General features: G+C 41.5%; 1 protein-coding gene, 1 non-coding gene and 3 pseudogenes across 2 annotated transcripts; 1 reads left to right on the forward strand and 4 right to left on the reverse strand.

Moving 5' to 3' along the window:
- The first annotated feature begins 9,392 nt into the window (after window positions 1–9,392).
- Window positions 9,393–9,584, forward strand: LOC123454992. The gene has a single exon (XR_006633627.1). It is a non-coding gene; the product is annotated as a U2 spliceosomal RNA (small nuclear RNA).
- An 11,656-nt stretch (window positions 9,585–21,240) lies between these two features.
- Window positions 21,241–72,424, reverse strand: LOC101596966 (annotated as a pseudogene).
- Window positions 72,425–75,491: 3,067 nt separating this feature from the next.
- Riok2 (RIO kinase 2) lies at window positions 75,492–103,806 on the reverse strand. Its single transcript, XM_004669823.2, has 10 exons — window positions 103,696–103,806; window positions 92,916–93,054; window positions 91,933–92,049; window positions 89,981–90,156; window positions 88,583–88,671; window positions 86,389–86,580; window positions 82,853–82,945; window positions 81,209–81,721; window positions 78,164–78,260; window positions 75,492–75,784 (listed from the first exon to the last, which is right to left on the reverse strand). Exons 1-10 carry the CDS (start codon window positions 103,759–103,761, stop codon window positions 75,620–75,622), a joined length of 1,647 nt encoding a protein of 548 aa, XP_004669880.2. The 5' UTR covers window positions 103,762–103,806; the 3' UTR covers window positions 75,492–75,619.
- Window positions 103,807–119,047: 15,241 nt separating this feature from the next.
- Window positions 119,048–119,938, reverse strand: LOC101596674 (annotated as a pseudogene).
- A 2,004-nt stretch (window positions 119,939–121,942) lies between these two features.
- On the reverse strand, window positions 121,943–137,692 carry LOC101596373 (annotated as a pseudogene).
- Window positions 137,693–144,179: the final 6,487 nt, after the last annotated feature.

Below are 144,179 nucleotides of genomic sequence, written 5' to 3' on the forward strand. Positions count from 1 at the left end.
GAAAATTATAGACCAATCTCCCTCATGAACATATGCAAAAATTCTTAATGAAATTTTGGCAAACAGAATACAACAACATATCAAAAATATCATTCACCCCAACCAAGTATGCTTTATTTCAGAGCTGTATGAATGGTTCAACATATACAAATTGATAAATGTTATATATTACATAAATGGACTGAAGGAGGAAAATCACATGATCATCTCATTAGATGCAGAAAAAGAATCTGATAAAATCCAATATTCTTGCATAATAAAATTTATACAGAAACTTAGAATAGAAGGAACATATCTCAATATAATACATGCTATTTATGACAAACCCACAGCCAACATAATACCAAATAAAGAAAAACTTGAAGCTTTTCCACTAAAATAAGGATCAAGACTTGGGTGTCCACTGTCCCTACTTTTATTTAATATAGTACTGGAAGTCTTAGCCATTAGAAAAATGGAAAGTAAAACTACTTTGAGATTCTATCTCACTCCTCTCAGAATGGCTACCATCATGAAAAGAAATGACAGTAAATGCTGGTGAGGATGCAGAAAAAGAGGAAACCTTCTACACTGTTGGTGGGAATGCAATCTGGTCAAACCATTGTGGAAATTGGTATGGAGGTTCCTTAGACAGCTAAAAACAGATTTACCATATGACCCAACTATACCACTCTTAAGGATATATCCTAAGACTCATCTCACTACCTTAGAGATACTTGCTCAACCATGTTCATTGCCTCTATTCACAATAGCTAGGAAATGGAACCAGACTAGCTGTCCTTCAACTGATGAGTGGATAATGAAGATGTGGCACATTTATACAATGGAATTCCATTCAGCAGTAAAGAAAAATGAAATTATGAAATTCACAAGAGGATAGATAGACCTTGGAAGGATTATACTTAGTGAGGTAATCCAGGCCCAGAAAACTAAATATCATATGTTCTTTCTCATATCTCATACAAAGGATTAGATTTCTATGTGAACAGGAATAAAACTCAGTAGCAAAGGCCAGTAACCTAGAAAGGGGACATAAAGGGAATAGAAAGGGAGGGAGGGAGAACTTAATAGAATGGTATTGCATATATGTAAATAGAAGAACAGATTAATGGGGATGAAAAGACCTAAGTGAGGTCACTGAAGAGATTGATTATTCAGGACAGATGGGGGGGGGGAGGGCTAATCAAAATCTAAGAGGATATAAATAAGTCATGTGGAAATCTACTTGTTTGGACAAATGAACACCCAGAAGCCATAGATTGTTACTAGAGAAATTTCAGTTCCAGGGTGGGATACCTTCCAGTGACTTGTTGGCAAGGGAGGTCCCTGATACCTCTAAAACATTACAGGCCATTGCCAAAGCTCTTGGTTTCCCACTAGGAATAGATTGTAAGGCCCTATTGATGAAGACTCCCAATACTTGAGTTGCAAGGTCACTGAGAAATCCTTCTGGAGCTGAGCTGAAAATTTCCTCCATGTAGACCATTTGACAGAAAGCTGGTAAAAGATTTATTGCATAAAGTTCAATGGGAGAGAGAAAAATAGCTAGTGGAGATACTCAACAATGGACACTGCCAGCCTTAAATTTTGCCTGCCATGCCAAATGAGCCAGTGGGGGCAATAATGGCATATGTGTTATGGGGGAAACCAACTGCTCTCTAATTGGACTGGCAGTCCACTCCATGGGTGAGAATACATGCCTGATTGTTAAAACCTATGAAAGCGGTACTCATGAGACTTAGAGGTGTAATGTTTGCTAGTGTCTGCCTAAATGTATATCAAACTGCTCAGTAAGCACTTCTCTTAATGTTCATACCCATATGTTAATGCTACTCTTACTTTTGGTTAGAGAAGCTTCTCTTTTCAGATAATGGTGACCTTGGGATGACTAAGAAGACACCATGGTGCCAAGAAAATATGACAGAGGAGTGCTCAGCCCTAAAATATCTCTCTCATATCTTCTAAGGCTCAGGGACCATTGTGGAAGAGGTAGTAGAAAGGATGTAAGAGCCAAAGAAAGGGTAGGACTCTTTACACTGTAATCCTCCAAACACAAAATGGCATGGATATCCATGACTTCACAGTGCCTGACACTACCTAAACAAGACCATCATAATAGGAGGAAAAGATGATGATGTCATAATAAAAGAGAGACTGATTACAATGGGGAAGAGGTATGATGGAGAGTGGAGTTGCAAAAGGGAAAGTGGGGGGAGGGAGGGAAGTATCATGGTAGCTGTCAATTAAAAATAATTTAATAAATATAATAAAAAGAGGTGGAGAGCCTTTGAAGAACAATAACAACAAAAAGAACTGGAAGGAACACTATTATTAATAACTACTTTCCTCATTGGCATTCCTCTTAAGCCCTGAAAGAGTTCAAGACAATCCCAATTCAGAGCATCCTAAGCTGAGAATAAACTAGGACTACCATGTCCACCATACACATGTAAAGATAAGAAAAATTATTCTTGGTAAATTGACAAAAACAGAAATTTCCATTGTGATGTCCTGTGTAATCACAAATACCTATTTCAGTTATGTGACTTTTTAATTTAGGAACTTGTGTGTACCTAGACATATCCGTGAGCAGCAGAACTAAAATATGCTGCACTGACTAACCATTTTGGCATGTGGAAAGTGGGAAGGGAAGCAAAGAACATCCTAGACAACTTGAAAGAGTTTCAACAGAAGACTCAGAAAAAGAGACGCAGGAGGGCTGGACAGATGGCTTAGCTATTAAGTGCTTGCCTGTGAAACCTAAGGACCCCAGTTCAAGGCTCGATTCCCCAGGACCCACGTTAGCCAGATGCACAAGGGGGCTCATGTGTCTGGAGTTTGTTTGTAGTGGCTGGAGGCCCTGGCATGCCCGTTCTCTCCCTCTCTCTCTCTCTCTCCTTCTCTCTGTGTGTCTGTCACTCTCAAATAAATAAATAAATATAAACAATTAAAAAAATTAAAAAAAGAGACACAGGAAATGCTTCCTTGACAGTTAACTGAACTCAGCAGTTAGGACTACTCAGCAATAATGTAAGAAGGAACATGCTGTGTTACTCTCAGGCAGATACCAGCAATGAGAATACAAAGAGGCCTTGGAGTAAGAATACAAAGTGGGCTTGGAGGTGCTTTGTGCACACTAGACGGCACACACAATGATAGGTAAGTACTCTCTTCCCAAAATTCTTCCAGCTTTTCTTTTGAATGCTTTTGCACACTTATATCAAAAGAAACTCAAAATGAGCATGAGACATGAGCAGTGTACAACCATTTCCCTGCCCCATGATTCCTCTCTTGTCCTTTCCCTGATCATAAGCACAGGTGCCTTAACCAGGAAGGAGATACACTTGGGCATGCATATGCAGCCATAGGTGAAGCCAGGTCCCAAAGTAGAAATCAAACCCTATTGAAAATCTCCAATGATGTTCACTGATAACCAGCCAAACCTGACTCCCTTTGTGTGTGTGTGTGTGTGTGTGTGTGTGAGAGAGAGAGAGAGAGAGAGAGAGAGAGAGAGAGAGAGAGAGAGAACACATAATGCAGAGGATGATCTGTGTAGTTGTAGCAGAGTGCTTGGGAGTCAGGAGACTGTTGGGTACCATCTATCCTATTGATCATTACGTCCATATTTGTCACTAGGGCCATGTGAAAGAGGCCAATGCACCACCAAAAATGGCAGGAGAAGATTGTCAGCTGACAAGTATAGATGAAACCATGGGCTGGGTATCCATGTGTCCCCACCCAGGTCTCCACCAACTCCTGTCCTGGATGTGTGTGTGTATGAATGTCCAAAGAACCTCAAAAGGAGCATGAGACACCCACCCAAAAAGAAAACCATCAGTCATCACGAGTTTCTCTTTTTTGTGTGTGGTGAGATGTATTTTCTCTTCCTCAACAAGACAGATAACCACCAGTGTTTTCCCAGGTCTCCAATAATTCTTTTTGTGGAAGTGTGAGGGTGTGATTATACCATGGAATGAGCATGAGACAAGGAGAGGTTTGCTCACCACCATTTTCCTATATGTGAGACTCCTTTCTTGTTTCTGCCCTACATAGAGGGTGTTTGTGCTTAAGTGTGAAGAATGAAGAGGATATCTGAGTAATTCTAGTGCAGTACTTGCAAGTCAATAGAGAGTTTAGTACAATTTCCCCTATTGAACAATTTACTTGGCTGGGCATGGTGGCGCATGCCTTTAATCCCAGCACTTGGGAGGCAGAGGTAGGAGGGTCGCTGTGAGTTCAAGGCCACCCTGAAACTACAGAGTTAATTCCAGGTCAGCCTGGACCATAGTGAGACCCTACCTAGAAAAACCAAAAAAATAAAAAAAATTAAAAAATCAAAAAAAGAACAATTTACTTATATTCCTCCCTAGGGCCATGTGGAATTCAGCAAGGCTCCCTGCCAGCTGGAGAAAAAGCCCAGCCAACAGCATTTAACAAGTGCTCTTATAGATGGTGCCTCAAACCGGGTATCCAACCATCTTCTCCCATGTTTCCAACAGTTTTTATGGTGTATGTTCATTCTTTTCCTTCCTCACCTGGTTATGTTGTTCTGGCTTCAGTGTGAATATTAAAGAGGTTTATCTATGTAGTTGATGCAGAGTGCTGGGGATTAGAGGGATGGTGTGCTACAATGCCCCTGAATAAATGTTCCATCCTTACTCACTGGAAGAGCTATGTGGGTGTGTCCAAAGTTCCTTGCCAGTTGGCTGGTTCCAGTGAGTGCCTAGATAACATCACAGACCATGTAACCAACTACCCCCTCCAAAGTTTCCACCTACTCTTCTCCTGGATGTGTGTGGATGTAAAGGTCTTGGGAATGTGTCAGACAGAGCAAGAGTCAAAGATCAGTGTATTTCACCACCATTTTTTTTAATGTTGTCACATTCTCTTGATCCTCCCCACAAGACAGATTATTTTATAGAACAACACACACCCTTAGGGAAATTGGCTTTATATGACTATCTGGGTTTTGTTGTTGTTGTTGTTGTTTATTTATTTATTTAAGAGCCACAGACAGAGAGAGAAAGAAGCAGAGAGAGAAACACAGAGAGAATGGGCACAACAGCGCCTCCGGCCACTGCAAATGAACTCCAGACATGTGCACCCCCTTGTGCATCTGGCTAACGTGGGTCCTGGAGAATTGAGCCTTGAACCAGGGTCCTTAGGCTTCACAGGCAAGCATTTAACCACTAAGCCATCTCTCCAGCCCTATCTGTTTGTTTTAATCCCCACAACTGCATACTTTGTGCTGATTTTTATTGATTGTGTAAATTGCTTGGTTGAAGTTTAGGATTTACTTGTAAATTATTCTACCCAGTCCACTAGAATACTTGCTTAGCAAGCAAACTCAACACCTAGGACTACTTCTGTGACTGGATTGGGGGACAGGAGCTACAAGTGGCACCTTGAACTCATATCCTGAGGGTATATAGAGGTGGATTGCCATGTCTTGGAACACTGCACGTAAGTAGAAAACCCAAGCATCAAATCAATTCAGGATGCAAAAGTTGCTACATAATAATACAAGAAACTCAAAGAATCAAGACAATACAGTCCCACCAAAAATTACAAACCCATCAGAAATGATCACTAATGAGACTGTTTGAGATGAGATGGCTGACAAAGATTTTAAGAAAATGATGGTATCTATGCTCAAAGAAATCAGAGAAGAAATGAAGGGCATCAAAGAAGAAAACCAAGGAATTAAAGAAGAAAATAAACTTATGAAAGAAAACACAGGAAACCAGCTGAATGAAATAAGGAGGTCATTACAAGACACAAGTAAGGAAAAAGAAATACTGAAGAAAAGCCAGGCTGAAATCCCAGCTCTAAAGAATAAATCAATGAAATAAAAAACTGTGGAAAGTCTTACCAGTAGAATGGATAAAGGAGAGAACAGAATATCTAAACTAGAAGACAAGGTGGCAGGTCCAATACAGTCCAAGAAAGAGAAAGAAAAGCTAGTAGCAAGGTATGAATGGTAATTTCCAGATACCCAGGACACTATGAAAAGATCAAACATAAGAACTCAGGGTATAATAGAAGAATAATTCCAATCCAGAGGAGTAGTAGGTGTTTCCAACAAAATCATACAAGAAAAAGTTCTCCAAATTGGGAAAGCAATGCTAATGCAGATAAAAGAAGCTTTTAGAACACCAAACAGAGAAAACCTGGAAAGAGCATTTCCTTGCCATGTTATAATTAAACTACTAAACATGCAAAACAAAGAAAATATATTTAAAATAGTTAGAGAGAAAAAGCAAATCACCTACAAAGGCAAGACCATCAGAATAACTGCAGAATTGCAGACTACTCAATACAAACTTTAAAAGCCAGAAGGGCTTGGAATGATGTATTCCAAGTACTAAAAGATACCAACTGTCAACCAAGATTACTTTATCCTGCAAAGCTATCTATCCAAATTGATGGAGAAATAAGGACATTCCACCAAAAAAAAAAAAAAAAAAAAAAAAAAAAAAAAAAAAAAAACAGGCCAAAGGAATTTATGACAACTAAAGCAGTTCTACAGAAAATACTGGAAGGAATTCATAATGCTGAAGAGAAAGCAAAACACACACAGGAAGAAATAGGAAAAAAATAAACCACCTCAAATAGCAGTTAAAACAAATGAGTAAAGGGAAAACAGTAAACAGTACAAAATAAGAAGAATGGTGAGAATAAATACATACCTTTCAATAATAACTCTTAATATCAGCGGCCTCAATGCACCAAACAAAAGACACAGGCTTGCAGCTTAGCATAAAAGGCAGGATCCTGCCACTTGTTGCCTCCAGGAAACTATTCTCTCAACAAAAATAGACACTGTTTTAGGGTGAAAGGATGGAAAACAGTATTTCAAGCCAATGGGCCTAGGAAACAAGCAGTGGTTGCTATCCTAATATCTGACAGGATAGACTTCATACCAACATTAATGAGGAAAGATAAAGAAGGTCATTTTATACAAATGAAAGGAATACTCCAACAGGATATTACAATCCTAAACATATATGCACCTAACATGGGAGATCCCAGTTTCATCAAACAAACACTAGTAGACTTAAGGTCACAGATGGCTTCAAACACAATTGTAGTGGGTGGCTTCAATACCATACTCTCGTCAATTGACAGGTTTTCCTGGCAAAAAAATAAACAGAGAAACATCTGAATTAAATGAATTCATGGAACAAATGGACCTAACATACCTACAGAACATTCCATCAAAATGCTGCAAAATAAAATTTTTCTCAGCAGCACATGGAACATTCTCTAAAATAGAGCATATATTAGGACACAAAGCAAATCTTAACAAATACAGGAAAATTGAAATAATACCTTGCACTCTATCAATCACAATGGGATTAAACTATAAATCAGCAGCACAAATATCTTTTATGATGCTATTTTATTTCATTTAACTTATTAGCTCTAGGGTTTTCCCTGTTTTAGTTGTGTTTTGGGGACCTGTGGGTATTTGATTTACTTTATAGTCTGTGTGTGTGATCCTTTGCCATTGCAAGGGCAGCATGCCTTTCAAGGCACATGCTTCTGTGTCTTCTTCCTTGACTTCCCAGCCATTATTGTTGGACACTTTATTGTCGGGAGCCATAGAGCAAAAGCCTCTCCATTTTGCCTGGGCCTGCTCATAAACTGACTCATTACTCAGAAAGCTGGTCCATCCAGCTTTCTGCTAGGTATTTCTGGAACTGGTCAGCAGACTACTTACAGAATCTTATCTTTTGCAAAAAGCCAGTTTATGGTCAGGATGTGAAACCTGGTGCAGTCAGGATGTTAAGCCAGTTGGGCAAGATTAGATGAACACCTAATTACATCCCCTCTAGGTTTCCTGACAACTCCTTGCCCTGACCACGTCCCCTTCCCCCTATAACTCTATATAAACCTACATGTAAGAATAAACTCTCGAGGCTGTGACAAATGTCTAGCATGGTCTCCTTCTTGTGTCTGTTTGCCTACTTTCATGCAGGTTGATTTTCACCTCGCTTCTTTGACTCCCTGCTGGCCGGGGTGGGGGGGGGGGGGAGACAAATGGCGCCCGAATGTGAGACCTGAGGTACGAAGAAAGACCTGAACGTCGCTGGAGTGGACCGCCGTCCCAGCCATTAGACCGCCACCCCACTGGAGGGGTGAGTGAAGGTCTGCACAGAGGTCACTACAGGCAATTCACCTGTAAAACAGACCTGCACCGCGATCGACGCAGAAAAGCCCGCCTGCGAAACTGATCTGTTTGAGGTAAGTGACAAATTTTAGGCAATGAAAGTAAAGACTATTGAGTCATTTTGTTTTTTTCAAGGGACAAGAACTGCGGGACTTCCTTTTTGCACTTCTTTTCCTCCTTTTAATTTTGGTTGGTGCCATTGTGTGGAATTGCAACATAGCGACAGGGCAACTGAAGCCTCTTGGCCAGGGCTACCCTCTGGCATTGGCAGAAGGCCCCTAGCTCCCTGTGCGAATCCCGACAGCCCGTTTGGGTGTTGGCAAAGACCTCCTATCTAGCCTCTCTTCCTATCAACAAAACTGGGTACGCAACAGCCAGTAAATGCTCTTAGAGCGGCTGCCAGCTCTTAACATTGCGGTCAGGCCCACCGGGAAACCCCCCGTGCCAGTTCTCTGACCGGGAATGTTGCCCTCTGGTCTTGCCATTTCTCCTCTTTCCTTTTCTATCATGGGACAGACCCTAAGTAAGCATAAATTGTTGAAAGGCTTAAAACTTCCCTCAAGGCATAAGGAATACAGGTTAAAGAAAAAAAAAATTAGCAAAGAGTAAAAAGGAGCTGATTGTCATAGTAAAAGATATTTTAAAAACACAAGAAATTGAGATTGCTTCAAGTTCTTTAAGCATATTTTTTAATTTTATCAGGAGATTTGTTCTTTTTATGTGTGTGTATATGTGTATATGTGTGCTCATTGTGCTTGCTAGTCGTGTCATGTTTGTGACTGTTTGTAACTAAAGAGATGAGATGGACGCAGGTGACATTCCTTTCTCTTCTAGAGAACGATTTCAAGGAAATCAAAGACCTAAGCATAGAAATTAAAAAGGAAAAGTTAAATGTCTTTTAAGGAGTGAATTTGCCAGATATTTGTTCTAGGTCAAGTTCACCTTACATAGAGGATCATTAAAAACAACAAAACTTCCTCTAAAGAGGTAACTTATAATTTGTCAGATATTTTTTAAAAGCTCGTAATGTCCTGTTACTTAAAAGGAGGAGGTAACTGACCTGACTTCTAGGCCAGCCTGCCTCAAGATAACAACAGTATTGGCCTTAATTTAGTGTCTTATTGATATTAATGATATAAAATTTTGTTAGACCACTCACTTGTTAGTGAGTAATAGGATTAATTTGGTGTAATTTTTTAATAGCCTTATAAGAAAGATAATCGCTTCTTGGCCTTTTGGCTAAGAATCACATGTAGTATCTATTCTTATCAGTTTAACATCTGATACATCCGCTATCCGAGGACAATATATTAAATGGATTTTTGGAGCTTGGAGTTGGAATAGGAGCTTACTCCGTCCACTCCACGCATCCACCTGGTATTGCAGTACTTCCAGGAACGGTTTACCCCCTCGGGGGAATAAATAAAAAAAGAGAGAGAGAAAAGATAATTAATGATGGGGTGAGATGAATTGATTGAAGGAACTGGAAAAGAATTTTTCAATGTTGGGACATAGAATTCTCATTAAAAATGCTTTTTGAATGGTACTGAGAATGTTAAAGTATGTGGATAAAGATGTGCGTATGTAGGAAAGAATTTTCAGGCTAAACCTAAATGCCATGCCTAAAGTTAGAGATTCTTCAACTGTTTACAGACTCTTAAGGATACTCTAAAAGTTTTATATAGGGACATAGTCTTAATCTAAATTCACCTTACATTAGACACAGGTGATGCCTATGTTAGGCGGGTCACAAAGTCATAAGTACAGATGTAATTGGAGGTTTAACCAGGTTAAACATACACAAGAGTCTACCACCTTGTGTTTTACGAATGGGTAAATTTGCTATGTAAAAAGAAACAACTTCGGAATAGAAAAGAAATGTCAGGATGCTTATCTCTCTGCTCTGTAATTTCATTTTGCTCTTGCTTTCCAACATATGCTACTTAAATTCATGGAAAGCTGGACTCTAAAAAAAAAAAAAACAAACAAAAAAAACAGGTGGAACCCTTTTATCTCAAACCCCATGCAAGTTTAAGCCATGTGTCCCCCAGACTCTGACTAGAGACAAAAATGGCCAATTGTCTCTGGCAAGGAAAAAGGAATACAGCATATAACTGTGGTTCTCTTTAGTTCATCTCTTATGAACACCTAAAGTCACATCTGTTAGATAAAGTCTCTCACTAGACAAAATGTTAAATAGATAAACTGAGTGTTATGATAAGGCCTCACTCATTAACAGGTCACTGATGCTAATTTGTTATGATTTAAGGGTTATAAAACTGGCTTTAAGACTCTCAGTAAAGTAAATTAGGTTCCTCTTTTCGTCAAGGTTTTAACTATTCTAAAGATAAAGGCTCACATAGAAATGGTTAATTTCGAAAGGTGAAGTACTCATACCTAAAGACATTGTGACTTTATAGATAGCTTCTGTCTTATTTATGCTAATTTTATTGAATGGTCACAACTAGGTTTAATCACTTAGGTTTAAGTGATTTTAATTTCAGTAATAATAACTTTCATCTTCCTTGGATTTGTTGGGATAGCTTACTTAAACTTTATCAAATTCAAGTCATGGGTAAAACATAAAATTGTTTTATGTTTATAAAAATTTCTGTGGTACATAAAAATCAATAGCTATCAAGTTTAAGCCAAAATCATTGGTTGTCAAATAATGCTTTTTCTTTCAAAAAAAATTTTTATCAAGGGTTATATTAATATTTAGCTAGCTATTTTGGCTCAGGAAAAACCAAATTCTACTCTATTGTATGTAAAGTAACTGTCTCAATTTTTGCATCTTAAGTTCAGTGCTTATAACAAAATTAACTCTTAAGACATATTCCCTACTTTAGGGTACAGCCTTGTGCTCAAACAATGGTTCTCATCTAATATATATATAATTCAAGCTCCATGGTTCTGTTTCCAATGTTTTCTGGGTAATTTGTACCCACACAGGTGTCTGAACTAATCAAAGATGTTTTCACACAGGTGCTAAGACCTTATACTGTCTTACTTGTTCTTTTCTGATAAATTCTAGGTTAAATTAGTTAAGTTTATAAATCAATTGGTTCTGTTTTCAAGACTGGTAACAGGTTCTTCCTATATTTATAAATGTTAGATATTTAAAATGTGAGATGTGCCTACTTCCTATGCCTCAGATATATGGCTTATGCTGCCACAGTACAACAAAATTTTTTAAAGATAGGACAAAATGATTTTAGAAGCCCTTTGCTATTCTTTAACTAAGTCTATTTCAGTAATCAAATGTGCTCTATATGTACATACATCCAGGCTGATGTAACTTCCTTTCTGATTGTGTTATTCACCTATATATAAGCCAAAGCTAACTGGAATCAGTAAAGTAAAAAGTGTCAATACTTTGGCCTGTACTCCCATGTCATGAGGCCACTGGAGATGATGGGACACTTCTACACTGGCCCCCCTGGTAAGTCACCTGTCTTCCTGACCAGGGAGGATATGGAGACCCAAACAAAATTGGTGTACATTCTAAAACAGGAGAGTCATAATTGAGGAACAATCGGCCCTCCTGACTTCCCAAAGAAGGGAAAATTACTTGGCCAGCATGGCCCTGACTCATCCTAACAGGCAAGACACAAGTAAACTATGCGGCTACTCCTGATTCCCTAACGTCTCTTTGGAGAGCCATTAATGACCTCTAAAATTAATCCTTAATTAACTTTTGGGTATCTGCATGGTCTTTAACACTCAGAGAGAAATCTGTAACCAAAGATTAAAAAAAAAATACCTTAAATGTATAAATGGCCCTTAACTTCTGAAATTAGCTACAACCACGATGTTAGTACAGGAACAACTTGCTGCAGGCCATATTGGACCTACCACCTCTCCTTGGAATACTCCTATCTTTGTATTGCTCCAGGACCTTAGAGAAATTAATAAGGCCATGGGACCTATGGGGGCCCTGCAACCAGGCCTCCCCACTCCAGTAGCAATTCCTGCAGGACATTGTGAAATCATTATTGACCTAAAGGATTGCTTTTTTTTTTTTTACAATTCCCTTACACTCCTCGTCAGTATTTTACATTTAGCTTACCTGTGGTAAATTTTAGAGGCCCTAAAGATAGTGGAGGCTACGATTCTGAGCCAAAGAGTCACTTTTATCTCTTATAAAAAGCCTCTTCTCCTGGTCATTTGTGCCACTGACTTTACACCCACTGGGGTGTTCTGGCAGGAGGGGCCCCCCTTCTGGGTCCATTTACCCTCCAAAAGTTAAAAACGGGGGATTTATATCCTATAAAAGGCTCTCCAAGAAATATCCTTCATCATGCACTGTTTGTCCTAAGCTTTTTAACTCTTGACGCTCAAGGAAAGTCAGCAGCTGATCGCTTTTAGCACACAAATACAAAAAATACCTTTGCCAAAGCCATGTGGAAAGATCCTTTAACTTTAAAATGGAATGGCCCAGACCCAGTACTCATTTGGGGCCAAGGATCAGTATGTTTGTCTGACCAGAGAGACTTGTAAAACAAGCTGATGATCCTCCAGTGACATCTTACATATCCAGGGAAGAAACACTTCCCTGAGAGAATCTCCCCTTTTTTCCCTAACAGGACAAAACTGGAAGGACCTCTACTTATCTTAATCCTCTCACTCACAATCGGACCCATTATTATAATTAAAATCATGTCTTTTATATGTCAACAGATTAAAGCCATTAAGGTGCAGCCTTTACAGGTCCATTATCACAGACTGGAGCTGGCGGATCGAGGCGTTGCCACTGAAGACCTACCACCTGCAGCTGTCACTCTCCCTTGATCTTACACTCTGTACACATTTTCTATACTTCGTACATTCTGTACTCATTTACTATACTGTGTACATTCTGTACTCATTTACTATACTGCTGTCCTCTACACCTCTGCTATTGCTGCGGTCTACCTGCCTTGGCCAAATAACTACCCCTCCTACGGGAGCTGCATGAGGATCCAGACCTATACATGTCAGCTCACAATGAAGTGAGTGTGATATGGGTACCAACATGGGTGCGAGGCAAAGCACTGCAGGGGAAGGTCCTTATCTGACTGCTTCTGGATTCCCTGAGAGGTATACCTGGCTTGCATGGAGGTTGGTACCATAACTGTTATCACTAAGGCCGTGACTTGCTCTCTGGCCACATAGGCCCTGCCTCCCCTCCCCAAAAGGTCCCAAGGGCCAAAGATTGTGGGAAGAAGACATCCCATGGGAGGAGTCGGGTCCCTACTCCCCCAGATGGTTAATACCCACCGCTGCAAAGCAGGCCTCCCCTGAGGAGATGTTGGGAGCTATGAATCAAACATGGGCCATGTTAACAGAAACCGCCATATAGCAAGTTAAGTTTCTACTTCCTCACCTAATACAAAGACTGCCATATACCAAGTTAAGTTTCTACTTCCTCACCTAATATTCAACTACCAGGGGATACCAGGGGATAGTATGCTTGGCTGAATACTCCCTCATCCTGCCAGTAGCTGATGAAGAAACAAAGGCATTGCAGCCCACCGCTGAATAGCGGGCCTCCCCCTCTTTTGTATAAAAGAAGGGAGGAGATGTTGGGAGCCATAGAGCAAAAGCCTCTCCATTTTGCCTGGGCCTGCTCATAAACTGACTCATTACTCAGAAAGCTGGTCCATCCAGCTTTCTGTTAGGTACTTCTGGAACTGGTCAGCAGACTACTTACAGAATCTTATCTTTTGCAAAAGGCCAGTTTATGGTCAGGATGTGAAACCTGGTGCAGTCAGGATGTTAAGCCAGTTGGGCAAGATTAGATGAACACCTAATTACATCCCCTCTAGGTTTCCTGACAACTCCTTGCCCTGGCCACGTCCCCTTCCCCCTACAACTCCTTGCCCTGACCATGTCCCCTTCCCCCTATAACCCTATATAAACCTACATGTAAGAATAAACTCTCGAGGCCATGACAAACATCTAGCATGGTCTCCTTCTTGAGTCTGTTTGCCTACTTTCATTCAGGTTGATTTTCACCTTGCTTCTTTGTTCGATTCCCCACTGGCCGGGGCACTTTATTTTTCCATATATTTTAGGCATTACAGTGCTTTGTTGCAATTTTTGTTTCAGGAGTAATTTTGTTTTAAATAACTTTCATTTTTGTAATATTTTGATTAACTTATTTGAAATAGAGAGAGACAGAGACAGAGACAGAGTGGATATGGACACAACAGGGCCTTCAGCAACTTCAAATGAACTCCAGGCACATGTGACACTTTGTGGGTCTGGCTCTATGTGGGTGCTGGGGAATCCCATCCAGGATATTAATCTTTACAAGCAAGCACCTTTAACTGCTGAGCCATCACTCCAGTGCTTTTAAATAACTTTTACACCAACTGCTTTTCTGTGCCAACAAATGTACTCTATCAGAGCTCCCGTTCCTTGTGAAAATCTTTGTTATTAACCAGTATTTCCCTTGGGTCTAAATGGTATTCAGAGATTTGTCTTATAATGCTCATCAACAAGCCATGATTCTTTCAGATTTTGTGCATATGAAAATGCCTGTAGTTTGCCTTTGATTTTAGAAGATATTTCTTAAATACTCCCCTCCCTTTCTATACCCTTTATATCCCTTTTCTAGGATACTGGCCTCTGTTACTGAGTTTTGTTACAACTCACATAGAAGTTCAATCATTTGTAGCTAGGATCCACATATGAGAAAGAACATGTGATATTTGGCTTTCTGGGCCTACGTTACCTCACTAAGCATAATCCTTTCCAAATCCATCCATTTTCCTGAAAATTCCATAATTTCATTTTTCTTTACTGCTGAGTAGAACTCCATTGTATTAATGTGCCACATCTTTATTATCCACTCATCAGTTGAGGGACATCTAGGCTGGTTCCATTCCTAACTATTGTGAATAGAGCGGCAATAAACATGGTTGAGCAAGTATCTCTAAGGTAGTGAGATGAGTCCTTAGGATATATGCCTAGGAGTGGTATATCTGGGTCATGTGGTAAATCTATTTTTAGCTGTCTCAGGAACCACCACACTGATTTCCACAATGGTTGGACCAGATTGCATTCCCACCAACAGTGTAGAAGGGTTCCTCTTTTTCTGCATCCTCACCATAATTTATTGTCATTTTTTTTCATGATAGTAGCCATTCTGACAGGAGTGAGATGGAATCTGCTCCAAAGGCGGCAGTATATGCACGATACTGAAACCCTATGATGGGGGCGTCATGAGCCCTAGGGCTGTATGTCTACTGGTGTCTGGTTAACTGCTTATACCATGCCCGGTAAGCACTTCTCTTAATGTTCATACCCATGTATTAGGGCTACTCTCACTTTTGATTAAAGAAGTTTCTCTTTTCAGATGGTGGTGACCTCGAGGTAATTCATAAGGCACCATAGTGCTGAAAAGTGACAGGAGTGTTCAGCGCTAAAACATCTCTGTCACACCTTCCAAGGCTCAGGGTCCATTGCAGAAGAGGTGACAGAAAGAATGTAAGAGCCAAAGGAAGGGTACCACTCCTTACAATGCAACTGTCCTGACACAAAATGACTTGTATATCCATGACCTCACAGTGCCTGACACTACCTACACAAAACCATCATAGGAGGAAAGGATGATGACATCAAAATAAAAGAAAGACTGATTAAGAGGGGAAAGGAGTATGACAGAGCATGGAGTTGCAAAGGGGAAAATATGTGTGGGGGGTGGGAATTACCATGGTTTATTATCTATAATTATGGAAGCTGTCAATAAAAAAGAAAAAATATTTCTACTGATCAATTTATAAAAAAGTTTTTCTTTTTTTCTTTCTTCACTTGAAGACATTCCGTAGTCTTCTCATTTGTTCTGACTTAGCAAGAATTCCTGCGTCAATTCTTTGGCCTTCTTTTACAATGCATTGTACAAGTTTGGTACTTTTTGGTTTTTAAGGCAGGATCAGCATTTGAGCCCAGGCTTTACTCAGTACCAATCTCATGTGTCAGTTCCCATCATGAGGACACTGACACTAAGACTGAGCTAAACAACTTATAGGAAGAAGGACTGATTTGGGCTCATAGATTCAGAGGTGACAGTCCAAAGTCAGCTGACACTATTGCTCTTAGCTTCAGCCTTCTGGTGTGGCAGAAAGAACATTAGGGCAGTGAGTATGTGACACAGCAAAGAGCCACACTTCATGGCAGCCTTGAAACAGAGAAAGGGGGAACAAATTATACCCTTCAATAGCATACTTCTTCCAACTAGGCCTTATCTCCTAGTTTTTACCATCTCCCAATGATATGTCAAATCAGGACTCCATGAGTGGATTAAGGAATTGGTGAGGCCAGAACCTCATGGTGTGGTCACTTCCCCAAGGCCTCAGCTCTGAACACTGTGTTAGTGACCACAGCATTAACACCTTAGTTTTGGAAGAAATATCTAAATTGTAACAATCAGGTATTCTAAGAAATCTAGAGATGATATGACATATATAGGAAGATTGACACCGGTTCTACACAAATAGTGTACCATTTGTAAAAGGGATCCAAGCATCCTTGGATTTTCATATCTACAGGGGGCTTTGCAGCCAGTCCCCCTGGATACTGACGGTGACCATATTTGGCTCAATGTTTCCCAGCTGGGCTAGTGATGACAAGCACTATTTCCAGGTGTCTGCATGCCAGCCCTTCCTCTTTCCAGTGCTTCTAGATGGCTCCTTCACTGTCCTTGGTTAGTTTTCTCGTGCATGGGGCCTGCTCATCTCTAAAAGAATGCTCTGAACGTTTTTAGACTGCTCTATCTCTTTCTCTCTTCCTCCCCTTCTGTCCTGGACAGTCATCTACAGCTCATAACATTGTCTGTGCTCTACCTTGGTCCCTGTCCCTGGACCAAAGCCTGGGAACTCTCAAGGCAGTGGGATGGAATGCACCCTGGCCTCATCTTTTCTGTTTCCCATCTCCCAGTTACCATTCACCACATTTTCTGACATCTAGGGTCTCACAGGATAGCTTCCATTTCCTCTGCTCTGCTCATGTTTTAGTATTTGGGTAGGAGGGCAGATCTGTTGACTAGAAGGGTAAGTTTCACAAGTTGTTTGAATTAGGAAAGCAATGGGCCAAGCTTGCCTTGTAGAAAAGTCCCTATTTCTAGAAGTCTTTTCCAGTCTCCTGTCATCTTCTGCATCTGGAACCCTTGGCCTGAGAGAGCTGAGTTTCACAGCCTCTGCACCCTGCCCCAAACCAACCTCTAGATGAGAGGCCAAGCGGTCCTAGGACATGGTCTGGCTGCCTTCTGTCACCTCCCATTCCTGTCTGCAGGTCCCTGTGCTTGGATGAGTAACAGGGAGCCACAGGGCATTACTGAGAGACAGCTTGTGGACCTCATGAGGAGATGTGGTCTGCACATTGGAAAAGCACGTCACTGTCAGTTTCATCCTCTTCCTGAGCCCTGTAAAATCAGTAGGCAAGACTCTTGTTCCCCTCTTCAAAGCTTGGAGATATTGGTTCTCCCTTGGCTGCTAAGGGGTAGAGAGTATGACTCTAGGGCCCCTACCCCTGCCCAAGAACCAGAAGGTCCAGCAGGAAACCCTGGGAACAGTGCTTGCCCCTGTCGCCTTTGCAACCTTCACTGGTGACATTCCTAAGCTGAGGCCAGGGCACTCGCTCAGTGAAACCCCTGGGGACTCTTTGCGTTGGCTGCCTACATGGCCAACATAAAGCTAGTGGATTTGACAGGCATTAGCAAAAGCACCCCACTGGTGGGCATGATTGGGGCTGCAAGAAAGGATACTGTGGGTGCTAATGTTGTTTGGGGTTACACTCAGGCCCGACCAGACAGATACAACAGATCTTTCTAGACAACCACCTGTGGCTCCTTCTGTCCCCACAGAAGACAAGAGTGGAGACAAGGTGCACGCCAGAGTTCTTGGGGTGAGATGGAAAAACTTCCCCACTTCAAATATCTGTGAACCAGGAAATTATGTGGCTTGTCATCCTTGGGCTGTGCTTGGCATTGTGAGGGGGAAGTGCACCTGAATCTATGAATTTTATCATTCCGAACACTAAATTTCTGAATTCCAGGTGGGAGTCCTCTGGCTACTTTTGTAAACATGTACTTAATTCCACGAGTGACATTTTCCCAGCTTGGACTTTTTTTTTATTAGTTATGAACATATTCAGTATGTAAACAGCACATGTTGATACCATCTTTACCATCATCCCTGCCCCCACCCCTGTCTGAAGGGACTCTCCTTGTTGGGGGTGCCAGTTACCCCATGGGGATTTTGGGTTGTGCACTGTGAGGGGTAGCCATCAGTTATGGGAAAGAAACAATGTCTCTGTGCATCGTGTCCTAACATGTGGCTCTAACAATCTTTCTGCCCCCTCTTCCACAAATTTCTCTGAGCCATGTTGGATTCATTTTAAATCTACTTCAGTGATGAGGTCTTGGGAGCCTCTGTGTCTCTGGATGTCTTATTTGGTAGGAGTTGAGTGTCCTTTGTGTCTGTCTCCTTCATCCTTGTGATGATATCAAATTCACCAAGAAAGCAGCACTCTTGCTCCTTTCCCCAGTTTCTCCTTGGTTTCAGCTGGGGCCCTGGTGAAGGGCAATAGGCTGATTCTCTCCTTAGGTTCTGCATCCATCCAAAAAACAGAAGCAGATTCTCCAAAGGAGACTGAAGTCAGCACTGGTTAAATGGGATAACCATTGTTAGTTTAGAGAGAATTTAGTAGGTGTAGGCCTTCTTGCATCCCAAGATTGGTGGGAGCTTGATTTTGGAGAGCAAACTCATTATTTGGATATGATTCTGACTTGTTTCCAATTTCCAGCTATGGGTTCCTTTCCAGTGAGTGGATTGGATTTGTTAGCCAACCCAAGAGCAGTTGGTTTCCCATCATGGCTATGTGCCACGATTGCACCTGGGTGACCATCATGTCAGGTTGTTTTCCCAGCTTAGACTTTAAACATCTTTGGGTTAGAAGATGCTATGGGGACATTTGGGTTTTCTACTCTCTTGGGAAGTAAAGGCAGGCAGCCTTCTCTGAGCTGGGTGTTCTTGGTGTCCTTATAGCCCTCACTTGTGCTCAAGGCCAAGCACATGATCAACACTGTGGTTGTCACATTTGAGGTCCTTGTGTGCTGGGAAGTGCTCTTCTTTCTGAGAGAATCAGCCTTCTCCAGGTTCCACTCCAGGGTACCTAAAGCCACATGGAGAAATGTCTACCTTTCCTGTGTGCCAGACTAGTGCATCACCTGCACACCTCACAAAGAATTGGACCCTTGACACACAAAGTCCCAGGTATTCCAGGGCAGAGCTTTCCCACTAGCTGCCCCTGAGCAGGTCATCCCTGGTTCATTCTTAAGGAAAAGGAATAGGGTAGCATGTTAGCAGTGGGAAGAGCCTTAGACTACAGCATGCCATGTACCCAAGGGGCTTCATGAACCAGGAGGCTCACAGGGGAAGTACCTTAGAGAACAGTGGTCCTTCTAGTGACCTATCCTGCTCTCAGGGCCCTCAGGCATGTGTGTGTTCCTCTTGCTTTGAGAGGATGAGTCACTTTCTGGATGCTCCCAGGCCTCTAAGCCTAGAATCAGGGCTTCACATGAATGGCCCCAATGCCCATGTTTCCCTAAAGTTAGAGAGTATCTTGGGGCTCATCTTGGTATCAGGGAGAGTGTTCAATTGATTGGGTCAGAGATGCCTTGGGACACCCGTGGGAGGCCTTGGAAGCCGCATTTTGAATATGGGAGCAGCTTTATCATCCCTTGGATGTCATCTAGGCTGAGTTAAACAAGGTCACCTTGAGATACTGTGCTCTGGAAGATGTGAAACATGGAAATCAGGGTTTCTCTTTGCAATACCACCAACCAGTGGTGACTGAGCTGTAAACTACTCATGGATCCTCAGTTGCTGTGTTAGTCAGCTTCTTATCACTGTGACAAATGCCCAAGAGAGCTTCTTTAAAAGGAGGAAATGTTTATTTTGGTACAGCCTCAGAGATTTCAGCCATGATCATCCAGTAAACTTCCAAGAGCAGTGGCCCAGACTCTCTGGGGTTGGAGACTGGGCTGAGGAACTCATGGGGCTCCTGTCATATGCCCAGTACACACTTTGGTCTCAGCATTGTTGCTTGTGGTCTGGCTCAGATTACTTCACCTCTATGAGCTTCAGAATTCCTCATTTATGGTATGTGCTGATAAATCCTTCTTGCTGGCTAGATGTCATAGTGGTGGAAAGTGCTATGCAGGCTGCTGGGGTAGCAGAGTCATCAGCAATCTTACCCAGCAGTGGACCATGCAAGTTATACAACTGATCATCCAGACAGGATGTGCCCACTGTACTAGTGGCACAACTGTTAGAGAGGTAACCCACTCTGATTAGCTATGAGGCCTACTCCATGGGGGAAATTCATGACTGGCACTGAAAGCACTCAGGAAGAAGCCCTTTTCTCTCCCTAAAGATATGATCTCTAAGCTTCTACAGTTCATGTATATAACAATTCATACATCATGATGTAGGTAGGTAGTAAGGCTATCTATTCTGGTCCACTGATATAGTTTTGACCATGGGACATGCTTACAATACAAGTGATAAGTATCACTTCTAAGAGCCTACTGAAGCATATGCTATCTGCTTCTCTCTGCCACAAGAATGGCAGAATCACTACAAGAAGGAGCAGGGCATTCCTTTAGCTGGGATGTTAGATGAGGATTCCATGGCTGTCTGCATCTCTCTGTATCACAAAAATGGCAAAATCACTATAGGGAGGGGTGGAGTGCTCCTTTAGCTGGGATCTTGGATGAGGATGGAACAGAGCAGTGCCATAGCCAGCAAGTACCAACATTAACCAAACAGGAATTGTACCTTTGCTCATGTTTCTAAGGCAGAACCCTATAAAGGCTAATTGAAAATAGTAATTTGATAATAATTACCAATACATAGTTAAATTTTAAAACACAAAACTCATAATAAACTCATAATGTAAGCCATGACTTAACAGACATTTTTAAAAGCAATTTTTAAAGACAAAATAGCATCTGTAGTAAAAGAAGCTGACAACATGTAATAGAATTTTCCTTATGATTTCTGGTTTGAATCTTTGGATGACTACTCCAAGTAAGAATCAGCATCTTTTAACAACTGCTCTTCATCATGAAGATATTCTAAAATGACGTCTCCACTATTGTACAGAGGATAGGCCTCCTTAGTGGTCCACGTCTGCAAAGTCTGATCCAAAGGCAAGGTCTCTCCTGAAGTGACGTGACATAACCATAACTTCTTAGCTGTTAACTTGTTATTGTCATTTTTGAGATTGGTCAGAGAAGCTGCAAAGCCTATGACCTTTTCAGTACTCCATCAGTGGCAGAACATGGCTTTTCTCTTCGCTTTGCTCCTCTTAGGTAAGCAAACCTGAAAGTAAATTCTTTCTGTCTGTGACAAAGACTTACCCCTGTCAGCGTGCACCTTCAGCTTCATCAGCCCGACCTTTGCGGCAGTTTCACTGTTCTTGGCATCTTCTGTCATTTACTTGCTGGCCCTCCTGCCTTGGAACCAATGTCTTTGACAAGTTTTGGTGTGGCAGCCACCCGAGGTGTTGGGATCTCCAGTTTTTGACACTCATGATCTGCCTTGATGACGGTGTCTTGGACAAAATTTCCCCTCACAATAAGGACATATGACTGCCACAAACTCCTTTTTAGCACAGTCTTTGAACAAACATGAATAAGATTTGTGTGTATCTATCTTTACTCTCTCATTGACTAGTCACCAAAATATTCCTGAACAACCATCACATCGTACAGAAGAAAACCTTGCTGTTGGCAATGCTGTGCCTGGCAGTGCTGCCTGACTCTGCCATCTTCCCCTAATTGGAGTTTTCTGTTTGAAACAAAGACTCATTCTAGTTCAGGCTGGTATACAGCCTGCAGACTGTGGAGGAGCTGAGGGACCTCACAGGCCTCATTTCCCTGCACACTAGTCACTTTCCAGAGCTTAGCTAACAGCTCCTCCTGGCTGCTGTCCCCTCTGTGACCACCACTGTGTCCATGTGTCCATGCTTGCACACTGCCCCCAGCCTTGCTCTGTATCGCCTGCATCCATGCTCCATGGCTGAGAGCCTTCCTTCTCACTCTCCCTTCACAGACTCTCCAGTGTTCTCAGGAGAAAGGCTGGAGCCCTGCCAGGCCCGGTGACAAGCCTAGACCCATCCATACACAACAATGTAATTGGGTCTTGAGGTGATGTTTCCCAGATTTTGAAAGAAAATGGTCACAAGGTTCTGAAAGAGTTTAGAACAAGCCCAGAGCCACACAGCTGAGAAGAGATAGGACAAGGCTGGACTGGAACCCCCACTGGCTGACCCATGAGCCTGGTCTCTGAGCATCTCCACCTGGCCCCTCCATTCTGTTTATTCATCACTCTGTATTGCTGTCTTAGTGAAGAAATGGTGCAACTAGTGACCAAAGGCCTGACCCCATCACCCTTCCTGTACTTTGCTCTTTTATATTAGCTGGTTCCAAAAATGAAGCAAGATGGAGCCCAACCTGGCTGTGCCTGGAGGTCCCCTCATGTTCAGGTGCTTTCACACATCCCTGTGGAGGAGCTCCCCTTGCGTAGAAGCCACATCCATCCCTTTGGCAGGTCCAGAGTATGCTCAGCCTTGGGATCACCCAGCATCCTCTCTTAGGCATTGGCCACACACTGTTGAGATGATGGGTCTCACTTGGCCACCCCCAGGGTTACACATGGGGAAACTGAGGCCCATCACAAGGAAGTGGCACCTATGATAAGAGAATGTGCACCAAAAGCAAAATAAGAAACAGGCTGTAGACTCCTGGGGAGGGGGAGCTACTTGACTCTGCCTGTCTGTCGTGACATTGGAAATGTCACCATGAACACCTTGGTCTCAGAAACCTTTCTGCTAGTTCTGTACAGACTGGAAGTACCCTTGGAGAGGTGAAGTAGGTAGGGTATCAGGATGCTAAGTTCTCGGCCAAACACATGTTTTATTCACTCATATCTCCATCCATCCTCTCACCCATACCCACCCACCCACCTACATACCCACTTTGTATTAGTCCATTTAACAGTTGCTTTGACCAAATACCTGGTAAGAAACAACTTAAGGAATGAAGAGTTGGTTCATTCCCACCCACAGCTCTAGAGGGCACAGTCCGCCATGGCAGCGAAGGCATGGCAGCAGGGGCAGGCCAGCTGGCCATATTCCATCCGCAGTCAGGAAAAGAGGACAAACAGGAAGTGAGCCCAAGCTTTAAAACCTCCAGACTCACCCCCCAGGGACCCACTTCATCCAGTAAGGCTTCACCTCCTAAGAGTTTCACAGCCTTCCCAAACAGCACCACAGCTTGGGACCAAGTGTGCAGAAGATGAATGTTCCAACCATCCATTCCTTTATCTGTATTTCCATCTACCATGCACTGATCCACCCATACCTTTCTCTTTCCATTTCTGTCTCTCTCTCTCTCTCTCTCTCTCTCTCTCTCTCTCTCTCTCTCTCTCGCCATAATCCATCCATCCTTCTACCCCATCTGTATCTCCATCTATCTTCCATGCATTCACCCACCTCTCCACCCGTCGTCTTCTCTCTCTCTCAAACCACTATCCATCCATGTCCCCTTTTCTCTCTGCCCCACTGAACCTCTATCCAACTACCACTCATCCACCACTTTTCTCTATCTGTATCTCCATCTCTCTTCCACCCAGCCATGTAGCCAACTGTTCACTCATAGCTATTGCTTAATGCTAACTCTGTGACTGCCCCCATGAGATAGAGATGAACAGGCCCATTGGCAGCCTGTTCAGACTCACAGGGCCCTGGAGGCCCAGGTCAGGTTATGTGCGTTTGCTGTGCACTGCAAGAGCTGCAATAAGGGAGCTGTTCACAACTTAGCCTCACAGAGGAGAGCCAGGCAAGCAGAAGGAATGTGCAGACTCTACCCTTGAGGTCTTGTCCACTTCTTGGTACAAACACTGGTTATATGTGCTGCAGTGAAGCCCCTAAGTCCTGCAGCTCAGTGTACCCACCCAACATCTGCAAAGGCAGCTTGAACTAGAGGCCAGCTCCCCACAGTATAGTCACAGACTTCTCTCAGCACGTACCTATACTAAGACATGCTGCATGAGCCGGATATGATGGCTCATAAATGTAAGCTAAGTCCTTGGTGGGCAGAGAAGCAAGATCAGGAGTTCAAGGCCATCCAGTTTGAGGTTTGCTCTTGTAGTCAGGTTCACACTGGTGGCAAAAATCACCTGACCAAGAGCAACTTTTGGGAAAAAGGGCTTTATTTTGGCTTACAGTCTCTAGGGGAAGTTCCAGGATGACAGGGGAAAACAATGGCATTAGCAGAGGGTGTGCATTACTCCCTGGCCAGCATAAGGTGGACAATAGCAAAAGGAGAGTGTGCCAAACACTGGCAAGGGGAAATTGGCCATAATACCCATAAGCCTGCCCCCAACAATACACTGCCTCCAGGAGGCATTAATTCCCAAATCTCCATTAGCTGTGAACCTAGCCTTCAGAACACCTAAGTTTATGGGAGACACCTGAGTCAAACCCACATTCTGCCCCTGGCCCCCAAAAGCTTATAAGCATCTATGATGTGAAGTGCAATGCATTCAACCAATTTTAAAAGTCCCCATAATTTTTTATCAATCCTAATGATGTTCAAACATTCCCATAAGTCCAAGATCTTTTCATTGAGCCATAATACCAAAAAATCTCCTCAAAACTCATAATGGCACAGAATAAACACTCACAATGCAGAAGATGGCATTGGGCATAGCAAAGAAATATTCAACCAATACAAGATTTAACAGGGAAAACATTAAACTTTGTAGTTCCAAGTCCAACAACTCTAGCCAGTGACAAATCTCCAAGTCCACTAATTCTAACCAGTAACAAGACTCTGGAGTTCCAATTCCACCCCTCCAGCTAGGCTACTCACAGACCTGGAAAACTTCATCTAGGGCTGTCAGTTCTCCTTAGCAGCCATCTCATCTTCCTGGCATCTCCAAGGGGTCTCCACAGCAACCCACAGTTCATCCTCATAGGCTCATCTGGTCTCCATGCAGGCATCCAGCAAACCTGCTTCCCACTGCTCATGGCCATTTCCAAACCACAAGACCGTGTCCCAAATTCAATGACCCTTTCTTTCCTGCATTTCTTATACTCCAAAATATCAGGTAGGGTGCCAATTTGTTAATTCAGGGGTGAATAAAGCAGATTTTGAAGAACAGGACACTCCTTGAGCATTCAAGCCCCTTCAAAAGAGTCTACATTCTTCCTGTTGCCCCAGTGCGGGTCAGATGGGCCAATTTCCAAGGTTGTAATCTCATATAATTGCAGTTGAATGAGCAGCAGTTCCCTAGTTTTCTTTCTGTGCCATATCCCTCTGCACACACCAGTCCATTTTTGCACACTACAACCCTGCACTCGTTCTTAGGACATGGGCATAAGCAGCAAGCCTCTCACACAAACTGTTTGTATCCTAGTCCAGAAAAAGCTCCTTTTCAACCTCATAAGCCAAACCTCACAGTCCACAGTTCTTACTGCATTCAGGTCTTGCAACTCTGACAAGAATAATTCATCAAGCTGTACTTACAGCACTGCAAGGTGTCTCTTAGGTCAAGGTTTCAAATTTATCCACATTCCTCTTGAAAGCCAGCTCCAAAAGGCAAAGCCTCACAGTCAGGTGTCTAGCAGCAAATGATATCACTCCTCAGTACCAGCGTTACTGTTGCAGTCAGGTTTGCATTGCTGCAGAAATCACCTGATTATGAACAGCTCTTGGGAAAATAAAAAGGGTTTATTTTGGCTTATAGACTCTAGGGGAAGCATCATGATGGTAGGGGAAAATGATGGCATTATCAGAAAGTGGACATCATGCGCTGGACCAACATAAGGTGGACAATAGCAACAGAAAAGTGTGCTAAACACTGGCAAGGGGAAACTGGCTATAATACCCACAAGCCCGCCCCCAACAATATACTGCCTCCAGGAGGCATTAATCCCCAAATTTCCATCAACTGGGAACCTAACATTCAGAGCACCTAAGTTTATGGGGGACACCTGAATAACACCACACTTGCCCTCTCTCAAAATGATAAAAATAAAAATGTTTTGGGTTTTAAATTTTGAGCTTGACAAGTGTTATGACTAAAGTTGTGATGGGCGATTGCATGTATATGGGGTGGGGGAGACATGAGTGCCACAATTCTCATAGGAAGGTCAGGAGACAGCTTCAAGGTGTCTGTGCTCCACCTTCACATATATATTTTCAAAGTAGGGTTTCACTCTAACAGTCTGAACTGACCTGAAATTCACTCTGTAGTCCCAGGCTGGCCACAGACTCACAGTAATCCCCCTACCTCTGCCTCCCAAGTGCTGGGATCAAAGGCATGCTCCACCTTTTTAAAATGTATATTTTATTTTTTATTAGTAGATATGGACATATGTTTATGTAAACATCACATGTTGGTATCATCCTTTCCCTCCTCCCTGCCCCTTTTCTGAAGATGCCTTCCCCATTAGGGATGCAGGTCAACCCCGTGGGTATTGTGGGTCATGCATTATGGGGCAGCAGTCAGTCATTGGGGATACTCAATGTCTTTGTGCAAAATGTCCCAACTTGTGGCTCTAACAATCTTTCCGCCCCTCTTCCACAAGATTCCCTGAACCATGCAGGGAACATTTTAAGTCTATTTCAGTGATTGGCACTGTAGCAGACAGCTTCAGGTTCATTGAGATGAACTTTCAGACCAGGCACAGTTATGGAGGAAGGGATTTATGGAAGCTTACAGATCCAGGGGAAGTTCCATAATGGCAGAAGAAGCTGGCCTGCCTTCACAGGTCCAAGCAGAGAGAGAGAAGTACAAGCCTAAGGGTCAAAAGCCACAGCACACTTCAGGAACTTCAGCTAGGCACTCTTTGCTTATCTTTAGATTGAAATCTGAAACTCACCACCACACCTTAAGATCACCCAGTGACATTGCCTCCAGCCAGGTAGCTGGCAGATGCAAACTACAAACAATAAAGAACTGAATATATTGGGGGCCATCTATTCAAACCACCACATTCCACCCCTGGCCCCCAATACATTTATAACCATTACACATTGTAAATTGTACTCAGTACAATTTCAAAGGTCTCCACAGTCTTCACCAATTTAAAATATTAAGACCTGTAAAATCAAACAAGTTAAACACTTCTAACATATAAAGGCACAGAGTAAACATTTTCAACTGGTATAAGGCATAGCAAGGACAGACTAAAACAATGCAAACTCAACAACCATCAAACAAATATCAAACTTCTGCAATACAAGTTCAACATAACCAGAGACTGACAGTCTCCAGATTTTCCAATTCCGCCCCTCCAGCTGGGCAGAATAGCAGGGGAACACCTCCATCCTAGGCCAACAGTGTACTGTAGCCCTTGCACAGTCCTGGTATATCCAAAACTTCTTGAGGTCTTCATGCAAACCATGGTCCATCTTCCAAAGGCTCTTTCAGCCTATCAGGGCATCATGCCCTGCCTCATGCTGTGTCTCAGCAGCACCTCCTGGAACCGTGTGCAATTCATGACCACTCCTCACATTTTCCAAAGGCTCTTTCAGCCTATCAGGGCATCATGCCCTACCTCATGCCACATCTCAGCAGCAGCTCCTGGAAGCATGTGCAATTTATGACCACTCCTTGCATTTTTCATGTTTCTGAAACCAATACCATGTGTGCAGAACACAGCCATATTCTTAATTCATAGACAAAATAAGTCATAACCTTGAAAAGCAGGTTCCTTCTCCGGTCAACTGTTTCCAAAAGTGTTTGCATTTCTATGATAGTCTTTCCTCAGGCATCCTTTCCATGGTAAAGCAATTGGACCATCTTCCTTGAAGATTGCTAATGTGTTTGACAATAGCAGATTCAGTAACTTAATACCAGTCTCAGTGCCTGTAATTTTAGCTTGCTTGAGGTTTTCCAGCTTAAAATCTTAAGTCTCTCAGTCCAATATCTCTAGCCAAGCATATCAGTCCATTACAAATTTAACCTTGATCAAACTCTCTGGGCCTGGGCAGCAGGATGCAGCCAGCCCTTACACCAGTAGCCCAGTTCCAACAAAGTCCTCTGCAGTCTTTCATTCCCCTTAGAAAGCTCATAAGCCAAGCCTCGAAATTCAATGCTGTCTGCACTTAGAATTCTCAGACTCTCATCAGAATAGTCCATAAAACTTGGCTTGCCACTCCAGAAGATATCTTCAGTTGCAAGCACCAAATCCATGCCTATTGCTCCAAAACAAAGGTTCCAAAAGATCAACATCCACATGGTCAGGTTCATCTCCCCCACTCCCGGTACCAAGTTCTGTAGCAGAGCAGGTTCACTGAGATGAACTTTCAGACCAGGCACAGTTATGGAGGAAGGGATTTATGGAAGCTTACAGATCCAGGGGAAGTTCCATAGTGGCAGAAGAAGCTGGCCTGCCTTCACAGGTCCAAGCAGAGAGAGAGAAGTACAAGCCTAAAGGTCAAAAGCCACAGCACACTTCAGGAACTCCAGCTAGGCACTCTTTGCATATCTTTAGGATTGAAATCTGAAACGCACCACCACACCTTAAGATCACCCAGTGACATTGCCTCCAGCCAGGTAGCCAGCAGATATAAACTACAAACAATAAAGAACTGAATATATTGGGGGCCATCTATTCAAACCACCACAGGCACTTAGGAGCATCTAGGTGTCTGATTTGGTAGGTGTTGAGTGTCCTCAGTATCCTTCTCCATCACCCTTGTGCTGATATCACCTTAACTAAGAAAGCAGCATTCTTGCTCATTTCCCCAATTCCTCTGTGGTTTCAGCTGGGGCCAGGGTGGAGTGTACTGGGTTGTTTATCTCCCCAAGTCCAGTTCCCCTCTGAAAAAGAGAAGCAGATTCTCCAACAGAGAGTGAAGTCAACACCAGTTAAATGGGATAACCATTATTAATTTAGAGAGAATTATAAGGGTTTAGATACTTATAGTATAAGGTTAGTGGGAGCTTGACAATGGAAAGCAGAATCATTATGGATATGATTCTGACTTGTTTCCCTGTTCCAGATATGGTTGCCTTTCCACTGAGTGGATCTGTTAGCTAATCCAAGAGCAGTTGGTTACCCACCATGGCTGTGTGCCACTATTGCACTTGTGTGAGCATCATTCAGGTTGTTTTCTTCTGAGTCACTTATACTTTGAGTTGCTTGGACAGATGTTGTCCACTTACCATGGTAGCTCATGTAGCACCTTCCAGCACTAGATGAGCTAATTATCTGAGGAATGGCTCTCCTCTGGATTCCAACCAATTCTCTCCATGGTCCTTGCCTACAGCATTTAGTGTCTTCAGCTGTAGGGTCTTACCATTAACCTCTGGTGGGTAATCAAGTGCTCTGACAGCAGTCTGTCTTGTTTGTTTTGGGAGATCTAGTTGTTCTCTCTGATCATCAGTTCATTGTGGATGTAGACCACATCCTGGTATAGGGAATTACAGGCCAGTGCAAAGGAAAAAGAAACAAGCAAAATCTGGAGAAGAAAAAGAAACAGGAGACATTTGACATTAGGTTTCATCTCACTCTCTCCAGGTCCCTTCCATTCAGGTTCTCCCCCTAAGATTTACTTGAGGGTTCCACCTTTTAGTCTGGTTTGCAGGATATAGGATTCTATGGTACCTGTTCAGCTTGGGTTCAGATTTTGTGTCTCCCCCACATTTTCCCTTCTCCCAAGTACTGCCCTACCTATTGTCTAAGCCTCAAGATGCTATTCAATTATGTCAGCAACTTGGGCTGATCCAGGTTAGATTCTGTAGATGAGTGAGATCATGTGATAATTGTTTTTCTGTGACTATGTGAGTTCACTTAAAATGATCTGTTCCAGGTTTGACCATTTTTCTACAAATTTCAATGTGTCATTTCTTTCTTACTGCTGAGTAGAATTCCATCATGTAGATATACCACATCTTGGTTATCCATATATTTATCTAATGATGAGCACCTGGGTTGATTCCAGTTTTTAGCTAGTATGAATTGAGCAGTTATAAACATGGTTCAGCAAATATCTCTGAACTGAGCTTTTAGAATAAGTGCCCAATAAGGGAATAACTGGGTCTGCTGGTAACTCTATATTCATCCTTTTCAGGAGTCTCCAAATTGATTTCCACAGTGGTTGTACCAGCTTACATTACATGAGGTTCCTATTTCTCCACAGCTTTGCCAACATTTGTTTTATTTGATTTTTTAATGTTTTCTGTCCTTACTGGGGTAAGGTGGAATCTCATGGTTGTTTTAATTTGCATTTCCTTAATGGATAAGGATGTTGAACATTTTTTTAAGTGTGTGTTAGCCATTTGTAATTCTTCCTCTGAGAACTCCCTATTTAATTCTCTGCCCCACTTTTGGAGTGGGTTGTTTGGAGTTGGGGGAAGGGTGGATGATGAATGGATACACCAGACCCTCTAGCCACTGCAAACGAACTCCAGACACATGCACCACCATCTGTATCTGGCTTACGTGGGTACTGAGAAATTGAAGCTGGGTCCTTCGGTTTTGCAGGCAAGCATCTTAACCACTAAGTCATCTCTCCAGTCCTGGTTTGCTTTTCAACTATATATCCCAGTGTCGCCTCAAATTTATGGTAACCTTCCTGCTCCTGTTTCAAGATTACAGGCATGAATAACTGTGCCTGGCTATTCTATCAACTTTTAAAAAAAATTTATTAATTAGTTTTGTACTCAGCAAATACAGTCAGTTTGGTACCATTATTAGACACATCCGTGACCTACCCCCTCCCCTTGGCCCCTCCTTGTTGAGTTATATGGGTCATGTGTTCTAGAGTTAGCCCACAGTTATAGGTAGGATAAATGTCTTTGCATATCATGACCCAACATGTGGCTCTGACATTCTTTCCACCTCCTCTTCTGCAAAATTTCCCTGAGCCATGTTGGGTTCATTTTTGGTCTGTTTCAGTGATGAGGTGTTGGGGGCCTCTGGGTCTTTGGATCTCTGAGTTGGTATCTATCAACTTTCTGAGTTAGCATACATAGTAATGGGTTTCATTATGATGCCTTTCTTTCTTTCTTTTGTCTTTTTTTCTGTTTTTTGAGGTAGAGTTTCACTCTAGTCCAGGCTGTCCTGGAATTCACTATGCAGTTTCAGGATGACCTTGACTTCACAGCGATCCTCCTACTTCTGCTTCCTAAGTGCTGGAATTAAAGGTATGCACCAACCACCATGCCTGGCCTACCTTGCTTTTTAAGACAGGGTATCTTACTAAACTTGGAGCTCACTGATTTGGCTATATAAGCTAGTCTCCACCTTCCAAGTGAGGGGATTATAGGCATGCCTGGAAACTAATATACTATACTATAATAGAAAGATGTTGAAAACATAACATGCTAACACAGACAATTTGATATACAACTGTGGGGTGGAGTATGTGGGACAACTGAACAGAGCCCACAGGCCTAGACTAAGCCTTTGGGTGGATGATAGAATTGACAGTATCTGTGGCTTCAGCTAATGGTAACAGCACAGGCCAGGCCAGGCCTGGAGACCCCATTGCCCCACCTACAAATCCCTGAGGGACTTTCTAGCTTATTTATTTATTTATTTATTTATTTATTTATTTATTTATTTATTGAGATAGGGTCTTGCTGTAGCTAGGCTTATCTGGAATTCACTATGTAGTTTCAGGCTGGTCTCAAACTCATAGAGCTCTTCCTACCTCTGCCTCCAGAGTACTGGGATTAAAGGTGTATGCCACCACACCCAGCTCACTTTCTTATTTTTTCAAATATTTTATTTTTATTTATTTATTTGAGAGAGGGGATGAAGGAGAGACAGAAATGGCATGCCAGAGCTTCCACCCACTGCAAACAAATTCCAGATGCATGTGCCATCTTGTGTATCTGGCTTACATGGACACTGTGGAATCAAACTGAGGTCCTTTGGCTTTCAGGCAAGTGCCTTAACTGCTAAGATATCTCTCCAGCCCCTCACTTTCTTATTTTTTAAAAGATTTATTTGTTTGTTTGAGAGAGAGGAAGAGGCAGAGAAAGAGACAGAGAATGAACGGGCATGCCAGGGCCTCTAGCCTCTGCAAATGAACTCCTGATGCATGTGCCACCTTATGCATCTGGCTTCCATGGGTCCTGGGGAATTGAACTGGGGTTCTTAGGCTTCACAGGCAAGTACCTTAACCACTAAGCCATCTCTCCAGCTCTCATTTTCCTATTTTTAGCAGAAGCTGGAGGTTGCAGGATAAGCTTCAGCTACACTGGGAATTTGGGGTCAGCCTGGGCTACATGAGACCCTGCTTCCAAAAAACAAAGTGGCATGCCTTTAATCCTAGACTCAGTAAGCAGAGATAGGAGGATGAAAGTGAGCTCAAGACCAGCCTGGCCTAGGTGTGGTCCTGCATGCTTTTAATCCCAGCACTTGAGAGGCAGAGATAGGAAGATTGCTGAGGCCACCTTGGATCTACATAGTAAATTCCAGGTCATCTTGGGCTAGAGTGTGATCCTACCTTGAAAATGAACAAACAAACAGAAAAGGAAAGCCAAAGCCAATCTGAACTAGACTGAGACCCTAACTTGAAAACAAAACAAAAATTCCCCAAAAGAAAGCAGGGTAAAAGGGGTCACATCTTTAATCCCAGCTCTTTGAAGACTGAAATAGGAGGATGTCAGTGAGCTAGAGACCAACCTGAGCTACAGAGTGAGTTTCAGGTCAGCTTGGAGTTAGAATGAGAACCCCTTCCTCAAAAAAAAAGGAGGGGCTGGAGAGATAGTTAAGTGGTTAGGTACTTGCCTTCAAAGCCTAAGGACCTAGGTTCAATTCCTCAGTACCCACACATAGATGCACATGGTGATATATGCATCTGGAGTTCATTTGCAGTGGCTAGAGTCCCTGGAATATACATTTTCTCTCTCTCTCTAATACGTAAATAAAAATAATTAAATTAAGAAGAAACAGACATGGTTGCTCATGCCTTTAATCCCAGCACTCAGGAGGCAAGATAGGACTGCAATGAGTTTGAGGCCACCTTGAGACTAAATAGCGAATTCCAGGCCAGCCTGGGCTAAAGCTAGACCCTACTTTGAAAAACAACAACAAAAAAAAGAAAGAAAGAAAGAAAGAAAGAAAGAAAGAAAGAAAGAAAGAAAGAAAGAAAGAAAGAAAGAAAAGAAAAGAAAGGGGGCTGGAGAAAATGAAGGGGCTAAGTAGTCATGTGCATTTCTTGTGCATACATGACAGCCTGGGAACACCAAGTTCAAATCTCCAGATCCCACTCAAAACTGCTGAGCATGGCCACACACACCTGTAAACCTAGTTCCACAGGGAAGCAGAGACCTGAAAATCTCAGCTTCATAAGTTCAGGAATCAGTAAAGAGACTCTGGCTCAAAACAAGACCAGGCAAAAGAGCAATGGAGCAGGACACCACAGGTGAGTGACCACACACACACACACCTGGCACAGATATGTGCATACAGAGAGAGAGAGAGAAAAAATAAATAAATAAATTTAAGGGACTGGAGAGATGGCTCAGTAATTAAAGGCACTTGCTTGCAAAGCATGATGGCCTGAGTTCCATTCTCCAATATGACATAAAGACAGATACCCAAAGTGGTGTATGCATTTCTCTCTCTCTCCCTCTCTCTCATGAAAAAATAAAAATAAAAAAAAATTTTTAATTTATTTATTTGAGAGCGACAGACACAGAGAGAAAGACAGATAGAGGAAGAGAGAGAGAATGGGTGCGCCAGGGCTTCCAGCCTCCGCAAACGAACTCCAGACGCGTGTGCTCCCTTGTGCATCTGGCTAACGTGGGACCTGGGGAACTGAGCCTTGAACCGGGGTCCTGAGGCTTCACAGGCAAGCGCTTAACCGCTAAGCCATCTCTCCAGCCCAAAATATTTTTTAAAAGAAAGAACAAGCCCAAAATGTGCATGCAATGTGGTGGTATACTTCCAAATACTTAACTATGCAGGTATATGGGCAACTAGTATTTGCATATGGTTTATTCTTTCTTTCCTTTTTTAAAATTAGTTTTATATTCTGCAAGTACAGGCAGTTTGGTACCATTATTAGGCTCATCCATGACCTACCCCCTCCCCATTGGCCCCTCCTTGTTGAGGTATATGGGCCGTGCATTGTGGAGTTAGCCCACAGTTATTGGTACGATAAATGTCTGTGTATATCATGACCCAACATGTGGCTGTGACATTCTTTCCGCCCCCTCTTCTGCAAAATTTCCCCTAGCCATGTTGGGTTCATTTTTGGTCTGCTTCAGTGATGAGGTGGTGGGGGCCTCTGGGGCTCTGGCTCTCTGATTTGGTAGGAGTTGATTTTTCTCTGTGTTGGTCTCCCTCCCCTTTGTGCTGGTATCCAGTTCATCAGGAAAACAGCACCCTTGCTTGTTTTGCCAATTTTCCTTAGTTTCAGCCGGGGCCCTTTTGAGGTATGATGGGGTGGCTTTCTCCTTAGGATCTGAATCTATATGAAAAAGAGAAGCAGATTCTCCAACGGAGAGTAAGTTAGCACCAGGACAAATGAGATAGCCCTTACTTTTTTTATAGAGAGCTTAATAGGTGTAGGCCCTCTTGTAGCCCATGATTGATGGTAGCTTGATATTGGAGAGTGAGTGGTCTTATGTTTGGATATGGTTCTGACTTGTTTCCCAGCTCCAGCTATGGGCCCCGTACCACTGAGGGGATCAGTTAGCCGAATCAAGAGCAGTTGGTTCCCCACCATGGCTGTATGCCACTATTGCACTTGTGTGGGCTTCACACCAGGTTATTTGCTGCTAAGTAGGTAGGACCATGAGTTGCTTGGACAGATATTGGTCGTTTCTCTCAGTCGCCCATGTAGAACCTTCTGGCACTAGATGCGCTGACTGTCTGGGGACTGTCTTTCTCCTGGCTTCCAGCCATGCCATTCCATTTTACGTGTCAGCTGCATGTGGTGTCTTCAGCAATAGGATCTTACCACTAATCTTTGGTGGGTCATCAAGTACTCTGACAGAAATCTGTCATTCTTTTAGAAAACCTTGTAGGTTTCTCTGATCAAAAGCTCATTGTGGGTGATAGCCCCTGGTTTATTGTTTCCAGGTTACTGATATGTGTGCTTTTCTTTCTCTTCAGTATGGAGGATCCTTTCAAGTAGAACTGGTTTTGTCTTCAAATATTCCTTTAGTTTGCTTTTGTTGTGGAATGTCCTCATTTTTCTGTACATTTGAATGGATAGCTTTTCAGGATAAAGTAATCTTAGTTGACAGTTATCTTCCAGAACTTGGAAGACATCATTCCAAGCCCTTCTGGCTTTTAAAATTCTTATTGAATAATCTGCTGTTACCCTGACGGGCTTGCCTTTGTATGTGATTTGATTTTTCTCTCTAACTGCTTTCAGTATATTTTCTTTGGTTTGTGTGTAGTATGACGGTAGGCATTCTATAGGCTTTTTGTATCTGGACTGGCATCACTTTCCCTTCTTGGGGGAAGTTTTTTTCTATGATTTTGTTGAAAATGCCTGTTATGCCTTTGGAGTGAATTTCTTCTCCTTATACAATGTCCTGGATTCTTTTCTCAATTTTTATTAACATTTTCCATGATTATAAAAAGTATCCTATGGTAATACCCTCCCTCCCCCACTTTCCCCTTTGAAATTCCATTCTCCATAATGTCCCCTCCCCATCTCAATCAGTCTCTCTTTTATTTTGATGTCATGATCTTTTCCTCCTCTTATGATGGTCTTGTGTAGGTAGTGTCATGGATATCCAGGCCATTTTATGTCTGGAGGGAGCACATTGTAAGGAGTCCTACCCTTCCTTTGGCTTTTACATTCTTTCTGCCACCTCTTCCACATTAGACCCTGAGCCTTGGAAGGTGTGATCGAGGTGTTACTCAGTACCCCAATCACTTCTTTCCAGCACTGTGATACCTTCTGAGTCGTCCCAAGGTTACTGCTATCTGAAAAGAGAAGATTCTCTACCCAAAGTGAGAGTAGCATTAATATAAGGGTTTGAATATTAAGAAAAGTGCTTCTTGGGCAGTTTGATAAGCATAGTATATACATTTATCCAGACATCAGCAGATGCCACACGCCTAGGGCTCATGACTATCCCTGTTTTAAGTTTTCAGTATCAGGGATGTATTCCCTCCCATGGAGTGGGCCTCCAGTCCAATTGCAGGACAGTTGGTTTCCACCATGATAGACGTGCCACTATTGTACCTGTTGGCTCATTTGGCCTGGCTGGCCAATTATAAGGTTTGCAGTGTCCTCTGTTGAGTATCTTCACTAGTGGTATCTCTTTCTCCCATTGAACTGCATGTAGAATGGCTTCTTCCAGCTTTCTGTCAGCAGGTTTACATGGAGGAGGTTATCAACTCAGTCCCAGCAGGATTTCTCAGTAGCTTTGCAGCCCAAGTATGTGGAGTCTTCAGCAATAGGGTCTTACCATCCAAATTCTTATATTTGATCTCTTCAGAGTGTCCCAAATGTCATGAAACTCCCATTCATGCCTTCCTATTAGTATGGTTTTACTCTTTATTGGCCTCTATTAGATCTGCCACCTGGTCTTCTAGTTTAGATATTTTGTCCTCTCCTTGACCCATTCTACTGATGAGACTTTCTACAAAGTTTTCTATTTGACTTATTTTGTGTTTTTTTTTTTTTATTTCTTGTATTTCTGATTGGTATTTTTTTTCATTATTTCTATTTCCTTACTCGTGTTTATATTGACTTACTTATTTCATTTAGTTGGTTTCCTGTGTTTTCTTGCAACTCCTTCAGGAGTTGGTTTTCTTCTTTAATTCCTTTAAACATAGATATAATCATTTTTTAAAATCTTGGTCAGGCATTTCATCTAAAGCAATCTCATTGGAGGTCATTTCTGATGGATTTATAATTTTTTGGTGGTATTGTATTGTCTTGATTTTTTTGGTATTTCTTGTGTTATAATATAGAGATTTTTTGCATCTTGAGTTAATTTGATGCTGAGGTTTTCTACTTATCTGCCATGTAAATTCATCTTTAGATGTCTTCAGTGTAGAGGTTTATGGTTCCAGGTGTAGCACTTATCCTTGAAGGAAAATAGCATAAGTGACCACTAGGTGCTATTCAAGTATTGTATTAGACTGGGTGAAGCAAATTTCTGGCAAATTCTAAAATTCAGGTGATCAATATATAGACATTTAGTCAAAACCAAAACAGAATATTTATACAAGCGTGGGGATTAAAATAGCCAGATAATTTAGTAAAGCCAAAGTCTCTAAGAGTGTGTGTTGCCCCACACACTTAGTCCTATCAACTGAGAGGTTGAGATTTCTAGTCTGAAATGGGTTCCAAGTCAGCCTGGGGCCAGTCAGTGTCTGCCCTCAATAATGACAGAAGAAAAAGACAAAGGCCCTAAAAGTCAGGAAACATCAAAGGCAACGGTAGTCAGCACCAAAATACAGCTTATTTGAGAAGGGTAAAGCCAACCAAGAACATATCATTCACATGTACTACGTACACTTTCTTGACATGGAAAGAGACTAGCACTTCCAGGGCTGGCTTTGCATACGTAGCCCCATTACCTTTTGGAATGGCTCCCAATCTCACCAATGCTGAGTGTTCACCTTGATTGCTCTCAGTGCTGGGCGGCCTGGTGTGAAAGAGGTCTCCAGACGTACATGTTGAGGGATGGGAGATTTTGCAGGGTGCCAGAATTTTACTGGAGCGGGTCCCATTTGTATTCTCCTTTAGCAGCTCCTTGGCTGTTCTCTGCTGTCTTCCCGTTTGGAGCAGGCTGATGTGAGTGGAAAATCCCCTCTTTGTTCCTATTCCTGCCACTCAGCTTTAATTTGTGTGTGTGTGTGCAGAGAGAGAGAGAGAGAAAGAGCAAGAGTGAAAGAAAAAATTGGCACATCAGGGCCTCCAGTCACTGTAATTGAATTCCAGATGTATGTGCCACTTTGTATGTATGTGTGACCTTGCACACTTGCGTTACCTTGTGCATCTGGCTTACGTGGGACTTGCAGAGTCAAACATGAGTCCTAAGTGTTCACAGGCAAGCACCTTAACCTGTAAGCCATCTCTCCAGCCCCACCTCATTATTTTTAAAATGAAATTTATACCATCTATTCTCAAAATAACGGTCTATTAAGTTTAAAAGAGATACACATTGCAGTTTCGAGATTAAACAGAATGAATTATGTCTGAACAAGTAATTCCTGATACATAAGAGGGGGCTTTCTGAGTCACACATCCACTCACCAAGGTTATGTTAGTGAGAAACTAAAACATCTCAATCTGGGGGTGGACAGGAAGGAAATTCCAGAGACTCAAGATGTCAACAAGTGTTGGGAGGTATGTCAAGGACCTACTTTAAGGCTGTATAAACTGGAAGCAATTGCTTGACCATGAGAGACTTTTCCATGGAGCTGTTTGCAAGTGGTGCAGTGTGCTCCAGTGATGCAGCTTCCCTGAGTCCTCACCTGTGCTGAGGTGGGCTCTCTGGTGATGCAGATGTCTTTGAGTAGAGTCAGCTATGGAAAGGTTGTCATCCAGGACTGGATGAAACTTCCTGCAGTGTGGTTGGGTTTGAGTCATCTCTTGCTCCTGTAAGCAACACCTCACCCATTTTGGCCCTTAAACCCTCTACTGACATCAGCATCCTTGGATGCCCCGTAGAGTCCCAGTGTGTGTCGCCCCACGACAGGGCCTGCCTAGCTCAGACATAGCACTAGTCTTTGGGAATCTGCCTTTTATTTAGAGTAACATAGACATTCAGTCATCACAAGGTTTGATTTGTATTTTGCAAAGATGGCCCTCTGCAGGGGTAATGGTGGGGTGCCATGGTAACACTTAGTGGAGCCACTTTCCAGTGTTCAATGCCAGTGGCACTGGCGTGCTCCCATGGAGAAGAGTGACTTCCTCTACCACGCATGTCACTGACATCTTGCTTCACTGTGAAGAATGCTCTGGAATCGCATGGCGAGGAAGAGGCCTCAAGGGAAATCTCATGGCAATGTTTGATTGTGTGGTATTCATTATAAACCCCCAAAGGTGGGAGGAAGAAAGCCATCTTGTGCGGGGCCCAGCGGCAGGTAGGGCTGTGGGAGAGCCGGTCCGCCTGCCTCTTCCCGGGGCTGAGCGGGATGGTGAGTGCGGGAGACTCAGAACCTCTCCTAGTCACCGGAGAAAAACCCCACTGAGCCGGGAGAGTTATCGAAGCAGGATCTCGCTTTATTGTAACAGGCAGGTGTTTATATAATGTTGAGAATGAAGGCGGGAATCTCAGGAAAGGATGAGGTGTAAGGGCCAATAGCATATTGCGACTTTTGAAATGATTGGTTCTAAGCGCGTGCAGGAACTCTAACTTTTGTTGCAGAAGTAGCAGTCCAGAAGCAATTTGGCGCCCTGCTGAGTCCTAGCTGACCAGAGACAGGTTGACACACTTTAGCTAGACTCAGGAAGTTCCACTAGGCCTTGCGTCCGGGCCTCTCAAGGCCCAACGATCTGGGGCGATTTGGGCTGCCTCTTAAGAGGACATGAGGAGGTGCTGGGACTGAGATGCCAACAGCAAGAGAGGTCACATCCAGTTGTGGACCCCTGGGTGAGCCTCAGCAATTCAGAGGTGGGTGTGGGAAAAGAGTATGTGATGAGAAAGCTTCCTGGATTCAGTTCAGCAAGGCTTGGACAATACAGAGGGGCATGGACAGACTCATCCTCATGGAAGGACAAGGTTCTTCTAGAACAGCCAGTAACCAACTTCCTAGGCCTTGAGCAGGCCAGGCAATGCTGAGCTTGGTCCTTGGCCATTGCCTCTGGGGCAGGTGGGGGGAAACTGGAGTGATTGTGCCACCCTGAGAACTGATGGGGGCTTCTGGACAATGGGTGTCCTTATGTTCGCTTTCTGAGAGTCCAGGAGGTAGCGCCAGGCAGTAAGGGAGAAGGTCTGAGAGACAGGCCACACTGCAGCTTCTCCATGAGGATGTTTGTGAACCCTGCTCCACCACTTGCCCTGGACTAAACCCTCTGATAGGCATTTGTAATGGCATCAAATCCATCTTTAGAGGCAGGTGTGGTGGCACACACCTTTAGTCCAAGAACTTGGGAGACAAAGATAGGCTTATTGCTGTGAGCTCAAAGCCAGCCTGGGAGTAAAGAATGAGTTTAAGGATAGCCTAGACTTGTCAAATAAAAAAATAGATAAATTATTTTAAACATGTATTTATTTATTTGTGTATATGTGTGTATGAGAGAGAGAGAGCGCACAGCAGGGCCTCCAGCCACTGCAAACGAACTCTAGACCCATTTGCCACCTTGTGCATCTGGTTTATGTGAGTACTGGGGAATCAGACCAGGGTCTTTAGGCTTCACAGGCCAAATGCCTTAACTGCTAATCCATCTCTCCAGCTGTTTTTTTTTGTTTTCAAAGAAGGGTCTCAGTCTAGCCTGGGCTGACCTGGGATTCACTCTGTAGTCTCATGTGGCCTTAAACTCATAGTGATCCTCCTGCCTTGGCCTCCCAAATTCTGGGATTAAAGGCATGCACCAACACACCTGGCCTTCCCCTCCCCCCCCCCCTTTATTTTTAAGACAATGTCTTGCTCAGTTGCTTAGGCTGGACTCTCTATGTCACCCATGCTAGCTAACATCACTGTGTAATCCAGGCTACTCTCAACTTCACTATGAAGTCCAGGCTGGCCTCAAACTCACAATCCTCTTTCCTCTGTTTGTACTCTACACCTCCCATTTGTCTTTTCAGAATGTACCTTGCAGACTGTATAGAGGCCACAGCTTTCCCTGACTGCTGACCCCTCTCCCTGAGCTCTTATGGACCTATCCAAGCCCCACGTCTCTCATGTCTCAGTGACAGCTTGTTCTCCTATGTTCTGTCACATGGCAAGAGTGACTTTATTCTTCCTTGTGTGGGACTTCATGTATCAGTCACAAACAGTGGCCACAAAACTTGTTCTTTGTGACACAAGACTGAGTTAGTAGAATCTAGCCATGAACTCCATGCCTGTGCTAGGACCCACCCACAGGCCACTCCCACAGGTTAGTCTTCTCAAGAAAAAAAAAAAAAAGTCAATTTAAAATTCAAACTTCAAGTAGCTGTTGCCCTGTTAAGATATATTGTCTATATTGCAGATATGGAAACATTGGCTCACAAGCAAGCACTCCTATAAATTAAAACAATATCAAATTAACAAGTCCTTATAAATGTGAAGTATGATTAAAATCTTTTTTTGTTTGTTTGTTTTGTTTTTTGTTTTTGTTTTTGTTTTTCGAGGCAGGGTCTCACTCTGGCTCAGGCTGACCTGGAATTCACTATGTAGTCTCAGGGTGGCCTAGAACTCATGGCGATCCTCCTACCTCTGCCTCCTGAGTGCTGGGATTAAAGGCGTGCGCCACCACTCCCGGCTTATAAAATCTTTTGTTTTTTAAAAAAGATGTCTCTTAGCTGGGCATGGTGGCACACGCCTTTAATCCCAGCACTTGGGAGGCAGCGGTAGGAGGATTGCCATGAGTTCAAGGCCACCCTGAGATGACAGTTAATTCCAGGTCAGCCTGGACAAGAGTGAGACCCTACCTTGAAAAACAAACAAACAAAAAACAATGTCTCTTCTTAATCTTGTATCATGTTCTTTGTTGTGTCTTAATGCTGGCCAATCAGATGTGCAGATACACAGCATGTCGTGTCATATATTTTATGTTTCATATAGTTTGCATTCATGTATAACTAAATTATGGTCAATAATCGCTCTAAATTATGGTCACTAACTGTTCTGATGTTCATAGATATATTCTGTGATGATACTACATTCCTAAAAATAAGTTTACAGTATGTTTAAAATAAGTTACCTCTGGACTTTTGGCTTTATGCTTATCCATGCTTACTACAACAATAGACATTTTTTAAAATTTCATTTATTTAAGAGATAGATAGAGAGGGAGATGAATAGAGAGAGAATGGGCACTCCAGGGCTTCTAACCACTGCAAATGAACTCCAAATGCATGTGTCACCTTGTGCATCTGGCTTACATGGGTACTAGGGAATCAAATCTGGGTCCTCAGGCTTCACATGCAGGGAACATAGTAGACCAACAATAGATTTTTTTTTTATATACACCAAAGTTTAATCTTGCTCCTAACATTGTTTTCTGAATGTTTACTATTACATATCTGTAAAGAAGTGATTAATTTACTTTTGTTGACAAAACATAAAACACGAAAATGTTGATTTTTTTGTCTTCTTATACATGCTTTAGTTGAACCACAGCTTCATTAGTTTTAAGGTTAATTTCTAAGTATTTATAATAATAATAAAATTAGAAAAAGACTATAAAAAATTACAATTATATGCATCAAAAAAATAAAGTACCTTGGAATAAACCTAGCCAAGGAAGTAAAGAATCTCTACAATGAGAACTTTAAAACAATCAAGCAAGAAATTGCAGAAGACACTAGGAAGTGGAAAATCATCCCTTGTTCTTGGATTGGAAGAATCAATATTGTGAAAATGGCTATTTTACCAAAAGCAATCTACACATTTAATGCAATCCCTATCAAAATTCCAAAGACAGAGGGAGAGTATTACCATGGAATACTTTTTTATAATCATGGAAAATGTTAATAAAAATTAAATTTAAAAAAAAGACATAAATACTTCCCTAAAATTAAAAAAAAATTCCAAAGACATTCATCAAGGAAATAGAAATAACAACCCAAAAATTCATTTGGAATCACAAAATACATCAAATATCTAAAATAATACTGATCAACAAAAATAAGTCTGGTGGTATCACCATACCTGATTTTAACCTATACTACAGAGCCATAGTAACAAAAACAGCATGGTACTGGCACAAAAACAGACATGTAGATCAATGGAACAGAATAGAGGACCCAGATGTAAGTCCAGGTAGCTATAGCCACCTGATATTCGATAAAAATGCCAAAAATACTCGTTGGAGAAAAGATAGCCTCTTCAGCAAATGGTTTTGGGAAAACTGGATATATATCTGTAGAAGGATGAAAATAGATTCTTCTCTCTCGCCATGCACAAGAATTAAGTCCAAATGGATTAAAGACCTTAACATCAGACCTGAAACTCTGAAACTGCTACAGGAAAAAATAAGGGAAACCCTTCAACATATTGGTCTTAGCAAAGACTTTCTGAATACAACCCACATTGCTCAGGCAATAAAACCACAGATTAGTCACTGGGACCTCATGAAATTACAAAGATTTTGCACTGCAAAGGACACAGTGAATAAAGCAAAGAGGCAACTTACCGAATGGGAAAAAATCTTTGCCAGCTATACATCTGATAGAGGATTAATATCTAGGATATACAAAGAACTCAAAAAGTTAAATAACAAGGAATCAAATAAACCAATCAAAAAATGGGCTATGGAGCTAAATAGAGCATTCTCAAAGGAAGAAATACGAATGGCGTATAAGCATCTAAAAAAATGTTCTACATCACTAGTCATCAGGGAAATGCAGATTGAAACTACATTGAGATTCCATCTCACTCCTGTCAGATTGGCCACCATCATGAAAACAAAGGATCATAAATGTTGGCGGGGATGTGAAAAAGAGGAACCCTTCTACACTGCTGGTGGGAATGCAAACTGGTCCAGCCACTGTGGAAATCAGTGTGGAGGTTCCTAAAACAGCTAAAGATTGATCTACCATATGACCCAGCTATAGCACTCCTAGGCATATATCCTAAGGACTCATCTCATTTCCTTAGAAGTACGTGCTCAACCATGTTTATTGCTGCTCAATTTATAATAGCTGGGAAATGGAACCAGCCTAGATGTCCCTCAACTGATGAGTGGATAATGAAGATGTGGCACATTTATACAATGGAATTCTACTCAGCGGTAAAGAAAAATGAAGTTAAGCAATTTGCATAAAAATGGATGGATGTGGAAAGGATTATACTAAGTGAGGTAACCCAGGCCCAGAAAGCCAAGTGCCACATGTTCTCCCTCATATGTGGATCCTAGCTACAGATGATTGGGCTTCTGCGTGAGAATGAAAATACTTAGTAGCAGAGGCCGTAAATTAAAAAGGAGATATAAAGGGAAGAGAAAGGAAGGGAGGAGGGTACTTAATAGGTTGGTATTATATATATATAAGTAGAATGATTGAGATGGGGAGGTAATATGATGGAGAATGGAATTTCAAAGGGGAAAGTACGGGGGGGGGGAGGGTATTACCATGGGATATTTTTCATAATCATGGAAAATGTTAATAAAAATTGTGAAAAGATAAAAAAATACAATAATAAAGTCCAAGGAGTGTGAGAGAACTCAGATGGATATGATGCTACAGTAAGGGTTTGAGGTCATAGAAAGATGTGAGGTCTCCATGGGAGGGTGTGAGGCTCAGGAGGATGTGCAGCTACAGAGGGGATACAGGGAGGCACAGGTGCAGAAGGACACCTGGATCCTTTGCAGCAGAAGTGCTCAGCAAAGCATGTTCCACCTTCTACCGCTGTAGTGATAGCTTAGCAGTTCAGTCACTTGTCTGCAAAGCCTTAAGGATCCAGCTTTGATTTTCGAATATCCATGTAAACCAGATGCACAAGGTTGTTCATGTGCCCGGAGTTCATTTACAGTGGCTAGAGGCCCTGGCATGCCCAATCTCTCTCTCTCTCTCTGCCTCTTTTCCTCTCTATCTCAAAATAAAATAAAATAGATAAAAGTTTAATGTAAGTGACCATCTCGACCTTTACAGTTCCATCAGTCTACCTTAGAGAGTTCTATAACAGATTAACTCCCATCTTTTGATTGTTCTCCGAGGCCTAAAGTCAGCAGGATTAGAGCTACACCCTACCAATATTTTTTTCTTTGTCCCCATTCAGCTTGAAGAAGTCAAATTCTAATCCAGCACCCATCTTCCAAAAGAACTTGGGGTCTCTCTCCCCTGACATTATACTTGGAGGTCATCAAATACAGTCTGATTTCCTTTGTCGTTGGTAACATTAAGAGGGAAAAAGTCATTACCTTCTGACTAGATGTCTGGCCCTGCCTGAATAGGGACATAGAATATAGAACGTGTGCTGAAAAATTAAAAGGGTTCTTAAATTCTAACTGAGATATATTTGAAAGTTAAACAAAAAGACAACATGGGTATATTATTAAATATTGTTAAAGTTCTAAGGTCAAAATTCAACTTTTCTTAACTATAACTACTCCTAAATTATTTACAAAGTGCCTGCTGTGCTACAATAATAAGTCTCATAGACATTACTCTACTAAATGTTCACAAAATCGGTAACAAACAAGAATTTTGTGTTAAAGAAGATCCTTAAAACTTATTAAATTATATGTTAAGTTACATGTTTTCCATCTGATAAAGCTCTTTACAATAATAGACTTCTTAAATAGGGTGCCCTTATATGTTTTCCTATTGGGTAGAATTTATATGCCTTTGCTATAAACTTATTTTAACAGATAGAAACTGGGCCTAATTATATAAAATTACATTGTGCCTGTAAATAAATTTAAAAATTAGGTTACTTCTTAGTTTCTAAACATATTCAATTTTAAAACTGTTCTAGTTCTCAAGTATTATTTCTTTTGTGGGGGTAGTTTACACTTTGTTATTTTTTTATTGACAACTTCTATAATTATAGACAATAAACCATGGTAGTTCCCCCCACAATCTTTCTCCTTCACAACTCCACTCTCCACCATATCCCCTCCTCCTCTCAGTCTCTCTTTTATATATTTATTTTGTTTTGTTTTTCTCTTTTTGTTTTTTGAGGTAGGGTCTCACTTCAATCCAGGCTGACCTGGAATTCACTATGTAGTCTCAGGGTGGCCTTGAACTCATGACGATCCTCCTACCTCTTCCTCCCAGGTGCTGGGATTAAAGGCATGCACCAGCACTCCTGGACTTTCTTTTATTTTGATGTCATCATCTTTTCCTCCTATTCTGATGGTATTGTGTAAGTAGTCAGACACTGCGAGGTAATGGGTATCCAGGCCATTTTTGTGTCTGGAAGAGTGCATTGTAAGGAGTCCTACCCTTCCTTTGGCTCTTACCTTCTTTTGCCACCTCTTCCACAGTGGACCCTGAGCCTTGGAAGGTATGATAGAGATGTTTCAGTGCTGAGCACTCCTCTGTCACTTCTCAGCACTGTGGTGCCTTCTAAGTCATCCCAAGGTCACAGCCATCTGAAAAGACAGTGAGAGTAGCATTAATATACAGGTATGAACATTAATAGAAGTGCTGACCTGCAGTTTGGGGACCATGATATATGCATTTAGCCAGAAACCAGCAGATGTTACACCCCTAGGTCTCATGACTTTCCCCATCATAAGTTTTTAGTATCAGGCATGTATTCCCTCCCATGAAGTGGGCCTCCATTCCAATTAGAGAGTGGTTGGTTTCCCCCATAACAGACATGTCACTATTGCATTCGCTCATTTGGCCTGGGTGGCCACATTTAAGGTTTGCAGTTTCCACTGATGTTTATCTCCACTGATGACCTCTCTCTTCCATGGAGCTGCTTGCAGCATAGCTTTTTCCAGATTTCTGTCAGCTGGTCTACACAGAGGAGGTTTTCAGCTCAGCTCCAACAAGATTTCTCAGTAACCTTGCAGCCCAAGCATGTGGAGTCATCAGCAATAGGGTCTTAACATCTATTCCTGGTAGGACACCAAGAGTCTCAGCAATGGCCTGTAATGTTTTAGGTGAATTAGTATTTCAAAATTGACTTCTTTACTTCCTTCCTTCCTCCCTCTCTCCTGCCCTTTCTCTGCCTCTTTCTTCTTCCTTCCTTCCCACCTTCTTTCCATTTTTTCTCCCTTCCTTCCTCCCTTTCTCCCTCTCTCTGCCACTTTCTTCTTCCTTCCTTTACTCTCCTCCTTCCTTCCATTTTTTTCTCCCTTCCTTCCTCCCTCTCTCTGCCTTTCTTCTTCCTTCCTTTCCTTCCCTCCTTCCTTCCTGCTTTCCTTTCCTTTCCTTTTCTTTTATTTCTTTTTTTTCTCTTCCAGTTAGGGCTTCACTGTAGCCCAGGCTGACCTTGAGTTCATTATGTATAGTCTTAGGCTGGCATAAAGTTTACAGTGATCCTTCTACCTCTGTCTCCCAAGTTCTGGGATTAAAGATGTGCACCACTATGCCAGGCAAAACTAGATTCTTATACTTCCCACGTCCCACTTACCTAATTTAAATCTTATTTCCAGAAACTTTATTAACCCTCTTTCATTGCTTCTACAGACAACATTTCTTGTCTTCTTACTTACTGCCTATGTTGTTATTTTCATTCTTTATCTGTAAATGTCATATACAGGAAACTCCATATTGATGTATAATACCTGGACCATAATGACTAATAGATTTAATATGATCTAGGAGTTACTTTCCTAATGGCCCAGATTAATACCTCTCTCCTGAAGAAGCTGCCTGCATGCCTGACTTGGAATCATGTATAAGACTTAAAGGAAAGCCTCTTAGCCATGTGGGACAGCAGCCTGCCATGTGCACTAAGTGAAAAGTGAACCAAAACCTGAGGCTCCCAGAAGCACACTTCTGTGACTAGAACTTCAGCAATTGTGGAGAAGTAAATGTTACCTGTTCAGAGCAAAAATAATTTGGGGCTATATTAGCCTTTTAAAATAGCCCGTTGATTATCCTTTTCTGTATATAACCTGGCATTTCTGTGACCAGCTGAGAACACTGTTGTTCTGGGTTTTAGTTCTTACAGACATATTCCTATTATATTAGACCTCTACAGACCTTACTTATTTCCCCCAAGGTAAAAGTCATTCTGTTGTCTTGCAGGCCTCCCACTTACTGGGATTTTTTTTCTCTTTCCAAAGTCATGAGTCAATCTTTGATTTGTCTCCCAATATATTGCTACTTCGAGTCACCTCTGGGGACAGACTGAATCCATGCTTCTGCTAACAGCCCCACCATGCTACACATGTATCTTGACCCCCATGATCAGAATCCTGTGACCAGAACCGACTCCTGTAATATTCCTACCCTGGATTTCTATACAATGACAGATTTGGGAATGTTAGAATCAGAATGATTCCATCTTTGGACTCTGAAGCAGGGCCACACATCCCCATATTATCACATTCCCGGAATGACCTGGACCACCCATCCCCATTATCATTTTTTTGGAAAGGCCCATACTACCTGTCTAATTATCACTTCCTTAAAGTGGCCCAAGCCCCGAGGCAAGACAGACCACCCTGCAACCACTTTTTCTAACAGCGTGAAGGTACTGAATGCCTGTGAACAGCATTTGGAAATTGATGGTAAATTGTATGTGGTGTGTGTTCTTGAAAATTAAAGCATCATACCCTCCCAACCCTAATGACGTGCTCAGCCTGATAAGTGGCACACGGCCTGATAGACAGGCAGAGGTCCCCAGTGAGCATGGCAAAGTGCAGCTCCCCAGCAGACCCCAGCTAGGTGATGATGTTTCTGCAGAAGGGCATGGCTTTCTCTAGGATACGTTTAGGTCTGGCCACATATCTTCTACCATGTGGCTGCATTTGGTGCTTCTGCCATGGCCCCTACTCTATTTGCCTTGGCAGGCTCCAATGCCCACTTCATCTCCTGGATTGACCACCACTTCACAGAAACCATGCAGGAGGCCCAAGTATGTTGCCCACCACCCTCTACTCTTCTGCCTCTTTCTCCCTTCCTTTTTCTCTTCCCTTTTTCCTAACACCCTGTCTTCTGTCCTCTGTGTTTCTTTTGTATTGCTGGGTTTTTTTTTGTTTTTTGTTTTTTTGGCTTTTCAAGGTACGGTCTCACTCTAGCTCAGGCTGACCTGGAATTCACTCTGTATTCTCAGGGTGGCCTCGAACTCATGGTGATCCTCCTACCTCTGCCTCCTGAGTGCTGGGATTAAAGGCATGTGCCACCACGCTCTGCTCTTGTATTGCTGTTGGATACTGAAGTCAAGGCCTTGAAATGCTCTGCACTGAGCTGCAACCCCGGCCTGCATTCCCTCCTTGTATCCCAATACCAGTCCCAAGGATCTTCCTTGGAAACTCCATGTCCAGACGGCCCCTCCCTGCACACAGACCATGTGCTCAGATGCTGCTATTAGGACTTAAGTGTATCTTTGTGTAGGCCATGACATAGCCCACCATAGGTGGGTACAATTATGCCTATACCCATCTTACAGATGGAAAGACCCAGACCCGAAAGGTAAGGTGTCTTGTCCAGGGTTGCTGCACGTCCTACATGCCATCAACGTGACCTGGATCATCTGAGATGACCATGACTTCCTGCCCTATTCCTCAGGTACAAGCCTCAACTCAAATGCTAAGTGGAGGAACTGACTTAGTACCATAGAGGGTCCAGATATTCTCCATCACCTCATTGTGGGGTTGGTTCTGCTCTGTGCCCCCAGAATGTGCCAGGCAGGGCCTCACCTATTCACCCTGCCTAGACATAGTGACTGCCACAACAGCTTCTTTCCTGGGCTTCAGCCACTCATCATTGTTGCACCTTCATAACTTTGCACTTTCAGGGGGACCCTCCTAAAGAGGCACCTTCCTTACCTGTTCTCCCTACATGCCCCTCTACTGGGCGGCCGTTTCTGACCAAGGCCGGGAAGGGGAGGGGCTGGTGCCTCCTCAGTATCCCTGCAGGTCTCGTGACCCACCTCATCTGCTTCCTGCCTGTGTCATCAGGGATGGGCTGTATACAAAGCCTTGGAGCCTCTGCTCTCTGGCTGGGTGACATTGAGGACAACACCCAGAGACATGGAGACACTAGTGGTGCTCTTGTGATGGATGAGGACCATGACCCACTCAGTCTCTGCTCTAAAGGCTTCTTCCAGGTGTGCAGATGAGGGTAAGACCTCCCAACACCAGCTTCCCTCCAGGCCTCATGTGTGCCTCCTGCAGGGGGTTCCTGCTAGCCTGGCTCCTCCCCCAGGCTATGAGCACAGAGTCAGGGCTAGTAGAAAAATTTATCCCATCCCCAGCCTGGGACTGGCCTCAGATCATCACGGGGACAGGGGCTGGTGCGTGACCTGGGTTAAGTTGTGTTCCCTTCTAAGGCCTTTGTGTAGGGCTGCAGGTGTAGCCCAGGTAGACCAGTTCTGTCTGGCATGTTCCATGCGCTGGGTTCCTTCCTGTGGTGATCTGAATCACATGTCCCCCATAAACTCATGTCTTCTGAATGCTAGGTCCCCAGCTGATGACAATTTGGGAGCTGGAGCCTTGCTGGAGGTGTGTTGTTAGGGGCAGGCCCACGGGTGTTATAGCCAGCTTTCCCTTGGTAAGGCTCAGCACACTCTCCCACTGCTATTGCCTATAAGATGTTGGCCAGAAGGTGATGTCCAGCCTCTGTTCATGCCAAATTTTCCCTGCCTTCATTGAGTTTCCTTTCCTCCCACAAACTGCTTTTGGTTGGGTGCTTGACCATCTTGCAGGTAACTGCAGCAATAAGACTGGAACCAGTGGAGTGGGGTTGTTATTGTTAGTAACCTGTCTGTGTGGCTTTGGTTGTATGGAACTGATTTGTGCGAGGAGCATGGAGGGACTTGGGGCCTTGGTTGAGGGTATACTTTGCACTGCTGAAGGCACAGTGTGATGGACATTCAGGTACATTGAAAGACCTAAGTGTAGTAACTGTGGACTGTGAGCTTTGGCTTATGAGGGTGAAAAACAACTTTTATCAGGGCTGGTCTAAAAGCAGTTTGTGTGAGAGGCTTGCTGAGTGCTGCCTGCCTGTGTCCTGAGAACTTGTACAAGGTTGAATTTCTTGGAAATGGACTGTTGTGAGAGATGGATATGTCATAGAAAGAAATGAAAGTTTTAAGTTAAAACATTCTCCTGAAATTGATGTTACCACCAAATGAGAGTTGTTCAGCCGTTCTGCATTGAGACAGCAGACAAAGTGTGGACTCCACTAAAAGTAACGGCCTGTTTTGTGCACTCTACTACTGTTGCTGCTGTCCGCTTGATGTTGGCTAGGAGTGACATCCAGAAAACAGCCTGGCCAGCCAGGGAGGAGCTGCGCTTCTGTCTCACCAATCAGTTCCTTGGGTCCTTTTGCTCTGTGTGGAGTAATAGTGTGATGGATAAGAAGTACTGGTCATCCAAGGCCTGAATTCCAGACAGCTTGGACTGGCAGGCCCAGAGCCCTGTAACTCCAAGCTCTGAGATTGATGTGCCTGTCACGCTGAGCTTTACACAGGGAGCAGGGTTCTTGGATTCAAACTGAGGCCTCTTACTGTGGGTTTTACTTCCAGCAGTACTGGCACTTGGCAGCTGTTACAGCAGTAACACGTCACAGCTCTGAACATGCCTCAGGTGCTGGGCCACTCAGCCCTACAGTGACAAGTGTTACAATATTTGGACCTATAGAGTCAGGATTTCCAGGCCTTTATAGCAATAGTGCTATGGTTCTGGAGCCTAGAAAGTTTGAGACTGTTGGCCCGCACTCAAGATGTGATGCTATCTGGGACTTGAGCTGCCATCCTCAGGAAAGCATGTGAGCCTCCATAGTCATTGTCTATGGTAGCCAAACTAGCTCACATGCAGAGGTCGTCTTCATTGTGTTGGAGCTAGGAGGGCTTTAGGCTGTGGTGGGATGGTGGGCTATTGGCACAGCAGAAATAACAGGCCATAGTTCCAGCTGACAGATCACCAAGGGTTCTGGAAAGACCCAGCAAGAAGTGCAATGGGGCTTTATGTGGTAGTGAGGATCACAGGACAGTTGGTGTGAGGCTACTGGAGAGTGTAAGGCCCAGGAGAGTGAGGACAGAGAAGGGGTGAGAGATTGCAGGACTGTGTGGTACTGAATGAGGATGGGGCTTCAGGAGGTTGTTAGGCCACAGCAGGGTGTGAGCTGCCAGTCCATGGAAGGTGCAGGAAGGTATGAGGCCTCAGGAGGATGTGAGGCTTCAGGGGCATGTGAGGCTACATGTCATTGTGAGGCCATGGAGGGTATGAGGCCTTAGGAAAGTGTGAGACTGCATGAAAGTGTATGGCCTCAGGAGGTTGTGAGACTATAGGAGGATGTGGGGTTTCAGAAGGATGTGAGGCCACAGGAGACTGTCAGTCCTGAGGAGAGTGAAGCCAAAGGCTGGGTGAGAGATTGCTGGACCATGTGAGGCTTCCAGAGGTTGTTAGGCCATGGGAGGGTGTGAGGCATCAGGTCCAGTGAAGCTGTGATGTTGCAAGAGGGTGTGAGGCTGCATGAGAATGTAAGGCAGCAGGAGCATGTGAGGTCCCCAGATGATATGTGGCCATGGGAGAGTTTGAGGGTGCAGGAGGATGTGAGGCTTTGGGAAGATAGGGGGACACAGAGGGTGTGAGGCCCCATGAGGGTGTCAGGATACAGGAGGATATGAGGACAGAGGAACTTTGGAGGCCATAGGAAAGTGTAAAGCCAGAGAAAGGTATGAGGTCATAGAGGCATCTGAGGCTACAGGAGGACATGAGGCTACAGAAGGAATGCAGGAAGTCATGGCTGCAGGAGGACATCTAGATTCTTGGTCCCAGAAGTGCTCAGCATCTCATGGTCTGGCTCCTTCTGCATTGAAGCTATGGTGTTCCTGGGCAGGGGGAGGGGGGCTTCAGGATATCCAAGACACTGGCTAGGGGCAGGGAGGTGTTCCCTGACTCCCCTGAAACCCTCCCCCAGCAGGCGGAGCCTTCCCACTGCTGACAAGAATGGGTGCTACTCCTTGATCCTATGGACCCCGAAGTGTACTCTCTTTCTCTTGCACAGGCTAGAGCTTGGGTTCTTGAATTTAGAACCTTGGACAGGGAGTACTGTTTATGAATCCTCCATTTCTCCGCATGTAAAGTGAGAGCAGTAATTCCCAAGACATGCCTTTGAAGTCTGGTTGCTCAGGATGTGGCTGGCATGGCGGAACACTTGGACTCATTGAATCTATTTGGTTTTCCATTCAGGAATCTCACGGCTTCTGTGATGATGTCCTTATCCCCAGGAAAGTTTGTGTGGCTAGTGTCCAATATGTGCACCTCTGTGGTGGTGAAGGTGGCCCATGGGCAGAGATGCAGCTTCATCATGATGAAGCAGGAGGACTGTGGTGGGACAGCGACCTCAGAACAACAGAAATGTCAGGTGACACAGATCCCTAAGGGTCATGCAACGACCCAGGAAAAAACACCAAGGGTTTCACGTGATTGTCAGGTCACAGGACAGTGTTTAGTCACTACAGAATGCTGTTATGCCACAGGAGGGTTTGTGTCACAGGAGGATGAGGCTGCAGAAGGGTGTGAGGCTGCGGGAGGATAGGAGGTCACAGGAGGTTGTGAGGTCACGGGACCTTGTGCATTCCCAGGAGGGTGTGAGAGCACAGGGTTGTGTGAGGTCACAGGAGAGTGTGAGTGTGTGAGAACACCGCACAGGGTGAGCCACAGGACAGCTGAAGTCATATACTATCTTGTGGCCTCACATTTCTGTGGGGGGAAAAAAAGAATTGGAAAAGAGACTGAATAATTCCTCTGTGAGATTTTTTTTGAGGCAAGGTTTAGAAGAAAATTAAATATTAATGAGCCAATTTTACTGCAAGATTTAGTTAAAAGTTTGACAAATAGAGGAATATAGCTAACTTGATTGAGTACTCTAAAGTCAGTCTTTCACAACCATTATCATGACCAGATTAACATCCGTGAGTTAAAATTTTAACTTTACAACCTGAATACCATAGCAACTTGTTACTAGCCAGGACCATCTGATAAAGCCCTAGGTTAAAATGCATTTTATATCTCAAGAAGCCTGTAAACTGTTCAAGTACTTTAAGATTTAATCAACTTTGTCCTTTATCTTCTGTTTAAGGTTATTCATACTTTCATTTACATACTTTTTCTTTACAATCTATGTAACCACTCTGTAACAATATTTTTCATCGAACATTTAATATCCAAAATTCAAAGTTCTCTCTCCAGTTTATTTTCTTTAGTCAGTTTATCTTATAATTACCAACAAAAACTTTTCTTGTCCTTACCGTAAGACTTTTTTGTTTTGTTTTGTTTTACAAGGTAGGGTCTCACGCTAGCCCAGGCTGACCTGGAATTCACTATGGAGTCTCAGGGTGACCTCGAATTTACAGCAATCCTCCTACCTCTGCCTCCCGAGTGCTGGGATCAAAGGCGTGTGCCACCACGCCTGGCTTACCATAAGACTTTTAATATGACCATTTAGGATGTTTTTTTTCTTCCTCAAAAGGCTTTTTGAATTAGCTCTTTATAGAAGAGTAGATCAGATGTGATTTATATTATATTATTTACCAGAATATCCTGAAACATATTTTTAAAACTATGAAACCAGATTTGAACATTATTAGAAATTTAATTTTCTGACATTATTAAGTACTTCTAAATTTAAATATAAATCTTGAGGATGTTGTCTGCTAGTCGTCCCATAGAAGTACATGGAGATAAAATAAACTTTAACCAAGTTGCAAGCTTTTTAATAAGAACTCCCCATCTATTTGTAGCAAGTTGGGACTCACCCATCATCATGCTGTGTCTGCAGCCCTCCTGGCTGTACAAGGCAGGGAAGCTAAGAGCCATCAGAGATATTCTCCTGGAGACAGCATAAACTCCAGAGAGGTCTGGGTCTTGTCTTTCTGTCCAACAGTGAGCCTTGTGTGTCAGGCCCCTCCTCTCATTCCCAGGGCCACCTGGACAACTGCAGATCACTCCTCAGGAGAAGGCACTAGGTGACACACTGCAGTGCAGGTGCCTGCTCATGTGCAGTCCCTACTTTTGCCTTTGTGAGGGAGAACTGCCCCAGCCACAGCATGTGAGGGCAAGACAGCTTTTTCCCATGTTCTAGCATCTGCCTAGGATTGACCCAGAACCTAATTATTTTTATCTACCTTTGCCCCTGGGGAACACAGTGGGGCAGCAATACTCCCCCCACCTTTTTCCTAAAATTCTGGGGATAGTTTTGGACTTCCCTCAGGGCTACAAGGCAGCTTTCTGATCCTGTTGTTTTATAACTTTTAAAAGAGTAGGAGAATCTTGCAATTTTTTTCTTTCCTATGATTTAATTACTTTCAGTGTTCCTTCTGGGGAACTCTTAACAGTAAAAGTTGGCCATACAGCCTAGGACAGTGGGCTTGGTGGAGAACAACCCCCACAATGAATTTCCCATTATGCTGGTGCTGTAGAAAGACACAAAGGCAAACCTTTTCATTCTGCAGCCCTAGGGGTGTGAGCCACACACACACTCATAATACACACATTCATTCTAAGTGCACTTTTCACATAGACCCCAGACACATTTTCCCCTCATGCATTCATTCATTTATTCAGAAGCCACACATTCCCATTTTAAATTCCTATTCTATTTATAATTCCAGAGACCAAAACCAAACCTCAAAATTACTTTGAGTATAATTTCAGATTTCATATTCAGGATTTTTCAAAACAAAAATTGATTAGACTCAATTCAATTTTTAATTTCCAATTGTCAATTTACTTTGGGTGGTCATGGTATCCAGGTCACCCAAGGACAATCTGTGACTTGATATGCAGTTCCTAGAAGGATCCAAAAATGTTAGGCACAGAAGGACAAAGCAAACATCAAACAGGACAAGACACAAAAGAACAAACAAAATACAGACAACAATTGAATGGTATATGGGCCCAAAAAACAGAACCAAGTAGACAATGTGACATCTCACTATTGCCTAGAACCAGGACCAAGTGGACAATGTGGGCTCTGTGGTTGTCCTGAACCAGGTGGGCAGTGCAATGACTTGCAATTACCCTGGACTGGAGTGTGAATGTGTCTCATCAGACACCTCTCTGCCCCAGAAGGGATCCCACAAGAACCAGAACCAGATGTCATAGAAGGAAATGCCTTACTATGATTTACCCTTGGCGGCCTCCCCAGACAGGTGCTTGCTGGGTTTACTTTTGTGTGACTGTTCACCTCGGCTGTCCGTGGAATGTAAAGCGTGTCCTGAGGCCTTGTAACATCTTCAGGGTGCACACACCCTGGGAGCGATGCTTCAGTCCTAGAGGCTCAGAAAGAAGGGTCCAGCTTTTGAATTTGAGTTGGGGTCTCCATTGCTCTGGGGCCTCCATTATGTTAACCCAGAATTTTCAAGAATAAAGACCACTGACCACAATTTATGGCCAAATTGAAGGAAGCTTTTAATTGTGCACAATAGTCTGGCAGCTGCCTCCCTAAGGCAGGGGTGTAGAGAGAGGCCTCAAGTCAGCTTCTCATGATCCTTTTATATGGTGAAACCATAGAAATCACAGGGTAGGGGGTTTATAGAGGCAAGCAAATGTGGTGACAGAAGCAGACCAGTTGTTACAGTTAAACTACTTGCTGGAACATTATGAATACACAATTCTGGGAACAGTAACCAGAGAACAATTTGTGGCCCCAGCTCAGACATAGAAACTTGGAGAAACAAACTTAACTTAGTCATTACATTACAGATTGTATAATGAGTGTAACAACTTTGATCTTCATTGGTTTGTACTATCTAACACCATGTCTTTGTTGGCAATTTCTTTTCAATCTGGTTGTAATTTGCTAAGTTAAGAAACATGACTGTGGAACTATTATTGTTTGAAATAAGTAATGTAAGTTTGTTTGATTTGATGCATCTGAACATTCTAAAACACTCTGACATGAAAGGACTCTCTTGTTATATGCATTTGAATTCAATAGTTTAGATCATATATTTGGGTTTACTTTAGAACTAGTTGTATTGTATAATTAAATTCCATCCCATTATTCACAAACTTTGGTAAAGAGTGATTATAGTTTATCTTTAAAAGCAAATATCAGTAAGCCTTTTCTTTAGATATCTTCATTTATGGAAATGAAACAAACACATATGAATTGCTTGTGGGTTTTTTTTTTTTTGCAGATTGTACAATGACTGTAAAATTTTTGTATTTCATTGGTTTGTACTATCTAACATGATGTCTTTGTTTGTAATTTCATTTCATCCTGGTTGTAATTTGCTAAGATAAGTATGATAATGACTACAGAATACTCTGTTGTTTGAAATAAATAATGTACATTTATTTTGAGGTGTCTTAACAGTCTAGACATGAAAGTACACACATTTGCTACATGAGTTTGATTTATCTCATTCAGATGATATGATTAGGTTCAATTTAGAGCTACTTGTTATTGTGTAATTAAATTCCATCCCAATATTGTCCAACTTTGTAAAAACTGATTGTAGTTCATCTTTAATATCAAACAACATCAACAAACTGGTTGAGTTTCTTTCTTGTATTGTGCCATGAGTGTAACAACTTTGAATTTCATTGGTTTATAGTATCTATCACAATGTCTTCGTTGGTATCTTCTTTTCATTCTGGTTGTAATTTGTTAAGTAATATAATGATTGTAGAACACTATATTGTTTGAAATAAAGGAAGTAAGTTTGTTTGATTTGATGTGTCTTAACAGTCTAAAACACTCTGTCATGACAAGACACCCTTTTGTTTTCTGAAGTTGAATGCTCTAGTTTTGACCATATATTTGGGTTAACTTTTGAGCTACTTTTTATTGTGTAATTAAACTCCATATCAATATTCTCAAACTTTGGTAAAGAGTGATTGTGCTTCATCTTTAATATCAAAGAACATCAGCAAGTCTTTTCGTTAAAAGATTTCATTTATGGAAAGGATCATACTAAGTGAGGTAACACAGGCACAGAAAGCCAAACGTTGCATGTTCTCTCTCATATGTGGATCCTAGCTACAAATGATTAGACTTCTATGTGACTAGGAAGAAAACTCTGTAGTATAGGCCAGTAAGCTAGAGAAGAGATATAAAGGGAATAGAAGGAGAGAGAGGGGGCATTTAATAGGATGGTATTGTATATGTGTAAGTAAAAGAACAGATTAATGGGGGTGAAAAGGCCTGAGTGAGGTCAGGGGAAGAGACTGAGTAAAGGAAAGGTGGAGGGAGGGCTAATCAAAATCTAAGAGGATATAAATAAGTAATGTGGAAACCTACTTTTTTGGACAATGGAACTCTCAGGAGCCATAGATTGTTATTAGAAAATTTTCAGTAAGCCAGGCATGGTGGCGCACGCCTTTAATCCCAGCACTCGGGAGGCAGGGGTGGGAGGATTGCCATGAGTTCGAGGCCACCCTGAGACTCCATAGTGAATTCCAGGTCAGCCTGGGCTACAGTGAGAACCTACCTCGAAAAACCAAAAAAAAAAAAAAAGAAAATTTTCAGTGCTAGGTATGGGATACCTTCCAGTGAGTTGTTGTCCAGGGAGGTCCCTGATGCCCCCAAAACATTACAGGCCATTGCTGAGGCCCTTGGTTTCCTATTAGGAATAGATGGTAAAACCCTATTGCTGAAGACTCAACATGCTTGGGCTGCAAGGCCACTGAGAAATCCTGCTGGAACTGAGCTGATAACCTCCTCCATGTAGACCAGCTGACAGAAAACTGAAAAAGCTACATTGTATGCAATTCAATGGAAGAGAGAGAAATGAAGCAAATATGTATGAATTGGTTGAGTTTCTTCTTCAGGTTGTTATAATGACTGTAACAGCTGTGAATTTCACTGGTTTGTACTATCTAACATGATATCTTCATTGGTAACTTCACTCCAGTTATTTGATAATTTAGTAATGTGAGGACTGCAGAACAGTATATTATTTTAAAAAACTAATGTAACGTTGTTTGATTTGATGAGTCTTAACTCTAAGACACTCTGACATGAAAGGACTTTTTTTTTTTCTTATATGTGTTTGAATTCCAGAGTATCAATCACAAATTTGGGATTACTTTAGAACTAGTTGTCATGTAATTAAATTTCATCCCAATATTCACAGCCTTCAGTAAAATGAGATTGTAGTTCATCTTTAATACCAAACAATATCAACAAGCCTTTTCTTTAGAAGTTTTCATTTATGTAAATGAAGCAAATGTGAATGAATTGGTTGAGTTTATTTTTCAGATTGTATGATGAGTGTAAAAACTTGGTACTTTGTACTATCTAACAGGATGTCTTTGTTGGTCATTTCTTTTCAATCCCATTGTAATTTGCTAAGTTAAGTAACATAATGATTGCAGAACACTTTGAAATAAGTAATGTAAGTTTGTTTTCTCTTAACAGTCTAGAGCACTCTGACATGGAAGTATACACATTTGTTATATGAGTTTGATTTACCTCTAATTAGGTTCATTTTAGAGGTAGTTCTATTCTATTCTATTCCAACATTATCAAACTTTTAAAAAATTGTAGTTCATGTTTAATATCAAACATCATGAGCAAACTTTTTCTTTAGAAGTTTTCATTTATGGAAATGAAGGAAATGCATATGAATTGGTTGAGCTTCTTACACAGATTGTATGATGATTATAATAACTTTGAATTTCATTGGTTTGTACTATCTAACATGATATCTTCCTTTGTAACTTCATTTCTTTCTGGTTTTCATATGCTAAGAAAAGTACCATAATGATTGCAGAACAGTATGTTGTTTGAAATAAGTAATGTAAATTTGTTTTTAGGTGTCTTAACAGTCTAGAGCACTCCGATATGAAAGTACACTCATTTGTTATATGAGTTTGATTTATCTCATACAGATCATATAATTAGGTTCACTTTAGAGCAAGTTGTTATTGTATAACTAATTTCCATTCCAATATTTTCAAACTTTTTTTCTTTCAAAGTAGGGTCTCACTCTAGCCCAGGTTGACCTGGAATTCACTATGTAGTCTCAGGGTAGCCTCGAAATCTTGGTGATCCATCTACCTATGCCTTCCGAGTGCTGGGATTAAAGGCGTGTGCCACCACACCTGGCTATTCTCAAACTTTTAAAAAACTGATTGTAGTTCATCTTTAATACCAAACAACATCAGCAAACCTTTTCTTTAGAAGTCTTCATTTATGGAAACAAAGCAAATGTGTACAAATTGGTTGAGTTTCTTTCTCAGATTTCATGATGAGTGCAACAACTTTGTATTTCATTGGTCTGTACTATCCAACATGATGTCTTTGTTGGTAATTTCTTTTCAACCTGGTTGTAATTTGCTAAGTTAAGAAACATAACGACTGCAGAACACCATATTGTTTAAAATAAGTAATGTAATTTTGTTATGAGGCTTCTTAACAGCCTAGAGTGCTCTGACATGAAATTTGTGAGTTTATATGTTATATGAGTTTGATTTATCTCATTCAGATCATACAATTGGGTTCACTTTAGAACTAGTTGTTATTGTGTAATTAAATTCCATCCCAATATTCTCAAACTTTTAAAAGCTGATTGTAGTTCATCTTTAATATCAAACAACATTGGCAAACCTTTTCTTTAGAAATCTTTTTATGGAAACAAAGCAAATGTGTGCAAATTGACTGTTTTTTTCACAGATTGTACCATGAGTTTAACAACTTTGAACTTAATTGGTAATTTCTTTTCATTCTGGTTGCAGTTTTGTAAGTTAAGTAACATAATTACTGCAGAACACTTTATTGTTTAAAAAAAAGTAATGTAGGTTTGTTTGATTTGATGCATATTAACATTCTAAAACATGAAATATGAAAGATTCTAAAACATGAAAGGACACTCTTGTTATATATGTTTGAATTCCTTAGTTTCAATCTTTTTTTTTAAATTTTTATTTATTTATTTATTTATTAGAGAGTGACAGACACAGAGAGAAAGACAGATAGAGGGAGAGAGAGAGAATGGGCGCGCCAGGGCTTCCAGCCTCTGCAAACAAACTCCAGACGCGTGCGCCCCCTTGTGCATCTGGCTAACGTGGGACCTGGGGAACCGAGCCTCGAACCGGGGTCCTTAGGCTTCACAGGCAAGCGCTTAACCGCTAAGCCATCTCTCCAGCCCTAGTTTCAATCTTATAATTGGGTTTACTATAGAACTACCTGTTTTATTGTAATTAAATTCCATCCTGATATTCACAACCATTGATAAAAAGTGATTGTAGTTCACCTTTAATGCCAAAAAAACATCAACAAGCCTTTATGTTAGAAGTTTCCTTTATGGGAATGAAGCAAATGCATACAAATTGGTTGAGTTTCATTCACAGATTGTTCAATGAGTATAACAACTTTGAACTTCATTGGTTTATACTATCTAACATGAGGTCTTCTTTTGTAACTTCATTTCATTCCAGTTGTAATTTGCTAAGATTAGTAATATAATGATTGTAGAACAACATACTTAGAAAGAAATAAGTACTGTAAATTTGTTTGTTTTGAGTTGTCTTAACAGTCTAGAACACTCTGACATGAAAGTATACTCATGTGTTATATGAATTTGATTTATCTAGTTCTGATCATATAATTAGGTTCACTTTATTCTATTCTAATATTCTGAAACTTTAAAAAAATGATTGCAGTTCATCTTTAATATCAAACAATACTTCTCAGCAAACCTTTGCTTTAGAAATCTTAATTTGTGGAAATGAAGGAAATACATACTCATTGGGTGAGTTTCTTTCACAGATTGTACAATCGGGTAACAACTTTGAACTTCATTGGTTTGCTTGATTTGATCTTCTTAACAGTATACAACACTCTGTCATGAGAAGACTCTCTTTTGTTATATGAGTTTGAATTCCCTAGTTTGATCATATATTTGGGTTTACTTTTTTTTTTTTTTAAAAAATATTTTATTTATTTACTTGAGAGCGACAGAGACAGAGAGAAAGACAGATAGAGGGAGAGAGAGAGAATGGGCGCGCCAGGGCTTCCAGCCTCTGTAAACGAACTCCAGATGCGTGCGCCCCCTTGTGCATCTGGCTAACGTGGGATCTGGGGAACCGAGCCTCGAACCGGGGTCCTTAGGCTTCACAGGCGAGCGCTTAACCGCTAAGCCATCTCTCCAGCCCTTGGGTTTACTTTTGAGCTACTCTTTATTGTGTAATTAAATTCCATACCAGTATACTCAAACTTTGATAAAAATGATTTTAGTTCATTGGTAATATCAAAGAACAACAACCAGCCTTTTCATTAGAAGTTTTCATTTATGAAAAGGAAGCAAATGCTTGATTGAGTTTCTTTCACAGATTGTATGATGAGTATAACAGCTTTGAACTTCATGGGTTTGTACTATCTAACAAGATGTCTTCATTGGTAACTTCTTTTCATTCCAGTTATAATTTGCTCTATTAAGTAACATAATGATTTCAGAACACTATAATGTTTGAAATAAGTATTAGAAGTACGTTTGTTTTGATTTGTCTTAATGGTAGAGCACTCTGACATGAAAGTACCCTCATTTGTTATATGAGTGTGATTTATCTGCCCATATAGTATAATTAGGTTCACTTTAGAGCTAGTTGTTATTGTGTAAATAAATTCTATTCCAATATTGTCAAAGTTTTTAACAATTGATTGTAGTTGATCTTTAATATCAAACAACACCAGCAAACCTTTTTATTTAGATATTTTCATTTATGGAAATGAAGCAAATGCCTGCATATTGGTTGAGATTTTTTCACAGATTGTACAATGAGTGTAAAAACTTTGAACTTCTGCAAAACAAGTTCTGCACCCTTTAACACCATGTCTTCATTGGTAACTTCTTTTCATTTTGGTTGTTGTAATTTGCTAAGTATCATAATGAGTGTGAAACACTACATTGTTTGAAATAAGGGATGTAAGTTTCTTTCTTTTGAGTCATCTTAACAGTCAAGAACACTGCCATAATTAATTTTATATATGAGTTTGATTTATCTAGTTCTGATCATATCATTAAATTCATCTTAGAGTTAGTTGTTATTGTGTAAATAAATTCCATTCCAATATTGTCAAACTTTTAAAAAATGACTATAGTTCATCTTTAATATCAAACAACATCAGCAAACATTTCCTTTAGAATTTTAATTCATGGAAATGGAGCAAATGTGTATGAATTGGTTGATTCTTTCTCAGATGGTACTATGAGTGTAACATCTTTGAACTTCATTGGTTTCTACTATCTAACACCATGTTCTCGTTGGCAACTTCTTTTCATTACTGTTGTAATATGCTAAGATAAGTAACATACTGACTATAGAACAAAACATTGTAATAAGTGATGTAAGTTTATTTGATTTGATGTGTCTCAACATTCTAAAACACTCTGACATGAAAGGACACTCTTTTGTTATATGTGTTTTAATTCCCTTGTTTCAATCATATATTTAGGTTTACTTTAGATATAGTAGTTATTTTGTAATTATGTTCTATCCCAATACTCAGAATCTACTTGTTAAAAAGTATTTGTAGGGCTGGAGAGATGGCTTAGCGGTTAAGCGCTTGCCTGTGAAGCCTAAGGACCCCGGTTCGAGGCTCGGTTCCCCAGGTCCCACGTTAGCCAGATGCACAAGGGGGCGCACGCGTCTGGAGTTTGTTTGCAGAGGCTGGAGGCCCTGACGCGCCCATTCTCTCTCTCTCCCTCTATCTATCTGTCTTTCTCTCTGTGTCTGTCGCTCTCAAATAAATAAATAAATAAAATTAAAAAAAAAAAGTATTTGTAGTTCATCTTTAATAAAAACAACATCAACAAGCCTTTTCATTAGAAGTTTTCGATTATGGAAACAAAGCAAATGTGTGTGAATTGCTGGAGGTTCTTTTGCAGATTGTACGATGAGTATAACAACTTTGAACTTCATTGGTTTTTACTATCTAACACCATGCCTTCGTTGGTAACTTCTTTTCATTCTGGTTGTAATTTGCAGAACCCTATAATGTTTGAAATAAGTCATGTAAGTTTGTTGGTTTTGAGGCATCTTAACAGTCTAGAGAACACTGACAAGAAAGTACACTCATTTGTTACATGTCTTTGATTTATCTCGTTCAGATCATATAATTAGGTTCACATTAGAGCTAGTTGTTACTTTGTTAGCAAATGCTATCCCAATATTCTCATACTTTAAAAACTGATTGCAGTTCATCTTTAATACCAAACAACATCAATAAGCCTTTTAATTAGAAGTTTGCATTTATGGAAATGAAGAAAATGTGTACAAATTGGTTGGGTTTCTTTTGCAGATAGTATGATGAGTGGAATGGCTTGGAACTTCCTTCACTTATACTGTTTAATACAGCGTCTTCGTTGGTAAATTCCTTTCATTTTGGTTATAATTTCCTAGGATGAGTAACATAATGATTGCAGAAACTATATTGTTTGAAAACAGGTAAGTTTGTTTATTTTGAGGCGTCTAGAGCACTCTGACATGAAAGTACTCTCATTTGTTACATGTCTTTGATTTATCTCGTTCAAGTCATATAAATAGGTTCACTTTAGAGCTAGTTGTTACTGTGTTAGTAAATGCTGTTCCAATATCCTCAAACTTTAAAAAAATTGATTGTAGTTCATATTTAATATCCAACAAGATCAGCAATCCTTTTCTTGAGAAGGGTTCATTTGTGAAAACAAAAACAAATGCCTATGAAGTGGTTGAGTTTCTGTTGCAGATTGTACGATGACTATAACAACTTTGAATCTCACTGGTTTGTACTATCTAACACAATGTCTTTGTTTATAACTTCTTTTCATTCATGCTATAATTTGCTGAGTTAACTAAAATGATTGCAGAAGACTATATGGCTTGAAATGAGTATGTACGTTTGTTTCATTTGTTGCGTCTTAACATTCTAAAACACTGTGACCTAAAAGGACCCTGTTTTGTTATATGAGTTTGCTTTCCTTAGTTTTGATCATATATTTGGGTTTACTTTTGGGCTAGTTGTTATTCCACCCCAATATTCTTAAACTTTGATAAAAAGTCATTGTAGTTCATCTTTAATATCAAACAGCATCAATGAGCTTTTCCTATAGAAGTTTTTCTTATGGCAGAGAAGAAAGTGTATATGAATTGACTGAGTTTTTTTTTTTTGCAGACTGTACAATGAGTATAATAACTTCATTGGTTTATACTATCTAACACCATGTCTTCATTTTTAACTTCCTTTCCTCATTCTGCTTGCAACTTACTAAGTAACATAGTGATAGCTGAGCACTATATTGTTTTGAAATAAATAATGTAAGTTTGTTTGATTTGATGTGACTTAACAGTCTACAACACTGTGTCATGAAAGGAGATGCTTGATTTTGAATTCCCTAGTTTGATTATATATTTGGGTTTACTTTTGAGCTAGTTGTTATTGTGTAATCAAATTCCACTATTCTCAGACTTTGGTAAAAAGTGTTTGCAGTTCATCTTTAGTATCAAAGAACATCAACAAGCCTTTTCATTAGAAGCTTTCATTTATGGAAACCAAAGAAATGTGTATGAATTGGCTGAGTTTCTTGTGCAGATTGAAGGATGAATGTAACAACTTTGAACATCATTGGTTTGTACTATCTAACACGTTTTTCACTGGAAGTTTTCATTTATGGAAACAAAGGAATGCACATGAATTTGTTGAGTTCCTTTCGCAGATTGTACAATGAGTTTAACAGCTTTGAACTTCATTTGTACTAACACATTGTCTTTGTAGCTTCATTTCATTTCACTTGTACTCTGCTAAGTAACATAATGATGTCAGAACACTGCATTGTTTGAAATAAGTAACGTAAGCTTGACTACATGTACCCTAACAGTCTAAAACACTGTGTCATGAAAGCAGACTCGTTTGTAATATGACTTTGAATTCCCTAGTTTGATCATATATTTGGGATTCCTTTTGAGCTAGGATTTATTGTGTAATTAACTTCCATACTAGTATTCTCAAACTTTGGTAAAAAATGTTTGCAGTTCATCTTTAAAATCAAAGAACATCAAAAGGCCTTTTTGTTAGAAGTTTTCATTTATTGACAGGAACCAAATACGAAAGCAAATGACTCTGAATTCATTGAGTTTCTTTTGTAGATTATAGGATGAGTTTAACATCTTTGAACTTCAATAGTTTGTGCTATGCAACACAATGTCTTTGTTGGTAGCTTCTCTTTATTCCAGTTGTATTTTTCCAAGACAAGTAACATAATATCTGCAGAACACTATATAGTTTTAAATAAGTAATACAAGTTAATTTGTTTTGATGTGTCCTAGCAGTCTAGAACACTCTGACATAAAAGTACACTCACCTGTTATATGCCTTTCATGTATCCCTTTCAGATGATGTAACTAGGTTCACTTTAGAGCTAGTTTTTATTGTGTAAATAAATTCCATTTCAATATTCTCAAACTTTTGAGCCTTTGATTATAGCTCATGTATAACATCAAGCAACATAAGCAAACCTTTGCTTTAGAAGTTTTCTTTTATGGAAATGAAGCAAATGCCTACAAAATGGTTGCCTTTCTTTCGCAGATAGTATGATGAATGTAACCACTTCATTGGTTTGAACTATCCAACACATTGTCTTTGTTGGTAACTTCTTTTCATTCTGGTTGTAATTTGCTATGTTAGGTAAATAATGATAGCAGAACACTTATTGTTTGAAATAAGTCATGTAAGCTTGTTGGTCTTTGAGGCATCTTAACAGTCTAGAGCACTCTGACAAGAAATTACACTTATTTATTACATGCCTTTGATTTATCTTGTTCAGATCATATGTTACTGTGTTAGTAAATGCTATCCCAATATTCTTATACATTTAAAAAACTGATTGCAGTTCATCTTTAATATCAAACATCAACAAGCCTTTTCGTTAGAAGTTTGCATTTATGGAAATGAAGAACATGTGTTCAAATTGGTTAGGTTTCTTTCACAGATTGCATGATGAGTGTCACGGCTTTGTACTTTATTCACATGTACTGTTTAACACAAAGTCCTCATTGGTAAATTCCATTCATTCGGTTATAATCTCCTAAATTGAGTTTTGTCACAGACTGTATGATGAGTGTAACAGCTATGAACTTCATTGGTTTGTACTATCTAATGCCATGTCTTCGTTTGTAACTTCCTTTCATTTTGCTTGTAATATGCTAAGTAACATAATGATAGCCAAACACTATGTTTTTTTTGAAATAAGTAACATAAGTTTGTTTGATTTGATGTGACTTAACAGTCTACAACACTGTGCCATGAAAGGAGACTCTTTTGTTATATGAGTTTGAATCCCCTAATGTGACCATATATTTGGGATTCCCTTAGAGCTAGTTTTTATTGTGTAATTAACTTCCATACCACTATTCTCAAATTTTGGTAAAAAGGAACCAAACATGTAAGCAAATAAGTACAAATACATTGAGTTTCTTTTGTAGATTGTAGGATCAATGTAACAAATATGAACTTCAATAATTTGTGCCATGCAACATGATGTCTTTGTGGGTAATTTCTTTTCATTCCTGTTGTAATTTTCTAAAATACATAACTTAATAACTGCAGAATACTACATTGTTTTTAATAAGTAATACAAGTTCATTTGTTTTGATGTGTCTGAAAAATCTGGAGCACTCTGACAGGAAAGTACACTCATGTGTCATATGCATTTAATGTATCTATTTCAGATCACGTAATTAGGTTCACATCAGAGCTAGCTGTTACTGTGTAAATAAATTCTATTCCAATATTGTCAACCTTTTAAAACTTGTATTGTAGTTCATGTATAACATCATGAAACCTTTCTTTAGAAGTTTTCATTTATGTAAATGAAGCAAATGCCTACGAATTAATTGAGCATCTTTCGCAGATGTACAATGCGGGTAAGAACTTTATTGGTTTGAACTATCCAACATGTTGTCTTTGTTGGTAACTTCTTTTCTTTCTGGTTGTAATTTGCTATGTTAGGTAACATAATGATAGCAGAACACTATATAGTTTGAAATAAGTCATGTAAGTTTGCTGGTATTTGTCCTGAAAGTGCACTCATCTGTTACATGTCTTTGATTTATCTCATTCAGATCATATAACTAGGTTCACTTTAGACCAAGTTGTTACTGTGTCAGTGAATGGTAGCCCAATATTCTCATTATTTTAAAAACTGATTGCAGTTCATCTTTAATAACCAACAATATCAACAAGCCCTTTCGTTAGAAGTTTGCATTGATGGAAAGGAAGAACACGTGTACAAATTAATGGGTTACATTCGCAGATTGTACAGTGAGTGTGATGGCTTTGAACTTCCTTCACTTGAACTGTTTAACACAATGTCTTCATTGGTAAATTCCATTAATTTTGGCTAATTTCCTAAGATGAGTAACATAATGATTGCAGGAATATTGTCTGAAAAAAGTCATGTAAATTTGTTATTGTGAAGTGTCTTAACAGTCTGGAGCACTCTGAAATGAAAGTCCACTCATTTGTTACATGTCTTTGATTTCTCTCATTCAGATCATGTAACTAGGTTGACCATAAAGGGAGTTGTTACTATGTTAGTAAATGATATTCCAATATCCTCAAACTTTAAAAAAATTGATTGTAGTTCATATTAATATCTAAAAAGATCAGCAATACTTTTCTTGAGAAGTGTTCATCTATGAAAATGAACCAAATGCCTACAAAGTGGTTGAGTTTCTGTCCCAGATTGTATGATGACTATAACAACTTTGTATTTCTTTGGTTTGTACTATCTAACACCACTGTAAGTTGGCTGAGTTAACTATAATAATGATTGCAGGGAACTGTGATTGGAATGGAATATGTACGTTTGTTTCATTTGGTGTGTCTTAACATTCTCAAACACTGTCACCTGAGAGGACACTGTTTTATGAGTTAGATGACCTTAGTGTCAATCTTGTAGAGCGAGTTATTGTGCAATAAAATTCCTTCACGACATTCTTACACTTTGATAAAAAACATTGTAGTTTGATTTGATAAAACATTGTAGTTTATCTTTAATATCAAGTAACAACAATGAGCGCTTCCTTTAGGTTTCACTTATGGCAGGGAAGAAACTGCATATCAAATGACTGAGTTTTTTTTTGCAGAGTGCAGTATGAGTGTAACAGCTTTGAAATTTATTGTGAGGTAGGGTCTCACTCTGGTCCAGGCTGACCTGGAATTAACTCTGTAGTCTCAGGGTGGCCTCAAACTCATGGCGATCCTCCTACCTCTGCCTCCCGAGTGCTGGGATTAAAGGCGTGCGCCACCATGCCCGGCTAATTCTCACAAATTTTAAAAACTGATTGTAGTTCATCTTTAATAACCAACCACATCAACAAGCACTTTCGTTAGAAGTTTTCATTGATGGAAATGAAGAACATGCATACAAATTGGTTGGGTTACTTTGGCAGGTTGTATGATGAGTGTAAAGGCTTTGAAATTCCTTCACTTAAACTGTTTAACACAGTATCTTTTTGGTAAATTCCACTCATTTCGGTTATAATTTCCTAAGATGAGTAACAAAATGTTTCAAGAAACTGTACCATTTGGAAAAAGTCATATAAATTTGATTATTTTCAGGTGTCTGAACAGTCTAGAGCCGTCTGAAATGAAAGTCCACTCATTTGTTACATGTCTTTGATTTATCTCGTTCAGGTCACATAACTAGATTCACTTTAGAGCTAGTTGTTACTCTGTTAGTAAATGCTATTCCAATATTCTCAAACATTAAAAAAAAAAAAAGACTGTAGTTCACATTTGGTATCCAACAACAGCAGCCATCATTTTCTTGAGAAATGTTCATTTATGAAAACAAAGCGAATGCCTTCCAAGTGGTAGAATTTGTGTTGCAGATTGTCCGATGACTACAACTTTGTACTTCTTTACTTCGTACTAGCTAACACAATGTGTTTGTTGTTAACTTCTTTTCATTCCCACTGTAGTTTGCTGAGTTAACTCTAATAATGACTGCAGGAGACTGTGTGATTGGAAATGAATATGTATGTTTGCTTCATTTGGCATGTCTCAACATTCTAAAATACTGGGACGTAAAAGGACACTGCTTTGTTTTATGAGTTTGATTGCCTTAGTTTCGCTCTTGTATTTAGGTTTACTTTCAAGCTAGTTTGTTGGGCCTTGAGAGGCCTGGACGTGAGGGCTAGTGGAACTTCCTGAGCCTAGCTAGTTTGGCGACCTGCCTCTGGCCAGCTATGACTCAGCACGGCGCCAAATTGCCTCTGGCCTGCTACTTCTACATAGGAAGTTAGAGATCCTGTGCGGGCACACTCTTAGAACCAATCATTTCAAAAGTCACAGTATGCTATTGACCCTTACACCTCACCCCATCCTGAGATTCCCACCCTCATTCTCAACACTATGTAAACACCTGCCTGTTACAATAAAGTGAGATCCTGCTTCGACAAGTCTCCTGACTCAGTATGTTTCTCTCCAGTGACTAGGACAGGGTCTGGGTCGGGAACACTCCCAAGGAGAGACCGGCAGGACCAGCTCTCCTACAGCCCTACCTTCCGGAGAACCTGCCACTAGTTACAGTGAATTGAGTTTTTTCACAGCGTGTACAATGAGTGTAACAGCTTTGAACTTCATTGGATTTGACCATCTATTGCGATGTATTTGTTGCTAACTTCTTTTCATTCCATGTAATTTTCTAAGATAAGTAACATAATAATTGCAGAACACTATATTTGAAATCAGTAATACAAGTTCATTTGATTTGATGCGTCTTAGCAGTCTAGAGTACTCCGACACAAAAGTACACTCATTTGTTATATGCCTTTCATGTATCTCTTTCAGATCATATAGTTAGGTTCACTTTAGAGTTAGTTGCTATTGTGTAAACAAATTCTAATCCAATTCCCTCAAATTTTTAAAACTCTGATTGTAGTTCATGTATAACATCAAACAACATCAGCAAACCCTTTCTTTTGAAGTTTTCATTTAAGGAAATGAACCAAATGCCTATGCATTTGTAGAGCATCTTTCGCTGATTGTATGATGTGTGTAAGAACTTCATTGGTTTGAACTATCCAACACATTGTCTTTGTTGGTAACTTCTTTTCTTTCTGGTTGTATTTTGCTATATTAGGTCTTATGTTAAGCTATTGATAGCAAAACACTATATTGTTTGAAATAAGTCACATCAGTTTGTTGGTCTTTGACCTGTAAGTCCACTCATCTGTTACATGTTTTTGATTTTTCTCATTCAAATCACATCATTAGGTTCACTTTAGAGCTAGTTGTTTATGTGCTAGTAAATGCCATCCCAATATTCTCATGCATTTTAAAAGCCGATTGCAGCTCATCTTTAATAACCACCAACATCAACAAACGTTTTTGATAGAAGTTTGCATTGATGTAAATGAAGCACATGTGTAGAATTTGGTTGGGTTTCTTTCGCAGATTGTACAATGAGTGTGATGGCTTTAAACTTCCTTCGCTTGAACTGTTTAATGCAGTGTCTTCGTTGGTAAATTCCATTCATTTCTGTTTTCCTAAGATGAGTAACATGATTGCAGAAACTGTTTGAAAAAAGTAATGTAAATTTGTTTATTGTCAGGTGCCTTAACAGTCTGGAGCATTCTGAAATGAAAGCCCACTCATTTGTTACGTGTCTTTGATTTATTGCATTCAGATCATATAACCAGGTTCACTTTAGAGCTCGTTGATACTATGTTAGTAAATGCTATTCCAATATTCTCAAACTTAAAAAAATTGATTGTTCATTATTTAATATCCAACAACAGCATCGTTTTCTTAATAAGTGTTCATTTATGAAAACAAAGCAATGCCCTCCAAGTAGTTTTCTGTTGCAGATTGTACAATGACTGTAACAATTTTGTACTTCTTTGCTTTGGACTAACACAATGTGTTTGTTGTTAACTTCTTTTCATTCCCCCGTATTATGCTGAGTTAACTCTAATAATGGTTGCGGGAGACTGATTGGAAATGAATATGTATGTTTGTTTCATTTGGTGTGTAGTAAAATTCTAAGATACTGCGACCTGTTTTGTTTACTGAGTTTGATTGTCTTAGTTTCAATGTTGTATTAGGGTTTACTTTTGAGCTAGTTATTGTGCAATTCTAGTCCTTTGCAAAATTCTTAAACTTTGATAAAAAGTCATTGCAGTTACATGTCTTTGACTTATCGCAATCAGATCATATAACTAGCTTCACTTTAGAGCTAGTTGATACTGTTAGTAAATGCTATGATATCAAACTTTTAAATAATTGATTGTAGTTTAAATTTAATATTGTTTCGTTTCATGTGTCTAACTTTCTAAACACTGGGATGTGAAACGACAGTGCTTTGTTTTGAGTTTGATTGCCTTACTTTCACTCTTGTATTTAGGTTTACTTTCAAGCTAGTCATTGTGCATTTATTCGTTCATTCTTACACTTTGATGAAGTCATTATAGTTCATCATCACAACATCAATGAACATTCCTCTTGAAGTTTTCACTGATGTCAGGGAAGAAATTGCATGTGAATTACTTGAGTTTTTCACAGAGTGTACAATGAGTGTAATAGCTTTGAAAGTCATTGGCTTTGACCATTTAATGTGATGTCTTTGTGGGTAACTTCTTTTGATTTCAGATGTAATTTTCTAAGAGAAGTAACATAATAACTGCAGAACATTATATTGTTTGAAATCAGTAATACAATTTCATTTGTTTTGATGCATCCTAGCAGTCTAGAGCACCTGACCCGAAAGTACACTCATTTGTTGTATGTTATATTTCAGGTATCTTTCAGATCATATACTTAGGTTCACTTTAAAGCTAGTTGCTATTGTGTAACTCTTGATTGTAGCTCATGTAAAAGAAAGGAAGCAAATGCCAACGAATTGGTTGAACATCTTTCACAGATTGTTCAATACCTGTGAAAACTTCATTGGTTTGAACTACCCAACAGGTTGTCTTTGTTGGTAACTTCTATTCTTTCTGGTTGTAATTTGCTGTTAGGTAACATAATGATAGCAGAACACTATACTGTTTGAAATAAATCACATAAATTTGTTGTTCTTTGACCTGAAAGTCCACTCACCTGTTACATGGCTTTGATTTATCCCGTACAGAACATATAACTGGGTTCACTTTAGACCTAGTTGTTACTATGTCAGTAAATGCTAGCCCAATATTCCCATACATTTTAAAAACCGATTGCAGTTCATCTTTAATAAGCAACAACATCAACAAGCGCTTTTGTTAGAAGTTTGTGTTGATGAAAATGAAGAACATGCATCAAAATTGGTTGGGTTTCTTTCACAGAATGTATGATGAGTGTGATGGCTTTGAACTTCCTTCGCTTGAACTGTTTAAACACAATGTCTTCGTTGGTAAATTCCATTCATTTCAGTTATAATTTCCTAAGATGAATAACTTAATGATTGAAGAAACTGTACTGTTTGAAAAAAGTCATGTAAATTTGTTATTTTCAGGCGCCTTAACAGTCTGGAGCATTCTGAATGAAAGTCCACTCGTTTGTTACACATCTTTGATTTATTGCATTCAGATTGTATAATTAGTTTCACTTTAGAGATAGGTGTTACTGTATTAGTAAATGCTATTTCAATATTCTCAAACTATATAAAACTGATTGTAGTTCATATTCAGTATCCACAAAAATAGCCATAGTTATCTTGAGAAGTGTTAATTTATGAAAACAGAGCAAATGCCTTCCAAGTGTTTGAGTTTCTGTTGCAGATTAGACGATGACAACTTTGTACTTCTTTGCTTTGTACTAGCTACAATGCGTTTGTTATTAACTTTTCATTCCCACTGTAGTTTGCTGAGTTAACTATAATAATGATTACAGAAGACTGTGTGATTGGAAATGAATATGTACATTTGTTTCATTTGGCGTGTCTTAACATTCTAAAACACTGGGACATGACAGGACACCATTTTGTTTTATGAGTTTGATTGCCTTAGTTTTGATCTTGTATTTAGGTTTACTTTCGAGCTCATTATTATGCAATTCTATTCCTTCATGACATTCTTACACTTTCATAAAAAGTCATTGTAGTTCATCATTAATATCAATCAACATCAATGAGCATTTCCTTTAAAGTTTTCACTTATGGCAGTGCTGGGATTAAAGGTGTGCCACACCATGCCCAGTTTCGATGGACATTTTCTTATATCCAGATATTCAAGTGAACTTCACAGATAATGAAAATAGCTAGTAGAATTTTGCAAAGGCATAAGGGAACTTGATGTCTTTACTGTGGAAAAGCATCTACTATATTCCTTCAAGTTTATAAATATCCCTGATAAGAGTAATTTACAGACAACCTGTTGATCACTGTGGGGTGACATTACCATCTACTGGTCATTATGCATTGCATATGGACTCCCTCTACTGGTCTGCTCAGAGATGCTTAAGGGACAATGGAACTTGTACATACTTGAGGAAGGGCCATGGTTTTAGTTTTTCTTACTAATTACTTGCTAATATTGATGTAAGGACATGCTCGTATTTTATTGCCCATAAAAGAAAATGAGAAAGTACATTTCAACCCTCCCCCTAACCACAAGAGCAAAAATTGTCTATGAAATTTGGAAGGATTGAGCTGGAGAGATGCCTTAGTGATCAGGGACTGGGAAGCCTAAGGACCCAGGTTTGACTGCCCAGGACCCACGTAAACCAGATGCACAATGTGGCATGCATGCATCTGGAGTTTGTTTCAAGTGGGTGGATGCCCTGGCACACCTATTCTTTCTCTCTCCCCCCTTTGCCTCTTTCTTCCAAATAAAAGTAAATTTTTTTTTTTTAAATTGGAAGGATTATCTTGAGTTTGTTTCCATGACTGCATAGCCAATGCAAACAGCACCACAGGGATAGGCTCAACTACTAATTATTCAGTATTGGCTTATCATTCCTACTTGACTAAAAGCAGAGGCGGTAGTCAGTTCTCTCACTGGCCAAATAGAAAGAAAGCAACTAACTGTCATCAGAACTTCTGTGATAAATGCTGTTCTAATTGCTATATCTGACTGAGGGCTTAGGTGCCAGGCATGGTTCTAAGGACTTCTCTTGTACTGTTTCATGTCAAAGCAACTGTTCAAAGAGGTTACAACTCCAAATGTAACAGTCAGAAAGGTCAGGCTGAAGCAGACAGAGATGACGATGATGACTGCTTTAGGTTGTTTCTGCTGTGCAGTGAAAGGCCTGGGATCTGAAGCCACTAATCTACCCTTCCAGAGAGACCAAGAATCAAAGCAAAACAAAAATGGTGACGCTGTTTTTCTTTTTTTGAGAGAGAGAGAGGGAGAAAATGGGCATGCCAGGGCCTTTCTTCAGCTGCTATGAACGAACCTCAGGTATGTGCACCCCCCTGCATGCATGTGTGACATTACACACCATCACTTTTATGTCTGGCTACATGGGACCTGGAGATTTGAACATGCATCCTTAGGCTTCACATGGAAGTGCCTTACCTGCTCAACCATCTCTCCAGCCCGACACCATTTTAAAATGATGCAAAAAAACATTAAAAGTATTTTGAAAAAGTTATATTAGCAGTTTTACCATAGTACTTTAAAAATAGGTTGCTTAGCAGATTTACTGATAATTATTCTTTGGAAAATACATATTCGTAAGCCAAGTTTCTAGATTAAAGTTGTTTTATTTCTCTATTTACATGCTATCCTTGATCAAAAAAGATTAAAAGCTGAAAGTAGAATTATGGTAACTTACAAACTATACAGTAGAAATATACATGATTTGAAATACGTTAGTCTCCCCAAAAGCTGGCTGCTTCCAAACTTGATTTGATATTTTGCATGTTTTCTCTCCGTTGTTTGGTAAATATGTTTGCTTCTCCTTTCTGCAATCGACGTCTGACAGTTGATTTTTGCTGCTTTGTCAGCTGACGTTTCACCTTTTGTTTCACCAGTTCCTGCAAAAGAGTATGTAAATTGGTCTTCCTAATAGCCATTTCAATCAGGGGCAGAAATCCACTAAAACAAAGACTGACCCTACCGTAGCTTTCCAATTTGTATGAGAAAAATGGAATTTTAAATCCCCAAGATAGGACTGTATGAATCATTATATAAAATGAACCAGGAAGAGCTGCTCAGACAAAGTAGGGACATGGAGTGGTCACCATGTGGCACTGTGGTGATGTTAAACAGATACGGACCTCACCATTTGCTGCTCCATCTTGTTTCTACTGCTTTCTAATAAATTTAAGTAAATAAATAAATTTTAAAATAATGTGTTTTAGGACTGGAGAGATGGCTTAGCAGTTAAGATGCTTGCCTGCGAAGCTAAAGACCCAGATTCAACTGCCCAGGACCTACATAATCCAGATGTACAAGGTGGCACATGCATCTGGAGCTCATTTGCAGTGGCTATAGGCCCTAATGTGCCCATTCTGTCTCTCTCTCTCAAATAAACTAATGAATGAAATATAAAAAGTGTTTGGTTTGTGAGAAATCAAAATCCCAGGAAGAATATAAAATAGTAAGGCCAAGAGCAGACAATTATGAACTGTGAGAAATCTACATTAAATATTTTGCATTTTAATATGTGCCATATAGATTTCAGTTTTATGTTCAGAAAATCAGGTAAATACAAGTTTCAAATACGCAGAAAAAACACATGAAACCAATCACACACTGCTACACTGCTGGAATTTCAACTTTGGATTGATTGGTCTGGCAGGTTCTAAATGTTTCTGCTGCCACGCAGAGGTCCCAGAACTAGAAGTGTGCTATTATATTATATATGACTATATTGTTATTTTTACTTTGTGTTTGGTAACACTCATTTTGTAATGTCCCAGTGTTATCCAACACAAAACATACATTTAAAAATTTTAGCCAGGCGTGGTGGCACACACCTTTAATCCCAGCACTCGGGAGGCAGAGGTAGGAGGATCGCTGTAAGTTCAAGGCCACCCTGAGACAAAAGAGTGAATTCCAGGTTAGCTTGGACTAGTGTGAGACCCTACCTCAACCCCCCCCAAAAAGTTTAAAAAAATTATTTATTAATTTTAATATTTTTCATGTTTATTTATTTATTTGAGAGAAAGACAGAGAAATTGGTGTGCCTGGGACTCTAGCCACTGCAAATGAACTCCAGACACATGCACCATTTTGTGTATCTGGCTTACATGGGTCCTGGGGAATTGAACCTGGGTCCTTTGACTTTGTAGGCATGCACCTTAACCGTTAAGGCATCCCTTCAGCCCAGAACAAACATTTTATTGACACTATATTTGAACTTGGAATAAGTAGTTTAGGAAAAGGAAGTTACTTCTTTTCTTTTGAATTTATCTTTTTCCTTTTTAAAAAAAACTCATGTAAATTAACACTAAAAACCAACTCCAATGGCATACAATTTACCTTAAGCAGAAAGGGAAGCCCAAAACACCAATTATGTAATTTCAATTTATGGGAAAAAAAGGGTTAAATTGCTGTTACTAATTACTTTCTCAATTCTGGATGACAGAAAATTAATTTTTAGAAAACATAAACTAATTTGTAAAACAAAAACAAGACTAGGAATACTCACACACTAGCTTTTGTTGACTGACTGGTAAAGGAATCAGAAGTAACAATCAAAAGTAGTTTTGTTTCCTTTATCAGAGGAGATAGATAGGACAATTAGAAATTTCTGTCTTATTTAGGCAGGCAAGAATGAGGTTTTTTCCCATAGCACTGATGCCAGGGAGCTGAAGAAGCAATGTCTCCATAGGCCAGTGAGAGTGGACCAATTCTTACTTCTGGGTAGGTCAAGAAGAAGGCTGCCTCACATGCAGAAAAGCTTCCCATTTGGAGCTGGAATATTTTGTCCTGAAAATGATCTCAGGGCACTACTACTAAAATTCCAAAGGAACCAACACAAACTCTGAGAGGGCTGGAGAAATGGCTTAGTGATTAAGGTGTTTGCCTACAAAGCCAAAAGACCCAGATGCGATTCCCCAGGACCCACATAAGCCAGATGCACAAGGTGGCACACATGTCTGAAGTTCATTTACAGCATCTATAGGCCCTGGTATATCCATTCATTTTCTCTCTCTGCTTTTTTCTCTTTCAAATAAATAAATGAAAATTAAAAATATAAGAAAAAAAAAACACCTTTAAGATAAAGAAAAAACCTCCCTGAAAGCTCTGATCACTCCAGTTGAGAATGAACATTTTTTTTCTAGCTGCTATAATTTCGTAACTTTAATATGAGAAACTCAAATGTGCAAGAGTATCTGTAATCCTCAGAGTACGTAGCCTCATCACTATGGCCTAGCAAACAGCTAGGTACATGTGTAAATACTTACTGGAGGAATTGTTGAGCAGCTTAGGACACTGCTTGCAGATGTAACACTCAAAGTTCTTGTTCTACATTGATTAACACTTCTCATATTTTCTTCATCTCTAAAGTAAAATTTAAGAAAACCACAGTTAGCCTCAGGGTGGTCTCAAACTCATGGCAATCCTCCTACCTCTGCCTCCCCAGTGCTGGGATTAAAGGTGTGTGCCACCACATCCAGCTCCATTAAATCTATTAATTGTATTTTCAGTCTTCTGCAAACTTCCTGAAGCTTTCAAAATGACAGACTGTTTTAAGTTACCAAATGCAACATCTTCCCATAATTGTGTTTTCCACTAAGCCTTATTAATCTGCTTTTCTTGCCACCTTCCTAAACAACAGGAAACAGAGTAAGACCCAGCAAAAATATTCTCTCTAAAACTGTGTGTGGTGGCACATGCCTTTAATCCCAGGACTTGGGAGGTAGAGGTTGGAGAATTGTTGTGACCTTGAGGCCAGCCTGCAGCTGCAGAGTGAGATCCAGGCGATGTCGAAAAGAAACTAATAAACAAGCAAATTCTTTCTCTCTCTTTGGAGACATGGTCTTACTGTAGCCCAAGCTGCCTCATACCTGTGATTCTTTTGACTCAGCCTCCTAAATGCTGGCATTTTAGGAGTGCTCTATAATCCTCAGCCAGGGGTCTGCTTTGTGAGGTAGGAAAAGATTTACATATATATATATATATATATATATATTACTGTTGACAGTCTTTTTTTTCTAAATTTTTTTTGTTCATTTTTATTTATTTATTTGAGAGTGACAGAGAGAGAAAGAGGCAGATAGAGAGAGAATGGGCGCTCCAGGGCTTCCAGCCTCTGCAAACGAGCTCCAGAGGCATGCGCCCCCTTATGCATCTGGCTAACGTGGGTCCTGGAGAATCGAGCCTCGAACTGGGGTCCTTAGACTTCACACGCAAGCACTTAACCGCTAAACCATCTCTCCAGCCCGATAGTCTTATTTTTCATACTACTCAATATTTTCTTAAGAACTCAGACAAAATTAACTCTTAATAACTAGTATTTTTCTACATCACTTTGCTTCTGCACTTAGCAAATGTTCTGCTTAGGCCACACAGTAATAAAATGTTGGCAGCACATATCCAGTGAGTACAAACATATTATTACTCCAATACCCTGTTTAAAAGGCCATTAACTCTCTTCTATGTAGATTTTGCTAGAATGATACCCAGAGGTATCATTCAAGATACCTCTGGAAACACGTTTCTGAACTGGTAAACTAAGTAAAGCAAACTCCTCCCAATGTGGGAACACCTCATCAAATGTACTTAAAGCTAGAAAAGAACACAGCCCCAGCCTAAGAAGAGACCTAACTTTGTAGTCTTACTCTGAGTTGGACTGACTTTTTAGCCTCTTAACTCAGATGGGAGCCTATGCTCTTGGCTGTCCTGAGTTTCCAGCTTGCTCACTCTAGGCCAACCCCCACAAATCATATAGGTGGCTTGACTTTGCAACTTTGCAATGGTGTAAAAGTGAAAACAGATTTCGTAAAAACCACTGGCAATATATAGTATGATACTCTTGAGATGCTTTGAAGTACTAAGCCAAAGGGAAAACAACAGATTAAATAACACTAAGTTGGGCTGAAGACATGACTTAGTGGTTACGGTATTTATCTGTGAACTCATGTTTGAATCTCTGGGTCTCATGTAAGCCAGATGCAGTGACACAAGTGAGCAATGTCGCACATGAGCACAAGGGGGCGCACACATTTGCAGTTCATTCACAAAGGATGAAGGGCCTGGCATGCCCACTCTGTCTCAAAGTAAATAAAAAAAGCTATAGATTTTGGTAGCTTAGGTGTAGGATGTGATCCCATGGTAAGTTGAGGAACATCTGTAATAAATCTTCTGACTTTTATGAGAATGCAAACCAACAGTTACTAAAACTTTTGAGTCACAGTTACCCTTTTCCACTAGCTGACTTTTTCTTTGTATGTATCTCACTTAATTTTCAAAGTTATTAAATGAACACAACACAGTTGCTGAAAATACATAGCCATGTGGAAAAGGACTAAAATTCTCGCACTTAACCACAAAAACTGTAAAGATGGCCTTGTCAAATGCTTAAAAAAAATGTACTGCTCAGCTGATTTGTCATTTATTTTTTTATTTTTTTTTTTATCAAGGTAGGGTCTTGCTCTAGTCACAGGGTGGCCTCAAACTCATGGCAATCCTCCTACCTTTGCCTCCCAAGTGCTGGGATCAAAGGTGTGTGCCACCACACCTGGCTCAATTATTGTTTTGAAATAAATAAGGTCACTATTGTAGTAAACTGTAGTTTGTTTCTAAACAGTCTCAAATCTAAAAATTAGGTTTTAGCACTTTTTGTTAATTTAAGCTGTTTGATTAAAATTTTCAATACAAAAAATTCTTAAAAAAAAACACATTATGTAGCCTTAGCTATATATCAAGAAAAAAAGCACTGCAGGTTTAAAGCAGCAGATTCACTATGGATGTTTTACATAGAAAGTACATTTACTGCATCTTACATATTTACATGCTGTTATAAATATACTTAGATGTATAATTGAAGAAACAACTCACTATATAAAATCAGATCACTTTATTGATACCTACATTAATTTTGTAAAAGTCGTCAGTTTTTAGTTGGAGGCAGAATTCTTTGCTAAATAACCCTGAATCAGATCAACTGAAAAGGCAGATTTGTTGGCTTTCATTTCAGACATAGTGGTAGCAGAACTATGTGAAACCATGTTTCCTTTTACAAACACCCTCATTTGAGCAGGGCACAGTGGCACATGCCTTTAATCCCAGTACTTGGGAAGCAGAGGTAGGAGGACCACTGTGAGTTCAAGGCCACCCTGAGAAGGGAATTCCAGGTCAGCGGGGACTAGAGCAAGATGCTATCTTGAAAAACAAACAAAAAGAAAAACAATACAAACAAACAAAATCAAATACATTCATTTGCCAGAATCAAAGAAAGCACTGGTCTCAAGATTAGAGTAAAAAAGCATACAAGAGTCTGCCCATACCTGGAAGGCCTGAGCTCCCTGCTCAATGATGACAAGGCAATCAGACGAGGGTACTCATCTTCACATTCTTCAGAGCCTGCAGAGGTTTCCTCTTGTCTTGTCTGACCATCTTGTTTGATGTGATTTTCAGTTCTGTTCTCCTCAGAAAATCCAGTTACAGAATTGTCAACAACCTGTCCTTTCATTTTGTCCAAAACTTGATTGAGTTCAGTCATTTCAAATCTAGGTCCATTAGCACTCTCTGATAACCTGTCTCCCTTTATCTGCTCAAGGTCTCCAGAGGAGCTGTAATGGTAGCCATCTGATTCCTCTGAATTTTGTTCACTTTCCACTTCCGCTGTACAAACCTTTGCTTTTTCTGACACATCCTCATCAGAAAATGAGAAATCCGATCCCTCTTCTATTTCTGTGGTTTGATCATCTGGACCTCCCAGATGTAGCAGCTCATCATCTGTCTGCATTTCCTTTGTGTATCCACTTGCAGAAACTTCAACATCAAGAGAATCCTCCCTCCTTGGAAAAGGTGTCAAAAGTGAAAAACAGTAAAAATCAAAATGAATTCTACTACTATAATAAACTATGACTCTACAGTGAGCTAGTCTAAATACTTCAAATATTTCCTTTTAACTCTAATATTTAAATGGCTTAAGCATCTAACTATCAAAGATGAATGATTACAAAGTAGCACATTAATAAAAAGGCTATAGGAGCTGGAGAGATTGCTTAATGGTTTAGGCGTTGGCCTGCAAAGCCAAGGAACCCAGGTTCAATTCCCCAAGACCCATGTAAGCCACATACACATGGTGGTACATGTGTCTGGAGTTTGTTTACAACAGCTAAAGGCCCTGGTGTACCCATTCTATCTACCTGCTTCTCTTGCTCCCTCTCAATAAATAAAATAAAAACATTAAAAAGGCTATAGAAACTTCAGCTGAGATCTATTAAATTAGTAAATTAATTTTCAAAATAGACTAAAGACTTTTAAAAATTGTGTAACTAGGGCTGGAGAGATGGCTTAGCGGTTAAGCGCTTGCCTGTGAAGCCTAAGGACTCCGGTTCGAGGCTCGGTTCCCCAGGTCCCACGTTAGCCAGATGCACAAGGGGGCGCACACATCTGGAGTTCGTTTGCAGAGGCTGGAAGCCCTGGCGCGCCCATTCTCTCTCTCTCCCTCTATCTGTCTTTCACTCTCAAATAAATAAATAAATGAAAATTAAAAAAAAAATTAAAAAAAAAATTGTGTAACTCATCACAAACCATGAAATATCACAAATATGTAAACCAAATAAGTATATAAACCAAACTTAACTAAATTGCATAAAATTCTGAATAAAGAAAAAACACAAATTTCATTAAGTCTGTTTCCTTATGAATGAGCTATGAATGTTTGACATAACACTCAAAATAGAATAAAAGTTAGTTCTTAGCTCCATAAGGAAATAAATATATTATATCTAAATATTCAATTGCACTGTTTTAATGGACTGAAGGCAGGTATTTAATGGAGCAGTGATAGCAGCAGTAGTCAGCAGCAATTGGGTGTCAAAGGTGACTAGACAGTCTTTCAAATAAATGTTTTAACTTTTGAAATTAAATAACTCATCTATTTAAAGAATTCCTCATTATAAACAATTCTGAATACAAACCTGATATCGCTAAAGGTTGGGTAGAGCTCACTTTCATAGCTAAAACGTTTCATGAAGAAATCCCTAATGCATTTAACATCTCTGTCAAAATACCTATAAAGGAAAACAGATCATTTTTATATATTCTTTGTATATTCATCTTTTTCCTAATAAGTTAATAAAATATCCTTCTTAGCTACAGACACTTCTGTTCTTCACATGATGTTACACAAAAGAAAAAGATACAAGTTGGTTGTACTTGAAAAAACTAATACACGAGGAAATTTTGTGTGATAGAACCTGTGAATTCTGTTTTAATAGTGAGAAAACAATAGTTTTCCTGCACTGTTACTTAATCTGTAGTGAGAAAAGATGGAAGAAGAATGGTGTGAACTCTAGTAAGGGCTCTGCATTTTGGGAACAAGTTCCCTATAAGCCTCTAGAACCCGCACCAGGAACGCAGCCATTGCAATCGAACTCCAGGAGCTTGGGCGACCTAGTGGGCACGTGCGACCTTGGGCTTGTCCAACCTTTGTGCATCTGGCTTATGGGGATCTGGAGAGTTGAACATGGGTCCTTAGACTTTGCAGGCAAGTGGCTTAACCACTAAGCCATTTCTCTAGCCATGGAGTCTGTACTTAATATGTAGTAAGAAAAGATGAAGGATGGCGTGAACCCTAAGAAAGTGACTATGGGAACTACATTTTAGGAACATGTTCCCTCTTAGCCTCTAGAACCTGCAGTCTGTCTGATGTGCTCCCATGAATAACACCCACTACAAACTAGCCAACCAGGAAAGCTGGAGATAAAAGTCAATGACTCATAAGGAAACTGAGTTTCCTGGGCTGGAGAGACGGCTTAGTGGTTAAGGCTCTTGCCTGAGAAGCCTAAGGACTCATGCTTGACTCTTCAGATCCCACATAAGGTAATTTGCCTGCAAAGCCAAAGGACCCAGGTTCAATTCCCCAGGACCCATAAAAGCCAGATGCAAAAGGTGGCACATGCATCTGAAGTTTGCAGCAGCTACAGGCCCTGGCGTGCCCATTCTTTCTCTGTATGTATCTTTCTATCTCTTTCAAATAAAAAAAAAAAAAAAAAGGGCTGGAGAGATGGCTTAGTGGTTAAGGCACTAGCCTGCAAAACAAAAGGACCAATGGAAGCCAGATGCACAAGGTGGCACATGTGTTTGGAGTTTGTTTGCAGTAGCTAGAGGCCCTAGTGTGCCTATTCTCTTAATCTCTCTGCCTCTCTAATAAATTACTTAAAATTATTATTCTTAGTATGTTCACATCTCCCTACTACACTTTAGGTTTTTTTAAAGCAGGGGAAGGGCTCAATTATACTTCAATCTCTTTCACTCAGCACAAATCGTGTGCCCAACTACTGGTTCATAAAAATTCAAATTAAGCCGCATGTGGTGGTGCACACCTTTAATCCCAGCATTTGGGAGGCAGAGGTAGGATGATTGCTGTGAGTTTGAGGCCACCCTGACACTCCACAGTGAATTCCAGATCAGCCTGGGCTAGAGTGAGACCCTACTACCTCAAAAAACAAAACAAAACAAAATCGCAATCTTTTTCCAAAGAACAAATCAGACTAAACTTGTAATATCACAATCTGTCATTAATAACTTCTAACTTCAATCACGTAGTTCTATTCTTTATTAATAAAAATAGTGACTTGTCAACATCCCAAGACTGCTAACCATCCAAATATCAACCATTAATCGTTTGGTATTGTTTTATTGGAAGTGTTTTTAAGTGACACTTCTTTGTTTCACATAAATAGACATTTCTAATGAAAACAGGTGGAAGACAAGCTGTATTTAATTAATATAAACTTCATGCACAAACACTGCAAGACAAAGTTACTCTATTGTATAGGCGATACTACCTCATCTTTTACAAAAAAGAAGTTTCTCATAAAATTTGAAGCAGGAAGCCGGGCATGGTGGTGCACGCCTTTAATCCCAGCACTCGGGAGGTAGAGGTAGGAGGATCACTGTGAGTTTAAGGACACCCTGAGACCACAGAGTGAATTCCAGGTCAGCTTGGTCTAGAGTACAACCATAAAACCCTACCTCAAAATAATAATTGAAAAGCCGGGTGTGGTGGCGCACGCCTTTAATCCCAGCACTCGGGAGGCAGAGGTAGGAGGATCGCCGTGAGTTCAAGGCCACCCTGAGACTACAGAGTTAATTCCAGGTCTGCCTGGACCAGAGTGAGACCCTACCTCGAAAAACCAAAATAATAATAATAATAATAATAATAATAATTGAAGCAGGAAAAGAAAACATTAACCATAACAGGATTATATTCAACTGTATCATAGCATACAAGCAATTAAAAGAAAAGGTTGTATTGTTTGTATTGTATCATTTGGCTGCTTTAAGTGGCTAAGTAATGTGAAGTACATTATATACAGCAGGGCTGGAGAGATGGCTTAGCGGTTAAACGCTTACCTATGAAGCCTAAGGACCCTGGTTCGAGGCTCAATTCCCCAGGACCCACGATAGCTAGATTCACAAGGGGGCGCATGTGTCTGGAGTTCATTTGCAGTGGCTAGAAGCCCTGGCACACCCATTCTCAATCTCTCTCTCTGCCTCTTTCTCTCTGTGTCACTCTCAAATTTAAAAAAAAATGAACAAAAAAAATTTACATACAGCATACCCAGCCATGGTGCCCTATGCCAAGGATGACATCTAAAAATGACAAAAGATAATCCACTGGTCTAACAACCAACTCCAATCCAAACAAGTTTTACCAAGGCCTCAATATACTAAGCTAGTCTTCGTGAAGCTATCTTGGAGGTAACCAAGAGTAGAATAAGGAGAAAAGCAAACTAAGTGCAGGCTAGGGTTTCCACTCCATGTCCCTTCTTTTTCTGAACAGGCTTTTCTTTTTAAAAACTGGACTTCCTCTTAAAATTCTATTGGAATAAAGGGCTCTATGTCAAAGTAAATACAATGTGAGTATCTGTCATTTCAAGTTCAAATTCTTTAGAGGCTACGGTAATTGTATTTTACATATAAAAAAATGGGCAGTCAATGTTTTCAGACTCCTAATACAAAGAGTAAGGTTCAAAAACTGGATTCACATGTATTTTCTCTCTTTTAAAATATTGAGGAATAACAAAGATTCTCTCACAAAGGAAATTCTTGGAGCTAAATATCCTTTAATCAAAAAAAAAAAAGGAGCTGGGAAGATGGCTCAGTGGTTAGAGGCAACTGCTTGTAAAGTCTGTCAGCCTGGGTTCAATTCCCCAGAACCTACATAAAGTCAGCTGCAGTAAGTTGTCCATGTATCTAACATCTGCTTCCAGCAGCAAGAGACCTCGGCATGCCCATACACACACACACACACACACACACACACACACACACACGCACACACGCACACACAAAATTTAGGAAAAAACCACCCTGCACTTGTAATACTAAAACTAGTTATTTCAAAACACTTAATGACTCAAATGATACACAAAACTGGAAATTGTGAATAAAAATTAATCCTATCACATACATCTATACTGCGTTTAGAACTGAGTTTAGCACTGACCATTCGGCATTTGGATGTGAAGTTGAAACCATTTGTGGAAAATCAATCATGGTGATGTGATCATTTTTATCCAATATGATATTGAACTCATTGAAATCTCCATGAATCAGACCATGATTTGCAAGTCTGACAATTAGTTCCATAGCTTCATCATATACTGATGCAGGATCTTCAACATGGTGGACCTGACACCTGAAAGTATTTTAAGTATGAGTAGGTTATTTGTACCAATTTATCATTCTGATGACTGTAGCTATAAGGATACATGCTATTCATTCCTTGTCTCCCCAGTTTTCTTCTCATTCCCATCTTTTAAAATGTCCAACTGCTTTTCACATGAGTCTTTAAATTTCCTTCCTCCTAGTTTCCAAAGAGCCCATTTCACATACTTTCTTTCACTTCAAGAGAAAAAATCTCTTGTCAAGACTGCCAATGATTATCTTTTTTTGGGGGGTGGGGGGTTTCAAGGTAGTGTCTCACACTCTAGCCCAGGCTGACCAGGAATTAACTATGTAGTCTCAGGGTGGCCTCGAACTCACATCAATCCTCCTACCTCTGCCTCCTGAGTGCAGAGATTAAAAGTATGCGCCACCACAACCAGCACTAAATCTGAATTTTTACTCATTATTATTCCTAGTCAGTTGACCACCTTCCCTCCTTCAAATATATATATATTTATATATATATATATATTTGTCAGGAGCCATAGAGCAAAAGCCTCTCCATTTTGCCTGGGCCTGCTCATAACTGACTCATTACTCAGAAAGCTGGTCCATCCAGCTTTCTGTTAGGTACTTCTGGAACCGGTCCGCAGACTGCTTACAGAATCTTATCTTTTGCAAAAGGCTAGTTTATGGTCAGGATGTGAAGCCTGGTGCAGTCAGTTAAGCCAGTGAGGCAAGATTAGATGAATACCTAATTACATCCCCTCTAGGTTTCCTGACAAGTCCTTGCCCTGGCCACGTCCCCTGCCCCCTACAACCCTATATAAACCTACATGTAAGAATAAACTCTCGAGGCCGTGACAAACATCTAGCATGGTCTCCTTCTTGTGTCTGTTTGCCTTCTTTCATTCAGGTTATTTTCCCCTCGCTTCCTTGTTCGACTCCCCGCTGGCCGGGGCATATTTTTAATTTCAGAGAGAGAAAGGGAGGGGGGAGGAAGAGAGGGATGGAAGGAAAATTGGCACACTAGGGCCTCAACCACTGCAATTGAACTCCAGATGCTAGAACCACCTAGTGGGCACATGTGACCTTGCACTTGCCTCTCCTTTGTGCATCTGGCTTAAAAGGGACCTGGAGAGTCCTTAGGTTTCGCAGGGAAGCAACATAACCGCTAAGCCATCTCTCCAGCCCTCAGATACTTCATTTACTCTTGGGATACCATCTCTTCAAATTTCCTCTTTCCTCACTCAAGCCAAACATTGGCTGTCGTCTTTGACTCTCTACATCCTGCACAACCAAACCCAGAACCAAACAACTCATTAGCTCTACCTGTAACAGTGAGAATCTCAGCACTCTTTACCACATTCATGATGATCACTGTGATCAGAGCTGTTATCATATCACCTCATCTTTCCTGCTCCTCTGCTCTTACCACTTATGATCTCCACCCCCCCCCCCCAAATCATTCCTCACAATCCCACCTTAGGCTAACAGCTCTAGCTACATTGGCTTGGTATCTCTCATGCCAACCACGGCTGCAAACAGGCTTATACCAGGTCCTATGCCTCTGCTTTACTTAGTAGACAGCTATGTGGTTTCCTCCTCCTCTAAGATTTCACCTTTTAATGAGAATCTTCTTTGTTGCCCAATGTTAGATAGCAATCTTCCACCTCCACCTAAGTATTTCTATCCACCTTATACTGGTTTATTTTTATCTACAGCTCTTACTGATCCACCAAGTATATTATAATTTCCTTGTTATTTATTACATGTCTGCTTCCATCAGAATCTAATAACTTCCATGAAGGCAGGGACTTTGTTTTTTTTTTGTTCACTGCTGGGCTAAAAATGCGAGGCACATACAAGATTCTTGAATGAATAAAACTGAGTTATATTGCATTTAATCCTTTAAGGGGAATTTCTAACTCCCCTGAAACCATAGTCCAATAATTTAGTAAATTTTATTTTAAAAATCTCAATCCTATATTCATTCATTTGGCCCTAGTCTTTCAAAACTAATGAATACTTACAATGGATAGCCATTTATTATCTCCATGACCACTGCATGGCGATTATAATCAACTGGCTTTGGAACTGGAAATTTCCTCTCATATAATGCCTAAAACAGAAAAATAGGTAAAGCAAACAAAGAGATTATTGATTTTTAATGTTTTTGAAGAACGACAAAAACATTTATCTTCACACAACTAGAAGAAAACATGACAAGGCTTATTAAACTATAGTTAATACAAAGTTATTTATACTTGGCTTACTTATTGTAAGAACTAGCTGTATAACAAAATAAAACTTACTAAAGTTAGCTTGATTTAACTTTCCTTCCAAAAATGAACACTTATGTTCATTTGAGTATGAGTTTTCATGATTTTTACTGTGCTTGAATTACAAAATGAGTATGAAAGTCTGTGCTCTCAAGCCTAGGACTCTTCTGTATCTCCTAAATCAAAATTTCTTTCCATTAGAATGTTTTAAGCACACATCAATAAATGTCAGAAATACACTGTGTTCTGGCATAGTAGGAAATAAAGCATTCCAAGTCAGGATTTTTAGTTTGTGGAGCAGTGTCCTTTCTTTTCGGAGTACAACTTACAATAAAAACCTTGTATGTGACAAACATACATAGTAGCCTGAGTCACACATTCTTTATATATATAATTTATTTATTTATTTCAGAAAAGAGAGAGACAGACTGGGTAAGCCAGGGCCTCCAGCCACTGCAAACGAACTCTGCCTGAAAAGCCAAAGGACCCTCGTTTGGTTCCCCAGTACTCACATAAGGCCAGGTACACAAGGTGCCGCATACACCTAGAGTTAGTTTGCAGTGGCTAGAGGAGTGCCCATTCTCCTTCTCCAATAATTCAATAAATAAATAAAAAACATTTTATTATTATTTGAGAGAGAGAGGCATGCCAGGGCCTCCAGCCACTGCAAATGAACTCCAGATGTGTGCTACTTTGTGCATCTGGCTTCCATGGGTCCTGGGGAATTGAACCTAGGTCCTATGGCTTTGCAGGCAAGTGCCTTAACTGCTAAGCCATCCCTCCAGCCCTCCCCCCCACAAAATATATATTTCTTCTGGTTTTCCGAGGTAGGGTCTCACTTCTCGGCAATCCTCCTACCTCTGCCTCCTGAGAATTGGGATTAAAAGTGTGTGCCACCACACCCAGCCCAAAAATATTTTTTAAAAAACTGACTGTGGGGATGAGCGTTGAGGTTAGGGAGATGCTGGATTATTTGGTTAAAAAGGAGGTACAAGTATCATCTGGTTAAGAAATGTAAAGTCATTTCAAATGGGAAAGCATGGGGGTGGAGAGGGAGGGAATTACCATGGGATATATTTTGTAATCATGGAAAATGTTAATAAAAATTAAAAAAAAAAAAAAAAGAAATGTAAAGTCATTAACAAATACCTTCATGTAGGCAAATTCCTTCATGGCAGAGAGACGAGATAAATAAAGCCAAGAAACAGTGTGCCTGTGCTTGTGGTAATCACGCTTGTTTTTCAGATTTCGGAAGGAGGTTCTTCCTAGTCTGTGAAGCTTTAATGCAAACTGCTGCCCTTCTTCATTTGCAACAATATAAATATCTAGAGCCAAGATTTTAAAATGATCATTATTATATTTTCACTACAGTTAAGTTAAAATAATTCTAACTTGACCTGCCTTTATTTGCACCTACCTTTCCTACTGTTTTACCATTAAGTTACAGCCCAGTCCACAAGAGGCAATTTAACATCTTCTATTATCCACTGCATTGATGGCTAATATTGAGACATTGCTTTTACTGTAAAAGAAGTCTTATCCAAGGATACTCATTCTACCACTAACCAAAAAGAGTGAAGTAACTCAAATGACTATTACTAATCAGGAACTGGTAAAATCAACTAAAGAACATCCACACAATGCAATAGCCTATAATTATAAGAGGGAGAGATTCACTAATGTAAAGTACACCAAAAGTGAATGAAAGACATAAATCAAAGTGTGAAATAGAGTATTGTTCATTTTCATTTGTGGTTAAAACAGCATGTAAATATACATATTATTCTTAATACATAAGTTGCTGCATTTATACAGCAAATGCACAAAAGATTGTAACAGGAAACTGAAATGAGAAATATAAAATCAGGGCCAGGCACGGTGGTACTTCGGAGGCAGAGGTAGGAGGATCCCCATGAGTTTGAGGCCACTCTGAGACTACAATTCCAGGTCAGCTTGAGCTAGAGTGAGACCCTACCTCAAAAAAACAAATAAATAAATAAAAATTTTAAAAATCAGGCTTTATTGCATTTTCTTTTGTATTATGTGCCATTGCCATGCAATGAACTTCTTAAGTATTAAAAGTGTTTTTCAAAATTGATTATTTGTTTCATCATTTGGTTTTCATATATTACTGGAATATTTACAATAGTTAATTCACGATTTTGTACATGGAAATAAACACTAGTCACAAAAACAATTCACAGAAAGTACCCCTAAAGGGAATATTAATTTTTCTGTCTCTGCTGTGTTTAGTGCTCTAGTGTTACTGAAGTAATATATAAACACAGAAGACAGACAAACCATACAATGCACCATGAAGACCTTTTAGAGGGTAGTATTCTAATAACTATTTTCCTTCCAAGTTTAACTCTGCTTCCTAGTTCAGACAATATAACTAGCTGGGAAAACTGCACAAGACAAAAAGCAGTATATAAGATGGTATGATATAATGAAAATGATTCACTTTTCTTTATTCCTGCCTTCCACATAGAAAGTAAATCCATGCACATCCACATGTCCAAGCTATGTTATAACGCTGTTTTTGTCTACCACCTCACCTCATATACTGCATACAGACATGTCTTTGCCTTGCAGGTCAAAGTAGGGTCTGAAGTGTAGGAAACTCAGTGGTAAAGCACGGGCCAGCACATGTGAGGCCCTGGGGATGACCCAAAACACCAAAATTGGGGGAAGGGGGATGGTGGTGATTAGAATTTAACTCTTAGATAACTGAAATTTCAGAGATAACTATAGCTTAGTAAACTAATTATTAAATTAGTTACTAAACATAAAACTCCATTCCTAGTCTATATTCCGAACAATTTTTTTTTTGTTTGTTTTTTGTTTTTCGATGTAGAGGTTTCACTGTAGTACAGGCTGGAACTTACTATGTAGTCTCAGGGTGGCCTCCAAGTCAAGGTGATACTCCTACCCCTGCCTCCCAAGTGCTGGGATTAAAGGTGTGTGCCAACACACCCAGCTTCCAATTCTCTGATCTACTGTTTAGCTAAACATTATAGAAAAACTGAAAGAGAATACTTTCTAAAGGGGAAACATTAACTAAAACAGACAGTACTTCCAACAGTACCATTAGCACTTACCTGACTCTTTGCCAACACCCATCTGGTTTCCAACAGACTCAACTACCTGTCTAGAAGAAAGTGTTTTCAAAGCTAGGTAATCATAGCCTGCATTTGTCAATCGATATCCCTGGACAGCTAGACAGAAATCAAATGAGAAAGATTATATTTCAGTTATACATTAGTAACAAATCACAATTCAAGTCAAGAATTTTAAAAAGGGAGGTCTCATTTGGCAAAAGCTTCCCAGGTTTATACATTTCTGATTTCTTCGTATAGTTTTACTCCTTATGTAAAATTACTATGTGATCCACATATAGACAACTATGTGTGTGTGACAATATAAACAAACTAAAATCAGAATATTAGATATTGATTTGATCATGAATTCATGATTATATATCCATGCATGTAATATCCTCTTCATTTTTCCAATAATTAACTTAACTGTATTTGTGTATTACCCTTTTCATTTTTTTCAATAATTTGTTGTATTTTATAAAGACAGTATGAGCCAGGCATGGTGGCACAAACCTTTAATCCCAGCACTCAGGAAGCTAAGATTGGAGTATTGTAAGAAGTTCCAACCTGGCCTGGGACTACAGACTGAGTCCCAGGTCAGCCTGGGCTGAACTCAAACCCTACCTGGTGGGGGATAAAAAAGAATTTACAAAAGGTTTCTAAAATTTTTCCTTTAGCACAGATAGTCTGAAAGAAATGCTTTAGAGTTATGGGGCAGAATGAATTTGTCCAGAAGTGGCAGCAAAAGTGTGACTATCCTACTTGTTCTGCAGTATACTTGCTACTCCTTTGCCCAACCCCTTTGATATCTGGGTAGGCCCTACGACTGTTTTTGATTGTGAACAGAGTGTGGCAGAATGTTGTGTCTCTTCTTGGTCTAATGCTTTCCTAGTCTGACAATTTTCACTTCATGCCTTTTGAATGTATGTTCTGGGAAAAACCAATTACCTGAAAATTAAAAAATGTTGCTTCCAAATACTTACTTTTGGTACGTTCCCAAGCTATAAGTTTATGTTTCACTAGCTCTCTTAAAACTTTATTACAGCCACCATGTTTCAGGCTGGCTATAGAAGCAACCAAACTGCAGGGAACAATTTCATGGTTCTTCATGCCCATTTCAACCTGAAATACAAGGAACCATTATGATATCATTCAAAGTCCTGTCTATCGAAACCTTGCTAGGAAATTAACTTCTTGAAATTTTCCCGGCCACACAGTTCTCCAGCTAGTTATGGGTCACATAACAGATTCCTAGCAATATATCATTAGGCAAACAGAGGATATAAAGTATGACACAAAGTGAGATGACTATTTTGTCTCTGTGTAGTATGACCTTACAGGATGACTGTAGAACACATGGTCTGTGGCTGACAGAAAGGTTATGACAGTGTATGACTAAAATGCTAGTATATAATTATTTCCTTCACTATCATTTCAATTACAATTTGATGTACAGAGTAATCACTGACACAATTATCTACTTCAGAAGTAGGAATTGTGAAGGCTTGACAAGTTGCTGACACAAAGTATATTCTGTGATAAGTGCTGACATATTAAGATTTGTCTTAGAGCTGGGCATGGTAGCACACGCCTTTAATCCCAGCACTTGGGAGGCAGAGGTGGGAGGATCGCCATGAGTTCAAGGCCACCCTGACACTACATAGTTAATTCCAGGTCAGCCTGGACCACAGTGACACCCTACCTCGGGAAAAAAAAAAAAAAATATTTGTCTTGGGCTGGAGACATAGCTCGGTGGTTAAGGCGCTTGCGTACAAAACCTAACCACCCAAATCCAATTCCCTAGTACATGAAAAGACAGATACACAAAGTGGTGCATGCATCTGGAGTTTGTTTGCAGTGGCTGGAGACCCTGGCATGTCTATTCTCTCTGTGTGGCTATCTTTCTCTGCTGGCAGAGAAATGAAATTTAAAGATTTGTCTTAAAAACTTCAAATACTCCAGGTATTTATTAAATCAGTATTTAATAAGAAAGAACATTATGTATGCAAGCAGGTATTGTGCTGGCCATTGTGGAGAATATATTTAAATTATACTCCTTGGCTCTGGAGAATGAAAAGTCGTTCCAGGTGGGTGTTGTGGCGCACACACTTAATCCCAGTACTCGGGAGGCAGAGGTAGGAGGAACAATGTGAGTTCAAGGCCAGCCTGACACTACATAGTGAATTCCAGATCAGCCTGTGCTAGAGCAAGACCTTACCTCAAAAGAGGAAAACAAATAAGACAAGACAGAAAGAAATGAAGCTCCAAATCCAGACAGAATAAGGAATAAGACTTCTGGCTGAGGGATCATTTGCAAGGTGACATACATGCAGAGAAAGCAGAGTCCCACAAGGGTGGGAGGTTTAGAACAGTACATACACAAGAAAGCACTGAACACAAGGAGCACCAGTTTGGACAGCGGCACATGCAAAGAAGGCCAGAAAATATTAAGAATCAGGTCTTGCGATGCAAACCAAGGTGCTTTATACTTTTTCTTCTCTTTCTTTTTTTTGAGGCAGAATCTCATTCTAGCCCAGACTCACCAATCATAGCCCAGGCTGGCCTTAAGCTCCATGGTAATCATCTTACCTCAGCCTTCCATGTACTGGGATTAAAGGCACAAGGTACCATGTTTGGCCTTAAGAAACAAAATTAAATATTAACAAATAATTATATATATATATTATATAAATATTATATAAATATATATTTAGTGGAATTTTAAAAATTCAGTTAAAATCTTTTTATTATTAAAAAAAAAGGTTAGGGACTTCCGGTTAAGATGGCGGCGTAGGTACCACGCCAAAACAGCCTGGGGGGGGAAGACCAAAAAAAACTCAGCAAAATACACACTTTTACTAAAAAGTGAGGTGTATAGGAAGTTGAGGCGGCAGCGGAGAAGTAGAAGAGTTCCAGAGCATCCAGAGCCTACACAGGCGGGAACAGCGGCTCCGGGCCGCTCGGCTACCCGCCGCAACCGCGGAGCGGCAGAAAACCGCCGGACTCTCGGCTCGAGCCGCAGGACAAGCCAGGTGCGGGATTTTCCCCTCACACCGCGCTCTCCGCAACTCGGGAAACGTGAGGGGAGAGCGGCAGCGAGCAACGGAGGGAGGAGCAGACCGCGAAGTAAAAGCACACGTGGAGAAACGATACAACCAGAACAGCGCGGCTCCCTCCCCTCCCCTGCCGCCTGAACCCAGCTCCAGCGAACACAGCAGTGGCCCGGGACCCGGCCACGCCAACTTGGGCTGACGGCGGGACCCAAGCAGGAGCAGAATTTGGCAGCAACTTCAGCGGCTCCAGCACCGGTACCAGTGGCCCCAGCAGCAGCGGACCCAGGAGCAGCAGCGGTGGCAGATCCCGCAGCAGCGACTTCGGGGGAGCAGCACCGGTGGACACGGCAACGGCAGCTTCAGCAGCGGTGGGGGCTCCGGGGGTGGCGCCTACAACAGCTGCAGAGGCTGCGGCAGCGGCTCGGTTTGCCCCGTAGGAAAAGCAAGTGCCCAGCTCCAGAAATCAGAACAGCAGCCCGACGACCAAGGCAGCAACTTGACTGAGACCACAATCACCCAAGGTAACTGGGATTGCACCAGGGAAGGGTCTCACTTGGTCACAAGCTGACTTGGATACCTCAACAGACCAGAAATCTAAACCTCTTTGTTGATAGAGGATCTGGTCATTATAATAACTACTCTTGCATACATACTCGGGGCTGATTTAGATGGAATGGGTACAGTGTTTAGCTAAATTTTAGAATCTACCAGTATATTATTCCACTCAGCCTGCTTGAATACTCCTATAGCAGGGAAACTCAACCCCTAAGAACATCTTTGTAGATACTCTGAAAGTCTTAAGAGCCACACCTAATACCTTAAGGTCCTACCCTGAAAATATATTACACCAAAGCAATTGATACAGCTAAGAATACACAGCTAGCTAGAAAATCCAAGCATTCACTTAATCCAAGATGCAAAAATATATACATTATAACACAAGAAACACTAAAAAGCAAGACGATATAAATCCACCTAAAAGTATTAATGCATCAGAAATGTCCTCCAGTGAGAAAGAGTTAGAGGAAATGCCTGAGAAAGAGTTCAAAAGAATAATTATAAATATGTTCAAAGAGGTCAAAGAACACATGAAAACAATCAAAGAAGAAATCAAAGAGGAAATCAAAGAGGAAATCAAAGGAATCAAAGAAGAGGCAGGACACCAATTTAATGAAATAAAGAAGGCAATACAAGACATAAATAGAGAAATAGAAATAATAAAGAAAAACCAGTCAGAATTACTAGCAATGAAGAACACAGTTAATGAAATAAAAAACTCTGTAGAAAATCTCACCAGTAGGATGGATGAGGGAGAAGACAGAATATCTAAGCTAGAAGATCAGGTGGCAGACCTAATGCAGTCCAACAAAGAGAAAGACAAACTTATAGAAAAGTATGAGTGGGAATTTCAAGATATTCGGGACACTATGAAAAGATCCAATATAAGAATTCAGGGCATAGTAGAAGGAGAAGAATTCCACTCCAGAGGCATAGTAGGCATCTTCAACAAAATCATAGAGGAAAATTTTCCCCAAATTGGGAAAGAGGTGCCAATACAGATACAGGAAGCCTTTAGAACCCCAGCCAGACAAAACCCAGAAAGAAACTCTCCTCGCCACATTATACTCAAACTTCCAAACACACAAACCAAAGAAAAAATATTGAAAGCAGTTAGAGAGAAAAATCAAGTTACCTACAAAAGCAAGCCCATCAGGATTACAGCAGATTATTCAACACAAACTTTTAAAGCCAGAAGGGCCTGGAGTGATATATTCCAAGTTCTGAAAGATAACAACTGTCAACCAAGGTTACTTTATCCTGCAAAGTTATCCATCCAAATAGATGGAGAAATAAAGACATTCCATGACAAAAGCAGGTTAAAGGAATATCTGAAGACAAAACCAGCTCTACAGAAAATACTTGATAGAATCCTCCATGCTGAACAAAAGGAAAAGCACACATATAAGGAACCTAGAAAAAACCAGCCATACTCAAATACCAGTTAACAGAAGAGAGCACAGGTAGAACAAGTAACACACACACACACACACAAATGGCAAACATAAATACACACCTTTCAATAATATCTCTTAATATCAACGGTCTCAATGCCCCAACGAAAAGACATAGATTTGCAGACTGGGTTAAAAAGCAGGATCCTACAATTTGTTGTCTTCAAGAAACTCACCTTTCTACAAAGGATAGACATTATCTTAGGGTGAAAGGTTGGAAGACGGTGTTTCAAGCAAATGGGCCTAGAAAACAAGCAGGGGTTGCTATCCTAATATCAGACAGGGTGGACTTTAGCCCGAAGTTAGTCAAAAAAGATAAGGAAGGTCACTTTATATTGATTAAGGGCACACTCCAACAGGAGGACATTACAATCCTAAACATATATGCACCTAACATGGGGGCTCCCAAATTCGTCAAACAAACACTATTAGAACTAAGGTCACAGATAACACCAAACACGGTGGTGGTGGGTGACTTTAACACCCCACTCTCATCAATTGACAGGTCATCCAGGGAAAGAATAAACAGAGAGGCATCTGGACTAAATGAGGTCATAGAAGATATGGACCTAACAGATATATACAGGACATTTCATCCAAAGGCTGCAGAATATACATTCTTTTCAGCAGCACATGGAACATTCTCTAAAATAGACCATATATTAGGACACAAAGCAAATCTTAACAAATTCAGGAAAATTGAAATAATTCCTTGCATTCTATCTGACCACAATGGAATTAAACTACAAATCAGTAGCAAGAAAGGCTACAGAGCATACACAAAATCATGGAAGCTAAACAATACACTACTAAATGATGAGTGGGTCAATGAAGAAATCAAAAAGGAAATCAAAAAATTTATAGAGTCAAATGATAATGAGAACACAACATACCAAAATCTCTGGGACACAATGAAGGCAGTTCTAAGAGGTAAATTTATAGCCTTAAGTGCCTATATTAAGAAATTAGAAAGGTCGCAAGTAAACGACCTAATGCTTCGCCTTAAAGCCTTGGAAAAAGAAGAACAAGGCAAACCAAAAAGTAGTAGACGGGAAGAAATAATAAAGATTAGGGCAGAAATTAATGAAATAGAAACAAAAAGAACAATCCAAAGAATTAATGAAACAAAGAGTTGGTTCTTTGAAAGGATAAACAAGATTGATAAACCCTTAGCAAATCTGACCAAAAGAAAGAGAGAAGAGACACAAATTAATAAAATCAGAGATGAACAAGGTAACATCACAACAGATTCCAGAGAAATTCAAAAAATTATAGGGACATACTATAAAAGCATATACTCCACAAAGTATGAAAATCTGAAAGAAATGGATGATTTCCTTGATCTATATGACCTACCTAAATTAAATCAAAATGAGATTAATCACTTAAATAGACCTATAACAAACATGGAGATCCGAGCAGTTATCAATAATCTCCCAACTAAAAAAAGCCCAGGCCCGGATGGATTCACTGCTGAATTTTACCAGACTTTTAAGGAAGAGCTAACACCATTGCTTCTTAAGCTTTTCCAGGAAATAGAAAAAGAAGGAATCCTACCAAACTCCTTCTATGAGGCCAGCATCACCCTGATACCAAAACCAGGCAAAGATAGAACAAAAAAAGAAAATTACAGACCAATCTCCCTCATGAACATAGATGCAAAAATTCTCAACAAAATATTGGCAAACAGAATACAAGAGTATATCAAAAAGGTCATTCACCCTGACCAAGTAGGCTTTATCCCAGAGATGCAGGGATGGTTCAACATACGCAAATCTATAAATGTAATACATCACATAAATGGGTTGAAGGACAAAAACCACATGATCATCTCATTAGATGCAGAGAAAGCATTTGACAAAATCCAACATCCCTTCATGATAAAAGTCCTACAGAGACTGGGAATAGAAGGAACATATCTCAATATAATAAAGGCTATTTATGACAAGCCTACAGCCAACATATTACTAAATGGGGAAAAACTGGAAGCTTTTCCACTAAAATCAGGAACAAGACAAGGGTGTCCACTGTCTCCACTTCTATTTAATATAGTTTTGGAAGTCTTAGCCATAGCAATAAGGCAAGAGACACACATAAAAGGGATACAAATTGGAAAGGAAGAAATCAAGTTATCACTATTTGCAGATGACATGATTCTATACATAAAGGACCCTAAAGACTCTACTAGCAAGCTGTTAGAGCTAATCAAAACCTACAGCAATGTAGCAGGATACAAAATAAATACACAGAAATCAGTAGCCTTCATATATGCTAACAACAAACACACAGAGGATGAAATCAGAGAATCACTCCCATTCACAATTGCATCAAAAAAAATAAAATACCTTGGAATAAACCTAACTAAGGAAGTAAAGAATCTATACAACGAGAACTTTAAGACACTCAAGCGAGAAATTGCAGAAGACACTAGAAAGTGGAGAAACATCCCTTGTTCCTGGCTTGGAAGAATCAATATCGTGAAAATGGCAATCTTACCTAAAGCAATCTACACATTTAATGCAATCCCTATCAAAATTCCAAAGGCTTTCTTCATGGAAATAGAAAAAACAATCCAAAAATTCATTTGGAATCATAAAAAACCTCGAATATCTAAAATAATACTGAGCAACAAAAAAGAGGCTGGTGGTATCACCATACCTGATTTTAACCTATACTACAGAGCCATAGTAACAAAAACAGCATGGTACTGGCACAAAAACAGACATGTAGATCAGTGGAACAGAATAGAGGACCCAGATGTAAGCCCAAGTAGCTATAGCCACCTGATATTCGATAAAAATGCCAAAAATACTCATTGGAGAAGAGACAGCCTCTTCAGCAAATGGTGTTTTGAAAACTGGATAAATATCTGCAGAAGGATGAAAATAGATTCTTCTATCTCGCCATGCACAAGAATTAAGTCCAAATGGATTAAAGACCTTAACATCAGACCGGAAACTTTGAAACTGCTAGAGGAAAAAGTAGGGGAAACCCTCCAACATATTGGTCTTGGCAAAGACTTTCTAAATACAACCCCAATTGCTCAGGCAATAAAACCACAGATTAACCACTGGGACCTAATGAAATTACAAAGATTTTGCACCGCAAAGGACACAGTGAAAAAAGCAAAGAGGCAACCTACAGAATGGGAAAAAATCTTCGCCAGCTATACATCTGATAAAGGATTAATATCTAGGATATACAAAGAACTCAAAAAGTTAACTAATAAGGAATCAAACAGGCCAATCAAAAAATGGGCTAAGGAGCTAAATAGAGAGTTCTCAAAGGAAGAAATACGAATGGCATATAAGCACCTAAAAAAATGTTCTACGTCACTAGTCATCAGGGAAATGCAGATTAAAACTACATTGAGATTCCATCTCACTCCTGTCAGATTGGCCACCATCATGAAAACAAATGATCATAAATGTTGGCGGGGCTGTGGAAAAAAAGGAACCCTTCTGCACTGCTGGTGGGAATGCAATCTGGTCCAGCCATTGTGGAAAACAGTGTGGAGGTTCCTAAAGCAGCTAGAGATTGATCTACCATATAACCCAGCTATAGCACTCCTAGGCATATATCCAAAGGACTCATCTCATTTCCTTAGAAGTACATGCTCAACCATGTTTATTGCTGCTCAATTTATAATAGCTGGGAAATGGAACCAGCCTAGATGTCCCTCAACAGATGAGTGGATAATGAAGATGTGGTACATTTATACAATGGAGTTCTACTCAGCGGTAAAGAAAAATGAAGTTATGAAATTTGCAGAAAAATGGATGGACCTGGAAAGTATTATACTAAGTCAGGTAACCCAGGCCCAGAAAGCCAAGCGCCACATGTTCTCCCTCATATGGGGATCCTAGCTACAGATGACTGGGCTTCTGTGTGAGAATGAAAATACTTAGTAGCAGAGGCCAGTAAGTTGAAAAGGAGACATAAAGGGTGGAGAAAGGAAGGGAAGAGGATACTTAATAGGTTGATATTGTATATATGTAATTACAATGATTGTAATGGGGAGGTAATATGATTGAGAATGGAATTTCAAACGGGAAAGTGTGGGGGTGGGGAGGGAGGGAATTACCATGGGATATATTTTATAATCATGGAAAATGTTAATAAAAATTTAAAAAAAAAAAAAAAAAGGTTATTAGCAAGCATGGCATGGTGTTGTGTGCCTTTAATCCCAGCACTTGGGAGGCAGAGGTAGGAGGCTCACTGTGAATTAGAGACCATCCTGATATTACATAGTGAATTCCAGGTCAGCCTTGAAATTACCTTGAAAATAAATAAATAAAACAAAACAAACAAACAAAAAAGGCTTCTAGCACACAAAGAATTAGCTTCCATTATGTTTTCCCCACCTCTTTCCCCCTAATTCCCAGGTCCTCTCCCTCCCTACCATAGCCTAGCTTCTGAAAAACAAATTTAATGATGTTTAAGCAAATGAGATGCATGAATTCTAATTAGAGCACTGGTTTTACAAATTAGCTTAAAGAAGGCAAAATTGGAGAGAATGTAACAGAGAATTAAGACAGCATTTCTAGGGGAAGGGAAAGAGTACCTGAACAGGCAACAAGGTAAGGCGGGAGAGGGAGAGGATTAAGATCTTTAGCAAGTATCTGGGAAGGTTTGGCAACTGGATATAAGCTAGTACGAAGAGTCAAGTCAAAATTGAAAGTGAATGCAATCACTGAGCAGGAAATAAACAGAATTAAAATGAAGGGTGAAGTGGACAGAACTTAGGTGAAAGATATTTTACTGAAAGATAAAGTCAGCAGGGTGTGGTGGCGAACCTTTAATCCCAGCAGAGGTAGGAGGACTGCCATTAGTTCAAGGCCACGCTGAGACTACATAGTGTAGCCCAGGTTGAACTAGAGTGAGACCCAACCTTGGGGGGGGGGAGGAGGATAAGGGCAACAAGTTAAATACAGTAACTCTTATATGAGGTGGCAAAAAGTTTAAAGACAGAGGGGAGATTTAAGAAAGGTAACACTGATTAAGATTCAACTAAGCCTGGGATCTATCTTTAATGAGCAGGCCATTTCTTAGTGACCTTCAAGTCTTGGAAAACAAATCTGTTATTGCTCTGGTGTCTCACTAAAACTGTTTCACTTTAATTTTTTTAATTTCTAAAAATATATATTTAAGGCTGGGCATGGTGGTGCTGCCTTTAATCCCAGCACTTGGGAGGCAGAGGTAGGAGGATCACCACAAGCTCGAGGCCTCATAGTGAATTCCAGGTCAGCCAGAGCTAGACTGAGACCCTACCTCAAAAATAATGTGTGTGTGTGTGTGTGTGTGTGTGTGTGTACGCGCGCGCGCACGCAGTATGTACACACACACACACACACACACACCCACACACACACACAGATGTGGAGAGAGAGAGGAGAGCCAGGATGGATGCACCAGGGCCAGCTACTGCAAACACACTCCAGATACATATACATCTGGCTTTATGTGGGTACTGGGGAATCGAACTAACCCCTCACTTTGTCCAACTTCTTTTCTATGCTTTGTTCCAACCTCCCCAGGCTGTGACATCATTCTCCTGACTACCCTTAATCTGTCAAAAACATTAAGTAATGATGAGGAATTAGAAAAGGAAAGTATTTTCTGATATGAGGGTAGTTACTTAAAGCAAAATCCCAGCTGATTTAAAGAATCTACATAAGAAAAGTATTCCAAATTTCCTGACCTTGCATTTAATCAATTAAGTGTTACCTATTTATGACTCATTTCAAATATCCTCAACACAAGCTTTGAGATACAGCTATAGATTATACACAATATAGTCCCTATCATGGACAGCACTCCTTACCAAGAGATAATGGATCCTAAATAAGTGTTCTGACTTGTTCTGAAAATACATAGATTTATATATTGATATGGTTATAAAATCAGATTTTGTCTTTCTCACTAAGCAACATTCAGTGGCGGCCTCACATTATTTACAAAGCCTGCCACTGTCCATCATGATATGGTTCTCAGCTTTTCCAAGTACATCCGTGACCAGTCTGTGGCTTACTATGCTTCAGCCACTCAGGCCTTTCCTACAAGTCTTTTGTTTATTTATTTATTTTTCTTCAAATCTTGCGTCAGGGCCTTTGCACTTATTTCTTGTTAGTTCCTTTGCCTCCATCTCTTTGCAAGGATATCACTGAAGTGGCTCTTTGTCCGGGAACTGCTACATGCCCCCGTTCATTCTTTCATCTGGGGGGGGGCGCATTTATTCACTGCCTTTCAAGAAACAGAGCTTAAATGAAAGAGGAAGCTATGGAGAGAGGAATCCAACCTCACCTCAAGGGATTTGGTTTAAAGAGTAAACAGACAAGAGTCTTGGATCCCAGCACTTTTCCCTGACTACACAATGCAAAGACTGCACATACGCCCACCCTTCTACCACATGCATACTTTCTACCTTTGTCATCGACTAGAGTATTTAATACCTAATAATATTTTAGTAACTTCTTTACCGGCTTACTTTTCGTCTGTTTAGAAAAGGGGAGACTTTGCTTTTTGGGAGGGATAAATTTCTCAATAAAAGAACAAAAACTTATAAAAGGCAGACTCCGGCGCTTTTTCTCCAGGTCCCAACCTCGCCCTCGACACACATGCCCAAGAGCGTCCGCCAAGCTCCCAGCCAGCCCAGAACAACATGGGAGATGGCTGAGGGGAAAGGGTGGGTTTCTTACCGCGGTTAAGACCCTGAAGTCATCCCGACTCAGGTAACGCAGCTTAGCCACATTCACCTTGCCCATGGTGGCGCTTCGCAGCCTTAGCAAACCCTGCCGGCCGCGAGAACGCAAGGCTGCTGGGTAATCTCGCGTGCCTTCCGCGCCCACGGTTTGCGCGTGCGCGGCGCCTGGCGCAGGTCCTTGTTGCTAGGTAAACACAAGAGTTATCTGGCGGAGGAAATCAGTTTTGTGTGTCTTGGTAATCAAATAATACTGTGCAAAAGAGTGCTTTGTGTTTAAGTGATTTTTCTCTGTGACTGAACTTGGAGACCACAAATTCCCCACAAAGTGCCATTTTATATTTCCCAGCTGTCAGGACACGCAGCCGGCATGGCGTAGGGCCTCCAGGAGCCGGAACCGCTAGGAGCTCTTTATCCCTCCCAGCCGCTTCCGTTTTTTATCCGCCCCGGGAGGAGGGACGTGAACCTGAGTCAGGGAAAGTCCGGATAGCCAGAGCCTGTGACAAGGAGCGCGACGGCAATGAGGCGCAGCCGGTGGTTCGTGGCCGGCAGGACGTAGATGGTCGGCGGCCCGGGCTGGGTGGGCTCAGGGTGACCGGTGGCAGCGGTTGCTTCTCGGGCGGTCGTTTTAAAGTGTGTTTTAAAGAGGCTCCTGGCGGGCCTGAGCCGCAGGACTTGGAGGAACCTGAGGGAAGGCGGGCCAGAGCGTCTCTTGCAGCTCCTGCGGTGGAGCTGGAAACACTGCACCGAACACAAAATGTTCACCGCCTTAGTTACAATAGCACCAACATAACTACGTATCATAAAGTATATTTTAATCCTTTAAAACAGCAAGTATTCTGGCGCACGCTCACGTTTAACTCAGATCTGCATGGTTGTGATCTGTTTTTCTTGACCTGATTTCCCAGCCATTGGTGTTTTAAGTGCTTATTTGAGTCCAATCTCCAAACTGCAACACCACCCATCAGCGAGTTTTCAAGGATCAGAACACTGATTTCCTGCTCCTCAAGAGCCCTTTAGAGTATTCACAGTGTTTTCTTTCTTTTCTTTTTCTTTCTTCTTTGTGTGTGTGTGTATAAAAGCTTTTTAATTTTATGAGGCCCCAGTGGTTGACTAGTGGTTTTATTTCCTAAGCAACAAAGATTATATTCAGAAATAAAAGTGGGGACAGTAGAAGTAGACACCCTTGTCTTGTTCCTGATTTTAGTGAAAAAGCTTCAAGTTTTTTCCCCATTTAGTATTATGTTAGCTGTAGGTTTGCCATCAATAACATTTATTATGTGGAGATACGTTCTTTCTATTCCCAGTTTCTGTAGGGCTTTTAACATGAAGGGATGTTGAATTTTGTCAAATTCCTTTTATGCATTTATTGAGATAATCATGTGATTTCTTTTTTGTCCTTCAGTCCATTTATATAGTGTATTACACTTATCAGTTTGCATATATTGAATCATCCCTGCATCTCTGCAATAAAGCTTTGTCATGGTTGATGACTTTTTTTTTTTTTTGTCAATGATCTGTTTGATGTGTTCTTGTATTGTTTCCTAATATTTTATTGACAATTTTTACATCTATGTTCATGAGTGAGATTGGTCTGTAATTTTCTTTTTTTTTTTCCATTCAGTCTTTGTGTTGTTTTGGTATCAGAGTGATGCTGGCTTTGTAGGAGTTTGGTAGAATTCCTTCCTTTTCTATTTTATGGAAAAATTTGAGCCATTACCATGCTGTTTTTGTTACTATGGCTCTGTAATATAGGTTAAAATCAGGCATGATGATTCCTTACTTTTGTGCCTTATTTTTGCTTTTGCCTTATTTGTGTTACTCAAAATTGGTTTAGATATTCAAGGTTTCTTGTGCTTCCATATGAATTTTAGGATTGTTTTTTTTTTCTATTTCCATGTTGAATGCCATTAGAATTTTGATGGGGATTCCATTAAATGTGTAGATTGCTTTGCATAAAATTTTCACAATTTTGATTCTTCCAGTACAACAACAAGCAATGTCTTTCCATTTCCTAGTGTCTTCTGCAGTTTCTGTCTTGAGTGTTTTAAAATTTTCACTGTAGAGATCCATCACTTCCTTAGTTAGGTTTATTCCAAGGTACTGTATTATTATGCCTTTTTTTTTTGATACAGTTGTGAATGGGAGTGATTCTCTGATTTCAACCTCTGCTTGTTTGTTGTTAGCATATAGGAAGCCTACTGATTTCTGTGTGTTTATTTTGTATACTGCTATATTGCTATAAGTGTTTATCAGCTCTAACAGTTTGAGTAGAGTCTTCAGGGTTCTTTATATATAGAATCAAGTCATCTGCAAATAATGATCTCTTCTTTTCCAATTTCTATCCATTTTATGTGTGTATCGCTGTGGCTAAGACTTCCAGTACTATATTAAATAAAAGTGGGGACAGTGGACACCCCTGTCTTGTACCTGATTTTCATGGAAAAACTTCAAGTTTTTATCCATTTAGTATTATGTTGGCCGTAGGCTTTTCATAAATAGCCTTTATTATGTTGAAATATGTTCCTTCTTTTCCCAGTTTCTGTAGGACTTTTATCATGAAGGAATGTTGGATTTTGTCAAATGATTTTTCATCATCTAATGAGATGATCATGTGATTTTTTTTGTTGTTGTTGTTCATTTTTTTTTTTTTTTATTTATTTGAGAGCGACAGACACAGGGAGAAAGACAGGTAGAGGGAGAGAGAGAGAATGGGCACGCCAGGGCTTCCAGCCACTGCAAACGAACTCCAGATGCGTGCACCCCCTTGTGCATCTGGCTAACGTGGGACCTGGGGAACTGAGCCTTGAACCGGGGTCCTTAGGCTTCACAGGCAAGCGCTTAACCGCCAAGCCATCTCTCCAGCCCGATCATGTTATTTTTGTCCTTTAGTCCATTTATATAGTGTATTACATGATTGATTTGTGTATGTTGAACCATCCCTGCATCTCTGGGATAAAGCCTACTTGGTTGGGGTGAATGATCTTTCTGATATATTCTTGTATTCTGTTTGCCAATATTTTGTTGAGAAGTTTTGCATCTATGTTCATGAGGGAGATTGGTCTGTAATTTTCCTTTTTTGCTCTATCTTTGTCTGGTTTTAGTATCAGGTGATGCTGGCTTCATAGAAGGAGTTTGGTAGGATTCTTCCTTTTCTATTTTATGGAAAAGTTTAAGAAGCAGTGGTGTTAGTTCTTGTAAAATTCACCAGTAAATCCATCTGGTCCTGGACTTTTGTTTTGGTTTGGGGATTTATTTTATTTATTTTTTTGTTTGTTTTGTTTTATTGAGGTAGGGTCTAGCTGACTGGAATTCACTATGTAGTCTCATGGTGCCCTTGAACTCTTTGTGATCCTCCTACTCCTGCCTCCCAAGTGCTGGGATTAAAGGCGTGTGCCACTATGCCCGGCTAGTTGGGAGATTTTTGATAACTGCTTGGATCTCCATACTTGTTATAGGTCTATTTAAGTGGTTAATCTCATCTTGATTTAAATTTAGTAGGTCATATAAATCAAGGAAATCACCCATTTGTTTCAGATATTCAAACTTAGTATGGAGTTATGTTCTTACAGTATGTCCCTATGATTTTTTAAATTCACTGGTATCTGTTGAGATGGTGCCTTTTTCATCTGTAATTTTATTAATTTGTGTCTCTTCTTTCTTTTGGTCAAATTTGCTAAGGGTTTAATCAATCTTGTCTATCCTTTCAAAGAACTAACTCTTTGTTTCACTGATTCTTTGAATTTTTTTTTTTTTTTTTGGTTTCTGTTTCATTAAGGTCTGCCCTAATCTTTATTACTTCTTCCTGTCTACTGATTTTTGGTTTGCCTTGTTCTTTTTTCACCAAGGCCTTAAAGAGATTCAGTTCTTTACTTGTGACCTTTCTAATTACTTTTTTTTTTATTATTTTTATTTTATTTATTTGAGAGCGACAGACACAGAGAGAAAGACAGATAGAGGGAGAGAGAGAGGAATGGGCGTGCCAGGGCTTCCAGCCTCTGCAAATGAACTCCAGACGCGTGTGCCCCCTTGTGCATCTGGCTAACGTGGGACCTGGGGAACCGAGCCTCGAACCGGGGTCCTTAGGCTTCACGGGCAAGCGCTTAACCGCTAAGCCATCTCTCCAGCCCTCTAATTACTTTTTTTTTCAAGATAGGGTCTCACTGTAGCCAAGGCTGACCTGGGATTCACGATGTAGTCTCAGGGTGGTGCTGGAGCCTACGGACTGAAAGGGTTTGAGCCTGATGGGGAGTGAGGATTAAAGAAAGACAGGAGAGCCGAGCGTGGTACACGCCTTTAATCCCAGCACTGGGGAGGCAGAGGTAGGAGGATCGCTGTGAGTTCAAGGCCACCCTGAGACTACAAAGTTAATTCCAGGTCAGCCTGGACCAGAGTGAGACCCTACCTCAAAAAAAAAAAAAAAAAAGACAGGAGAAAGAATGAAAGCAAGGACTCCAGTCCAGGACTGAAGCAAGGACTGAAGCACCATTTATTTCTCAGCAGTCCTTTTTATATCTTCTAGTAAACAGTTTGCCCATGAACAAAAGTTCCATGAGCTTGATGCAAGTTTCTACCAAAACAACACCTTTGTGTTACAGAGCTTTGCACTTCAATCGCTTCTCAGTACAAAAGATTCTCCCAAGGTTGGGAAACAAACAAATCCTTTGATCCCAGCAATACAATCATAAATATTAAGGAATGGCCAGCTCTTATCAGTAACACTGAATGTGCATAATCTCGCTTACATGTAGGTGCTACAATCTTGTTGCCAAATGGCCCAGAGCTATGGATTCAAGGCCAGCCCAATAGCTCCCAACAGAGTGGCCTTGAACTCACAATGATCCCCATACCTCTGCCTCCCTGAGTGCTGGGATTTAAGGTGTGTACCATCATTCCTGGCTCTAATTTCTTTTCTTTTTTTTTTTTTTTGTGGGATGGACTTAAACAAATTTCATTCCAATTACTCAAAAAAAAACACCAAATTAATATGTTTTATCAAACCCATTGTCATGTAAATAAAGAGAACAAGTAAAATCCTGTATAACCATTTTAGTGAAACTTTAAAACAGGAACTATATGAAGTTACCACCTCATCCAATTTGTGAGCCATTTTGGCAAGCAAATATTAAGCAAAAAGAGCATTAAGAACTGAAAATCCTCAAGCTTATAAGGAATGTAGTTCAAGTCTGTGCTCTGCATTTATTTGTATGAGAAAACAATGCTCTAATATAAAGAAAAACAAGTCTGAGTGCTTTACTTCCAATACAACCTGCCTAGCCTTCACTTACTGCAATCCCTCACAGTCCAGTACTTCCTCTCTATGGCACTGGTGTTAAGTCACTGATTGGCTTACCCAGAGTAAGCCCTTGAGATCCCACCCCTGTTGTTCACTACTCATTATGCTTCCTTTACAAGTTTGCACAGCCTTAGGCTGAGTTTTACCACTGTAACTGAGCTTAGGAAATATTGGCGCGACTATATGTACAATTCTGTTTTATCCTGCAGGTCACAATAGATAGCAAATGATTATATATTCAACCATAAGATGAATATATTTTATTTATATATATTATTATTATATTGTATGTTATTCATATTGTTATATATTATTAGACAAAAACATCCAACTTTGTCTCCAACCACAAATTAAACAAGATATCACCATCTAAAGGCTGTGTTTACTGTGGTGCAGTCCTGAGAGCTCATACACTGAAAGTGTGTTAAATACAGAACTCATAACATATTTCTGGTAGCATAAGTGTCCTGTGCTCACGAGTCATCTATGTGCCACATATGTAACAGAAAGACCAATTTTAAAACTTTTTAGACAGTTTTTCAATTGTTTTTCTTTTTAAAAAAAAATGACCATATCTGTTAGGATTTCTTTCTATGGTTTTTTTTTTTTTCTTTTTAAGTAGGTTCTCACTGTAGCCCAGGCTGACCTGGAATTCACTATTTAGTCTCAGGGTGGCCTTGAACTCACAGTGATCCTCCTACCTCTGCCTCCCCAGTGCTGGGATTAAAGGTGTGCACCACAATGCCTGGCTCTGGTTAGGATTTTGTAAGTACACATTTTGACATTACAAGTTCTGAATTTTTGTCAAACTTGTTTATAAACAAAAAAATCATTTCTGATAATATATTTGCAGTTTTGTCTTCAAGAGCTGTTAAGAATGGCAACAACTTGAGTTAATGATTAAAATTTTTAGTAATGATCTTTTGATCATTTGAGAAAGCAAAAACTAAAGCACTTTCCTTTAGTTCTAATAGTTCATGAAAGTGCTTTACAACTTAATTTCTATCACCTGCATGGAGTGTGAAGATAAAAACAATCCCTACATTGCTGAGAGCCCAATGAAGCGTACTCCCAAAGCAGTCATAATTCCTGGCTAATTTACCCTGTGCTTGGCACCAAGACATGCTTGTGGGTGTTCAAGATCACACATATGTGAACACACCATCAGGAAGCAAGGTGCCATATTTCATGCATGAAACTGAATTCCCTTTAAATCTTGATTAAACATGCAAAGTACACTAATCATACTGGCACACCAGGGGCTCTTGTTGCAGTAAACTAACACCAGACACATAAGCCCCTTTTTTCATCTGGCTGGGTAATGTGAATCAAGGCTAGCAGGCTTTGCAAGCATGCACCTTTAAGCTGAGCCATCACCACAGTCCACTGATGTCAAATTGCTTTCTGAATCCTCATATCTGTAACCTGATCTCTGCACTGCTTGCTGTACTGAAAGGCCCAAGAATTCAGAAGCTCAGAAATACTATCACACTCCAAAGGGAGCTTAAGCGGGCCACCTGCATACCTCAAACTCCAGGTTTTACTCTCTGTCAGAAGCAAGTAAAGAATCCCTCTTCTCATTGTATCAGAGCCCACTCCTAATATGAAACTAGGTAAAAGGGCATGAGATAGCCCTCAAGGATGGGAAATGAGTAATAAAGTGAACCACTTATTTGGTTTCTGTAAATAGCCTGCACCATAAGCCTTAATAGCCCACACTGTAAGCCTTAGTAGCCTACACTGTAAGCCTTAGTAACTCGCACCAGAGGCTGTAGCAGCCTGCCTCAGACCACCAAGGTCATAGGAGGCTGATACCATACTCTGTTACCCCCACCTAAGGAATTGCACAAGTGCTGACCTCCAAGGTCACAGGAGACTGATACCACACTCTGCTACTCCCACCCAAGGACCTGCGCAAACGCTGACCACCAAGGTCATAAACTAATTGGCTTAGAAACTATGGGGTGGCACCAACTGACTGGCTAACACCCTGCGGGGCTCCTAATATTAGAAAATGATTGGTCTAAGGCACAGGCTTTGTTAGAAACCCTATAAAAACTGTCCTGTTCCTGCATTCAGGGCTCTGCAGTCCTCTACCCCTGTGTGGTGTACGACTGTGGGCCCCAGCGCGCTTGGAATAAAATCCTCTTGCAGTTTGCATCAAGACCACTTCTCGTGAGTGAGTGATTTGGGGTGTCGCCTTATCCGGGCAGAGCGTGGGGACCCCCTGTGGGGGTTTTTTCCTACAGTACCTCAGAAAATTTCAAGCTGTGTTCTATAAAAGCTACTCAGTTCCTTTACTGCTGTGAATGCTTAATATGCTCTCGAATCCCATTTTTCAGTTGGAAGATGTTCACTTTATTTAACCAGCTACATTGTTTTTAGAGGTGGATAGCTGTTTTGGATTTTCTGCCCAGAAACTTCTAGTAAACTACTAGTTGAGGCCCTGATTGCAGTTTGGTTGGTATGCATACATATTGCATGCAATTACCCAGAAAGGTGAAAAGCAACAATTAGTAAAAAACCTACTTTTAAAACAAGGGAGGCTCCGGAGTGGAGGATGGGATACAGAACCCTTGTGGTAGAGTACTCACCTAGAATGTACAAGGCCCTGGGTTCAATCCCTAGCACCACAAAAACAAACAAACAACAAAAAAGCCTACCTACTTTCTGAACAATTGGGACATCTTATATTTACAGCTGGCTTTTTAAAAGATTGGTGTTATTTCATTATTCAGTGGTATATAAGTCATGTTACATTTTCTTGAAAAAAATGCTCTAATATTATCTGATTCCTCAGATGTTTTTGTCAGTTAAGGTTATAAGGGATGAGTATGCTGCATGGCTGGTACCAAACTCTGAAATTCAAACTGTTACTTAGATCAGATGCTCTTATCTTCTTTTATTTGTTTATTTTTATTTATTCATTTTCATAAACATAGAGACAGAGATAGAAGGGGTGCTCCAGGCCTCATGCCACTACAAACACACTCCAGATGCATGTGCCACTTTGTGCATCTGGCTTTATGTGGGTATTGGGGAATAGAACCTGGATCTTAGACTTTGCAGGCAAGCACCTTAACCACTCAGTTATCTCTCCAGCCCTTATCTTCTTCTAATGGTAAAATGGTAAATTGGGTTTTCCAAATGTTAAAATCCTAAAGAAGTCTCTCTTTCCCAGATAATATAAAACAACTAACACTGTGGAATGAAATATATGCTGAGCCTTCTCTCTCCCTTCCATGGTATTTTCAAACCCAGAATAAAGAAAATTTGGGGTTGTTTTAATAGATTCCCCAAATAAAACTTTATGGAAGCATTTATTTAAACTTATCTGTATACATGTGTGTATGTGTCAAGGGCCTCTTTCTACTGTGAACACCAGACACTAGAGCCACTTTCTGAATCTGGCGTATGTGAGTGGCTTGGGAATTGAACCTGAGCTGGCACGCTTTGCAAACAAGCACCTTTAGCCAGTGAGGCATCTTCCTAGACCAGGAAGTGTTTGTTTTTTAACAGAATATTTCAAGAGAACAGGGTGCTTGAATATGACAAATTACTACTCAAGGTGGAAAAATAATGCTCTGGAAGTATCCGAGCCATCAGTAGTCTCCTTGGAAAATGAGAAGGCCTCGATAAGTATCTACTAGTGAGAAGATAATGGATTTTTTTTTTGTGGGGTGGCAAGTGAGTAAAGTCTATCTGCCAATCTTCACCTGGCTGATGTCCCTGTAATTGGTGCAGGGGCTGATGGAGGTGCAGGCTCCCTTGTGGACTGGCTTGAGTGCATATCTGACAGGTGGACTGGACCTGTGAGAAGTGTGTTCAGAGGCCATCGGTGCTTGGCAGGGGTACCAGGTACCTGTAAAGGGCTTTAGGTCAGATATGTAATGTTTGGTGAATGTCAGAGATAATTGTGGTGGCTTGTTTTGGGCGGAGAATTAAACAATTGGTTTTTGAAAAATTCAGCATCCCTATCTCTGGTGGCACCAATTGTGAGGAGTTCATTTTCCTCATCTGGCAAGTAATTGGGTTGGTATGTTGGAGATAGGAAACAGATACCTCCTCTGTTGGGGCCAGAGGACAGGGCTAACTTTCATGCTACAGTCAGCTCTGGCATTGCCTTGGGCTATGGGGTCTTCAGAGCTCTGGTGCCCTTGGCAGTGGACAATGGCCTCCTCTGCTGGGAGTTGGAGAGCTTCCAGAAGCTTGGCTATGAGAAGCCCATTAATAATTGGGATACCTTTAGTAGTGAGGAATCCTCTCCTTCCACAGGACTGAATGAGTGTGAGCTACAGAGAAAGCATATTTAGAATCTGTATGGATATTAGTTCTTAAGTCTTTTGAGGGGATGTTGCAAATTCAACCACCATCAAACAAACATCAAACTTCTGCTGTTCAAGTTCAATATAACCAAAGACTAGCAGTCTCCAGACTTTCCAATTCTGCCCCTCCAACTGGGCAGAGTAGCCAGGGAACACTTCCATCTCAGGCCAAAAGTGTGCTCTATGGTAGTGCTTCCATAGTCCTGGTAAATCCAAAACATCTTGAGGTCTTCATGCAAACTGCGGTCCATCTTCCAAAGGTTCTTTCAGCCTATCAGGGCATCATGCCCTACCTCATGCTGCATCTTAGCAGCAGCTCCTGGAACCGTGTGCAATTCACGACCACTCCTCACATTTTTCATGCTTCTGAAACCATTATCAGGTGTGCAGGACACAGACATATTCTTTTTCTCTCAATTTTTATTAACATTCCATGATTATAAAAAATATCCCATGGTAATACCCTCCCTCCCCACTATCTCCTTTGAAATTTCATTCTCCATCATATCCCCTCCCCATCTCCATCAGTCTCTTTTATTTTGATGTCATGATCTTTTCCTCCTCTTATGATGGTCTTGTGTAGGTAGTGTTAAGCTTGGTGAGGTCGTGGATATGCAGGCCCTTTTGTATCTGGAGGAGCATGTTATAAGGAGTCCTACCCTTCCTTTGGCTCTTGCATTCTTTCTGCCACCTCTTCTGCATTAGACCCTGAGCCTTGGAAGGTGTGATCGAGATGTTACTCGGTACTCCAGTCTCTTCTTTCCAGCACAATGATACCTTCTGAGTCATCCCAAGGTCACTGCCATCTGAAAAGAGAAGATTCTCTACCCAAAGTTAGAGTAGTGTTAATATAAGGGTATAAATATTAAGAGAAGTGCTTACTGGGCAGTTTGATTAGCATAGTATATGCACTTATCCAGACATCAGCAGATATTACACCCCTAGGGCTTATGACTACCCTGTTTTAAGTTTTCAGTATCAGGGATGTATTCCTTCCCCATGGAGCGGGCCTCCAATCCAATTGGAGGGCAGTTGGTTTCCACCAAGAGAGACGTGCCAGTATTGCACCCATTGGCTCATTTGGCCTGACAGCCATATCCTTAATTCACAGACAAAATAAATCAGAACCTTGAAAAGCAGGTTTGTTCTCCAGTCAACTCTTTCTAAAAGTGTTTGCATTTCTAAGATAGTCTTTCCTCAGGCATCCTTTCCATGATAAAGCAATTGGACCATCTTCCTTAAGATTGCTGATGTGTTTGACAGTAGCAGATTCAGTAACTTAAAACCAGTCTCAGTGCCTGTAATTTTAACTTGCTTGAGGTTTTCCAGCTTAAAATCTTAAATCTGTCAGTCCAATATCTCTAGCCAAGCACCTCAGCCCATTACAAATTTAACCTTGATCAAACTCTCTGGGCCTTGCCATCAGAACATAGCCAGCCCTTATGCCAGTAGCCTAGTTCCAACAAAGTCCTCTGCAGTCTTTCCTTCCCCCTATAAAGCTCATAAGGCAAGCCTTGAAGTTCAATACTGTCTGCACTTAGAATTCTCAGACTCTCATCAGAATAGTCCATAAAACTTGGTTTACCACTCCAAAAGGCATCTTCAGTTGCAAGCACCAAATCCATGCCTATTCCTTCAAAACAAAGTTTCCAAAAGATCAATATCCACATAGTCAGGTTCAACTCACCCCACTCCTGGTACCAAATTCTGTAGCAGACAGCTTCAGGTTCACTGAGATGAACTTTCAGACCAGGCACAGTTATGGAGGAAGTTATATTTATTGAAGCTTAAAGATCCAGGGGAAGTTTCATAATGGCAGAAGAAGCTGGCCTGCCTTCACAGGCCCAAGCAGAGAGAAAGAGAAGCACAAGCCAAAAGCCACACAGCACAGCACACTTCAGGAACTCCAGCTAGGCACTTTGCATATCTTTAGATTGAGATCTGAAACTCACCACCCCACCTTAAGATCCACCCAGTTACAATGCCTCCAGCCAGGTGGCTGTACATGCAAACTACAAATGATAAGGATCTGAATATATTGGGGGCTATCTATTCAAACTAGCACAGTAGTGTCAGGCACTGTGAGGTCATGGATATTCAGGCCACTTTGTGTTTGGAGGAGTACATTATAAGGAGTCCTACCCTTCCTTTGGCTCTTACATTCTTGCCACCACATCTTCTGCAATGGACCCTGAGCCTTGGAAGATGTGATAGAGATAATGCTGTGCTGAGCACTCATGTCACTTCTTCCCAGCACCATGGTGTCTTCTGAGTCATCCCAAGGTTACTGCTATCTGAAAAGAGAAGGTTCTCTACCAAAAGTGAAAGTAGCATTAACATAAGAGTAGAACATTAAGAGAAGTGCTTACTGGGCAGTTTGATGAGCATAGTACATACATTTAGCCAGACACAAGCAGACATTGTTACACCCCTAGGGCTCATGACTACTCCTGTTTTAGGTTTTCAGTATCTAGTATGTATTTCCTCCCATGGAGCAGGCCTCTAGTCCAGTTAGAGGGCAGTTGGTTTCCAGCATGACAGACATGCCACTATTGCACCTGTTGGTTCATTTGGCCTGGATGGCAAAATATAAGGCTTGCAGTGTCCACTTGCCCTGGCCAGCAGGGAGTTGAACAAGGACCGAGGGGAAGTTAGCCTGAATGGGAAGAAGCAAACAGACACAAGGAAGGAGACCAAGCCAAGTTTCTGGTCAAGGCCTCGAGAGTTTATTCTTACATGTAGGTTTATATAAGGTTGTAGGGGGAAGGGGATGTAATCAGGCCAAAGATCACAGAGTTACTGGCTGAACTGCAATGCCTCTGTTTCTTTATCAGTTAGCAGCAGCACGGGGGTGGGAGGGGTATCACCAAAGCGTACGATTTCTTCATTTCTGGTAACTGAGCATTTAGATGAGGAGACAGAAACTTAACTTGCTATATGGCGCTTTCTGTCAACATGGCTCATACCTCCCAACATCCACTGTTGAGTATCTTCACTGGTGATTTCTCTCTCTCCCATTGAACTGCCTGCAGAATGGCTTCTTCCAGCTTTCTGTCAGCTGGTCTACATAAAGGAGGTTATCAGCTCAGTTCCAGCAGGATTTCTCAGTGGCCTTGCAGCCCAAGTATATGGAATCTTCAGCAATAGGGTCTTGCTATCTATTCCTGGTGGGAAACCAAGGTCCTTGGCAATGGCCTATAATGTTTTGGGGGGCATCAGGGGCCTCCCTGGCCAACAACTCACTGGAAGGTATCCCATCCCTGGCACTGAACATTTTCTAATAACAATCTTCAGCTCCTGAGTGTTCTGTTGTCCAAAAAAGTAGGTTTCCATATGATTTATTTATATCCTCTTAGATTTTGATTAGCCCTCCCTCCACCTTTCCTTTATTCAGTCTCTTCCCCTGATCTCACTAGGGCCTTTTCACCCCCATTACAGAATTCTTTAATATAGGAGGTTGGGTTGGTGAAAAAGAGTCAAGTTGTTTCTCAATTTGGGACAGGTCCTGCACAGAAAATGGAACAGGCCACACCTTCAGTCCCTGCTCCCTCCCAGAGGATAAAGATGCAGGCATTAAGGGGCTGTCAGGACTGGGTATGGGAGGTGATAGGAGAGGGGGCAGAAGTGTTAGTCTTTTCAGGAGCAGATAAAGTAAGCAGGTGGGGTTTGGGGGATGTGGGATATAGAACTGGATGAGGTGGGTGGGGGTTGTGTAAGGGAAGATGTGGTGGTGGGGGTGTTGGGATGCAGAAGAGGAGTCTTGGTGGGTTGGCTGAGGCTTTAGGGGAAAGGCTGGAACTAGAAGAGAGGAGGGGAGAGGGCCATGGGGTGGGGCCAGGAAATGGAAGAGGTGGTGTATAGCTGATAGGGCAGAGGAGGGACAGAGGGCCATAGAAGGGGATGAGGGGAAAGGATAGGGAAAGGGGAAGGGGGGGTAAAGGCTTTGAGGGCTTGGAAGGGAGGCTGTGACTGAGGGAGAGTAGGAGATAAGGGAAGGGGAACTGGAGCAGGAGGAGGACAAGGAGGGGTGGACAGGAAAGGAGGGGTGGGGGTGGCAGCAGGAGAGGGAGAACAAAGGGAAGGTGGGGGAGCCAAGTGTTCTGGGAGTTCAGTTAATGCTGAAGACTCAGGTTGGGGATTTGAGTCTTGTGGTTCTGGTTGGTTTATAGGCTTGTCTGTTGTGGCTAGGAGAACCAGAGCCGCGGAACATTAGATATAGAGAGGAGGACAAGAGGGTAGTTCCCAAGAAGCCTGAACATAAGGGAGTTCCGACCATTTGCCAGTGCAGCTACAAAAGTTTTCTAAATTATGGAGGACATTGAAATCTAGAGTGCCCTCTGGAGGCCAGTGTGAGTGGTTGTGGAGTTCATAAAAAGGTCAATTTTAGTAAAAAATCAGGCACTTAGATTTAAGGGTTTGCAAGAGTTCTAATTTGGATATGTTTTGTAACAGACAGCCCAGAGGTGACTGAGGGTCGAGTTTTGATTCAGAGTTGCCCATTTTAAAGCTGAGGCCAGAGGCTCTGAGCAGGTGGGGGGCACGGGGGGGGGGGGAGGCCAGAGTGAGGCATCCCCCACAATGGCCTGGGCCCAAAACAGTGTGACACACACACACACACACACACACACACACACACACACACACACACACAAAGAGAGAGAGAGAGAGAGAGAGAGGGCGGGCAATCCTAGGGGACGCATCTCCCAGTGCCTTAGGGTACCTGGCTGCCTGGCAGTGGAGATAAACGCAAGGGTTTGTCAAACAGGGGCCCGGTAAACTGAGGCTAAGGCTACCGATCTTATCATGTCCACAGCCGGAAGAGGGGTGGCTTGCCAACAGCTGAGGGGGGACTGGGGACTCAACTCCACCCAGGCTTTCCACACCAGATGAAAGGCTTGGTCAATGCGAGGAACCAGATCAGACCAAATCAGTAAAGCTAGTTCAGGTTTATTGGCACAGCTCTTGGGCAGGTTCACTAGTCTCAAGATGTGAGACAGAGAAGTTGCATCCGGGACCTAAGGTGCAGGTATTTTAAAGGGGAGTGCAGAAGGGGCAGGGAGAGGGTAGTGGGAGGAGATGACATGCTAGCTGGAAAACCAGGCAGGCTGAGGAAAGTAACTATTTCAAGGATGGGAGAAAGGAGAGTTCTCCTTATAAAGTTCTAACTAGGGAGGGGGACCAGCTGTTGGCCCGCAGGGGAGTCTTGAAACTGCTGGTCCCCATGCTCAGGGATGTGGGTGATTGGATTATTGGAGGGCATTATGTTAGGTCCTTTGTTCTGAGCACATCCAGCCTATCACTAAGGCTCAGTCTAACATACTGCCTTCTGCAGCTGCCTCTGAAAGCAGAGAAGCCAGGGTAAGTGAGCAAAGTATGCCTGAGGAGTTCTGGGGCCCAAGAACACGTGCTGGGGCTGCACTGGGCCAGGATACTTCCATACAGAAGGCCAAAAGACTGGTTCCAGAAGGAAAAGGGATCACATCCTGGCTGTTTGGTTGCCCTGAGACTCACAGCTAGTTACCAGGCAGCAGCCTAAAGCTCTTAGGTAGTGGTCAAAGCAAAAACCTTTCATTTTCCTTCTGAAAACTTTCATTCTGTTTTTGTTGATGCTTTGTCCATAATTTACTGACTTAATGACACTAACTTATTTAGGCCAATTAGGAACAAAGCTAAAGTGCATCATTCTTGGGTATAATTAGCTGATAAATCATATTTTGCTAGTGACTTTGTCATGTCACCTTTAATAAAAACTCCTAAGTTGCATTGATTATTCCCTAAGAGAATAGAGACTGATGGTAATTCAGATGAGCACCTCTGAAAAGGTTCGCCAGCTTCCTGTTTCACTCTAGCCAGATGGTTTTGAAAATTTGGAGAAGGGCTGAAATTCCCCACCAATCTGAGACTGTACTTGAGCTTTTACAACATTAACTGGAAAAAACAAGAATCCCAACATGGCACCCAAAAGACCTCCACAGATGAAGTCATTGACCAGATGAGCACTATGCATCCTCACAGTAGGCAGATGCTCCTTCATAGGTCCTCGAGGGCCAAAGAAAACAGGATTGCTAAATCTATTTTGGAAAAGAATAGGCACCAAATCTCGATGGTATTCCCCAATCCATGGCATTTCCATGCCTGGAAAGCCTGGTAAGTGTTTGTGAATTTGTCATGATGCTTATGATCTTGAAGCAATGTCTGAACTCTTTCCAATGGAGTGCAAATGGCTTCTGTTGTCCCTGCAAGTATTGCTGCCAGGCCACAGGTTTCAAACTCAGGAGCACTGACATGCTTCTGGAGAAGGTAAGACAAATCCTCATAGAGACCAAACATAAGGGCCAGGGTAGTCATTTTCTCCATCAATGGGGGAAAGATTCCACGATACGGGCTTTGAAATCCATCCCTCATCAACTGAAGTACTGCATCCTGGGTTTTGAGCCCACACAGCTGCTGCCGAAAGAGGATATTCTGAGTGGGACATGTGATCGCTACATGGTTGAAAGCTGCACAGCAGCCATACAAGTTATGCTTCATTTCTCCAACATTTGTAATGTGAGGAGACAGATCTTGTTTTGAAGATCTGTGATCCAAGATCTCTTCTCATGAGCTTCTGAATCCATCATGTTGCTTAAGACTTTTCTTCTTCATGAAAAACTCTTTAGCCTCAACTGGCTCAATTCATTGTTCAGATTTTCTTTGTGTCCTAATATATGGTCTGTTTTAGAGAATGTTCCATGTGCTGCTGATAAAAATGTATATTCTTCAGCATTTGGATAGAATGTTCTTTAGATATCTGTTAGGTCCATTTGTTCCATGACATCATTTAAACTAGATGTCTCTCTGTTTTTTGTTTTTGTTTTTGTTTTTGTTTCCAGGATGACCAGTCAATTGATGAGAGTGGGGTATTGAAGTCACCCACTACAATTATGTTTGGTGTTATCTGTGACATTAAATGTAATAGTGTTTATTTGATGAAATTGGGAGCCCCATGTTAGGCATATATATGCTTGGGATTGTAATGTACCCTTGTTGGAGTATTCAATATAAAGTGACCTTCTTTATCTTTCCTCACTAATGTTGGCTTGATATCTATACTCTAAGATATTAGGGTAGCAACAGGAGCTTGTTTTGTAGGCCCATTTGCTTAAAAGACCATTTTCCATTCTTTCACCCTAAGATAGTGTCTGTTTTTTATTGAGAGGTAAATTTCTTGGGGGCAGCAAACAGAAGGATCCTGCCTTTTAATCCAATCTGTAAGACTGTGTCTTTTAGTTGGGGCATTGAGGCCATTGATATTAAGAGTTATTATTAAAAGGTATGTATTTATTCTCATCATTTTTCTTGTTTTGTAGTTCTTCCAGTTTTCCCTTTACTCTCTTGTATTAACTATTATTTGAGTATGGTTTATTTTTTCCTGTTTCCTCATGTATGTGCTTTGCTTTCTCTTCAGTGTGAAGGATCCTTTTAAATATTTTCTGTAGAGCTTGTTTACTTGCCATACATTCCTTTAGCCTGTTTTTGTTGTAGAATGACCTTATTTCTCAATCAATTTGGAAGGGTAGGTTTGCTGGATAAAGTAATCTTGTTGAAAGTTGTTATTTTTCAGAACTTGAAATAAATTATTCTTTTTTTTAAATTTTAAATCTTTTAATAATATGAACATTTACTCCCAATTTTTTACAAAAAATTTCCATGGACTTCTCTGAACGTGGCTGTTACACTGACTGCACACGTTACCACTGCACTGAAGCAGCTCTGTAAACACCTCAGAGCATTACAACTGTCTGGTAGGAAACAGGATGGTATCCTCCTAACAACCGATGGCTTCCAGAGCTCATGGCATGGTCTTCTCTGGGTGATTATTAAATTTGTGTTTTCATTTTGAACTAGTGATAGAAAGTAGGGATAGCCTTGGAGTCACGAGAATTTATGTTTAGGGATATTATCCATGTCCTTCCTCAGAGAAATCTTGGAAAGTACAGTGTGAGATTGAAAACGTGGTGTCCACTGTCACCGGCACTGAGAGCACTCTGCTCTGGAACTTGGGAGGAAGGAGCAGATGTGGCTGCTGCTGGGGAGCAGTGAGTGATCAAGATAAATATTTCAACAAAGAACTGAATCGGGAGAGGGTTCCTGGATTATTGCACTCCAGTAATCATTTCACATTATTCACACTTCTATCTCAGGCCTTCCCAAGTGTTGCTGTTCCATTTCCTCCACCACATGCAATCAGGAACTAGGCTTCACCTATTACTAAAGGCCAGAAGGCCTGTCCCAGCAGGAGAAAACAAAGCTTCCAAGAGAGTAATGCCATTGCACAGACACCTCCTGAACTAGACCTACCCCGGACTGCGGGAACAGCCCTGCCTTCCCACATGTACCTTTGAGACCCCCAGCTGCACCTTGTCTCACCGGCACAAGAATGTACTGGTCCTCAACACACAAGAAACACCATCCTATCCTTGAGTTCTGCTCTGTTTTGGTATTTCTACTTGGGTTCCATGGGTTGGTTCCACTGGACGCAGTCCAATGTAGTAGTGTTCCCTTAGCCTGATGGTTCCCCCAAGCACCCTGTCGGCAGTAGACAGGCTCCGCTCGCTCAGCACCCCATGGGCTGTCTTCTCCAGCTACAAGGCTGCAGAGAGGGTCTCCGGAAGTCCAGTCTCCTCAAGCTTCAGTCTCAGGTTGTCAATCCCAATGCTGGCAATAGCAGGCACACTGCTTTCAGCTGGCTCTGCTGTCCGCGTCGGGGTGGAGCAGTATAGGATGAAGCCCACCATGATGACAGTAATCGACAGGATGTACAGTCCTGAAAACTTACACTTAAATAGAAAAAGTCCAAAGAAAAGGCTGTAGAGGTTGGCTGTCAGGATGTCCAGGTTGACAGAAGTGGCACTAGTAACTTTAATCACCAATGGCATGAAGCTGTACAGGCGAAACATACAGACAGCAAATGCCACAAACAGCAGGGAAACTTTCCAGTCCTATTGAATTTTGGCAATGTATTTATATTTCAAAATCAGTAGTTGTATGCCACTGATAATTGTTCCAAATAAGACCACCATTCCTAGAAATTCCTGTCAGCTCAGCTTCTTCACAATGTACTCTTCACACACATTAGACACAGCATGCAGGGAAGCTCCAAGCAGGACCAGGATGTCACCAATCAGTTCATCACTCCCTGAGTGATGTCTCTCCCTGCTAATTTGTCTGCACCAACCATGGTTCCTACGCCCAGCAGACAGACAAACAGTGATGAAGTGGATCACTCTGTATCTTGCACGAAGAATAAACCAAGAGAGAGCCATCAGCACAGGAATCCCAAAGCAATCCGACAGCTGGACGCCGGTTAGAGTTGTGTACTGGTATGCTCTGACAATCAGGTAGTTAGCCTCCACATCTGCTAAGCCCAGCAGGATGTACTTCCACCATTTTTGTCTCAAAATCTCTAACAGATTATCACTGCCTGAGTGGAAAGCCAGCATCAGCGTGTAAACCAGGAACAGCAGGCAATAGTTGATAAAGCTCTGAAGCATGGGGGTGTTCACCTTGTACTTCTCTGCCAAGTACTGGCTGGTGATGGCTGTCCCACATATGCACAAGGACAGCATCTGGCCCAGAGCTATGGTCTTCAGAATATTCCAGGTGAACAGTTTGCGTGGATCCTGCGCAGCCTACCAGAATCCTTGAAAAGCAGACAAACTCAACACCTAGGGTTACTTCTGCTGTTTTCTGGGCATACAAGAGCTTTGTATGCCCAGAAAACAGCAGAAGTAACCCTAGGTGTTGAGTTTGTCTGGCAGGAGCAATTTATTGGCAATTCTAAAATCCAACTTTGTAATATAGACATTCAATCAAAAATAGCACAGAGTATTTATGCAAGGTGGGGATTAAAACAAACAGATAACCTTATAAAGCCAAAGTCCCTAAGGCTGTGTGTTGCTCTACATCCTGTCAACTGGGAGGTTGAGATTTCTGTTCTGAAATGGGTTCCGGGTCAGCCTGTGGCTGAGTGAAACCCTGGCCCCAGTAATGACAGAAGAAAAAGACAAAAGCCCTATGAGATTAGGGAGCATCAAAGGCAATAACAGTCAACCCCCAAAATACAGCCTGCTTAAGAATGGTAAAGCCAACCATGAACATGTAACACATAACCGGCCCTGACATGGAAAGATAGATTAGCATTTCCAGTGCCGGCCTATGTACCTGCCTTTGTGTAAGTAGGCCCAGTTACTTTTTGGGGTGGCTTCCAATCTCACCAATGCTGAGTGCCCACCTCCATCCCTCTGTGTAGCACTGTGGATCTGGTGTTCTGATCAGCTATACTGCATGCCCTGCAGTTGGGCATTGAATAGGTTCTCCCAGTCCTCATTCTTTTTGTTCTCCTCTATCCTCTAAGTCAAAGGCTGAAAGGCTCGATATTATGAAAGCCTTGTTTGGGCAATGACTTTCACTGTGAGATCATATATGCACTGGTCAATTCATGTCTGGAAGACAGTGCCCCAAACCAGTCCTTCCCACCGGTAGCTCTTACATTCTTTCTTCTCCCTGCTCTGCAATGGTCCCTGAGACTTGGAGGGCATGTTAGACATGTCTTACTTAGTGATGTGATTTAACCAATCTCTTAATTTTAGCACTTTAATGGGTTTTAGTCTCCTCAATATCTACCACCATCTGATAAGATTCTGTGGCTAGCAGTGAAAGCACCACTGTCTTTCTGTCACCACCTCCGCAAAGTACCTTGCAGTCTGGCTGCTGTTTTAGGATTGCCTCTTACAGTAATAGGCATTAGGCTGTCTCTTCCCTTTTAATAATTATTTGTTGGTTTTTCAAGGTAGTGTCTCACTCTAAGTCAGGCTGACCTGGAATTCACTATGTAGTCTCAGGGTGGCCTTGAACTCATGGTGAACCTCCCACCTCTGCCTCCCAAGTGCTGAGATTAAAGGCATGCACTACCACACAGTTTAGTTTTTATTTAAAATACCCGGATTCCTAGCAGCAGAAGTGCTTAGCACCTCATGTTCTCGCTCCTGCTACCTGGAGACCTTGCTGGCCCAGCTTCAGGATGGACAGAACTCAGGCTGGGGGCCTGACACCGCACCCAGCCTCCCCTGCAGCCCTTCCTCCAGCAGGTGGAGCCTTTCCACTGCTGCTACATGGGACTCTGCACTTTGGTCCATGTATCCAGAAGTGCCTTCTCCAGCCCATGGCTAGTGATTGAGTTCAGGACTGTGGTCAGGGAGCACCGCTTACTAAGTCTTCATTTTCTTATATGTAAATTGAAAGTAGGAATTCCTAAGACCTGATTCTCTATTCAGCTATCTCATGGCTGCAGCTACGGTATCCTTATCCCCAAGAAAGCTTGTGGGCCTAGCAGCCAAAATGTAAACCTCCGTGGCAACAACGTGGCTCACAGGTAGAGGTGCAGTCTTTAGGCTGTGGTATACAGCGTACCACAGAACAACAGAAATGCCAGTAACAGTGCAGGGCAACACAGAACACACAGGGTCATGGAAAGAACCTCAACGTGGCTTTACATGTTTTTCAGGCCATACGACAATATTAACCCACAGAAGGACACTACAGGAGGCTGTGAGGCTGCAGGAAGATGAGAGGTTACAGGAGAGTATGACGTTGTCAGGACATGTGCAGCAACAGGAGAGTGTGATACTGCAGGCGGATGTGAGGCAATATGAGTGTATGAGGTTGCACGAGTCGTGAGGCCATAGGAAGGTGCGAGACTGCAGGAGTGTGTGAGGCTATGGGAGGATGTGAGCCCAGCAAGAGGATGTAAGGCTTCAAGTGGATGTGAAGTTACCAGAGGAGGCAGCAGGAAAATTTGAGTCCTCAGGATGGTGTGAGGCCACAGGATGCTATGTCATACATTAACCACAGGAATGTGTGAGGCTATAGGAATACGTGAGCCCAGCTGGTGGTTGTGGGTCTTCAGGTAGATGTGAGGCTACAGAAGGATTTGAGGCTTTAGGAGGTTGTGATGACACAGGAGGTTGTGAGGAATCAAGAATATGTGAGCCCACAGGATGGTGTGAAGCAAAAGCAGGTTTTTAGGCCTTAGGAGGGTGTCAGGCCACAGCAGTGTGTATGGCCAGAGGCAGGTGTGAGGGACAAGGACATGTGAGGTCGAAGGAGGGGGTGAAGCTGGAGGATGATGTGAGGCTGCAGGATGGTTGAGGCCTCAAGAAGGTGTGAGGCTGCAGGACAATTGGAGGCTGAAGGAGGATGTGTGGTCTCAAGAGGTAGTGATGCCACAAAACCTTGTGCATCCACAGGAAAGTGTGAGGCTGCAGGAGGAGACAATGCTGCAGGATGGTGTGTAGTCACAGGAAAGTGTGCACCCACAGGAGGATGTGAGCCACAGAAGAACATTATGCTACAGGAATCATGCAGGAAGGCACAGGACTGCAGGAGAACACCTGGACTATCAGCAGCAGAAGTGCTCAGCACCTCATGGTCTGGCTTTAGTCACTGGAGGCCCTCTCTGCCCTCTCTGTGAAGGGGGCTTTAGGATGGCCAGGACAGTGGTTGAGGTTGGGTGCTGCTCCCAAGGACCCTCTTGTGTCCCAACTCTAGCAGGCTGCTTCTTCCCACCAGTGCCTCCAGGGGGTGCCACTCCTTGGCTCAGGGGACCCTAAAGTGCCTTCTCTTGTCCAAGGTCAGACGTTGAGTTGAGGTTGCAGAGTTCAGGGTTCTCTGCCTACTAGGCCTCAGTTTCCCAATGTGTGAAGTGAGAGCAGTAAAGCCTCCCCATACTCATGAAGCCAAGGTGCTCAGGAAGTAGAGGCATAGGGAAACACTTGGTCTCCTTGAATCTACTTGTTCCTCCATTCAGGAATATTGCCAAAGAAGGGTATGAGACCACAGGAGGATCAGAACCCCATGATGGTGTCAGGCTACAGGAAGATGTGGGGGCTAGAGAAGCTTTGGAGGGCACAGGCGGGTATGAGGCCACAGGAAGATATGAGATCACTGGAGGACATGAAGCTGCAGAAGGTGTAATGGGGTGCTAGAGATCCAGGAAAGTCCTTGAACCCCAAACCCTAAGTTCATTTCTAATTTTAATCAAAGGATTGAATAAAAAAGACTGAGAAGGGTAGTTATTAAATTATTGTATTTATTGAGGAAAGAACAGAGCCAAGGAAAGGTACCCACAGGGCTAGAGATCCCTCATGGAGGGCCTGGGAAAAAACTGTGGAAAGAAAAGAGAGAAAGAAAGTTCAAGGAGCTCCTGCCATGTGGAGAGCTGAAGGGGATAAAGAACTCATGTGGAGAGTTAAGGGCTAGGGGCTGGCCTGGGCAGAGCCAGCCCAGGCCCAGCCAAGAGAAAAACTCACCCACAGCCGAAAGTTCTCAAGTAGTCAGAGAGCTTGCCCTCCTCTTGCAAAGATATTTATATCCTTATAGTGGTGGGCTGTCTTCTGGCTCAGGTGAACCACAGGGACAGCTGGCTGGTTAAGGCTAGGGGCTGTCTCAGGAAGAGGTTAGCCCTGACACCAAGTTCTGGGGGCTGAACTTGACCAACCACAATGTTTAAGTCCTATTGAAGACCTCCCTCCTAGGAGGGCTCCTGGTTGTTTGTGGAAAAACAGGTCTAGGGAACTAGGCAAGAGATAAGAAGTCAGATCATGTCTGATTTCTAGCAAGTGAAGACTTTCCTGACTTTTTTTAACCTTCAGGTGTCCAGTCACCCTAACTGTATCCCCCTCTCAGAGGGATGTTGGAAGGCACAGGGCTGCAGGAGGACACCCAGATTCTTAGCAGGAGAAGTGCTCAGCATGTCATGTTCTGGCTCCTGCCACTTGGAATCCTTGCTGGTCCAGCTTCATGATGGCCAGGACACTAGCTGGGGGCCTGGCCCTTCACTTGCAGCCCTACCACCAGGAGGTGGAACCTTCCCACTATTGCGAACATGAGACACCCCTTCTCGCCCCATGGACCCAGAAGTGCCTTCTCTGGCCAGTGGCTGGTGATTGAGTTCAGAACCTTGGTCAGGGAGCACTGGACACTAAGCTGCCTTTTCCCTATATGTAAAGTGAGCAAGCATTCCTAAAAAATGCCTGTGAAGCCTGGGTTCTCAAAATGTGGCCCAGGTGGATCACATGCAGGGGCGCATCATGATGGAGCAGGAGTCTTTAGGTGGTGGTGGTACAGTAACTTTAGAACAATAGAAATACCAGGAAAAGTGCCGGGTGACACAGAGCCCAAAGGGTCATGGACTGTCCCAGCAAGACCCTCAATTGGGTCCAGGTATGGTGGAAGCAAAGGTAAGAAGATTGCCATGAGTTCGAGGCCACCCTGAGACCACATAGTGAATTCCAGGTCAGCCTGGGCTAGAGTGAGACCCTACCTTGAAAAACAAAACAAACAAACAAAAAGAACCTCAATGGGGACTTTACATGTTTTTCAGGCCACAGGACATATGTCATAGGAGGTTGTGACAATGCAGGAGGCTGTTTTGCTGTAAAAGGTGTGAGGCCATGGAGTGTATGAAGTTGCCAGGAGGGTGTGAAACCTCAGGACAGTGTGAGACTGCAGGAACATTTGAGGCAGTAGGAGGCGGTGAGGTTGCAGGAGGTCTTGAGACCACAGGAGGGTATGAGACTGAAGGTGATGTGTAACTGCTGAAGGCTCTGAGGCAACCAGGAGGACGAGGATGAGGGGCTGCAGGAGGAGTTGTGAGGCCACAGGAAGTGGTGAGGCTGAAGGAAGGTGAGGCTGAAGGAAGGTGTGAGACAGCAGAAAGATGTGAGGTCACAAAATAGTGTGAGGCAGCAGGTGGTTGTGAGGCCATAGCAGGGTGTGTGGCCAGAGGGAGATGTTAGGCATAAGGACGTGTGAGGTTGTAGGAGGGTGTACGACTTCGGGAATATGTGAGGTTGCAGGAGTCCCAAGGAGTGAGGCTGCAGTAGGGTGTGAGGCTGGAAGAGGATTCAAGGCAGTAGGAGGATATGAGGCTGCAGCAGGGTTGAGTCCACAGGAAGGTGTGAGGTTGCATTAAAATGTGAGGCTGGAGGAGGATGTGGGGTCACAAGAGACTGTGAGGCCGCAGAACCTTGTGCACAGGAGAGTTTAAGGCCACAAGAAAGTATGTAGTTTCCGGTAGGTTTGAGTCCACAGGGCAGTGTGAGGCCACAAGAGGGCTTCAGGCAATATGTATCTGCAGGAGGACATGATGTTAAAGGATGGTGTGAGGCCACTGGAAGATGTGGGGCCTCAGGAAGATGTGAGGGCACAGTAGGACATTAGGATACAGGAAGGATGCTGGAGGGCATGAGGCTGTAGGGGAGCACCTGCATTTTCAAAAGCAGAAGCGCTCTGCACCTCATGGGCTGGCTCTGGCCACCTGGAGGTCTTTGTAGTGAAGAGGGCTTCAGGATGGCTGGGACAGTGGTTAGTGATGGGTGCTGCTCCCCCTTGTGTACTACCCCAAGCAGGCTGCACATACTCCACACTGCCCACAAGGGGCGCTGCTCCTTGGCTCCAAGGGACCCTAAAGCATCTTCTCCTGTCCAAGGCTGGAGGTTGAGCTCAGGACATTGGTGAGGGAGCACTGCTTACTAAGCTTCCATTTCCTCATATGTAAAGTGCGAGCAGGAATCCCTAAGACATGCCCATGAAGCCTGAGTGCTCAGGATGTGACTGTTGTGGAGAACACTTGGACTCCTTGTATGTATCTGGTTCTCCATCCAGAAATTTTACAGCTTCTGTGATGGTGTCCTCATCCCCAGGATAGCTTGTGGACCTAGGGCCAATGTCTATACCTCTGTAGTGACTAAGGTGACTCACAGGCAGAGGTGCAGCTTCATTGCGATGGAGTGGGAGTCTTTAGGCCATTATGGGATACCTCCAAGGTCAGAAGAAGGCAGGTAACAGTGCCAGATGACACAGATCCCCAAGGGTCATAGAAAGACCCAGCAAGACTCTCAGTGGGGCTTTACATGTTTGTCAGGCTATAGGACAGTGTTAAGTCACAGAAGGGTGTGAACTACCAGAGGCTGTGATGCTGCAGGAGGGTGTGAGGCCCTGGGAGAGGATAAAGCTCCTAGGAAGGTGTGAGGTCACAGGAGGGTGTGAGACAGCAGGGGATGTGCATCAGCAGGAGGGTGTGAGGTTGCCAGAGATCTGTGTGAGGAGCTGCTTTCCTGTTTTATTCAAAGGCAGCTGCATCACTGCAAAGCCCTTCCCAGCCTGATTCTGTTTATCTCCTTGAACTTAAGAGCTACATCTTTTCTTTAAAGAAAATTAAAATGAAGCTGGGTGTGGTGGAGCATGTCTTTAATCCCAGCACTTAGGAGGCAGAGGTAGGAGGATCACTGTGAGTTCGAGGCCACCCTGAGACTACAAAGTGAATTCCAGGTCAGTCTGGGCTAGAGTGAGACCCTACCTCGAAAAACCAAAAAAGTAATAATAATAATAATAATAAAATGAAATATTTTTAAAACTATTTTAAGATTTATTTTTATTTATTTATTAACAGAGAGAGGGAGAGACAGAGACAAAGACAGAGAGAGTGAGAATGGGCATGTCAGGCCCTCTAGCCACATCATGTGCATCTGGCTTACATGGCACCTGGAGAATTGAACCTGGGTCCTTAGGCTTTGAAGGCATGCACCTTAACCTCTAAGCCATCTCTTTAGCCCTAAAATGAAATATTTTAAAATGAGTGTATTCCAATCACTTACTAGGTAACTAATGTAAAGAGAGCAAGATGTTATATTTCTCTACATTTCTTTATATCAAGCTTAGAGAAAAATAGAAGTCACTTCCTTGTAGGAGCATATGAAAAAATAGAATGAACACTTGCTAAAGGAGATTGGGATGGTAGATAAACAGGATACTCTTCTGGTCAGAATAGCACAACTCTGGCCTGCATTGTTAAGCCAAATCCGTAAGGGCAGATAAGGGGGACATTTGGAGAATCCTGGTGGACCTCACACCCCCCAGGTGCTTCCTGTAACTGACCAACAGACCTGTTCACAAGTTCATTTTTTGCTATAATCTTCTAAGAATGGAATGCCCTTGCTGTAATGCACCCTGTAAGTTTAAAATTACTTCTATGGCTGTAGCTGTAACGTGTGTGTTGTGTGATTTATGGTTTACTCCCATCTTATTTTTTGCAATAAACATCTTGTAGTCTTCTCCAATAAAAGCTGACACTCCGAGCAGTTCAGGGCTGCTCTCAGCGATCCTGACTTCTCATGTGCAGTCCCAACGCGTCGGATTTTCACTCAGCACTCTGTGGGTCAGTGGTCTTACTTGTGCAACGCCAGACCCCACAACACTGTTTCTGTGATTTTTGAATCAGCGGTACACAGAACAATTTGCAATATCTGAGTAAGATGTTCAGTTTAAGTTACCAGCAATATCAAATGCTTTTCATTTCATTTAACTTTTAAAGTAGTTCATTATTTTACTTGAGAGAGAGAGAGAGAGAGAGAGAGCATAGGGAGAGGGAAAGAGAATGAGCATGCTAGGGCCTTCTGACACTGCAAACCAACTCCAAATGCATGTGTCAATTTGTTCATCTGACTTAATGTGTGTACTGAAAAATTGAACCTGGGTTGCTCTTTTTTTTTTTTTGTTTTTGTTTTTTGAGGTAGGGTCTCAATCTAGCTCAGGCTAACCTGGAATTCCATCTCAGGGTGGTCTTAAACTCACAGTGATCCTCCTACTTCAGCCTCCCTAGTGCTGGGATTAAAGGCATGCACCACCTTCTGGGTTGCCTTTTGAGGATATAAAGCCTGTGAGTCATCTCTCCATCCCTGGAGTTATTTTTATTTATTTATTTATTTTTAATTTATTTATTTGAGAGCTACAGACACAGAGAGAAAGACAGATAGAGGGAGAGAGAGAGAATGGGCGCGCCAGGGCTTTCAGCCTCTGCAAACGAACTCCAGACACGTGCGCCCCCTTGTGCGTCTGGCTAACGTGGGACCTGGGGAACTGAGCCTCGAACCGGGGTCCTTAGGCTTTACAGGCAAGTGCTTAACCACTAAGCCATCTCTCCAGCCCTGGAGTTATTTTTTAAAATGACTAAATATACTAACACTTTTGAAAAGTTCATTTGATTGAACCCAGGGCCTCACACATGCAAAAGATGTCCTCTACCACTGAGTTCATATTCAGCCCTGTAGCATTCTTTTGTTGGTATACATGTAGTGTGATAATTTAAACAGTAATTATATCACCATTTTGAATTAAGTAACTGAATAGAATGAACAATCTAGAACATTATGATTTCTACATTACAAATTTCCTTTTCCTCCAAACACCCCTATATTTGCCCAGTATTCTTAAAAAGTCACTCTTCTCTAATGGGAGACAGTATTCTGAAAGATCAAATACTTTACACTATTATTACCAAGCAAATCTAGGGGCTAGGGGAGTGTACATTTTAGCAAGGAATAAACTTTGACTTATGTTAATATATTTTTATTTTTACTTTATTATAATTTCTCCTTATTTTTCATTTGGTTTAATTAACTTGTATGGTTATTCTTTTTCTGAACTTTTTGGTATATATTTTAAATAATTTATAAGCAAGAGAGGGAGAATGGGCACACCATGGCCTCATTCCACTGTAAAGGAACTCCAGATGCAAGTGCCACTTTGTGCATCTGGCCTATGTGAGTACTGGGGAATTGAACCCAGGTGGTCAGGCTTGTCAAGCAAGCACCTTTAACTGCCATCTCTTTAGCCCTAAAACTTTTGCATTTTGTTCTCTCTTATTCTCATATCCTCAACAAATGTACACATACACATGCATAAACATATATGCATATACATCCATCCATGTTCATATACATTTAGATAGCATACACATATGTACACTTGTATGTATACATACATATATACATATACCCAGAAGGATGTGAGGCTGCAGGAGTATGTGAGACCAAATGAGGGTGTGAGGTCACAGGAGCATTTGAGGCCATAAGAGGCTGTAGATGGGTGTTAGGAGCAGGCAGGTGTGAGGATACAGGAGGGCATGAGGCCTCAGCATGGTGTAATATTGCAGGAGACTGAAGCAAATAATGGCGTGACTGCAAGGTATATTGAAGCAACAGGAGGATGTGAGACCTCAGGAGCATGTGAGACCTCAGGAGGATGTGAGGCCTCAATAGGTTGTGAGGTTAAGGAGGGCAGAAAGCTATAGGAGGGTGAAAGGCTGCAGTAGACTATGAAGCTATAGGAGGGATGCATGAGGGCTTCAGGAGGATGGGACATTGCAGAAGGGTGTGAGGTTGCAATAGGGTGTAAGGCTGAGGAGGTGTGAGAATGCAGGAAGATGTGAGGATAGAGGAGGGTGTGACAACGAAGGAAGATGTGAAGTTTCAGGAGGTGTGATAATAGAAGAGGAATGAGAATGCAGGAAGATGTGAGATTACAGAGGTGTGAGAATGCAGGAAGATGTGAGGGTTCAGGAGGTGTGAGAATGCAGGAAGATGTGAGGTTACAGGAGGTGTGAGAATGCAGGAAGATGTGAGGCTTCAGGAGGTGTGAGAATGTAGGAAGATGTGAGGCTTCAGGAGGTGTGAGAATGCAGGAAGATGTGAGGCTTCAGGAGGTTTGAGAATGCAGGAAGATGTGAGGTTACAGGAGGTGTGAGATTGCAGGAAGATGTGAGGCTTCAGGAGGTGTGAGAATGCAGGAAGATGTGAGGCTTCAGTAGGTGTGAGAATGCAGGAAGATGTGAGGCTTCAGGAGGTTTGAGAATGCAGGAAGATGTGAGGCTTCAGGAGGTGTGAGATTGCAGGAAGATGTGAGGCTTCAGGAGGTGTGAGAATGCAGGAAGATGTGAGGCTTCAGGAGGTGTGAGATTGCAGGAAGATGTGAGGCTTCAGGAGGTGTGAGAATGCAGGAAGATGTGAGGCTTCAGGAGGTGTGAAAATGCGGGAAGATGTGAGGCTTCAGGAGGTGTGAGGCCACAATAGCTATCAGGGCCAACGGAGGGTGGATTATGTGTGGACTCAGGAGGATGTGAGGCTGCAGGAGGACATGAGGCTAAGGGGGATGTAGGAAGGGCTGCAGGACACTCATTCTCAAGTACAGTAGTACTTAGAACCTCACAGAATGCCTCTGCCAGTTGGAGTCTTTGGTTGCCCAAACTATTTCAGGAAGGTCAGGACACTGGCTGGCGACAGGCTACCAGCTCCTGACTGCCCTCTTCAGTTCATGCTTTCCCCACACTGTTGACTATGTGTACCCCTCCTTGACTTGTGGACCTGAAAGTATTCTCCCTACCCGTGGCTGATGGTTGTGCTCAGGACCTTGGTTAGGGTGCTCTGCTTATCAGGCCTCAGTTTCCTCATGGGTGAAGTGAGTTGTGTGATCCCTACTGCATGCCCATGAAGCCTTGGTGCTCAGGAAGTAGTTGGCTTGGGGAACACTTGATTTTCTTGAATCTTTTAGGTTCTCTGTCCAATAAACTCACTGGACTGCTGTGATTGCGTCCTCATCTCTAGGAAAGCACAAGGGCCTTGCAGCCAAGTTCTACAGCTCAGTGGTGGCAGAGCTGGCCTGCAGTGGAGTTGCAAATTCCTGGAGGCGTTCAGGAGTTCTTTAGCCTGTGGTGGGATGCGCAGACTCTGAACAGCAGACATGTCAGCTCACAGTGCCAGGGGACACGGATCCTCATGGGTCCTGGAAAGATAAAGCAAGAAACTCCGTGGTGCTTTATATCATTGTGAAGCCACAGGAAAGTGTGAAACTACAGGATATGAGGCTGATTGAGGATGTGACTCTGCCAGAGGGCGTGATTCCACCAGAGGGCATGAGAAAAGGAAGATGTGAGGGTGCAATAGGATGTAAGGCTAAGGAAGTTGTGATGCCACAGGAGGGTGTGAGTCTACAGGAGAATGTGAGGCTGCAGGAGGGTGTGAGGCTATAAATGGTTTTGCTGGCCTAGGATGGTTTGAGGGTACAGGGGAGTGTGAGGCTGCAGTAAGGTGTGAAGTCATAGGAGTTTGTAAGAATTTAGGAAGGTGTGAGGTGCAGGTCAGTGGGGAGCTTCGAAAGTGTATGAGGCTGCAGAAGAGTGTGAGACTTCAGGACATTGTGAGATTGAAGGAGGGTGTAAGGTTTCAGGAGGCATGAGAGTGCAGGAGTGTGTGAGGCAGAAGGAGGGTGTGATCTGGCAGGAAGTTGTGATGGTGTAGGGTGCAGGAGGGTGTGAGGCTGTGGAATGGTGAGGATACAAGAGTGCGTGAGAGTCCAGGGGGTGTGGCACTTTGTGGTTGCAGGATGGTGTGAGCCTGCAGGCTGGTGTGAATCTGCAGTAGGGTTTGTGGTTTCAGGACCATGTGAAGCCTCAGGAAGGCGTGAGGCTGCCAGAAAGTGTTGGGTTGAAGGCGGCTGTGAGGGTGTAGGATGGCTGGAGGATGCATGAGCATGGGAGGGTGTGGGAAGGTTTGATTCTGCAGTGCGTGTGAGACCACAATAAGGTGTGAAGGTATAGGAGGGTGCGAGACTGTAGGATGGTGTGAGCATGCAGGAGGGTATGAGGTTGTAGGGGTGTGTGAGGGTGCAAGTGTGGGAGGCTGCAGGAGGACTTAGTGTGCAGGAGGGTGCAACCTCCCGTAGCCTCATGCTCTGCTGAACCCTCACATCCACGTGCAGTTTCACATGCTCCTGTTGCTCCAACCCCAGCACTCAGGAGGCAGAGGTAGGGGTAGTTTGAGGCACTCTAAGACTACACAGTGAATTCCAGGTTATCCTGGGCTAGAGGGTTAATCTCTTCCTGAGACAGGTCCTAGCCCTAACTAACCAGCTGTCCTTCTGGTTCACCTGAGCCAGAAGACAGCCCACTTACCTGAGGTCATAAATACCCTTTCAAGGGCTGGGTTGGCTCTCTGATCACTTGGGAACTTCCAGCTCTGGGTGAGTTTTTCCCTAAGCTGGGCTGAGCCAGCCCAGGCCCCTCCAGGAGGGCCCCCTATCCCTTACTCTCTGCATGGGTTCTTTATCCCCTCCAGCTCCCCACATGGCAGGAGCTCCTTAAACTTTCTTTTCTCTTTCTTTCCATGCTTTTTTTCCAGACCCTCTATGTGAGATCTAACCATGTAGGTGCCTTTCCTTGGCTCTGTACTTTCCTGGACCCCAGCACCCCGTTACAGTTGGCAAGCCAGCCAGGAGATCTTGAGAAGGAGAATTATGATTATTTTATTCTGGGAGAAAATGGGAAACATGTTTTCTGGCTGTGACAATGACTTGGGATATTTCTACTGCTTCTCCCCACTTTTGGGAAAACTGCCTTGCTTTCTCTTCTTTTATATTTTATTTTAAATTTATTTGAGAGAGAGAAAGAGACAGAAAGAGAGAGAGAATGAGCATGTCAGGGCCTCCAGCCACTGAAAATGAACTCCAGATGCATGTGCCACCTTGTGCATCTAGCTTACATGGGTTTTGGGAAATCGAACCGAGTTCCTTTGGCTTTGCAGGCAAACACCTTAACTGCTAAGCTATCTCTCCAGCCCTGCTTTCTCTTCTTCATGGAGGGTAAGATCACAATCTCTGGTTAAGCTGGGGGGAATGAATGGCATTGGCATTGGCCAGATAGGCAGAGAGGCCTCTCTTCAGACTGGACACTACCTACCTTGGCTTCTCTGCAAGACCTGCTCCACCCTGCTGGGGTTGCAGCCCTATTGAAAGTTGCTGTTGCCTAGGGTCAAACTGGGTGCCAGGTGGGCTCTTCTGTAAAGGTCATAACTTTTGTAGGGAGATGCACTTGGTTGAGTTGCTCTGGCCCAAGGCTGAACTCCTCCAGAGCTTGGGAGCTGGTTCTGCTGAGCTGAGGAGGAGAGGCCTCGTGGCCATACTAGGGTTTTTTCATTTTCCCATTATAAGCCACTTGGTGAAAGACCCAGAAAGACCCAGAGACTAAATTAACGCCATGAAGGGATTCAGTAAGGTGCTGCTCTGGCTGGGCCTAACTTTCAGGTTTTCTGTTTAGGCAGAAGGCAACTGCCCTGACATATGGTTAGGGAAGGTGCCCACCCAAAGGCCAGAGTCACCCCTAGCCTAGACAGGCCCAGGACATGCCTGAGGCCTGTCCTGTTGCTCTTTCTGCCCCAGCCAATCACAATGAAGACTGCCTCATCTGCCTGGGGTCCCCCTAGCTCCCACCTCTGTCCTGCCCTCAGTTTTGCCGGCCAAAATCCCAAGCCAATCAGAAAAATACTGTTTAAATCAACCAATCATGTTCCCAACCCCTTCTTCTATGTTCAAATCCCAATAAAAACTGTACCCTCCCCTACTCGGGGCCCTGTATGGAACCACTGCGTTGGTGAAGTCAAGGGACTGAGCTTAAGCCCGAATATTAAAAAATGCTCCTTGTCCTTGCATACGTGTTTGGTTCTCCTTGGTGGTCACTGGGGGTGCCAAGAACTGGGCATAACACTTGGCACAAGACACATGGCTGTCTGTGGGGGGTGGGAGGATGGAGTTCTGATTCTTGCAGTGAGCTCCACCCATCCTGCAGCACAGGCCTCGGTGCAATTCAATTGGAGATTTGAGACCTCACATCCAGAGCAGAGACTGTGGGTCTGTGGCTGTCTAAATGAAGGCGAGACTTAAAATGCTCCAGCCATGCCCTAAGCCTAGGCATTTTGCTAGAAAGGTTTTTCCAACAGGCCTGGGTCCCAGCCACATGCCTCCTCCCTTCTGTGGAGCTGAGGCCTGTGGCTATGTCAACTGGGCAGGGGAGGTAACCATGCTGTGCCTCGGGAAATAGAGACCCAATGGGAAAGACATGCTTGATGGTGTTTGCTAACTACTGTGATTTTCTGCCAAAGTGTTCTATGACAAATATATCTTTGCCATTTATTTATACAGGTATTATAAAAGGTAAAATGAGGGCTGGAGAGATAGCTTAGCGGTTAAGCACTTGCCTGTGAAGCCTAAGGACCCCGGTTCGAGGCTCGGTTCCCCAGGTCCCACGTTAGCCAGATGCACAAGGGGGCGCACGCGTCTGGAGTTCGTTTGCAGAGGCTGGAAGCCCTGGCGCGCCCATTCTCTCTCTCTCCCTCTATTTGTCTTTCTCTCTGTGTCTGTCGCTCTCAAATAAATAAATAAAAATTTAAAAAAAAAAAAGGTAAAATGAGCTAGGCCTGATAGCACAGACCTAGTATCCTAGCTACATGGGAAGGTGAGACAGGAGGATCTCCAATTCAAGGTTCCAATGTGATAGCCTGACCTCACATTTAAAATCATGTGACTTTTAAATTGCCTGGTTAAAAAAAAGTGCATAATTTTAATTTGAACTGTGCATGATATTTTCTCTTTTGTTTGGGCTTCAAACAAATAAGATGTTTATGGACACCGAAGAGCCAACCTGACTCCAATTTAACAGCAAGAGCCATTTCGATATAATGACTAGGTTAAGTTTCTGTTTCTCTAAGTTTCTATGTCTGAGCTGGGGCCACAAATTGCTCCCTGGTTACTGTTCTCAGGATTGTGTATTCATAACGTTCCTGAAAGTAGATTAACTGTAATGGCTGGTTGGCTTCTGTCACCATGCTTGCTTGCCTCTGAATACCCCCTACCCTGTGATTTTTATGGTTTTGCCCTATAAAAGGAGTCTGAGAAGCTGACTTGTGACTGCTCTCTGCACCCTGCCTTAAGGAGACAGCCACTGATCTGGCTCCACTGTGCAAAAATAAAAGCTTGCTTCAATTTGACCATAATTTGTGGTTGGTGGTGTTAATTCTCATGAATTCTGGGTAAACATTATAAACCCCAGTGAGATAGAGACCCCGTGCCCAAACTCAAAATGTATACCCTTCTTTCTGAGCCTTGAGGATGGAAGTGTCACTCCCAGGGGATGTACACCTTGAAGATATTCCAAGGCTCTGGGACATGCTTTCTGCTCCATGGACAGCTGAGGTGAACAACCTCACAAGATTGAAACCAGCAAGTGGTAGTCTGGGAAGGCCTCAATTGACTTCTTTTCTATGACACTTGGTCTCGGTTGAGATCTCACTTGGGGGCAGAAAGGTGTCTGAGAAGGCACAGACACACTTCTGTCCAGGGAAATTGCAAGTTATTGCACTGTCCACTTAGTTTTGAACAATTGTGAAGCTTGCATTGTCCAGTTGGTCTTGGTTTTAGGCAATAATGAGATGTTGCATTGTCTACTTGGTTTTGGTTTTTGTGCCCATATATTATTCAATTGTTGTCTGTCTTTTGTCAGTCCTTTTGTGTTTTATGATTCTGTGGCTTTTAGTGCCTAGCTTAAGGTGACTGGATGGACAGACAGAATGGGAAATAAGACTAGCAAATATGCCACCTCCATAGACAGTATATTGAAAAAATTTGACAAACTTTATCCCTCTGTAGTAAAACAAGATTATGACAATACCATTACCCAAAGTCACCTCAGAACCTTTTGGTTCATTCAATCTCCAGATGGCTTGGGCAGTGGCCAACGTTTCCCTTGGCAAGCCTGGCCACCTGGACCAAATTGGATATATTTTGCCTTGGGCAGAGGCAACTTCAGATCCACCTCCATGAATGAAGGTTTGTATGGTCTGAAATGGCCAGAGAGGCCAAGTTCTTGTTGTTACAAGGAGAAACCATTCTGAGCCCTCAAGAAAACATCAGGAGATCCCTAAGTCTCCAGTCTTAAAATATTTCTAAGAGGATCTCCTTGTCCCCCTGTATGCCTCTCCCTACCCTTCATTACTTCTACCTCAACCTCTTCCCCAATCCCCTCTCTCTACTTCCCCCTCTGCTCCTCATCCCTCACCTCCTTCCTTACCTATTTCTTATTCTCTGCACACCCAGCAGGGACTACCTTTTGACATCTCTGAAAACTCTCTAGAAGTGCCAGATTCTCTCCTCACCTCGTTCGAAGTTTCCCCTGATAACTGTTATGTTTATGTTCGTTCTCTACAACTGACCTGTACAAGTGGAAAAACCAGAATCCTCTTTTCAGTACAGACTCAAGTTCTCTGACTTCCTTGGTTGACTGTGTGCTTTAACCATCTCCCCACCTGGGATGACTACCAACAACTCCGGTGCACCCTTTTTACTATAGAAGAAAGGGAATGAATAGTAACTGAAGCTGAAAGAGCAATACCTGAGATAGACACCCAACCCAGTGAGCAGAGAACTGAAACAATTGACTATATTCTGGCAGAAGGAGACCTGACTGGGACTATAAAACAGAAGAAAGTAGGAGGTCTCTTGGTGAGTACCACAGGCTCTCCTAAAAGGACTGAAATGGGCCGTCCGAAAGCAGAAGATTAGCAGGGCTATGGGTCTTTCAAATTAGGGCCCCGAAGGCCATTGGTATCCTTTTCAACTGGGGGCCAACCTGAACGATTCTTGGTGGATATGGGCTCCACATGTTCAGTACTACAGAAACCTCTGAGGCCCCTCACCAATCAAACAATAGAGGAAGAAGGGACAATGGGGGAAAGGGCCACTGAATGAACTGTGGACCTGGGACATGGGACAATAACTCATTTGTTCCTTGTCATCCCTGAATGTCCATTCCCCCTTTTGGGAAGAGATCTTCTAAACAAACTTCAGACAACTATATCATTCCCAGGGGACACACCTGAGCTCCAACTGGGAAATCCAGCCCAGATGTTAACGGATACCTGTCCCTTAAGTGAGGAATAACTCCTGCTCAAAAATCCTACCCAAATGCCTGAAGAGGAATTAAGAGAGCAACTACTCAGGGAAGTCCCAACTGTATGGGCAGAAGACAAACCACCAGGACTATCCAGACATGTGCCACCAGCAGCTGTCCAGTTATCCTCAGGAGCTGTACCTCTCCAGGTGAAGCAATAGCCCCTCAGTCAGGAAGCTAAAGAGGGTATAAAAGTTCACATCAAGCACCTTCTCAAGACAGGCATACTTACTCCCTGCCACTCGGCATAAGTTAATGCATTTGTCTCCTAAGACATAGAGAGATACTCCAAAATATCTCAGACCGCTGCTTGACCTGTGCTTAGGTAAATGCCAAAAAGAACATCCTCCTTCAAGGATCTAGAAGTCAATAGTGAATATTGGGAGATGGACTTTACTGAAATCAAACAAGGGCTATATAGATACAAATACTTGCTAGTCTTTGTCAACACCATCTCAGGCTGGGTGGAGGCCTTCCCAACTCAAATGGAAATGGCTCAAACTGCAATAAAGAAATTAATAACAGAGATTACTCTCAGATTTGGCCTGCCCTTAAGCTTGGGGTCCAACAATGGCCTGGCCTTCACAACCAAATTGTCTCCATTACTCTCAAAGGCTCTTACTATAAATTGGAAACTGAGATGTATGTACCATCCTCAGAGTTCAGGCAAGGTAGAAAGGATGAATAGAACCCTGAAGGAAATTTTAACTGCATACACACTTGAGACTGGTGGTAACTGGTTAGACTTCTTGCCCTTTGTCCTCCTGAGAACTCAATGTACCCCTTACAGGGAAAGCTTTACTCCATATGAAATAATCTATGGGAGACCACCCCCCTACGATGTCATAGGAACATCAAGAACTGTTGATAGACTCCCCTATATCAGAATCTTTAAAGGGATTGCAACTGACTTTGGATAAGATTTTTTTCTCAAGTCCAGCTGCTCACCTGATTAGATTTCATCTGCCTGACCACCTGTTTCATCTGGGAGACACCATGCTAGCCTGCAACTTTAAGACTGATACACTCGAACCCGGATGGAATGGTCCCTACACTGTGATTCTTTGAACGTCCACTGCTGTTAAAGTTTCTGGCATCCCTTCTTGGATACATCGCTCACACCTTAAAAGAGCACCTGGAGGGCTGGAGAGATGGCTTAGCGGTTAAGCGCTTGCCTATAAAGCCTAAGGACCCCGGTTCGAGGCTCGGTTCCCCAGGTCCCACGTTAGCCATATGCACAAGGGGGCACATGCGTCTGGAGTTCGTTTGCAGAGGCTGGAAGCCCTGGTGCGCCCATTCTCTCTCTCTTCCTCTATCTGTCTTTCTCTCTGTGTCTGTCGCTCTCAAATAAATAAAAAAAATAAATAAAAAAAAAAAAGAGAGCACCTGGAGAACTGAGGAAAGAGAGACAACTCACAAAAGGTGGAAAGTAACTGAATGTGGCCCTTTTAAGTTTAAGATTTCTAAGGTTTAATGTTTTGCTACTAATGTATTCTTGTTTTTTCTTATTGCTATGGATGTCATAATGATAACTTTAACCTGTTAGGTTGAATACATACCCTTGTGCTTCTGCTATGAAAACTCCAACTAACCTCCTACCTGGGAATGGGAACTCTGGTTGACAGAAGGGAAAGCGGTCCTAGGAAACCCTCCCCAAGAAGGGCGTATAGGCTGTCAAGACAGGAGTAGATGTGGAAGTCTTCACACTTGGGCCTGTCTCCAGTGGCACTGCTTATATGCTGTGATGTAAGATGCACAGGGCTGGGAGAATGTTGCAGGTACTTGGCTTGGGAGCTGGCCAGGCAAGATGAGCATGGCTATCGTGTCCTGGACCTTCCCTGTCCTGGAGGCACATAGACTTCACTATGTGTCCCCATCTGGTTTGGGAGAAAACAGGGAAATTTGGGTGAAGATTCCTGTAGCAAGGAGATAAAAAAGCTCTAATTTCTTTTCCCAAATCTGGTCGGAGTGATGCCCCCCTTCTTTGAGAAGATGCAAACCAGGATTGGGCATAACTTGACTCTAGACTCTTCACTTTCCTCCACTTTGTTTCAGATGGGAATGTTGCCTTCCACGATACCCTAAAAGTCTCTGGTAGCCTGTCTCCGGAGAAACTGGGCTCATTTAGATGATACAGGGAGAACAGGAATTGCTCATTACTTTTCCCCAGAGACTTAAAGATTGAAGATTGGTAACTGAACCAGATAAGAGCTTAAAACAGTTGTTCCAGGTGGCAACTTCTGTTTATTGTAGTTGGGAAGCCAAGAAAAAGAAAAGGGGCTAGAAAGGGAGATAAAGAAAAAAGGATAGACATCACCAGGAGATCATAATGGTAATGAAAGTTGCTCAAGGAAGGACATTTAACTGGATAAAATAAAAAATATGTTTACTTCATGTAAAGGCTTTAACCAGTAGAGAAACTGAGTCTTATGGCTAAAGCTTCACTAATTAACAGCTTGCTGATGCTAATTTGTTGTGGCTTAAGGGTTATAAAATCTGGCCTTAAGACTCTTAGTAAATTAGGTTGCTCTATTCGTCAAGATTTTAACTATTGGATAAACTGAGTCTTAAGATAAAGGTTTATATATAAATGTTTCATTTCCAAAGATGAGATACTCATACTTAGAGACATTGTGACTTTAAAGATAGCTTCTGTTTTATTTATGCTAATTCTATTAAGTGGTCATCACTAGATTTAATTGCTTAGGTTTAAGTGATTTAATTTCAGTCATGATAACTTTCATCTTTCTGTTAGGTAAAATATGTTGGGATAGCTTGTCTAAGCTTTATCAATTTTAAGGCTGGGTAAGACAAATTATTTTATGTTTTTTTAAAATATTTTATTTTTATTTAATTATTTGAGAGAGAAAGAGAGAGAGAAAGAATGGGTGCACCATGGCCTCCAGCCACTGCAAATGAGACTCCAGATGCATGCATCACCTTGTGCATCTGGCTTATGTGGGTCCTGGGGAGGAGAACCTGTGTCCTTTGGCTTTTCAGGCAAGCACCTTAACTTCTAAGCCATCTCTCCTGCCCATAACTTATTTTGTTAATAAAAAGCTCTGTGGTACATAAAATCGATTGCTATCAAGATTAAACTAAAAACATTGGTTGCAGGCTGGAGAGATGGCTTAGCGGTTAAGCGCTTGCCTGTGAAGCCTAAGGACTCCGGTTCGAGGCTCGGTTCCCCAGAACCCACGTTAGCCAGATGCACAAGGGGGCGCATGCATCTGGAGTTCATTTGCAGTGGCTGGAAGCCCTGGCACGCCCATTCTCTTTCTCTCTGTCTCTTTCTCTCTCTCTCTGTTGCTCTCAAATAAGTAAAAATAAACAAAAAAATTAAAAAAAAATTAGTTGCCAAATGGCGTTTTCTCTTTCAAAACAGATTTGTCAAGAGTTGTATTAGAGCTTAGCTGTTCTGGCTCAACAATAATCAGATTCTGTTCTATTATATGTAAAGTAACTGTCTCATTTCTGGCATCTCAAGTCCAGTGCTTATAACAAAATTAACTCTTAAGTTTTTTTTTTCATTATTTATTTAGTTGAGAGTGACAGACACACAGAGAAAGAGGCATGCGCCCCCTTGTGCATCTGGCTAATGTGGGTCCTGGGGAATCAAGCCTCAAACCAGGGTCCTTAGGCTTCATAGGCAAACACTTAACCACTAAGCCATCTCTCCAGCCTAACAAATTTAACTCTTCGTGGGACCTGGGGAATCAAGCCTCAAACCAGGGTCCTTAGGCTTCATAGGCAAACACTTAACCACTAAGCCATCTCTCCAGCCTAACAAATTTAACTCTTAAGACATATTCCTTACTTTAGGGTACAGTCTCATACTCAACCAATGATCTTCATCTGAGAGAAATAATTTCAAGCTCTGTAGTTCTGTTTCCAATGTTCCCCGGGTTATTGGCATCTGACCTAATCAAAGGTGTTTTCAAACACAGGTGCTAAGAGTTTATTTATACTGTCTTGTCCTTTTGCTGACAATTTCTAGGTTAAATTAATTTGTTTAGATTTGTATTGTTTTCAAGACTGGTAACAGGTTTTGTCTGTATTTATAGCTATTACATATTTATTTAAAGTGTAAGAGGTGCCTATTTCCATGCTTTAGATATGGCCTGTGCTGCCACAGGACAACCACATTTTTAAAAGGTTCAACAAAATGGCTTTAAGCTTTTATGCTTTTTTTTTTTTTTTTTTTTTTTGGT

The sequence above is a fragment of the Jaculus jaculus genome, chromosome 14 (assembly GCF_020740685.1).
Source record: "Jaculus jaculus isolate mJacJac1 chromosome 14, mJacJac1.mat.Y.cur, whole genome shotgun sequence".
In the NCBI taxonomy this organism is placed as follows: Eukaryota; Metazoa; Chordata; class Mammalia; order Rodentia; family Dipodidae; genus Jaculus; species Jaculus jaculus.

Bases quoted from the DNA above. Each gene is read 5' to 3' on its own strand.
- Riok2 (XM_004669823.2), bottom strand. From the start codon at position 103,761: ATGGGCAAGGTGAATGTGGCTAAGCTGCGTTACCTGAGTCGGGATGAC. The intron at 92,050-92,915 runs GTAAGTATTTGG...ATTTCTGTCTAG, and splicing joins AGCTTGGGAACGTACCAAAA to CTGTCCAGGGATATCGATTG. The intron at 86,581-88,582 runs GTAAGTATTCAT...AAATACTTTCAG, and splicing joins ATAATAAATGGCTATCCATT to GTGTCAGGTCCACCATGTTG.